Below are 122,306 nucleotides of genomic sequence, written 5' to 3' on the forward strand. Positions count from 1 at the left end.
GCATTTTTTTCTGGGCTTGATCCTACTCTCACTGAAGTCAGGGACAACCCTCCCTCCCCCCCCATGAAATTTGTCAAGGAAGCCTGTTGTCATGAGTTCTCTTACTATATCTTAGAGACTCAAGGGCCAGATTCTAGGCCACCTATTAGCTGTGTAAGTGTGTTTCTATTCCACTCTGCTTCCTGAAAAACTGTTTGTGCAAAAGCTGAGTGAGCTCTTCTCTACTGCTTCTGCACTGCTTTTTTGTTTCAGTCTTAAGGATCAGACAGTCTTCCAAAAGGAAATACAAGATAGATTTTCAGGGACTTGAGATGAATGAAATACATGCCTAAGAGGTGGATCTGGCTGGAAATGTTTAAGTAGGGTTTATGGATCTGATCCAACACCCACTGATTTTAGCTGAATTTAGTGAGCTTTTGATCAGGTCCTAACTCCTCAGTTTTTAGTGAAGTCAACGAAACTTTTGAGTGCCTCATTGGGTTTATCAGATTGGAAATGCCCATACTCTGTGGTATCTATCCGTACCTGGTCTTCTGTGATATGCCCATCACTCATTATGACATCTCCCAGCAGAAGTATTCTTGGAAAACTGAAATAAATATATGTCACCTTAAGACCATTTGCAAATTTTCTGAAGACAAAAATGAGTTTGAGCAGATTACCACCAAGCCAGTTTAATTTATATCCAGTCCTTACCATTTTGTGTGCTTGTGTAGCTCTGGGTTAGTGCATCTCACTGGGTGAAGAATCGGTGTCTCTGTGTTTTGATTAGCTGGGCCCAATCTTTTCACCCTCCAGTGTTTATACTGGGTCTCAATGGTTTTTAATATAGCCCTCAGGCTCTACTGTTATCAGTAGGAGTATAGCAGTACAGTGGGCAGAATTTGATTCTCACTGTTTAAGCCACACATCAATCTCTATATATGCCTCTGCTTAAGAATTTTATTTCTGTCGTGCCTCATTTTAGTGAACCAAATCTGATTGAGTTACATAGTCTTTTCATTACTGCACCATCTTAGTTACTGTGATTAGCATAATGTGAAGAATAAAGACTATGTGTCTGCAATTGCAGGGTATAAATAGATCACATATCCCATGTCTGACCTGAATATTCAACATCTGAGATAGGTATGTTGGCTTGATTCTAGTAAACCAGATTTAACTATTAGCTCTCCAAACTATGTATAGTCCAGCTCCACAGAATAGCTGACCAGTATTTACTGACATATTCTTTAAAGGCAGGGATCCTGGTTTTCTCTGATTAAAATATATCCCCAATTTTTGGTTAAAAAAAAGTAAACCCAACTCCACATTTTTCCATGATTTAAATGAAACACCACTATATATGTGTGTGTGTGTGTGTGTGTGTGTGTGCGCACACACACAGGCACATCTATTTATAGTGGCATTTCATTTAAATCATGAAAAATTGTGGAGTTGGGGCTACTTTTTTTGACCAAAAATTGGAGATTTTTTTTAAATCAGAGAAAACCAGGATCCCTGTTTATAAGCAATTTCCATCCACATAAGTCTTCTGTAATTAATTATCACTATTATGTCACTACTCTTTTATTCAAAATCTGAAATGTTAGCATTCGTACTTTATTCTGAAAACAAGTGTAGCAATGTGACCTTCTGAAACGGACTTAAACTTTTAAGTAAAGTGAAAGCAGCACATCAAGATTATGTTGGTCACAAACAGAAACAGTGAGTGAATTCTGGCCTCATTGTGTCAATAACAAATGTCTACATAGGGACCAGGCTTTCCCCCATTACCTTTCTGTAGCATTCCAATAAATTAATTAGTTTCTCCTTTCCCGTCCTCCAGGGAGTATCATAAATCCTTATGAAAACATGACACCTCCAGATGCCTGATGCAGTATTTGCATCTTTCTCAATTTTGTGAAAGAAGTTTAACCATTAATGTCATGATATATTTCCCTATTGCCTAAAGAAAAAGGGGAAGAGCATATATGATTCCAGCAAAATTTAGTATTAACATACAACTAACAAATAAGTATGGGATCCATGCTTTCCACCCGAGAACAAATGACACATTATGAAAAACAGGTGAACTTTTGTCAACCCATGCAACTTTTAGGGAAAAGTGAAAAAAAAGTGTAGTAATTGTGTACTTCTAGATGTCTCAGGAATCATCTTATTTAGGTATACAAAACCAGTTAAAACATTCTGCCTGATTGACTAACCTTGGTTCAAATCTAATTACTGATTACAGCATGTTAGCCAGGGATCACTCATGACTACAAATACTGCAGACGTAAGACGTAAAATTTTTTTTCCCTATTTAGATACAAGTAGATTTTAAATAATCATTTTTATTAGCATGAATAAAACACCTTCAGTGATGTCTCAGACCATCAACCGAGCCAGCCCAGTATTTTTGCTTTCAGCTTCAGTCCTTAATGCATGCTTTTAATGTATCCAAGCACTAGATTGCAAACTTTTGGGGCAGGGACCCTCTTTTTATTACAGTGACCAGCACTGTGGATTTTTAGGTATTGCGTCAATGCAAATAAATTATTTAAAAATAGTGATACATCCCTGGCTGAAGACTAAATTGTTTTCGGCATCAAAAAGCTACTGTTCTGAAAAATAGTTTTTAAATTTCATTGTGGCTGCCTTTCTGTAGACTGAGAGTCTCTTTTTAAGTCATCCCTTTAAATTATTTACTCATGACCAGCTACAGTGGAAGCAGTGCTAAAGAGAAGTACAAATGACAAGAGCCTGATTTAGCAAAGGACATAGTACACACTGACAAATGTCACAGTTACATAGAAGCTGATATCACAAAACTCTGCTGTGGATGAACATTATGAGGTGGCTAATGGCAATTGGCCTTACCTTTCAGAAGTGACAAAGGGGAGTTTTTTAGCCTCCCATTTTATAAACAACGTCCTTAACCCAAATAGCTATTCCACTCAAATTTCCTTTCCTGATCACTTCCAAATTCACTGAGCACATAATTTAGAGCTGCTTTCAAGAGTTCTCTTCTTTTTAGTTCCAACCAAAATACTCTTCGGTCTGGCCTCCACCAGCTACACACCACCGAAATTGCTCTTGCCAACACTAATAATGCCATCTTCTTGGCCTAGTAATAGCTCCCATATATTATCTTTGTCCCCATCAACCTCCCAGCAGCCTTTCATACCCTCAGCTATGCTCTCACGGAAATCTTGCTTTTCTTTGGTTCTTGTGATCAATCCTTTCAAGGTTCTCTTCTTTCTTCTTTTACCTTCTTTGCTGTGAGCAACACCACCTTTCTGTCACTATATCACTCTGATCTTTATTTTGCTACATTTTTTTAAACAGCCTATTTTGGCAGGCTGAGGGAATAGCAAGGCCTAGTTTAGGGAAATGCATACCTTGTAAATACTTTCAGCATATGGCTAACATGAGTGCAGGTTAACCTACAGGAACATCACAAATCAAAGTCTTGTGTATGTAGGGAAATAAATCTGGAATAAAATAAGGTGTTTGTATGTAAAGCTCAATAGCTAATATAAAACAACCCCTACTGTGGGTGTTTTTATTTCACTCTCTGGCATGGACAGATGAAAAGTTTGCATGGGTTTACACTGGTATAATCAGTGTTCTGCTAGTGTAATACTAGCAGACAAAAAAAGCAAACCCTTAACCAGGATAACTTCATACAGTCTGGTAGAGAAATAGTTCTGAAATAAGCAGGAGTAAATTCCACTAGAGTGTGTTACACCAGTTCAGGTTTCATCTGTTTGTGTCCATCTATGGGGAGCTGTTTGTTAAAGGCAAACAGGCTCTTATCTGCTCTCCTGTGGCCTAGCAGCAAAGCTCTGGAATACTCATTTACTGTGTAAGCTACCTGAGATAGTTACACCTCAGTTCCTGATCCCAGTGTAATTTACATACAAAATTGATCTGAATTTATTCCAGTACCAGGGTATCTGTCCATGCCCAAAGAGTGCAGTTCAGCTTAATCCACTTCCAAGTATAAAAGGAATAAAAGAGTTCACATAGGCACCTTTTCTTGATAGCTATTCTGGGCATTTTCTTTATGGAAAAACCTCTAAGATGCTTCAGTGTATTTCCTGATGTGATGTGAATCTCCTGTGCAAAGACACTCTTTGAGTCAGAATGGAGTGCTCAGTCTCAAAGTGTACAAGCTGCTGCCGCTAAAATAATACCAATAGCTTTGCTTCAGTTATAACAGAGAAGAGCCAATAACATCTTTAAAAAACAGAAGCTTTTTCCCAGTAGTGAGAGATACATGAATATGCGCTAATATCTTTACAATCTAGTGTTAATCATTTCACACCCATACCCAAAGCAAACGGACATCATTCAGTCTGGCAGCCTGCCACCATTTTAAATTGTTAGCACCTTATGCTTCAGCATAAAATCTAAGCACCAAAGAAGAAAGACAATGAGATAGAGAAGGGTATAAGTAAAATATAGCATTACATTGGGATTTTCATTTTGCTTGCTATTCATGACTTACTACAACTTACTCATCGCTTGTTTATTCTGAATGACATCCATTTTGTCACTGCAAAATTTTGATAAATATTGAAAAGAAATCTAGGCAGGGTTACTTACAATATTGGGCACCAACTCTGAGTTTCCCACTCTGTTCCTAGAAGCACACTCCTGCTGAAGTCAAGTATATATATACACTCTACATGCAAACATATTAATTTGTTTCCTCTCATAGATGTCATAGCATGCAGTGTTTTTAGAATTTTGCAGTGGTGTACATCTAAAACAGCATATACATGATATTTTATATTTCTAGTAAGATAGAATACAAAAGGATGTGTATCCTCAAACTCTGCACCACCAAGATTGCTGTGATTTCCTTGTTGTACTTCTTTCTACATTCTGTAATTTTCAACAATAAGAATTCTGCATCTCTTCACATTTTATTTTGAGACCTGTTCATGAATCTACTCATGTTAGTGATGAGAGAGAATCTCCATAGATTCCTTGCAGGCATGATAGCAGAAGGCCAATGATTGCCTTGCAAATGATGTCTGACCAATTCTGGAGACTATTTTGATAATTTTGCTACCTTGATGGCTCCCTCCCTATCTTTCTTTATGTTGTTTCCACTTTTTAACAATTTCCTTTTTCACTTCTATGGGGTTTTCTTAGTTGATTCCCTATACTGTTAAAAACTCTAAACACTGTAAAAGTCAATGCTGATTACAAGCATGTGCTTGTGTCCTGCATCACTCTCCTTAGTGCTGGTATTCTGGGAAAAGCAGGTGTCAGGCAGAGATGAAGAATTACATCCTCAGCTGCTCTAAGGTCAGTTTGGAACCAGGGGAATGGGAAATCAGCCTCAGAGAAGACTAACACAGCACCACCCCACCTGTTCTCAGGCTTACCTGGAACAAGTGTGTTGTGGGGGAGGCACTGGGCCAGGGTGTGATAGAATTACTGATCTCAACTGTTAAAATTGCCACTAAGACTGGCCCAGAGAACTATAGAGTCATGCTGGGAGTACTAATTGATTCAATGCAATACTTTAGCTTCCTATCTGTATTGCTACTAAAACTTGCACTGGAAGAATCTGAATGAGTATTCCCCAGTAAATATTTAGTTGATCTAAGAAAAGATATCACATCTATCCAAAGATGTAGGTGCAACATCTCCAGCAGACTTAGGTGCACATGTGCTTGGGTCTGGGTTGTCAAATTCACACCTTCAATCTTGCAAAGGGTGCCCTAAAAACCAAGCTTCAGATTAAACTAGCAGAGGGTGAGAGGTGCACTCCCTCTCCCCCTTCCATTGAAGCTGTGCCACAGGGCAGAAAGGTATGCAAGATTCATGGGGCCAGGAAGGGCCAGGAAGGGAAAGGGCAAGAGAGGTCATGGTTCAAACCCAGAGATGAAGGCTGTTCCCAGGGGGATGGGAGTCCTGGATTTCAGTCTCTGCTTCCTGTCATCCAGTGATTATCTAGTGCAGTGGTGCTCAATGTTTTTGCCCGGCAGACTGGATGGGCAGTGCCTAATCCCTCTGTGGGTGGGATCCAGCCAGTGGACGTAATCTGGCACCCAGGGTGGGCATGGCAAGAGCTTCATTCCCTGACAAAGGGCTGCGGCAGGGGGTGGGGGGGGGGAAGCAGCCTGCTGGATCCAGCCACGCAGGGGAAGGCCCATATCCATCCAGTTCTGTGAGGGGTATGGGGATGGCCTGACCTTGCAGGAGGAAGGGGACATGGCCCAGCCCCAACCTGGCTGGATGGAGAGAAGGGGTCATGGCTTGGCACCAGTGGCTGGAGGGGAAGGAAGCATGGACTGGCCCCGAACCAGCTACTCAGGGAGAGGGAGCATGGCCAAGCCCCACAGGGAGAAGGGGGTGCTTTCCGGACACAACCCGGCCATGCAGAGGTAATGGGGCATGATCTTGCAAGGTCCCTTCTAGCCCTGATGTCTATGACCTGACCCCTGATGTCTTGACCCCTATCTGGCCATGCAAAGAGATAGTCATGGCTCAGCTCCAGTGCACCCTACCAGGCTTGGGATTTTGGCAGCAGGAAGGGGTGGCAGTACTACCACTGCTCCCCTGCTGCCAAATGTCCTGATATGTGAGGGAGTCCCATAGGTTGGATTCTAAGACTCCATGGGCCATATCTGGCCCACAGGCTGGATGTTGAGCACCCATGATCTAGCCTGACCTTATTACTGGGCTTCAGACCCAGACTCCTTCTTGTACTCTCTCTTCCTTGTCCCACAAATCTTGTATTCATTTCCTCACAGGGCCCATTTTCAGTATGTAGAATCTGGGGGAAAGGGGAAAGAATAGCTCCACCTAGCCTAGCCTATAGCTTGGAGGTTAGGTTGGGGGGGACGTTGGTTTGAACTCTCTCAGGCTGAGGACAGTGCTGAACATGGGTCTTATGCTTTCTGGACAGCGTTTTCAATAATGAGGCAATTATACTAAAAAAGTGGGCAGCCACCGCTTCCACATTTTTGTTTTAATGAAAGTGGTCCTAGCTGCTTTGCCTTGTGCTGAACTCAGTCTAGTTGGTGTGATCAGGCTCCTATGAGATCAGGACCCCTGGTCTTATTTATACCATTACAGCATCAGGTCCTGGGGAAGACAAGGCTAAGCAAGTCCTACCCGCACCCCAGCTACACAAATCTGCAGGCACCAAACTGGAATTTCATCCATGAGGTCACTCAGAGCTTGTCTCTCTATAAGTGATTCTCAACCAGGGTGTTGGGACACTCACACCCTTTTGTGCACAGAGATAAAACTATAGTTTTGGAATTGGATACCATTCAATTCACCAGTTATAGAGGAGTGCCTCAAGTCCAATGAAAGGTGCCTTATGTACAAAAAGGTTGAGAACCATTGGTCTGTTTTCTTTATGTCTGCTCTTAAGCTACTGGTCTCTGGTGGGACTGAGAAGTGCTGAAAACAAGCTCAGAGAAGCTTCACTGGCGAGCTTCCAGATTTGGACTGTTTCAGCAGGCATAGATGAATGGGGCATGCTTGCTAAGATACTGCTATGGCAGCCTAGTCTGTGCATCCCAAATCAACTTTGATGTGAACCAGGTGCTGAGCTGCCTAGCTCTGCCAAGATGGCAGACCTTTTGGGCACATGCATTAACACCCAAGACGCCTGAGGAACTTGAGTAGCACGAACAGCCTTTTCAGTGTCTAAGTGTGTGTTATATGGCATAAAGAAATACCCTCATGCTGACACACTATGTATGCTCTGGAAGCAATAGATGTGTCTACACAAGATACTTTACTGTGCATTAGACTACTCTAATGTGTAGTATAGTGTCACTGTCTACACACGCATGTCAATTACTGTGAATTAAATTAGTCTAGCGCATTGTTTACTAGTACCAAAACATACAGGTACTAAGAAAATGGTGCATTAATTAATGCGCTGAAGCACATATGTAGACCCTGACCAGGAGCAATTTGTCCCCTGTCAACCCAGGCAGCAGGGGCACAACTGGGCTAAACCCCAATCTCTGCAGAACTGGGGAGAGCAGTCCCAGCTCCAGGGCAGCTCCCCACCAGCCCTGAGGAGATCAGAGCTGGCTCCAATTTCTGTGTGGCTGGGAGGGAGGTGCCCTGTAGTCAGTACAGCTCCCTCTGCCCCATAGAGCCCAGGTCTGACACCATGCCAACCTGGGGCTGGCACCTGGAGAAGCCTGGAGCTCCCCAAGGCTGCTGCAGGGCGGGTGGGGGGCAGACCAGGGCAGGAGCAGCCCTAGACTGAATTGCTGTCATTGGGAGCAAATTTGTTCCTGACAGGTACATGTTCAGATGCTTGCCCTGGTGCTTAAATTTTCTGCACAAAAAAAATCAAGTGTATTCTTTGCACATGTAGATGAGCTCAGTAGTTCCCACACTGGAAATAGTGTAGCTATACCAGTGAGATGCTACATGTACACCAAAAAATCCTGCCTCTCAGTGCTGGGATTTGGCTAACAAGCAAGTGCAAGTGGAGCAGACAGTCCCAGCCTGGTACTGCTTTACATGGTTTGGAAGTGTTTTGTGGCTTGGCCAAGGCCTTTGGGGGATTTAGGTTCCTGAATCCCACCTGAGGCTCTCTTCTGCTCTAATACATCTAGCCTTAGGCTCCTGTGAAGCTGAAGTGTTTTTGAAAATGCTACCTTGTTTTTTAACCTATTTTGTATGAGGCATGTTGGGTGTATGTTAAAGAAAAAGGGCCAGTGTGTGAGAAAGAGATAGTTTTACTGAGAGACTTCCACTTCAGCACTGTCATTTGGCATCCAACCCAACACCCACTTGAGTCAATGGAGAGACTCCCTTGACTTAAATGGGACTTGTATCTGGCACTTTCACCTAAGCCAAAAAAGTACTAAATGGGTAGGAATGGCTTTTGTTGACATACGAGTGTTGGGAACAATGACTTGGCAGCATTTATATCTGATTAACTCAGGTGTTGGTTTCTACATAGGGCCAGGCACGAGAGAATCAGACCACTGTTTTTTTCCTGGTGAAAATTTAATGTTGAGAGAACTTTGGTCACCTCTGAGAGCAAAGCTGGGAGAAATGCAGTGGTATGGATTATTTTAGTTTGTCAAATCTGCCAGTTGAAGCAGGAAGTTGGGGTGTTTTGGGGAGACAGTAGCGTTACCTAATAGATAGCTCATTAGCCTCTGTCTCAGGGCACTATTCCTGGCTCTGCCTTCTGCCTGTGGTGACCTTACGCAAATCACCCACCCTCTCTGTGTCTCAGTTTCCCTGTACATGAAACAGGGTCTGTAAAATGACACAGACCTCCTCTGTAAAGCCCTTTGAAACATACTGATGACAAATGCGGTGTAATTTAAAAGGAAGGTATTGCTACTACTCACTATTTATAAAGCGCACAGAGGAATATGACATGATTTTTAATCCTTGTTCTTCTTGCAGCCCAGTCCCAGTACACTGCTTCAGATTCATATTATCTCCTCTAGGCCTGACACCATTTCTGACTCCAGAGTTGTGTGTGAGTCTTTAGTTGAGAATTCAAACAGGCCAGGGAGGAGAATTAAGAGATTATCAGACATCAGTTGATAGACAACTTGGGTTTATGCTTAAACATTACAGTATCTCCATTCTGGAGAAAATATCAAAAGGTACATTTCAATGCCATTTGAAATGTGATTTAAAAAGATGACCCTAATCTTATGAGAGTCTGTCTGGACACATGTGCATTGCACTAGATTGTCCTTTTTTCCCTCTGAGGAATTAAAGTAGATATGCTAAAATGCTGCCTACTGCAGACTCCCCTTACAGAAAGTGTTAAACTGCAGCTGGTGATAGAAAGGGCTGATAAGGCCCCACAGTCTATGCCACCGCCTTCATGTGTGGCTGCTGCTTTGACACATCTGATGCTGGAGCAAGGACTGCCTGTAACCAAACCTTCCAGGGAGAGAGTGGCACGGGGGGAGAGGTTTGCAATGTAATGAAACAGCCTTATCCTCCCTGGTATCTCTATAACTGCTTAGATGACTTTTTAATTGCGGTGTAATGCATTTAATTATGACAACTCTTCCCCAGTTTCAAGTATGCTGTATTAATATTAGAGATCATTAACACTGCTAAATTGCGCTAATGACACAGAGTCCGCAACGTCCCAGTTAAGAGTGAAGGACCGGCTTTCTCGTTTGGCGTTTGTCATTCGCCTGATAGGAAGTCCCCCACCGATGCGCGAGCCTGCGGAGCTTGTCGAGGCTGCCTCCGCCGCAGCCGCGTTATGACCGCCAGAGAAACCCCCGCTGTAAAGCGCACCCCGTTTGGGGCTGCATGGGAGCTAATACTGCCTTTCTAATATCCACTCCATCTCTAGAAAAGTTAGAGCCTCGGCTCTTGAGCAGGGCTTTTTTTAAAAAAAAAAATAATTAGAGGAGACTGTATTTAACATCTGCAAAATACTCATGCTTATAAGGGATGAGAAATGCGCGCTGCTCTATTCTGTTTGCAATGGTTAGACCGTTTTAATCTCTCAACTTCAATACATGTCCTCTAGCAGGCTCTACTTCTTGGATTTCATTTTTAGATCCTTAAGGCTGCATATATCTGTCAAACAGACATAATGAATTTAAAGTGCTAATGCCTAGAAGACCAGAAAAAAACCCCACATTGAAATATATCCTTGCTTGATTAAATTACCACCTCTAGCTACTTTACCTCTTTACGTCCAAGCAGATTTCCTTTTTTACTTACGAAGTACCGGATCTGGAAGATGCGGAAGATGTAATTTCATGGTAAAAACATGCACAAGTCTTTAGACAAGTACATTTGCTTTACTCGTCTTGTCAACTCGGTGCCTCTCTGCTAGAACACGCTACTGACTGGAGGTGCTTTCAATTACACCCAACCTGCAGGGCGACCTGAGGGTGGAGCAGGGGCTTTTGTAAACCATTCTCCAAATATAATTAGTGTTAAAAGCTGTGGCATTAAATTAAGCTACTGCTTCTCCACCCCCCCGCTCAGCGCCGTGGCTGCATGCTCTCCAACAAGAGGGGGCAGGTGGATGGTGGTGGAGCCCCTGCCTGGTGACCAGGGGGACGAGGCAAGGTGCCTGGCCAGTGCTGCGAGCTCCGGTTAGCAGTCTCCTGCTCCGTAAGGACTGGACCTGCCTGGGACTTTTATCTTTCCCAGTTGAAAAGGCACCTTGCCAGGTTAGGGAGCTGGCCGGTGCAGTGATCAGGGTCCCAGAGATGCGGGGCACACAACGTGCTTGGGAGGGTGTCCACCAGTCACCATCATCCCTGGGATGGGGCAGCAGTGGCAGGGCTGGAGAAGGGAGCTGCAAACACTCACACTCACCCAGCCAACCCCTATCAATCAGAGAGGCTAGCAGCAGCCGGGCAGCAGATGTTGCTGTCACACTGAAAGGGTTGTTGTCCCATGTAAAGTGGGGCCTTGGACCTTGGAGATCAAACCCACGTGCCATTAGTCCGGTCCACCAAAGGTCCCCCCAGAGCCGGGGGGCCCGGGGGTGGCTCTCAGCACCAGGCCGCTGGGCTGTTGGGAGCCTAAAACTAAAGGAGGCAATGAATTTGAAATGAAACGACAAGTATCAGAAGAAGCAGGAGCAGGGACCGAATGAAGGAGAGAAGATTTGTAGTGCTTTGAAATGAAACGTTATAATCCCTCCAACAATCCTGTTGACTGTGAGCTATAGCGCTAGGAGTACAACACAGCAAAAAAAGATACATTGTTGGATAAACAGCTTCTTCTAGGTAAAAACTGAATGGCCCAAATAGATGAATAAGTCAACACAATGGAAGGGGGGGAGATGCTGAAAGGAAATGACTCAGTGGCAGTGTAAGGAAAAGGTAAAAGTGAACAGAGGAGAGAAAAGGAGAGAAAAGAAAAAAATGTAAATGAGTGAGACAAAAAAGCAAAGAGAAAAAGAAAAGAGAACAAGAGGGGGAAAGAAGTAATATTTTCCTTGATAAAAATGCACAAAAGGGAAGATGAACTTTGTTCTTTTTCTCTTTCTCCTCTCCTCTCTCTTTCTGCTTTTCGCCTCGCAGCACGCCAGCCTAAGCTGAGAGCTGTAATGTCATTAAATTGCAAATGCTTTTTCATTTCCGACACACACTGTTTACTTATCTGGCAAAAACATATGTTGGAAGGAATCCGTTAAATTCTGCCCATTGCCTTGGGTAAAAGTGCAATGGAAACGGACCCACTGAGCTTCTTCTTTCTTCTTCTTTTAGCACTTCCCTTATCTACAAGACTGCTTCGCAGAAAACTGGCTAGTTCAATGAAAAATGAAGATACAGCAGGAGATTAGAGAAGAACACTGAGCAAAAAATTCCTGGAGAGAGGGTCACTCCATTGCAAATGATTTCACTCCTCTAGATCTGCATAAATTACTATTTTTAAGGCATCTCCAAAGTCTGTATATTTTTCTCACTCTGTCAAACATTTAATTTCACGCCCCGTGTTCTGAATATGCTAAAATGCATATCTCTGATGCACCTTTAAGCCAGAAAAACGAATGCAAAATTGAAGATAAAATGATGTGATTTGCACTACAAGCCTATTACTTGAGGTATTTACATATAGTTTACCTCTGCAGTTCTGAGAATGATTTATTAAAAAAAAAATCGGGATTAAGCTCATATAAATATGTATAAATCTTTGTTTAGAAAATAGATTTTGCAGCTGTTGTGTCAAAAAAAGTTCCTTAAGATTCTGTGAAGAATTTTCCTTTAGCGGGCTTAAAAAAAAAAAAAAGGAGGGGGGGAGGACAGGATTTGACATCCTGTTTGAACAGGGGAGGAAAAAAAAAAAAAGACCCCAGACACGCACATATTCTGATACCCAGGGTTTTTTTTCAAGACTTTTTTAGGTTGCCCTTTTCCTCCCTACAGCTCCCGCGCTGGGACCCGCCCCCCAAGACCCTGGATGTGCCTAAAATCTGCTCGGGTGTGACAACAATCGCGGGGCCCCAAAGAAGGACAACCCCGCATCTGGCCACATCTGTGCCCGGGGTGGGCGGCGAGATCTGGCTGCTGTCGGGGTCCCTTCCCGGGCTCATTGAGATGGCCGAGGAAGGGGGACGCGCAGCCCGTTGTTTGGGGGAAACGAATCACTTCCCATTGCCTCTAACTCTGAATCCCAGCCCTGGCCTCTGCTTGGATCGCCTTTATTCTGTTCTGTTCCAAATGATCCTTGCAAAGAAAGATGCTCCCCGCCACCGCTAATTTCTTCTTGCAGATCTCGGCGTTGCCTCACTAGAGCTGAGCTGAAGTCTGGGCAGAAGCCGGGCCGGGCCGGGAGCAGGTAGAGGCAGCGCTGGTCCTTGACTCCCCTGGCGATGGAGGGAGGGAAGGCGTGTGCACGCCTGGCACCGCTGCCGGGAGAGCGGAGGTGGTTTACAAAGCCCGAATTAGAGCTCCAGCGGGATGCGCTTGCTTCGAGCTGTCTAACGACCAGTTGAAATAATAAAACTTGCAGTCTTTTTCAAGAGTTCATTCCTCCTTCCCTCGCTGTCTCCCCCCACCCCCACCCCGCGCAAAATAGCTTACCGATCCCCCCTAGCGGCGCTGGAGGAGCACGCGCGGCTACAAGTGGGAGCGGGGCCGCGTGTACACACGTGTCTCCGCGCCGGAGCGCGACACGGACAGCGCGCCCATGCGGCAGGCGCCGAGCCCCGCCCGGAGCTGCGCACCTGCCCTCCAACCTCCTCTGCCCGGGGCAGGGCCCCCCACCTGCTTTTCCAACCCAAGACACCAATGCATCCCCTCCTCAAGTCTTCCCACCCCAGACACGGTTCACAACCGAGAACTAGCAAGGTTTAGATCAATCCAAAGTTAAAGCAGCATCAAAATATCTCAGCTGCCTTGAGCCCCCCTTGAGAAGCCCAGTGCCCAGGGACACTGTGGCATTATCAGGCACAAGCAAGGTATCCAAAGCCATGAATGGAGGTGACATAGCCTGTTATGAGTCCTCGGATTCCTGCCCTAACTAAAGCAGCTTGAAAAGGAAGGTAATCGTTTTTTCTAAAAATCTCCCTAAAATTAGCTTTTCTGCACCACTGAAGGTGGATTGGTATGGCAGAAAAGTTTCACTGGGGCTGGGCTGGGGGACCTCACACCTTTGTGGCTTGTGAATAATCTCTCCAGACCAATCATATGCAACTTCTGCCCTGCATGTGCTATCCTGAACTCTAGTTATAACTAGCTACTGCATTAGTCTCCAACTAGAGTCCCTGCCCTACAACCCAATGTCACCTGTGAAGCATATGGCCATAATTTGCCCTGGATGGGTCAACTTAACTTTCAGGGAGGTAGTGGAAAGCTTGCCCATAACAAATGAGAATCCTCTACAGCAAGTCTTAACTGTTGCTTATTTTTGCTTGAGGAATTTTTACTTAAAAAAAATAAGAGGCAGAATTATCCTATTTCTTCATTTTTCAGGGTTTTTTTCCTGAGAATTTGGATCCAATTTTGGAATTTAAATTGCAATTGATTTTTCATGGGAAACAAACAAATGTTTAAGCTTTTTCCAATCCATAGTCAATGGGAAAAACCTACACACTTTTACATACAAAAAACTAGAACTCTTGGTTCCAAAATGAAAGCTTTTATTAGACCAACTGGAAAATGGCAAGAAAATTGTCCTTTTCTGCAAGCTTTCAGGATCAAAGCACCTTCAAGATAAATTTCAGACCCAGAAACAAAATCCAGGATTCAGCAATGGTATGTGGAATTGCATTAATCCTGCGAGGCCTTGGTATTCACAAACAGATGAAGGGGTTTTTCCTGATCCATTAGTCCTATTTTCATCAGCAAAAATACACAAGCTTGATCCTATTATTTCCATGATCTCCTTTCACAAAACATGTCAATTGAAACAACTGATAGTTAATAATACAATAAATATGGTATGGATTAAAATGCACTTTGAATGTGGAATAGAACAATTCTCGGGTATGAGAAACTGAAACGAGTATTCATTGGACAACACAGGTTTAGGGGGAAAAACACTTTATTTTTCAAATAGGGCCATCCTTCTGCAATGTTATTTATATGGAAAATTCATTTCATTAAATAAAACTTCATTATATTATAAATTATAATAAATGATATAATAATTTGGGTGCACTTATTCTGTTAGATGAATGGTGTTACTCGATTTCAGAAACATACACATGGTTCCAATGATTTGATGGCCAGTGACCTAACCTATGAGCTACAGGGAGAATAAGATACCAGGTTTGTTTCGTGGCAGGAGTGGGAGAACAACAAAGCCAGCATATACCATTCCTGTACAAAAGAGCACAGTGTGTCACTGAGGAATGACTTTCTACAAGACACGATGGAAGAGTGGACTCTTGGAGGCTGCAGTTGTCATTTTTATTTTAAAAGAGAAAGGGGTTAAGACAGGAACTCTTTCAGAGTGATATGTATCATACTGGTTTGCAATGTAGCTCCCTCATGTTCTTTCAGAAACATTTGTGTGACTGAGATATGTGATAAAATATTTACCGGGACTAGGGACAACAGGTGAAACTCACCTCCTAAGTCCCACACATTATTTTGAGGGTTTAAGTGGGATTTACATGGTGTCTAAGATGAGTGCCGGACATTTGCAAAGGCAAGAATTTTACTCTAACTGAACAGCATTATCCACAGCTGTCATTATTTGCTGAAACTCCAAAGTCCTACACTTTAATCCTAAAGATTACTCCACAGCAAATCCTGGTCAAGAATTTACATGATATTTCACTACTTCCAAAACCAGACATTTATGCATTCCCAAGAGGTATCCAGAATGCACATTTCTGTAGGTGTTAGGACTCTGGACTTTCAGTAGAAAAAACATGTTTCTTGAGGGCTTAATCCAATCCCCGTTAATGATAATGGAAAAGCTCCAGTTGACCAACTGTGTCTTAAAAAGGGTTATTAAGTAATTCACTGCTTCTGTTTTGATCATTTCTTTTAATATAATGTTTACTATTTGAGGGATAGGTATGCTCAAGCAAAAAAGCATAGGTGAAAGCATTTTTGATGGGCTTGACTCTGGATTAACTATTTTATAAAAGTATTTTGCCTGATCTGACGAACTGAATGCCCACCAAGTGCCACCGCATGGCTATCAAACATCAAGTACCAATATTTGAAGCAAGGTATTGGTACTTAAATGGAAACTGGAAAAAGCAGAACATGGTCACAAGTATGGTGACCTCAAGGGGAAAAGTTAATGGGTTGAGGCTAAATGTTCTTTTCTGCTTCCCTTAACAGAAAGGAAGCAGCAGCAAAACATCCCTGTTCTATGGCACATTCCCAGTATCTCCTAGAAACTACTCTGCAGGTATCTGCCTTCATCGGTGCAAGGAGGCAAGGCATGGCAACCTGCTGTGGTATCATCCTTTTCTTAACACTCCCAAGAAAGTGAATCTTGATCTTGTCACTATTAGGTTGGCTATTCCAGTACCCAGTGGCAGACAAGGTTCTCTGGGTATATCTGAGATCTTTTATTAGGCCAACTAAAACAGCTGGAAAAAATTTTCTTTTCCAACTATTTTAGTTGGTCTAATAAAAGATATCAGATTTACCCAAATAACCTTGTCTGCCTATGTCCTTAGATCAACACAGCAACAATCAACACTCCAGCACCCAGTAAAAGCCATCTTTTCTGAGGGATGAGAAGTAACACCCAATAAAGGCCCTGGAGAAATAATGGCCTGGGAGGCAGAGCTCAGTGTGAATGACCCTGATCTACAGATGAGTACCTCAAGTATTTTTAAGTTTTTTTTTTATCTTGGTACCCTGGGATACATTTTTGGAAGCTTCTTCACCTCACTAATTTCTTGGTGGAACAAATTTGCTCTTCCACAGATATACAAACTTTCCAGAACAGATTGCATTAGTTTAGACTTGTGGAGATCTATCCTCTCTGTGGAAACAACCTGGGGACAACACAGTTAATTCAGAATTACTTCAGGTTTCTTCTGTAGGTTAAAATCTGCACCCCCTGTATTACTCAAATGCAATTTTATCTTAACATATGTATTAAAAGTAGATTTTTGACCTTCGCTGGCTCTTTGGTAGCTACTGTAGTCTATCGCATAAATACACACTAGTTCTTTGAACAAGGCTGGCATATATACTGTACATACTGGAGAGAACTTTCCTGTTTTTAAGTGGTTATATCACATGCATAAACCAGTTCTCAAAGTAAAACATTCATTTTTATTTTCAAAATACCAAAGCATTAAAATCATGTAATTGAGTAATCATTTGCCAAACTTTTTTTCTAATCTCATCTATTTTAAATTACTTCAGAGCCAAAATGCAAATTAAACTGGTATGCTTCCAAGCAGTATCCTCCCCACCCCCTCACCTTCCTTTTTAAGCACAATTTAAAGGTACTCATGGAACTTGGGCAGAGATTTTTAAAATTATTTCCTTTTGTACACTGTAAGCATTTAACAAGTTTCAGTCTGATGAAAAGTGTCATGGAAAATGGAGTAAGTACAGGTTTTATGTAAATATCAATCCTTTCACTCTAATATATATTTTATGTGTTTGGATTGAAATGCATAATTCCATTACCTTAAAGGACATAACATGGTCAATAAACACCCAGAGAAATTATTTACCAATTACCACAATGAACAAAATGAAGTCTGTTCCTGAGACTGCCTGACCTTTGAGGCTCCCTCTGACTTCAGGACTCTTGGATCTAAATTGCAAAATCAGGATAAAGTACAGTTTGACTAAATGGGAGTAGCTTTGAGATTCTGGCTTTAATTTTAATTTTACACTCTTAAAACAATTAAAGGTTCTCTAGTTATCAAGGAAACCCTTGAAGTGGCTGGGAAATTAAGACCAAGATCATTATACATACAACCTGTTTCTGCAATGCCTGGCTCCTTGCATACTTATTTACTATGCTAGATGAACACAAGGACTGTGGCCAAACATGCAGGCTTGTGGTTTATGGGGCCACAAACTGCACGTTAAACTGTGCACAGCACTGCTAATTTGCAGTGCGGGAGGCAAAATTTACTGCTGGGATTTCTGGGTACCAAGCTCTGCCCCCCCTCTCCAAAAAAAACCCACCCAAAATTGGCACAAAGCATGCAAAAATAGTGTGCACCAGGACAAATAGCATCTCCATGTGCTGCAGAGCCCCTGCCCTGAGGTATGCAGAGACTGAGTCCTGACCTGCCTGCTCCCCCATCTTGAGGCATGCTGCACCCTGGCCTGCCTGCTCCCTTATGCCACTCCCTGGCTGGTTGGAATGTAGGGAATCTAAGCATGGGGACTGCCAGCTTGGGCACAATGTGCAGGGTGCCCCAGCCAGCAGTCCCCACCCCCGCAGCCCATGGAGGTGCTTGAGACTGTAGCAGGGCTGTTAGGAAGGCTAAGGCGGAGACAGAACTAGGACTAGCAACCCGGATCAAAGAGAACAAGAAGTCCTTTTTTAAATACATAGCGAGTAAAAAGAAAGCACTGGATAATTTGGGCCCCTGCAGGACATGCTTGGCAATCTGGTGGTTGCACCAGACGATAAAGCTGACCTCTTTAACAAATTCTTTGCTTCCATTGCTCTGAACAGGGACCAGGACATCCTCTCCACCAGGATACCGGATGGACTCAGGAGAGGCACACCCAGGCCTAGGGGCAGAAAGGACCTAGTTAGGGAACTTCTGGTGGGACTGGATGTGCTCAGATCAGCAGGTCCAGATGATCTCCACCCAAGCGCTGAGGGAATTAGCAGAGGTCATTGCAGGCCCCCTGGCATGGTTTGACGAGCACTCATGGTGCTCTGGCCAGGTGCCAGAGAACAGGAAAAGGGCCAATGTGGTCCCCCTTTTCAAAAAAGGGAGGAAGGAGGACCCAGGAAACTATAGGCCAGTTAGTCTTACCTCGATCCTGGAAAAGCTCTTTGAGAAAATTATCCAGGAGCACATCTGCGAGGGACCAGCAGGGAAGATCATGCTTAGGGACAACCAACATGGGTTCATTAGGGGCATGTCCTGTCAGACCAACCTGGTTGCCTTCTATGACCAGGTCACAAAATCCTTAGATGCAGGTGTCGCGGTGGACATAGTTTTTCTGGACTTCAGGAAGGCCTCTGACACTGTCTCTCACCTCATTCTCATTAAAAAATTAGGCAACTGTGGCGTTGATGCCTACAGATGGGTCGCCAACTGGCTAGAGGGCCGCACCCAGAGAGTGGCAGTGGATGGGTCATTTTCGACCTAATGGGATGTGGGCAGTGGGGTTCCCCAGGGCTCGGTCCTCGGGCCCGCACTGTTCAACATCTTTATCAGAGACTTGGACAAGGGGGTGAAATGCACCTTGTTCAAATTTGTGGATGACACTAAGATGTGGGGAAAAGCGGGCATGCTAGAAGGGAGGGACAGGCTGCAATTAGATCTGGACAGGTTACAGGGGTGGGCGGATGAGAATAGGATGGGTTTCAGTGCTGACAAGTGCAAGGTACTGCACCTAGGGAGAAAAAACCAGCAGCATACCTACAGGCTCGGGAACTCCCTTCTCATCAGCACAGAGGCAGAAAAGGAACTTGGAGTCACTATCAATTCCAAGATGAACATGGGCCACCAGTGTAAGGACATGGTCAGAAAGGTTAACCGCACCTAGTCACGCAACCACAGATGCATCACGAGCAGGTCCTCAGAGGTGATCCTCCCCGTCTACGCGACATTGGTCAGGTCACAGTTGGAGTATTGCATCCAGTTCTGGATGCTGCACTTCAGGAAGGATGTGGACAGCATTGAGAGGATCCGAAGGAGAGCCACTCGCATGGTCAGGGAGCAGCAGGGCAAGCCCTACAAGGACAGGCTACAGGACCTGAACCTGTTCAGCCTCCACAAGACAAGGCTGAGAGGGGATCTGGTGGTTGTCTATAAACTTACCAGGGGGGACCATGGGGAACGGGATAGTCCCTGTTCCCCCAAGCACACCAGGAGTAACTAGGAATAATGGTCCTAAGTTGACTGAGAGCAAGTTTAGGCTAGACATCAGGAAACACTACTTCACAGTCAGGGCAGCTAGGATCTGGAACCAACTTCTAAGGGAAGTGGTGCTCACTCCTACCCTGGGGGTCTTCAAAAGGAAGCTAGATAATCACCTAGTCAGAGTCATTTGACCCCATCATCTTCCTGCCCCTGGCAGGGGGTCGGACTTGATGAGCTGCTCAGGTCTCTTCTGACCCTACCAACTATGAAGTCCGGCCAGGAGCTAGGAGCTAAGCATGGATGCCCACGGCAAAACAATTTATGTCCTGCAACAAGGGCACGTGCAGGGGTGCTACTGCTAGTCTGAACGTGGCCAACAGGTCTAAATTGCTAAGCAGTTGGACCACCAAAATTGTTAACACACTTTGTAAAGCTAGACGGGGAACACAGAATAGAATGAGGCCAACAGCTCATACAGAAGGATTTTAAGTGTTAACATATGGACTAAGAGATTATTAGATTATTGTAGTGGAGAACAGAAGCAGACTTCTGCTTCAACATAACCACTGAAGAAAGATGTAGGTCTGAGAAAACTGAAGACAAGTAGGTAAACAAGAAGCAGGGAAAATTAAAAGGAAAAAAACGTACAAACCACAAGAATGCACATGCTAAGTGGATGTTTATAGTGTTCATCAGAATAAGTTCTGGAAGAGGGAAAGAACTGGTCCCCTGTATACTGAAAATATGAACACATGCAAGTGACAGAGTTGGATCCTTGGGAGATTAGGAGGGGGGAAGATTTGGAAAAACAAGAGATCTAGCAAAGAGTTGCAATTTATGAGATTACTTGGCCTGGATTACTTGGGATTGTCTTTTTCCTTATGCCTCACTGTGATCCCCAAGGTCAGCTGAGAGCCAGTATCATCAACATGCCAAGTTTGCTTAATGAAAATGTGTGGGAAGTCTTTTTTAGGAGTCACTCCTCAGCTCCTGAACTTCCCCCCTCTTGAAGCTTGCCAGAGTCCAAGTTTTCTGAATGCTCTGTAAAATCTTCCTGTTTTAGCAGGTGTTTAGCAAACAAAGTGAAGCCTGGATATTATTCAGGGGTGGAGGTGTTGTTTTGTTGTCATTCTAGTTGTTTAAAATTTTTTTTTGTTTGTACTCCTGTTTTATATTGTTTTTTTCTGTTTTCTTACTATAAGCTGCCCTGAGCCTTTGTAGGGAAGGGAGGCATATAACAATCAACTAAATATTTAAAAAAAAATACTTTGCCTGGTTGGTTAGAAAAAAAATAAATCAGCTAATAAATAAATACTAATAAATAAATTATTAGCACAATAAAACCTTTTGTGAATATCAAGGAATGGTAGGCCAGTAAGATTTTTTTCCTTTTAAAGCAAATCAGACTCTCTCAATAGAGCATGGTTTACCTGTCCTTTCTTAGGATAGCTGCACTTACATTCTAAATGAATCAAAGATGCATAAGCTTTCGTAAGTTTTCAGATGTGGCAAAGTGAGCTGTTGCTTACAGAAGTTTATGCATCTTTGATTCAGTTAGACTATAAGGTGCAACTCTACCCTGCCATCTGCCTGATCCTAAATTAACACTGCTAACATTTTTACAATGAACACACACAAAAAGTATTGTGATGTTAGTTTTGGACAAGCTGAATCACCATTTATTGCAATTTCTAAATAATAACAACAAGCTGAATAAGTTGTGGTTAATAAATAAGAGCCAAACCAAATTCTGCCCAACTTCAGTGTAGGATTAAGATACAAACAATAAAAACAAAGTGTTTTGAAACTCCCATTGTCATAGAGGCCAGAAAAAATATTAGATCTTATTCTAAATGTTTGATTTTTATGGGAGTGAGTCAGAATATACTGATGTAATCTTGATATTTTTCCAGTCTCATCTTTTATTTTTATTCACTTGTAAAGTTATGCTTAGTCATATTTATTTGCCTTCCTACCCTGAGGATTTTTTAAAGAATGGCAAAAATACTGGAGGATAATGGGGCCATGAACAGCTATAGGGATTTTTAACAAGAACCTTCCCTTTTTTGTTTGCTGGTTCAATCAGTACAAATTGATAGAAAAGGAAAAGCATCACTTCGAAGACTGTCTGAGGGCCTCTGTGGAATCAGTTGGTGATTTCTGTCTATATTCCTTAAGACCAAGAAGCTAGCTGGCCAGCAGAGAAGACAAGGACTGGGCATGACAGTGAAATATTTTTTCAGTCAGAAAGCTTCCTTCAGAACATGGAGAACTTCAGTTTGCAGTCTTGTCAATATGTGCCACCTTTTATAGGCTTCGAAATAAATTGGTATGTAAAAGCAATCTTTAGATAAGACAGAACATCATCAGTAACAGTCAATGCCTGAAAATTAACAAGCTAGAGGGTGTCTTTCAGCCCCAGCTAAATACTTATGTTCAGCAATTAATTAGCATTGTCATGTGTACATAGACACACAATCTTTTATTTTGGTCCCTCTGCACTGCTAGGGTGACAATACACCTGGAACTGTGGTCAGACTCCTCAAAAGAGAAATCCTTGGATGACTGACAACAGAGCAGACTCCTATTTCAGTCAGAGTGGAGCAAGAGGAGTGTCAGGAGAAGGAATAAGCAATTGATTCCCAGCTGGGTATAAGGTACCTTCATGTTAGATTAGATTAAAACAGCCTCTGTGCACTTCTCTATGACAGAACTAGGGCTGAGGCAGCTTCAGTTTGAGCTTGGGGAAGTGAAATCTGCTCCTGGTCCCTGTCCCTCTCCTTCATAGATCTTAGTGTAGGAGACTGGATATTTTAGGTCATAATACATTACCAAGCAGTTGGAATGGTCATCTCTCTAAACAAATGGCCTCTGTGGTTATAAAATAAATCAAGACAATGGATAGTTTCCATGCCTTAACAATTACATACATAAGGCTAATGCATGCTAGGTATCAGGAAGAGAGCTTTTTGATCTAAGTACCAGTGCTAACTGTTGGCCATCTTACCTACCAAAAGAATGACATTTTACTGCTACAGTTACACTAGTAGAAATATTAAGATGAAGTTTACCAATTACTGGGTGAAGTAGAGGCAAGAAGGATGAGATTATCTATTGACTACTGGATGGTCTGGGAACACCGAATGCCTTTATAGTATATACTTAGTTCATCCGAGTATATGAATAAGGATTCTGGGTATTTCGATATTTATCACGTGAAACTAAGGGATACTTTATACATCAGTCTATGGCACTTGGCTGGCAACATAAGCAGCGAAAAGTACACATGAAAAACACTGGCTGCTCCTTAAAAATAAAGTTTTTCTGTAGAGATTAGAATTACCATCATGGTTACATCATAAAATATAATCGTCCATGTTCAATGTTTATAAACATATAAAATTCTGTGATAGAGTATGAGTGTAATACATGGTCTATCATGAGGATATATAAAAATACTCCTATTCTTTTACTCCAGATTTGCACCATAAAGAATGCTGTCTCCTCAGGAGGTAGAAAGCAGAGATAAACAGGAGCATAAGACTACAGTTTTAACCATATCAGAATGTTATTGGTTAATCAGAAGAATGTAATAATTAATCTTGTAATCCTCCTGCAGATTGTGTGAAATAACAACAGCTCATCTTTTCCAGCCTCAACCTGCTATTCTTGATCTGAATTACAAGGAACTGAAGAGTAGATGAATTAATGAGCGACCTTGCTACATTGCTATTTTGCCTTAGTGAAAGATAAATATCTGGCTTGTTATTTAAACTACAACAGAACACTAACTAGACTTAAGCTAAACTGAACAACCTGTGCAAATGTGAACAAGAAAGCCATGGGTATTTTAAAGCTAAAATACTATCTTCAGATTTTCCATAAAAAACACATTAAAATCAACCCAGTACTATTTGTAAAGGAGTGAAAATTCATTTGCCAGTAAATAAAATCCATGTACTGAAAGAACACAAGATCCAACAATAATGTCTACAAAATCTGACAAATATCAAACTAAATACAAGTAGAAAGATTTCAATCAAGAACTTAAAAGGAATGTTAATATTATAAAGAAAAAAATGTCAGCATGATTTAAATCACACTCAATAAATAGGCACTTCAATAAAGTATATTTACACTAGCTTGCTGAATACTAGGGCATCACAAAGTAGTATGGCTTTATTACAATGGATGGAAGATGGCAACTACTTAGAACCCAGTGCCAACATGGATTATAACAAATCCAGTGAGTATTTTGTTTTTCAATTATTCATAGAAAATTTAATCCTGATTAAGTATCCTTGGGCAGGAATTCATGGGTAGTTGATGACTGAAACCAACATTTATTTGAAATGCTTCTGTTAATTTAATCTGTGTATATGGCTTAATTATGATTGAATCCTCAATGTAAGAGAAATGAATTATATCAGGATTAAAATTCTAGTACCACATCACACATTCCATTTTCTTTCCTATTTTTAAAAGATGCAAGCATGCTGCTTTTATTACATTCATGTTGCCATCACTTTACAGCCTCATATAGTGTTTAGCCTTTTGCTTCTGTATGTTTTAGTAGCATTTATTTTTTTTAAAAAAAGTGTAACATAGGTAGCAACAGATTTTTAAAAATAAAAACTAAACCAACATCAACACCACTAGCAAAAAAGTGCGTCATTTGCACAAATAACAAACAAGAGTTTACTGCATTTACCTGCAAACATTTTACACTGGTTTTCTGGAACAAGTTTGTTTTCATTTAAAAAATGTAAACATAAAGTGTACTGTCTACAAAGTACAGGAAGAAAAAAAAACAACACAACCTTTTTATTCATTACATTACAGAGATTTCAGACTGGTCTATCCCAGGCTTGTTTGATGTCACAGTCATTTGAAGAACTGTTTTTTATAGAACCTTAAAAACTAAAATTGGTGCAAGATGGGGAAGGTCTTAGATTGAAAAACATAGTTATGAATGTGAACGGAGAGACTGGTCTTCCTTTGTTGTCATGTACCTCAGTGCACAGCATGTAACACAGAAATAACCTGCATTTAAACATTAAAAATTTAAATATATATTTAATACCACATTTTGAGTGAACACACCTAACTCGGTGACCTGTTCAAATTCAATATCAGTGAAGAGCCCTACTTTTATGATTTGTGTTTTCCAGTGAAACCAGAGTAGCATGTTTACCTGAAGCAAATATCTGCATACTTGAGTAAATAAATGTATACTTAAGTCATTAAGCACATCTGTTACCTAACTATGTCTTTTCCTCATAATGTCAGAAGTGATGTCGACTTTTATGTCCAGATGGTACTGTTAATGGTAATGTCACTGATGATAGAGAAGACACTTCCCAATATAGGCTATGAGACAGAAAAAGTCTGTAGAGGACAACCATGGAGACAGCCTGGCAGAGGATAACACCTATAGTAATAATCTAAAAACAAAACAAAACAAAAAGATAAAGAGAGAGAGAGAGAGAGAGAGAGAAAAGTGAATGCTTTGAAGCAAGAACAAATCAATATTCTTATAAGCAACTTGTCAACAAAAATTGCTACAAACGTTTTGATATTTTAGTAGTTACAAGAGATTTGAGTATGGTGCTGGGATCCAGAAACTCTTTGACTTGTAATCTTAGATTTACTAGTTCAGTGGATAGTCTTGGGCAAATCACAAACTCTGTGCCTCAAAACTCAGACCTTTAATTCATGTTCACTGGAGCCCCACAGGTGTAGCTGACTTAGTTACCTGTACCACTCAGATGACAAAAATAAATATGCTTGTACCTGCTGTTTCTATGCACGCAGTTCAAATGATGGTGCCTTCTCATTTTCAAAGATATTTTTTCATTTCAACCTGTCCATTTACAAGTGAAGTACTTGAGCAAGCAGCTGAGCCACAAAGTTGCTGTGAAACTTACCATAGTCTCACAAACAACATGGCCGGCTTCCCCAAAATCAGCACATTGTAAGCAGGGAAGCCGTCTTCTACTGGAAAAGAAGCACACCTGGAGACACTGTGTGCAGGGGCAGATCCAGGGCAAGTTCAGTGCTACAGTTCTGTCTCCCTTTGGTTCCTGTCCACTCAAACTTCATAAAAAAGTCCCTGGGAGGGGCAGCAGCATTTTTATTCAGGCAGTGCCAATAGAAGCCACCAACTTTGTATCTCTTTATCTCCCTGATTTCTGCTAATCTCTCTGTATTCCATGGGTGCTAACAACCATCTGTTGTTTTTTATGGTCTTGATGTTCCACTCTTCAAGCTATCCTTTTTTCTGCTACTTTGCTCTGTGTTACTTATTTCTGTTGTTGCTTCTCTTCTATTTTTAGTTCTAGCTAAAAACCTTAACTCGGCTGTGGTAATATTAACTCAGGTGTAGAAATGACCAACGGTGAAGTAGCAGAAGCACCATTAAGATTTTTAAGAAGGCTAGATTTTGTATTATGAATCTGAATAAGATGCATACAATGACTACAGGACTAATCATACAATATCTTTTGACCATTTTTACAATTTTTTGGCTAGTTTATATACAATTCAAAAAACACAAACTAGTAAATTAGTGCACATTCCAATAGTTATATTTGTTTTTGCTTTGCTTTTAAATTGAATAATATAGTGATAACAAATCATTAGGGGTGTACAAATAGAGATTTTTTGGGCCAAGGCTGATGGCCAATTTTTAACAAGCCATATTGGCTGATACAGATTTGACCGCTGATATGCAGGCAGGCAGCATCTGGCTGGTAAGTCTATTGTGGGGGAAGGGGCAAGAGGGGGGCAGTTGAGGCCCCTACAATGAGAGAGGGAATGAGGCTGGGGCTACACAGGTAAGACAGGGTACAGGATGGAGCTGCGTGTGGATCGTTTGGAGGGTGTGTGTGGGGGGGTGGCCCCTGCCGCTACATGCACCCCAGGAGGACATGGGGGTGAATGCCCCCAGATATGTGTGCAGGGTGAGGGTGGGCTGCTGCTGCAGGCTAGCAACAGGGTGGTGCCGAGCTTTTCCCGGTGGGGTGATGGGCCATGCTGCGCTGTGGGAGGAGGGCTATCGGGGAGGGGGGGCTGTAGCCACCACAGAATCTGCCGTAGCCCCCTCCCAGCGCCCTCCCCAAGTGCAGCCCTGGCCCAACTGCCTGCTGGGAAGAGGCCGGTGCCACCCTGGTCCCAGCCTGCAGGGGCACCTTGCCCTTGTTCCGTGTGCACATCTGGGGGCGCACACCCTGCATGCCCTCCTGGGTGTCTGCAGTGGCAGGAGCTGCTGCCCCCCAACCCCCTCCCAGTCAGTGTCCTGATGAGCAGGGATCCTGGTTTTCTCTGATAAAAAATAATCCCCAATTTTTAGATATATATCATTAGTGGTGTTTCATTTTAATGATGGAAACGTGGATTTTGGGGTCCCTTTTTTAATCCAAAAATTGGGAAAATCAGAGAAAACCAGGAAGGATCCTTGCTGATAAGGTCTGCAATGTGGAAATTAACATTTTATTTACAGCAACTTATATGAAGAACTAATTACAGTAAAGAGCCAACAATGTTGCTACTGCCCTTGCAAGTGTCTGGGGCCTAACCTTGTATGATGCTAAGTCCTTGTGGGAACACAGAGTGCCCAGGAAGTGTAGGATCCAGGGAAACAGGCTGGGAGACATAACTGGTACTAGGAACTTCCTGGTGCCACACTTCCTGGACAGTTGGTGTTTCCAGAGGACTTTCGCTATCTCACATAATCAGCCATGACTGGAAGAAATCATTTTTCTACATTCTGCCTTCCCAAAAACAAGGTGCGTATTTTATTGGAGACATATTGTATGGTATGAAAAAAGGAAGTGTTAAATGAGTACAATTTAAGAACTGCACTTACTTAAACACAGTAGTTAACACTTACTCAATACCCCAGAAATCCTGCTACAAAAATCCTCCTACAGTGAATTGCCAGATTTCAACATACAGCAAAGAGTAATGATTTCCTACACCGATTCCCATTTCAAATGAGCTGGGGAGGGGAGGAGCAAGGTTTTAAGTGAGCAAGAAAAAGCAAACCCAGTACTATTGTGATTAATGTAGCTATAGGAATCAATCACTTTTCAGCATGAACTAACATCAAATAAGAACTAATTTTTTTCTTCTATTTACTAACATACCTTTTAACCTACGTATCCTCCACACAATAACAGTTCAGTTTCAGAAGATATTTGCACACTCATGCACAGACCACATTAAGTATAAGCAGCAAGAGCTCTGCTTTTCAATGATGTAGTCACTCACCTGAGAATGATGGTGTACTTTATCTGTGCACGGCAGGCTCCACATACTAGCTCCCAGCATGTTATAGCAACCAGAAGGCCAAATAAATCCATCTTTGTTTTAATCTTAAGAGTTTACAAACTACATTATACATTTTGAAAATAGCATTTAATCCAGTAAGACAGTTCAGCTGTGGCTTCCTTGACTTGCTCTGTCACATAACGCGTTTTAGAAATTTGCCTAAAAATTAACCTAAACAATTTTTTTTGACAGATTTGTGAAAAAAAGCCTGTTTTACTAGAAGCAGATTTTGCTTTGCCTTAAGAATCATACCTCTTTTCCCTACAAACTATTACGTTTACATTTTATGAAGCTTAGATTTCAGCCATGTGACTCAGTAGCTTGTGGCTAGGACTTCCCAAGCTGCTTTAGGGATACGAGGTTAGAGGTTGAAGACCATGAATTTGTTGAAATGACACTAAACCTCTAGACTAGCTGTTGTATATAAACAATTCTGTTAAAATTCGATCCAGTTTATCTTATTCACACATACCTTCTCTCTCTGATAGTCTCTAAATATTAAAGAAATGGTTGCAAGACATGGGTGACACAAAAACCACAGGATGCAGGCCTGAAAAAAATGAATCACATCTTAGAAATGTATTCTAATATACTAAAACAGGGATATGACAGAAGGTTACATTTCCAACTTTCTTTTTACAGATTCACTCTTTCGGAATAAACCAATGTAATTACAGCCACATTATTAAAAGTTTGATTTTTAAGTTAGATTTTGTTTCTAATGACATTTAAAATTACTACTCAGAGTATACTGAAATAATGTCATTTATTTAAACAAATAAAATATTTCAGCAGTAACTTTCCTATGGGCACAGGCTGATTCTCAACAGCATGCCACAGAAAATATTTACACTAAAAAGAATCGTTTCCCCTCCACCCCTCTTCCTTCCCTGCCATGTTACTCTTACTTTGGCAAAGGTGATATAGAACTCCCTTTTGAGTGTACTTCTCTCCACTGTGATGATCTGATAAAGGCTGCAGGCCAATGACAGAGCTAGGCAAACTCTTAGACCGGTGAGAAGTCCACTTGCTAAACTGTAGTGCAAATGGTAGCTGTGATGATTTGTATCTTCAAACTGTTCCCAAATCAGTAAAATACTCTGTAAAATGATAAAGAACAGGTCAAGTAACTACTGTACCTACGTGTCTCATTCCTTCAGAAACCTAACTGTATTTATGATAGAAAAGTAGCAGTACAGCATTGTGGTTCTGCTTGGCTTGCTAGAAACTGCCATTTTACTAAAAGAAACAGCTAAAACTGCTCTCTTGGCACCACAGAAGACAAGTGATGCTTTATAGCCAGGAAAGCAGTTGGATTTCTGCTTATAAAATGAGTTAACTTTCCAGAAATTACAACATTTCCAATCAAGCTTCAACCTAGGACTTGACAACTGTAGCTACATTCCTTTGAGAAACCTGAAGGGAAAACTTCCACTGAATTAACGAGAATTTTGCCAATTGGCTTCAGCAAGAACAGGACAGAGTTGTTAGCAGCAGTCTTCCAAACTACTATCCCCCTTCTTACTTGAACTAGTCTACTTTCTTCAGCACCATAGGTCTAAGTTAAAAAAGAAACTTAGTACTCCAGTACTGAACACTGTAACCAATAATTTTTGGTGACCATCTTCTGTAATGAAATTCAGAATCTTGTCCTTGCAAAGCTAATTGGGGGCTAGACACCTTAGAACAGGAGTAAAAAAATACAGTGAGATCAGTGTGCCACCCAAACTCAAAAAAGCTCGCTGGGAAACCAGTTAACACTAAACAAGAAAAAGTGAAATCGCATCTTGCCCTTCTTGGGACTTAGGCTCCTGAGAATACAGAGAAGTGCCACCTTTTACTTGGGCTGTGGATCCTTACCCCAAATCAGGCAAGTATGTCCTTTTCTACCAAAACCTGAGCAGTAGTCTTTCTTCTTTCAAAATGGGGGAAAGGGCCACTAAGCTTTGTAAAATCACTTTGTAGTTAGAGCACTCACTCAGCATATGGGAGACTTGGATTTAATTTCCCCTTCTGACTAAAGGAATTCAAACCCATGACATCTACCAGACATGGAGAATGTCCTAACCACTTTGGGTGTTCTGGGACTGGGGCACTTCCCACCCCTCCTGCTGACGCTATGCTACAATTCAAAATTAAGTGGGCCAGAAAGAGATCAAAAGTGAGAACAATTATGTAGATTAGAGGTTAGGACACCCAGCAGGAAGGTGGAACTCTGGGTTCAGGCCCCTGCTCTAAGGACTGAAGGAAGTTTTAACACAGTGGAGGGTAATCTTTTTGGCAGATGCAACAAAAATTAATCTTGCACCCTCTCTCAGTGTCACTCTGATCCCCTTCCCTGCCCAATCTGCTAGATGCCACACAGAAGTTGTACATCCCACTTGTGGCACTCATGCCACAGGCTGGCCACCCCTGCTCTATTTAGTGATCATATAAAAAGGGGACACCATCATTACCTCCTACTCTTCTAAGAGACAGCTGTGACTGCCAATTCATTTTGTGCATGGCCCAATTGTGTTAGTATGCTCTGACAACAAATATTCATTCAGTTTCTTGAATAGGATAGGTTGAGGAACACCTGGTTTCTGAATCTCAACCAAGCTTAGGTTTACAGATCCTGAACTTCTCAGAACGTAGGTACTTCTATACATTGTACACATAAAGAACTTTAAAGGTTACAAACTCAGAGGCCAAGGGAGTTTTGGTTCAACCACAATTAAGAGGCATCCGAGTGAAGACTTTTAGATTAATTTTTTTTTTTTACTAGGCACTTACATTCCACTTAAGTCCTTTTTTAAGACACAGACTGCTCTAAAGCAGACTGAAATACACAGGAATAATTATCAGTTCACCGATAAAGATTTTTTTGGCCAATATCAATTGCCGATTATTAACCAGCCATATTGGCTGATACCAATCTGATATGCAGCCAGGTAGCTTAGAGAGCAGCATCTGTTAAGTAAGTCTGTTGGGGGGGGAGGAGTGTGGGGAGGGAAGGGGCTTGTGCGGGCATATGGAGGCCTCCACGGTGAGGGAAGAAGTGGGGTTGGGGCAGGCAATGCCCAGCGGGGCGGGGCATGGGATGGAGTCGCAGGCAGATTGTCTGGTGGGCATGGAGGGGGGAAGGGGACCCAGCTCCCCACTTGCACACACCCCTGGGGAGGAATGGGAGGCACATGTCTCCCTGATTTGTGCGTGGGGTGAGGACAGGCTGCTCAGGCTTGCGGGCTTGAGACCAAGGGCTGTGCCAGCCTCTTCCCAGTGGGGTGGCTGGCCCAGGCCTGCACTTGGGGTGGTCAGGGGAATATGGGGACTTTTGGGGTGGCTGTTGCCCATCCTATAGCCCCCCTCCCAGTGCCACTGCCTGCCCCCTCTGAGCGCAGCCCCACACCAGGAAGAGGCCAGTATAGTCCCTGGCCCTGAGCCTACAGCAGGCAGCTCATACTTGCCCAGTGCAAAAACCCAGGGGGGCACAGGCCTCCCCATGCCCCAGGGGTGAGCATAGTGGCCAGGAACTGCCCCCCTTCCCCATCCTGGGCCCCACACTGGCTGGATAGCACCTGCCCCTGCCCTAGCCCCACTCTCTCCTTCACTGTAGGGGCCTCAATCTGCCCCACCATGCTCCTTCCCTCCCCCGTGCCCCTTTTTCTCCCCAAAGACTTACTGGCCAGATGCTGCTCTCCACACTGCCTGGCTGCATTCCTGGCCACATGCATTCTGAGGCTGGGCACATGTACACAGCACTCACTGGTGACACAATGGGCTACACCAGCCACAAAAAAGCCAACTGCCGATAATGTCAATTTTCCTTTTATCGGTGCCGATCCAATATGGACAGATATATATCGGTGTACCTCTAGGAATAATCTCATTGGCTTTAATGACAGTTAGTTCAACAGGCAGAACAATCAACTCCCAGCTGCTCCTAAGAGCAACTGCTTAAATGCTACTATTATAGTCCATGTACAGCATAACTAAGAAATATAAAATACTAACCTGCATAACAACAACAACTACAGCAATGCCAGTAGAGGTTGGAGTTGAATCCCACTGAAGGGGTCTGCTTTGAGATTTCTTCAGTCTGCCTACTGTCCAACCCATACACAAACTCAACAACAGGTATAACATTTGTATCTGAGAGACTACATCGCACACTATTGGGAATGAAAAAGAGTTAACATAGTCACAACAAGAGAGAAGTAATTTCTGTTTCTAATTAAAAAAGGGAAAATAGACGTTGTGTGGTTAGCCATACATTTAACTACAATTTAGACATTTCTCACTGTAATTTTCTCATTATGTGCCAGATTTTATTCTAATCTATTAGGTGTCTAAAGTGAACTTGAGCAAAGGGCAGTCCTTATTTCATCCTGTTTGAGTCCCTGAATATCCATTAACACATTTACTTTTGTAACATACTAGGATTTTGGTCTTAAGACTAAGTAACAAAAAAAGCAGTGAGGAAAGTTCAACTTTTATATTATCAGTTTTCCATGGACACTGAAAGAGTGGAATAGGGTGCATGCAGGCACCTAATAGATAGCAAAGGATCTGGTTTTATATAAATTTTGAGATTACTTAGTACTGTAATACACATTGTGGATAATTTTTCTATCAGCTTTTATTTAAAAAAATTGTGAACTAACAATTTTCTCATTAAGGTTACAATTCTCCTATGAGCTTCATACACTCAGACTATTGTGTTCATGCAGAATCACTTAACAGTCACTGCATACAGATGGTCTGACCAGGTGGTGAATGGGGTAGGAGGACACTTAACATTTGACTTAGATTTCAGAGCAACCAGTTAAGAGACACACTCTATGGTTTCTTAAGACTAGCTTGAGACTAAACTCTGGCCCACATTTTATTTGGAGCAGGGGTGTCGAGTTCCCTTGATGCCATGGGATAAATCCAAACAACGAGGAGGTGTGCGTTCTGGATCCAAACCCACCTTTGACAGCAGCAAACAGCATCAGCAAACCACAGAATGAAGAAAGCTGTTACTCATTCCACCACCCCCTAAACATCACTTGAACCCCAGATTTTGACAGTGGATCATACTCCTGAAATATGGACCCTTCCAGAAGCCCCAAAGCCCAGGTCTTTGACATCCCTGATTTGGAACAATAATTCTTGCTCAACTGGTTTAATTTTTGAATATTTAAATATATTTTACTGCGAGTCGTATGTCCACTTTTTTGTTCTACTTGGGTCTCAAGCATTGAGAACCAGCATATGCACTTTCTTAATCAACAGCTCTGATTCTCCTGTGCAGATGTGCTTTCCTCTGCAATCTACATTTAATTGCATCACTCTTTCTCTCTCTGTCCCCCTTACCCACAAAAATCTATCCTTTCTAGACTCTTTCGTCTTTGGAAGCTATGCTTTTAAAGCCAAAATATCTTGAATTAAGCTATTACTCTAAAAATAATGGGAACAAAGAATAAAATATCCCTTGAATTAAGAGATTAACATACAATAGTCTTCATTTGAAAGACAATATTCTTCACATAAATATCTGCCAACTTAAAAAAATGCCTAACTCTAGTATTCGAAGGAGTTAAAGATAGGCTCATATCACTCATCTAACTTTACTTCTGTAGGTCAGAGAGAAGGTTTAGTCATGTGGTTGATGGAAATGTTGTGAGGTTTCAGTATTTCAGAAACAAAGAATTAATGCCTTTTACTGCAGTGCCAAGTGCCATCAAGAGGCTGTTAATGCCAACTGCAAGTTTTTTATGGAATTTATGGATACTGTTTGCTGCTGGCATATGAAGTGTTCAGGACTACATGCAAAAATTATATATAATGACTGGGAAGAAAACAACCACCACTTTTACAGGTAAAAATGTCCATATAAATCACACTTAAAAGTAAAATCAAGCAAATGCAAAAAACCCAGAATCAAACATCACTTGTTTTTGTATTGCTGTTCCTACTATTTAATGAGTAAAAATTTATTTGCAGACATCTCCTCAACCTAATAACAAATGTTTATCCAGGCAAAATTTAACAGTACTGATGATAAGATTATGGGAACTACTTTACCTGGTGTCTATATTTAAGTTTTACTACAGCATTTAACCCCAATATTTAAGACCTTTGTTTATCTTACAGTAAACCTACGTTATCAATCAATATGGCATGTATATTTTCCTCCTCCAGGTCCAGAATGCAATCTTTACTACCAGTAGTAAACAGCCACACTAGTAGTCCTAGTCTAAAAATGGCTTCAAGATGTCCAGTGATAGTTAGCCAGAGAATAGTGAGCAACTCCAAAAGATACAGGAACCACAGTTCAGTTTAAATCACCTGGCCTCTTCCAAACTAGACAGGTAGCTGGGGTCACTCAGAGGCTCTTGCCTATATTTCACTGTCTCATCTTCTATATTTGATGATCTTATAGGTCCCTTCTGGTCCTTCTATTCTATGATATTTACCGTATCTAGGTAAGTGTCGAGTAATCTTTTGGCAAGCTCTCCATTTTGACATACAAGTACGCGCAAGTGATTTAACAATTGGGTAAAATATATCAGTGTGGGACAATGAAATAAGAATAGGATAATAGTCTGTGGAGAAATATCAAAAGAGAATTCCAAACAACATCTAGTTTTATTTTTCTTTTTGAAGGGGAGGCCAAAATGGCAAGACTGAATTTGTGGGAGGTACTTTGCTATCTAAGTTACCACATTTAGCTAAATCCAAGACAACCCTAAATTTGTTATAATTAGATTCCACACATGGAAAATTATCAGAAGGTTGTCTTAAATTCATCCCTGCCTCCACTGCTGTAGTGGGAAAAGCAGTGGTGGGGTTGGGGAGGAGGAGGGAAGGCCTGACCCCTGCCCTCCGCACTACTTGCCTCCCTTGTGCCTGTAACCCCACTGCCTCTACCCTCCTCCCCTGCCCTTTCTCCTCTTCCCCAACAACACTGCCCTCCCCTCCACAGCCTCTGCCCCTAAGGATGCTGGGTTGGGTAGACACCAATGGTTGCTCTTCACTTTGGGTTGAGTCAGGGCCAGAGCTGGGACCAGGGGAGCTGCTTGCCTCCCTACTGTCTCAATTACAAAACAAGGGGCTTTCCTCTAGCCCCACATTAAATGGGGAAAAAAACTTCAAACCAGAATTGAGTAAACATGGTATGATACTTAACCTGCTACCTTAGCACTGAAATGCCATTTTCACGGACAATTTCCAAATGGTTGAAAAGGAATCCCTTTGTATTTCTAACCAGAACTTAAAAAAAACAAAAAACAGTGTCAGGTTAGCTTAAAGCAGTGTACCACGGCACAAGATGCTCTGTGGGGTTTAATTCTAGTAAGACATGGAGTAAAGCCCAACACTTTAAGAAAGATGAGGACAGATTGGAAAGAGACCAGAAGAGAGTGATAAAAATTATTAGAAACTGAAAACATAACTTATGCAGAAAGGTTGAAAGGAGCAGGGCTCTTCAGTCTAGGAAAGGGAAAACTGAGGGAAGATTTGAAAATGGTCTTCAAATATGCTATGAAATAAAGAGGATGGAGACAGCTTTTTCTGTGTTGCTGTAGGGAACAGAAATGGGAACAACAGCCTCACATGGCAGCTGAGGAAATTTAGGTTAGAGATTAGGAGGAATTTCTTATGAGGATGGTTAAGCATTGGAACAGGTTACCACCTAAAGAAGTTGTGGAATTTTCATTCCTGGGAACTTTCAAGAGCAGGCTAGAAACACACCTGGCTCGGGATGATCCTGCCACAAGCAGTGGATTGGACTAGATGAGGACATGAGATCCCTTTCAGCCATACTTTCCTACCATCCTATGAAGTCAAGAAGACTGCTTTGTTAATACCAGGTCTTAATACAATAATTCTTGTTATAGCTCTAACTTGAGATATCGTGACTTATATTCCTTCATTTTTTCATTAAATTATATTTAATGAAATTAAATTGTATATCTAGAATTATTTTTAAAATACCTTAGTATTACAGATCCTATTCAGCCTATTAAAGCTTTGATCAAGCAAAAAATACTTCAGCATTTGGAAAAATTTATCCATATTTATCCAAGTGATAGCTCTAGTCTTAAGTGCCAATACCTGAATGTAAATGTATGCATCTATCTGTTTATAGGATTGGGTCTAACAAAATTAAATTGTCTAGAGCTGTAAACCATGTCTTTCTTACTTAACTTTTGAAATAACCAGGAAGAGCCATTTGCTGCAGAGGAGCTTCGTGTAGTGTTTAAAATCTAATGATCTATAGCTGAGATAAGAATCTGACCCTAAACGTTAGCACTATTTAAAAGGCTCCACATCAATCAAAATAAAATGTTGGCAATATTAAGTTGTATTAAGCATACTCACATTCTGCCAAACTTCCCATAAGAGGTGCCCCAATTCCATCTTTAGAGTAACTATAAGGAGAAACAACACCACCACCACACACAGGAGACAATATTTGTTAAAGTTACTCAGTCTTAAATTTGACTTTTTTTGTTAACAGTAAGTGAAAAAACACACAATGTTTTAACTAGCCTTTCCCACAAGTTGTCACAATTCAGAATTGATTTGAATAGTTAACTGATTTTTACAGTTAAATAGATTTTATTCTTCATTTTAAAAGAGAAAAAAAACATAAGTACAGTTACCTTGAGAAATGCAGGTAGTTGGCTAAAGCTGAACCAGCCTGTAACAGTAACGCAGTTGACAGTACCTTTAATGCAGCATGCATAGGTCCACTTTTCTTAACAGTCTGCCATAGTGATTGAGTGTATATGCAAGCAGCTACAAAGTAGACTAGAATAAGTATGGAAAAAAACTCATGTAATCCTGTAAAGAGAAGAAATGAGGTTTACTTAATAATGCAAGTTTGGTGAGTATAGATAATATAATGCAATGCAATGCAAATCAAATCACTAGGACGATCAATGTTAAGCAACATGGTCTTGGTAATTACTGACCAAAAAGCAACTGTAAAGCTGAACTAGTACCCAAAACATGTTCTTTTATCTTCTCCATATACTAAGAACAAAGGAAGAATCTGTGTGCTAGTTTTCCCAGATGGCTGATTATTTGACCTGAAAGCCTAGTTTTAAATCAAAATAATCCTTTTCTGAATGCAAGAGAGATTCTGTGCTCAATTTCTCTAAAAATGTCATGTGCAGCGTTATTGTAATGACTGACATACCTTATACAGACAATTAGGGTACACCAATAAAGAATTTCTTGGCCGATACAAATAGCTGATTATTAACCAGTCATGTCAGCCGATACCAATCGGATATCTGATTTATAGGAATGCAGCCAAGCAGCTTGGAGAGCAGACCTGCCATCTTAAAATTCCCTGTAGCTCTCCTGCAGCCACCCCTCCCAGTGTTGACACCACTGCCCATACCCGCTCAGCTGATCCTGCCCTGTCCCTGCTGGGCCCAGCCCCCCTGCCAGGAAGAGGCTGCGCTGTCCCTGGCCTCGAGCTTGCAGCCCATCCTTGCCCCATGCACAAATCTGGGGCATGGGGTTCTATCCACTGCCCTAGCTGCATTCCTGGCCACATGCATGCTGTGGCTATGTACATGCACGTGGCACTTATCAGTGACATTATCGGCCAAAAAAAGCTGATTGCCAATAATGTTAATTTTCCTGTTATCGGTGCCGACCTGATATGCGACCATATACCGTTGCACCTCTATAGAAAATATTTCCTTGAAAAATCAGGCAACAGTTCCAACTGATATCAGCAATTAGAAACATCTCCAAGAAATGGTTCAGACAAACAATGAGTCTTCAAAGATAGGTTAGGAGATGAGAAGAGAGAAATCCATATCCAATAAATGCAAAAAGGGATCTATGTATCCACTGGGTGTCACTCTCATACCACATAAAATGAAGCATGGTTAGTTTAAATAGCACCTGTACTAAGGAGACAGCTTTTAGGTATGGAAAAGTTAAAGCTGTGCAAAGAAAAGTAATTCCATTTCACGGAAGACTCAAGTGTTCTGAAATCCTGCTTTATTCCAGATTTGGAATGAAAAACAGAACAAAGAATGAAACTTGGTGAAAGACAAAGTCCTGGTTCCTGGCTACAGGACACTACTCTGGATGACTGCCCTAGAGGCCGGGCAGCTCTATCATGAAACTGAGATTGGGAACCAGCAGCTTTAGGACTTCCATATTTTTGGTTCCACATCACCCCACCAGGCAAGATGCAATGGGATAAAGAAGACTGGAAACTGGAGCAGGCAAACTTGCAGGAAACCAGATAGCTTGCTTTCTCCTAGGCCTTCACTGAAAAAAATAAATATTCTTTGGAAATGGTTCAGTTTTGAACAATGTATTCTCCAAGAGAAAACTGTCAGACAAATTCCAACTAGTGCAGAAGAGAGAGCATACACATTAGCAGAGGCTTACATTTTTGGCAGGAGTGCCACAAATTAAGCCTTACGTCTTCCCTGTGTGCCACCCTTATCTCCTTCCTCTGCTATGCCTTCTGTTCCCTGCCCTCCCTAATCTGATGCACTGCTTGCTATCTGCTGCTGTTCTGCCTGCCTCTGCCCCAATCTGCTGTGCACTACACACTGGCTGCCTGTGCCACGGGTTGGCCGCTCCGTCATAATACATTAACTACAGAAAGGTTATCAGTGTTGGATGAAATATGAACGCTCACCACTGCAGCTAGTAACTACAACTCAAAGCATTTAACTTGAACGTGCATGGAATGGAATGGCAGAGGTCTGTAGACTTCGGGTGCACAATGTGTTTATTCCCTAGCAAAAGTGGAGTAGACAAGATGCACTGGTGCAAAAATTCCACTCTGGACATAGACAAACATATACCAGACACAACTTTAAAAAGGGGGGTAGGGTGGGGAAGAGCTGCTGCTGCTGCTGCAACTGTTATACTCTGTGCAGGAGCCTATAGCAATACAAATCATGCAAGTCACCATAACTTTACCCCGGATGGGTTAAAGTTGGATCTGTTTTGCTACACTGGTATTGCTACAGGCTGGTACATAGGTAACTTACAGAACAACAGCTGCTGCTTGGTCCAAAGCAGTGGTTTCCTCTCCCCTTTTGAAACTGTGCCATGGATACATTTTCCTATACCCTCTAGGCCATGACAATGTACTCTTCAAAAAGCAAGGAGTAACTATATATTGATATACCAGTCACCTATTGACTCCCCTTGCCAGTTTAACTTAAGGTAGTCATTTGATCCTTACAAACAGATTCCCTTGCCACCTAGTGACCAGATGTTGTAATACTGCCTACTGCTTGAGTAGCTGGTCATGCATCCACTCCTTACAGGGAAACAAATTTATTGTGCAGTAAAAATCTGGGATCTTGTCATGTGTCTATGCCCTTTATGGTCTTAGAAAAGACCAAAGTTACAAAGCTACTTAGCAGGCCGTCACTTCAATTTTTTTTTAAATTCACCTTTCTGCTTACCCTATTTAGCCCATCCAGCTATTTCCTTTATTTGGACTTTTTTTTTGCCTAGAGAAAATCTGTATTTTGGACAAGATTTGCCACCCTGGCTTGCAGTGAGTATCTACCTGATCTATGGGTAGCCTACCATAAACTGACTTTTCACAAAGTGGGATACTTCTCAACATGAAATAGAAGACTTTGTCCATTTAGTTTTCATCAAAACATTATCATAATCACCCTAAACTATTTAGCATACAATGTCTATATGATGAGAAAAAGTCTGTAAAAGAACCCCTGAAAAACTGATATAATAAATGGGTGGGTTCTCTTCCTTCTCTTCTACCTCACTGCCTTTTTGACTTAGCTTTAAACTAACATGATATCATGTTACAAAAGTATTAATGAAATTTCAGGAACTCAAGAAGAGTGAAAGGGGATCATACCCAAGTGTCTAATATGTAGAGAATGATTCAGCGCCAAATATAATATGCCTTTTGTTCAGATCAGTTTTCAGCCACAAGCCTTCTGCTTGTAAAAGTAATGTAGGGCTAATATGCATAATCAGGACTTTGGCATGTAAGTTCCATCTAAGGCCAAAGTTAGAATCTTGAAAATCCTGTCAAGCTATCACCTAATCCTTGAGGCACTTTAACTCTGCAGGACTTAGTTTTACATGAAACGGATATTGGATGCAATATGTAAACAGCACTAAGAGCAGGGACTGAAATCCAGGACTCCGCTCTCCCAACCACATACCACTAACTTAGTGTCAGGCTCCCTCTCATGCTCTTTTTCTGTATGAATATAGTTACTTTCTTACCATGTGCACCATGTCCCCAAAACCAGCCCTCTAAATTGGGTTGTATGTCTCTAGCGAGGATTTATTTTCCTTTGTTGGAACAGAAACAGAGAGGAATAGAAGGAACAATACACTGGGCCCTGGTAGTTCCTGCCCCAGAAGTACAAGGACTAATGCTGGGCTTAAGACAGTGTACAAAACAAAACATGATTTGGTGGAGTGTAGACTAGCCATGATTTCAATACCTGGGAACTGGAGGAAACTGTTGTTGCTGCAGGTTGCAAAAAAGACCCTATTTGGGAATATTTTAAAGACATTCCTCTATCACCGGGAAGTGCTGGTTTTATGTGTTTAATTAAATTTAAATTGGCAACTTAATGCAGCTTGATACAAATAGGAGCAGAAAGTTAATCATCTAGCAAACAAGAAATATGGATTTCACCATTTTATAGTGTACCAATATACAGGATTTCTAGCTATCTAGGTATGCCAAGCTATATATTTTTAAAATATGTATCTAGGAAACACATGTACCAAATCTATTGGAAAACTGTATTTGGTCATAAATCAATGTTAATTGTTAAATCAACCAATGAAAATGCACCTTTGAGAGAGCGAGAGCACATGTAATAGGGAAGTAGGTAAAAAAACAAACAAACAATAATTTAAATCAGGCTTTTGGCTTGCCAATTTAAATCAAATCAATTTGGTTTAAATCAATCCACCTGTGTTATACAGATCATTTGTTTACTTTCTCTAATAGCTCACACTTGATTAAAATATGATTAATTTGTGTCATAACAACATAAAACTTGAGTCTACTATAGTAGAGGCCAATCTTTTCAAGAAAATAACAGGAGAACTGTTTGATGTTACAATTCATAACTTATTTCTTTGATAAGACCAGATTTATATAACTGCATTACAGAACTGGAAGAGATTGTCATGTTAGGAATATTCACTGGAATTCCTTCCTTTTTGAGAAAAGTATAAATCTAATGTGAATAATTCCATAGGCCACAAACTTCCAATTTCACACTTTTTTCAAGCATAGTAAGTACCAACTCACTTGATGATCAGACCCTTACTTAACTTATAAATCTAGCTTTGAGAAAAAAAAATCTTACCAGATTCCCCTGCGCTAAAGTGATCTAATGGATTCCCTTCTGCATCTGGGTTTAGTAATACCATTTCAAACTGAACATCCTCGGATTCAGAATTTTCATAATTCTCCTCGCAGGTAAACTTGTCTACATAAAACACATACCATGTTTCTGGATATGGAATCTGGGACACTGTCATATTTTGCTCTGTGTGGTTCATAGACACTTTGAAAAGAAAGAAAATGAAATTAGCACTGAATGCATCACAAATAACTTATAGAAATTAAATCTTCTTAGATAATGTACATATTCAACTCTAAGACCACAACTTTTATTTTTATGCTTTCTTAAGTATATAGAAAAATGAATAGTCTGTATCAGGATGCAGTCATAACACTCTACAGAGGACACTGAACTCAGTACTTATCTTTATTTTAAACTTGGTACAATTGTGGGAGAGGATTAGAGAGAACATATGCTCATAACCAGTCTTTCAGTTTCTCTAATCACAGGGTATGAGACAGCTCTTATCACTACACTGTCAACAGACAATGGACTGCAAATGCTAAGAATCCAGTAGACTGCCATTCTATTTGGCACACCCCATACTCCTCCTCCTCAACAGAGGATTTCAGGGCTTCTCAACAGGAATAGCTATTTGGTCTGAACTTCTCATTTGAACATTCTTATTTCACAGTAAGAGCACCTTTGGAAGCGAACCAGGTCAAACCCCACAAAGAAAGTAAAGGGAGGTTAACCAGTAATCTGACAGATTGATGTGTTCAGAGAGGGATGAACTTTCATACACTACAACCTACTTTGTCAGATGCTATGCAAATACTGTATTTATTCTAATCTAAAAACAACCCCCCCAATAATTAGATTTTATACATGGAACATTTACACGTTTATAATTTTCTGTATATAGAATCTAATTATTTTTCATTCAATCCTCCCAGTGGTATGGGAGGCAGGCAGTGGGGAAGCAGGTGGTGGAGAGAGGTCATGCAACTTGCTCCCTACTTGTGCCTGGTCCCTCTATCACTTCTGTCCCCGCAAGCCTTGGGTCCCCTGCTTCTTCCCCAGCCTCTGCTCTATACTGGCAGGCTCTGTACCCATTCTTACCTGTGGCATTGAGCATAGCTCCCACTCAGCACCCTAGGCTGCAAAGTGTATGGAGCCTGCCAGCTCAAGGCAGGGGTCTGGTGGGCGAGAATGGGGAGGGGCAGGTGGAAGGGGGATAGGAAGAAAAGGCAGCGGGTGGCCTGGGTGGGGGCAGGGTAAGCTAGGTAGCAGCTGTGGCTGTCACCCCTACCCTAGGTGGGGAATAGAGCCTGAGCCACAGCAGCTGCTGGCCCCTCAGCACCCTCATACATAGTTCTAAGAGAAGGGGCTTCTTTCCACTGTTACACAAACCCGCCTTGTCTTAGAATCAAGTAAATACAGTACTCAGTATGAAACAAGAATGTTGCCATGGAAGTGAATATAGTATAGATATTATATCTTTAAAATCATACTCTAGCTTGTTTTGTAATATCTTTCCCAGGTAGATAAACCATAAACATCACATGACCTGCAAGTGTAGATCTAGCAATTGAACCCATTCCTAAAAGTGTGGCTTTTCTCAAAAAGTGTGGCTCTTCTCAAATTATACCAAACCAGATGCATTAGAAACTGGAAACTCCATTTGGTCTTGAACAGTTACTTCTGATAAGAGTGGTGGCAGCTGTGTCAGTCATTACAAGAACATTTGGGAGGTGTAATGCAGGTGATTTTTATACCTTTAAAAGAACGCCATATTTTTCTTGTGTATAACCTACTTCTTTCAGCCTCAAAACCAGCTGGGGAAAACTGGGGTATGCATTGTATGTGAGCAAAAGGAAACCCCGTGGGTATGGAAATTTGGTGCATGTGTGTGGGTTGTGGGGGGGAACTGCTGCCAATAACCTCTGCTAATGCTCTCCCCTCCCTCCTACTGTGTGGAACACCCCTCTCTTCCCCCCTGCCCTTCCATCTGCATACTCGGTCAAGCTCATGCACAGAGTTGATTCATAGCCAGACCCAGCACATTGAATATGACCCAACATGCAGACCCAGAGCTAATGTGCACTGGGTCTAGGACCACATGATGGCCCTAGAATTGGAGTTCAGTGCTGAATCCACGGTGCTCTCAAGCTACACAGCCCTGGGACTGTTGTGCTAGATTGGGCCTGACACCTGGTCCCAGACCCAGTATGCTGGATCAGTCTGTGGGCCCCGTCTGCTGCATGGGGCTGGCAGCACACTCAGGAGCAGACTCTATTCGCTAGCTGTTACTATTCAGATCCATACCCAACTTAAGATCCTTTTTCCTTCATGGTACCTTTTAAAAAACAACGAGGAGTAAAAACATGAGAAAAAAATATGGTAATCATGAGAAAAATGAGCATTTAAATGCATAGAGTACTATAATGTAAAACAAGACATTACAAATACACAATACCAGCTCAGTCCTTGAGCCACTAGCTGGGATTTTTAAGCTACTTAAAAAGGTTCACTAATATGCCTCCTCCTAAAACATTATATGAAAGCAACTCTTTTATCTACGGGTTTATTGCCTTTGCAATGTTGATGGAAAAAGATGCGGATGCAATATTAAGAGGGAGCAAAGAAGGTAGAGACAGAAGAAACAAGAGCATTTTATAAATGCTATATAAATATCCGTATAAGTCATAAGAGAAATGTTAGGTAAATAAACTAAATTTGTCTCCTAACAGGGATTTACCTTGCGTAGCTAATACTGAAGTTAACCCGAGCTCCATTTAGAGACAGTATCTTCAGCATTCAGTTGCTTCTAAACAGCCTCCATATTCTGCATGTTTTTTTTTTTTAAAGTTTTGCCTATTATTTTTGCAGTCTGACACTTTTCTAGATCAGTGCTGTTCAAGTTGTGACCAGAGCCACTGCGATTGCACAGCTCAAGAACCATCCACGTGGTGGCTCAAAGGCTCCTAGGCTCCAGAATCCAGGGGTGAACGTCACTGCCATTTGTACCCTACTAAATTTGGAGATTTTGATCACTGCTGGCGATTCAAAGCAGCAGCAAGGGAAGATGGAGAGGAAGTGGGGAGCAGCAACATCCACCCTCTGGTTTCCCTGCTGCCCTGTCACTGGAAGCGAGTTGTTCAGTCTGAGAGCAGCCCCACAGAACTGAGTAAGTTGGACAGCCCTGTTCTAGAGCACTGCTGAAATACAAAGTTCTTGTTTTGCATTTAAGCAATTTGAGAGAAGCTATCTTAAAAAAATCCCTCAGCTGCAACAAGCAACTGTTTTCAGAAGTTTTATGGAGACAAACTAGCAATGAAAAGTTGACAAAATGAGAACAATTCAGGGCAGATTCTGAAACAGGTTATAAAGAGCATGGCTGAATGGGAAGAGAGAAAAGAGCTTATAAAACAATGAATGTAACAAAAAAGGCGAACTGACTAATTTTCATAGAAAGCAAAGAGTAGGCTAAGCAGGAAGATAGCAAACCTGTACATTACAAAAATTCCTAAGTGAGATAAAAAAATCTGTCACTCAGAGCTCAAGAATATTTTGGAGACAAGCAATTTAGAAATGTCTAATTCAGGGGTTTTCAACCTTTTTTTAACAAGTATATCACTTCATATTAAAATTATTTTGAGGGGGGCTGAGCACATGCACACATGTGCATGCATATCCCACCTGCCCCCCCAGCAGGTAAGTCTGTGGGGGAGGGAAAGGGCCGTGGGGGGTGCAGATTGAGGCCCCTACAATGAGGGAAGAAGTGGGGCACAGACAGAGGCAGGGGTGAATGGGGTCCCGGTTGGCCCGGTCATGGGACAATCAGAGCCCAGGCAGGTCATACAGGGGTGCGAGAGGCTCCTGCCACCATGTGCACCCCAGTAGAGGCCCAGGGGCACATGCTCCTCCCCGATCTATCTGCAGGGCAGAGGCAGCTGCCACTGCGAGCTGGGCTTTATGTGCTGCTGTAGTTGTCCTGGGAGCGGTGCGATGCAACGTGTGTCCCGCCACTGGGCAGGCAGGGGGAGTGGCGTAGCTCAGTGGCAGCAGGCATGTGGCATTGCACCACTCCTGGGGCAGCTGCAGCAGCGCACTACGCCCACTGCAGAGCAGCAGCCGCCACTGCCCCATGCACAGATCAGGGAGGCATGCGCCCCCATGGCCTCTGCTGGGGTGCAAGCACCGGCAGGAGCCCCTCTGTGCTCCCTATGACTTTTTTAAGTACCCCTAGGAGTACACGTACCCCTGGTTGACAACAGCTGGTCTAATTCTTCATCTAACATCTAAAATAAAATAAAAATATTAAGTGAGTGTGAATTTAAAAGGACTGTTTCCCTTTTCTTCAAGGCATTAGTTTATCAAGAGCTGGATTCAGACACTTTGCTGTCTTTCAGCTTAGAGTACTCTTTGCATTCAATGAAAATGTGCATCCCTCTGAAATAATTTGCATCAGATACCAGCAGGAGTAGTATACCAAATGAAAACAAACATGGGGGGGCCTCTAACAAAGGTGATTTGTCTTATATTTTAAGCATGAATAATTCTTATGTCACATGCCACAAAACAACCAGAGATAAGAAATAAGGATAATGGGACAACAGTTTTTTTGGCATACAATAGTCTTAGGAGCAACATCAGGACCAGATTGTGTTATAATTCTATTCCAACCGCATGTCAAAAATCTTAGTTACTTCACAGATTGTGGTTTCCTGGTTGCATAGAAGGAACACATGAAAATAAAGAAGCATTATGTAAGTCAGATACTGATGAATAAAGACCCTAATATCTACTTAATTTGATAAAGAATGCTTTATGCTTCTTTTATTTAGGATTTCTAAAGTCACAATCAATAAATGGCACAAAAATATGCTCTTAGTGTCTCTATCTCTCAGTTACATAACTAATCAGAACTATTGAATTCTTTATTGTTTAGCTGTTCTACCATTTGTGTTTGCACTCAGATCAATACACAAATTAAGCATTATCTTGATTAACACATCTTTGAAACTGAATTTTAAGAGAATCTTCAATGTTTTGTACAAAGACTGACAGATTTATGCTTCCATGAAAGTGACTCTGGCCTTTTATTTTTGTTTTCCTGTCATTGAACAATACATTTTCCACAAGGCTGGGAGAAAGAAGCCTCTTGACAAAACTGAGTTATTCTTCTAGAAACAAAAGACAACAACATAGCATGCATATTCTATGCTGGTATAATTATCAGCTCAAATAGTAACAACCCTTGAACTAAAGATTCAGTGATGAATAGCTAATTGCAGACTTAAATAATGAAAGGATATTGAGATCAACAAACACTGTAAAATGAGTATGCACAATTTACTTTTGATTTAAGAGATGAAACTTACAGAAAGAAATGAAAAATGATAACATTCTGGCATGAGGAAGTAAAAAAAAAAAAGGTTTTTTTCCCCCAGCAGCAAAGCTAGCTTATTGTGTTGCAACATATTCTTACCTTACAAAGGAGTATGCATTTTGCTTCAGAGTATGTTTACACAGGACAATGCAGTGGCATGCTCAGTTAAAGCTGAGCTAACTTGAGTACTAGACAGAGTAGTTGGTGCTTCAACGGATTCAGAGGTAGCTTATGTATGCCTGTGTAACATAATGTACGGTCTTTCTTATAAATTTACGTACATTGGAATCCATTATGATTGTTTTTTTAAACCTATTTTCTCCTATTCCAGGGATAACACACATACATACATTAGAGCCATGCTTAACTCAAACTGAGCACATCTACATGATACGCATAATGCACAGACTAATTGTACTGCGCATTAGTATGGTGGGCAAAACCCATGCTAATGTGCAATAGATTTAGTCCAATGCACATTAACATCACTAAAAACATTCATCTACACTAACGCACAGTAGCACCAATAACAGATCATTACCTGTCAATGTACCATAATTATGGTGTATTAAAGAATGTCTAGACACTTCCACACATTCATTTGACTGATCTCATTTTGCATATTTGTTTGAAATGAAGCTTTTCAGGTATAAAGCCTAACTGGGTGCTATTTTGCAAACTCCATAGCTATCTTTTTACATAAATATTTGCAAATAGATTTTTCCTTATATTTGAGGTGGGAACAACATCTGGGTTGAATCCAAGCATGGAAAATTTCACCCAAATATAAGCACTCTCTTCAACCAGAACCAGACTCAATATAAGACAGCCTGTATTAAAACATTTCAGTATTTAGTTTATCAAGGACTGTTTAGTGTCCCAGCAGTCCTTGATAAACTTTTTCAAAACATAATTTGAAAAAAGTACTTCAAAGTGATCATTTGCAGTAAGCACATTTCATCTTGTAATTTCTTGAATATTATTTGAAGTCAAAGTTGTGACATGCTTAACTTTTGTTACAAAAGTCCTACTGACTCCAAAAAAAGACAAAAGCTTAGTGCTAAGTATATATAGTCATAAGCCATAGTTCAGGGGTTAAAAAAGACAAACTCACTTGTCAGCTGAGCTTTAGAGAATTTTTCTGTACAGCTGTGATCCTGGTCCTGTAGGTCCAGCCATTCCTCTGCTCGAAACAGGTGAAGTCTGGCTTCTTTTCCCACAGCTGTGGCGACATTGTTGATTCTGATACACAGAACAGCATGGTCACCTTAATATTTAAAAAACAAAATCAACTATGCTTGGATTATGCAAAGAAGGAAAATTATCTAGGAAGATATTGCAAGTGATAGTATATAGTCATTTAAGTGAGCAGTATATTAAGTCCCTTTTCATCATTTTCTACTGATGTCTTCATCTTTCCCAGGAGCTGCTGTTGTTAGAAAACCACATGAAGTAAGGTGGAGCCTCAATCTTACAGCCTGCAGATTGGATCCAACCCAATTTCTCAACCTGGCCTGTTGGGCCACCAGTTGGGGGCACAAGCTGCCAAAAATGTGGGGACCTTTTGCTTCACTGGGCATGGCTATTTGCACTGAGCCAAACTCACTACCAGTTACCCCCAAAAATCTGTTGGACCCCTGATCCCCATCCCCAGATCTGCTGTTGCACCCAGACTCCCACTGCTACAAAAGCTTCATCCCCTGATCCACTGCTGTCCCTGAACCCCATGCTACCTCCAGCCCACTGCTGCTGCCACAGTGGTTGCCTCAAGGATGGATCCCACCAGTAAGGAGTCCCACTGTGGGGCTGTGGCAGTGTTCTGGTGGTGGTGGTAGACTTCAATAGCATCAGGGAAGCAGCAATGGTGTACAGTACTTTGAGCAGTCAGTTTGAGCCCACCAAAGGGGAAATGTGGGAGGGGAGGCAGAGAAAGCAGTGCCATAAAGTGAGAAAGGAGCGAGCTGGTGGCCGGTTACTATAAAGGCGGGACAATGTTGGGCGCTGCAGTGCTACAGACCAAGGGACGCTCTATTGCTCATCAGTCTGTAAATATAGATACAATTTTTCTTCAGCCATTGTTGACGTGGCAAAGCCTACTTGGCTTGAGTCAAACAGGCACTTTTCACCAAGGTTTTCCAACAGGCACAGCAAGAAATAGGGTCTTGCAGCTGTCTGTGCAATAGGGGTGTGCTTAAAGTGGCTACAGCTGTTAACTATCTGCATGTAAGGCACTCAATCCACTCTTCCAGGCTGTCAGCTGGCATTGCTGCTCTACAACCTCATTTCCTTTTGGTGTCTTAAGGATGTCTGAGGATCCTCCAGGCAGCATTGCCAGGTGTACCATAACTACCGTATCCATACAATTTCAACCCTTGAACAACGTACAATAATACTAAGTGTTCAAAACACATTGTAATTTGAAGCAGTTAATTGACACAGCATGTGCAAAACCGGATCACTAATCACTGTCAGGGAGGCTTAACAGACTTTTGGGTTCAGCTGCCTGTGCTTCCTTATGACCAGGGATCCTGCTCTTCTCTGATAAAAGAAAATCTCCATTTTTTAGATAAAAGAGTAACCCCAAATCCACATTTTCCCATGATTAAAATGAAATATTAGGGGCATTTCATTTCAAATCCTGGAAAGGTGTGAATTTGGGGGGATTTTTTTTAGAAATCAGAAGAAGCAGGATCCTTACTTATGATGACTGCTTGCCATGAAATAAAGAAACACTTCACCTTTGCTGACCCGATCCTCACTCACTGGCGACTTAGTGAGCAATAGAAAGTAAATAAGGAGAAGAACTTATTTGCATGCTTATATTTTTTTTTCGGTGCAAGCCAGGTTTTCAGGAAAAAACGATCCTTTGCGCTTCCAATGCGACAATTTCGTATTTCAGACCTAGTGACGCTGCTGCCTCCAGGGCAGGGCGCCCGCCCGTCCGCCCGCCCGCCGGCCAGGGGGCGGAGCCAGCCCCGCCACGCGTCCGGACGGCCGTAACGGCCCGCGGGCACCTACCGCGGAACTGGAAGCGCGCGGCAGGGCGGCCCGGCTGGGCCCTTGCGGCGGCGCTGGAGAAGCCGCCCCGCAGCGTCTTCCCGCAGGCAGCTACGCACAGTATGAGCCACAAGAACACCCGCCGCCTCATTCCGGCCCCGCGGCCACTTGAAGAATAAGCCCTGTCCCCAGCCCGCGCGGCCTGGAGGTGGGGCGCCAATGGGAGCCGTTCTTAGCGGGGAGGGGCGGGGCTAGCGGCAGCCCCCGCCCCCCACGACCGGGGTCTCCTGGCTCCAAGCTGCTGTGACTTGTGTATTGTTAGGCCGGGCCGTAAAGCGGCGCCGCGTGGGCCCTAGGTGCATCATGGTTGCTGTGGAAAGGGGCAAGGCTTGTTTCCTGAGACAGGCGAAGAGCGGGCGGTGGAGATGGTGAAGGTTGCTCAGGCCGTGGCCTCACGCTACCAAGCATGGGATAGGAAAAGGAACAGACCCCGCCTCGCAAAACAGGAGGTCTGGGGTAGGCTAGCGGAGTGAGCATGTGCCCCGACGAAAGAGCGGTGCCGTAAAGTGTCGTAGGAAGGGGTAGGCTGCCGTAAAGCGATGAGCAAAGGGGCTAGCTGGCGGCGGGCTGCCGTAAAGTGCGGACGATGTCGGGGGCTGTGGGGCCGCGTCCAGCCTTCGAGAAGAGGCTGCTGGTGACAGGCGGCGCCGGCTTCATGTCAGTGGTGTGTGTGTGTGTGTGTGTGTGTGTGTGTGTGTGTGTGTGTGTGTGTGTGTGTGTGTGTGTGTGTGTGTGTGTGTGTGTGTGTGTGTGTGTGCGTGCGTGCGTGCGTGCGTGTCCGGGGATCCCTTGTCCGGCTGGGGCTGAAACGTTTGGAGGGGACGAGCAGCGCGTCGGTTTGTTAATGGGGGGCAACCACGACCGGTCCCGCCCCGCGGGGAGGGGGCGCGGCCTGAGCCCACAGGACGAAGGGGCTGGCCCCAGCCTGTCTGGGTGGAGAGATGGGGGCATAGCCTGGTCGTGGGGCAGGGGGAAGAGAAAGGGGCATGCCCCAAACCAGCTGCTCAGGGAAGGGGACGTGGCCTGACTCTGACCCCAACCCACCCTGCAGATTTTGGGGTTTTGGCAGTGGGGAGGGGTGGCAGTTCTTTTTCTACCTGTGGGGCAGCCCTGGTGGCTCCTTTCCAGGACTCTGACTCCAGGCTCATCCCAGGATTTCCCCCAGTGGCCCCTTTTCCCCCACATTTGGCCCGGGTTGGGGGTTGAGCACCCCTGGTATATTCATATATTCTTAGATATTAGGGGCTAGATATTTCCTAGTGACATGTAAAGCTTGCTGTGGAACTGCAGTGGTAAAACACCAGAATAAGAGTTTTACTTGGGGTTGAGGAGAGACTTTATGAAGACTGTGAACACCCAAAAATGCCTCTACAAAAATTCCCATCTTGTTAGGGAACCATAGTTGCATATCTGTTGTGTGCTTACTTTGAGGCCATGTTGCATTGTTGAAAAATGGCTGTATAGAAGGGACCTCACAAGATTATTGGGTCTAGCCCCCCTGCACTTGGGCAGGAAAGGCTGCTGGGGTCAGACAGAAAAGAACCACTGAAGTAGCAACATTTACAAGCTGGGAGTGAAAGTCAAATATCCATAAGAAAAGCTTCAGGAGGTGCCAGCCTGCTTTCTGCTTAGTATCCCAAGCTATAGGTGTAATTGTAAAATTGTATTCTCTTTTTTTTTTTTTTTAAACTTACAGTGCCTCTCATGTGGTTGTGTCTCTAGTGGAAAAATATCCAAACTACTTGATTATAAATCTAGATAAGGTAAGATTTGTGGAGGTTTTGGGGGCATGCCTTTTCAGCTGTTTGCATGTTTGATCATTTTGTTTTCATTTTGCTAAAGAAAAAAATAAAAGGCAACAAACAAACAAGTGAGCCATGCCATAGCATGATGGCCTTGTTACGTGGAAAAAATTACATTGGTTTGAAATGATTAAAATCTAGATTTGGTGCACGTCTCAAGGTAATTTAATATTTACTTGGTAAATAAGTAGCTTCTGACATGCCATGTTTCAAGAAAACAAGTCATCGTGGTAAGGTTTGCTTTCTTTGTTTTTTTTATGAAGCTGGACTATTGTGCAAGTTTGAAGAATCTTGAAGCTGTTTCCCAGAAACACAACTACAAGTTTATTCAGGTATGGTAGACTTTGGTAGATGTTTAAGTTTTATTTCACATTTTAATTTCTGTACAGCTAAGATTTAATTGGTAAACTACTCCCTCTTTTCTGCGTTTGTAGAATACCTTTTTTAACATGGTTTTTACTCAGGAAGGTGTCACTTGTGTTCATGACTGATTTATTACTAAGCTGTTTGAGAAAATTATGCTGGCACACATCCAGGAGGGGCCAGCAGGGGACTACATGCTTAGGGGCAACCAACACGGGTTCATCAGTGGCAGGTCCTGTCAGACCAACCTAGTGGCCTTTTACGATCAGATCACCAGATCATTAGATGCAGGGGTAGCAGTGGACATAGTCTTCCTGGACTTCTGGAAGGCTTTTGACACTGTCTCTCACCCCGTTCTCATTAAGAAACTGGGGGGCTGTGGTGTAGACACCCACACAGTCAAATGGGTCGCCAACTGGCTGGTGGGCCGCACCCAGAGGGTGGTAGTGGATGGGTCCTTCTCAACCTGGAAGGACGTGGGCAGTGGGGTTCCTCAGGGCTCGGTCCTCAGGCCCGCACTGTTCAACATCTTCATCAGCGATTTGGACGAGGGGGTAAAAAGCACCCTGTTCAAATTTGCTGATGACACTAAGATGTGGGGGGATGTGGGCACACTGGAAGGATGCAACAGGCTACAATCAGACCTAGACAGGTTACAAGGGTGGGCGGACAAGAATAGGATGGGCTTCAACACAGACAAGTGCAAGGTGATGCACCTCGGGAGGAACAACCGGCACCATACCTACAGGTTAGGGAACTCCCCTCTTGTCAGCACGGAGGCGGAAAGGGATCTGGGGGTCATCATTGACTCCAAGATGAACATGGGCCGGCAGTGTGGAGAGGCAGTTAGGAAGGCCAACTGCACCTTGGCATGCATCCACAGATGCATCTCGAGCAGGTCCAAGGAGGTGATCCTCCCCCTCTATGCGGCACTGGTCAGGCCGCAGCTGGAGTATTGCGTCCAGTTCTGGGCGCCACACTTCAAGAGAGATGTCGACAGCGTGGAGTGGGTCCAGAGGAGGGCCACTCGTATGATCAGGGGACAGCAGGGCAGGCCCTATGAGGACAGGCTGCGGGACCAGAACCTGTTCAGCCTCCAAAAGAGAAGGCTGAGGGGGGATCTTGTGGCCTGTTATAAACTAGTCAGGGGGTTGATCAGCAGGCACTGGAGAAGTCACTGTTTCCCCGAGCACCGCCAGGAGTGACTGGGAATAATGGTCACAAGCTGGCAGAGGGTAGGTTTAGGTTGGATATCAGGAGGCACTACTTAATGGTCAGGATGGCTAGGGTCTGGAACCAGCTTCCAAGAGAAGTGGTGCAGGCTTCTACCCTGGGGGTGTTTAAGAGGAGGTTAGATGAACATCTTGCTGGGGTCATTTGACACCAGTATTCTTTCCTGCCATGCCAGGGGGTTGGACTAGGTGATCGGCTCAGGTCCCTTCCGACCCTAGAAACTATGAAACTATAATGGGACCTGCAGAGAGAGCCACTTTCCTAGTGACATGTAAAGCTTGCTGTGGAACTGCAGTGGTAAAACACCAGAATAAGAGTTTTACTTGGAGTTGAGGAGAGACTTTATGAAGACTGTGAACACCCAAAAATGCCTCTACAAAAATTCCCATCTTGTTAGGGAACCATAGTTGCATATCTGTTGTGTGCTTACTTTGAGGCCATGTTGCATTGTTGAAAAATGGCTGTATGGAATGTTTATGCTTTGTGCAGTGGTTTCATTAGGAATGAATATTGGGTGTGGGAGGAAGAGGGAGTTGTAAATACATCTGAAAAATTCTTTTGTGGTACATCTTTTATCAGTGTGAGAGTTATCATAATACAAACTTTGAAGTCACAGAAATGTTTAGGTTGGAATAGCATAGGAGCAGACTGCTTGTGTTAGTTGAAGACTGACATACTGAACATCCATTTATGTCCTCCACAACAGCATTTCTCACCCCATGGGTGTCGAACCAAAAGTGGGTCGCAAGAATATATAAAAGGGGTTGCGAACAAACTTTGAAAATGGATCAACCAACTTAAAAAGATGGATTTTCCTTTTAAAGGAGGAAAACATGGGTAACTGTGGCTTTTCCCCTGTACGGTGGGAGAGCTCCAGCCTGCGAGGGGTGCTTGGTCCCCAGCCATGCCCACCCCCTGCTCTACACACTGGGGGCTGGGGCCTGAGGGCAGCAGGTCATGAGTGAGGGGCACTGGGTTGGGAATGGCCCTTGATGTTTACATCACTGCGCCTTAGTACAAAAAGGTTGAGAACCATTGCTCCACAGGATGCAGTCCATGTCTAGATTTAGGTATTGAATACTCCAGCAGAGTGGCTTGCTTCCCTATTATGTTCATCTTCCTCTTTTTATATCTTTTTACTCTTCTGCTTCTTTTGCAGCCTGTTACAGGAAGCTTTGGCACCACTCTGTTTTCTTGGCTGTTTGCTAAAATGTAGTTCTGAAGTCAGGAGAGTTGATTTGATTTTAAATCAAGTTGATTTAAACTGGCAAACCAAAACCTTGATTAAATCATTGATTTTTTTTTTTTAAATCAACTTTCACATTGTATTTTTTGTTGTTTTTTAAAAAAAATTGTGTTTTTATTGGTTGATACAACAATTAAATGGTGATTTACAATTAATTGATTTACAATTTCTACAGTAGATTTGGTATGTATCTAGTTTGTATGCATAGGAAACGCACATATTTGGGGGGCCCAGCAGGGAAGATCATGCTCAGGGGCAGTCAGCATGGATTCATCAAAGGCAGGTCCTACCTGACCAATCTGATTGCCTTTTATGACCAAGTAACTAAATCCTTGGATAATGGTGTCGCCGTGGACGTACTCTTTCTAGACTTTAAGGCCTTTGACACTGCCTGTCACCCTATCCTCATCAGTAAATTAAGTGAGTGTGGCATTGATGCCTACACAGTTGGATGGGTAAAAAATTGGCTGATGGGGCTCACCCAGAGAGTAGTGGTGGATGGGTTGTACTCAACCTGGCAAGATGTGAGCAGTGGGGTACCCCAGGGCTCGGTCCCTGGGCCCACAGTGTTTAACATCTTCATCAGTGACTTGGCTGACCAAGTTTGCTGATGACACTAAGATGTGGGGCGAGGTAGACACACTTGAAGGGAGAGAGAGGCTGCAAATAAATTTAGACAAACTACAAAAGTGGGCAGGTGAGAATAGGATGGGGCTCAACCTAGATAAATGCAGGATGCTGCACCTTGGGGAAGGAATCCACAGCATACATACAGGCTGGGGAGTTCCCTTCTTGGAAGCACAGAGGCAGAAAGGGAACTTGGAGTCATTATTGACTCCAAGATGAACATGAGCTGCCAATGTCAGACCGCAGCCAGCAAGGCCAGCCTTGTCATGCATCCAAAGATGCATCTCAGGCTGGTCCAGAGAGGTGATATTCCCCCTCTACGTGACATTGGTCAGGCCACAATTGGAGTACTGTGTCCAGTACTGGGTGCCGCACTTCAAAAGGGACGTGGCCAGCCTGGAGAGGGTTTGGAGGAGGGCCACCAGCTTGGTGAGAGGGCAGCAGGACAGGCCCTATGAGGAGAGACTGAGGGACCTGAACCTGTTCAGCCTCAGCAAGAGGAGGCTGAGGGGGGACCTGGTGGCTGCCTACAAACTCATTAGGGGAGATCAACAGCAAATAGGTAGAGCCCTTTTCTCCCCAGCACCACCTGCGGTGACGAGGAACAGTGGTAATAAGCTGATGGAGAATAGGTTTAGGTTAGAGATCAGAAGGCAATATTTTACAGTTAGGTGGCCAAAATCTGGAACCAACTTCCCAGGGAAGTGGTCCTCACCCCTACCATGGGCAAAGTCAAGAGGAGGTTAGATGATCACCTGTCTGGGGTCTTGTGAACCCAGCGTTCATTCCTACCTGTGGCAGGGGGTCAGGCTAGATGATCTGTTCAGGTCCCTCCTGACCCTAACTACTATGAAACTATGAAAAATAAATGGCTTAATATGTTTGGATTGTTAGAAATCCTGCCATTTTAATATGGCATAAAATAATGAAATATCTTTGTTATTCAGTAGCGGATTAACTTTTTGCTCATATGTATATCAAACTGCATTTTAATTACAAGTAGTTAATTAAATATTAGTTTTAACTGTTATAGTGTTAGGAGTATGACCTGTGGTTAGTGAATTAAATGAATGATTTCAGGTCACTTGGGTCGAAATTTTCTAAAATACCATGGTGAAAGTTGCTTGATCTTAAGTTCCTACTTGCCTAATGGTTTTTAAAATGAGTCGTCTTTTTTTTTTATTTGGGTTGTTTTGAAAATTTTTACTCTTTTTAAGTTTTTTAGAATACATAAATATAATAGTCCACTTTTTTTATTAATAGACCGGAAGGAAAAAAACCAACTTTCCTGCTTTTTCAACTCCCAGTTGATTTTTTTTTCTTCTCTTTTTCCTGCTTTGAATGAACCCGTCCAACTGAAGAAAATACTTTTTTCTGCACATACAGAAGAGGCTACTGTTGGTAAAAGTTGGTTTAGCACTTCAGCAAACTCTGGTTCCAGATGCTCTGCTAGTGACTTCTGTCAGTTCACTGGTGCGGGTTTTTTTAAAATATCCTCAGCAAACATGTACTGGTTGAATGGTTTATCTTGAGCCTTGAAGTTTATTATAGTTGGCATGACAGATGGGTGGTTAGGAGGGATTCTGGTTTTCTCTGATTTTTGAAAAAAATCCCAAATTTTTGGATTAAAAAAACACAACAAAATCCACATTGTTCCCTGATTTTAAAATGAAATGCCACATATGTATTATGTGGTGTTTCAATTTAATTGGGAGAAATGTGAATTCTAGGTTTTTTGGTGAGGGGGGCTAATCTCTGAAAATTTGGGATTTTTTTTTTTTTAATCGGAGAAGACCAGGAGCCCTAGTGATTAAGTAGATGCTCATGTCATAGCACTGATTTCCTCTTTGGCAGATGGGCATTTACTCTGGTACTGTGTTAAAAATATAGACAAGAAAGGACAGTAGAGTAAGTGCTTGATCTATCTGCTTATTTACTTCCTTGAATTTAATTTTGCTGTTGCATATTCCTTGTTTTAATGTTTCTTGAAATCTTTCCAAATGTCAAGAGCAGCAGTCTTTCTGCAGTTTGTCCAGGGCTGTGGAAATATTGTATTTACTTGAATACAAGATGACTCTGAATATCAGACAACCCCTCAATAGTTAGATTCTATATATGGAGAAATTATTAATCTGTTACAATTTTCCAGCTATAGAAGCTAATTCGTGAAGGTCTGTGTCAAATTTGTTTCCTTCCTACTGCTACAAAAAGGAAAATAAATCAGTAGGATCAAGTAGCCCACTTGCCCTTTGCCCTACTCCCCAGTGTTTTCCCCCTGCAGTCTCCTCCCCACGCTCTGTACTGTTAAAACCTGTTCTCCCTAATGGTCTGTAAAATGAGAGAGTCATTTTTTTTACCTAGGTTGTTTTGAATTTTTTTCCATTTTCACACGAAAGTGAGTGACAAATTTGAAAATACTGACCTTGAAATAAATATACATGTAGTCATTTGTATATGGACAAATGTTTGGTGATGTTTGCCAGACATTTAAGGCTTGTGAAATAATAGAAATAACTGAAAATGGGAAAGAAAGGTGCAGCTCAGTTGTGGCAGTGAGGAGGAAGTAGAAATGTATTTACTGTAGTGGCTCATTATGATTTGAGAGACTGACCTGCAGAGGGAGACTGTGCTTAATGGGCAAATCTACACTTATTCAGATGTGCTCTACCAACCTATCCTTGTGGTATATTCCCATCCAATTTTCCAGTTTGTTTTTTTTTAAGTATTGCACAGAAGAAATAAAAGGTTCCCATCAGTTTGCCCAGTATTTTATAGTTGTGCTCAGTTTTGGCTGCATAATCAACTTCATAGTTGGTTTTCATGCCTGACCACGTGCTGCTTTTAGCAGCAGTTTTATAATAGACAGTGACTTGAATGAGGTTTTGTTGTATACAAGTATAAACCGAGGGACATTTTTTTCCACTACTGATTGGGGGGTGGGGGTGGAATGGGGAAACCTTGTCTTGTATTTGAGTAAATAAATAAAGTATGTTTTAGTGTATTCAGCATATCTTATACATTTCTTCATAGTCCAGTGTTGACTGGACTGCTCTTCACAGGTGGTCATCAGAATAAGCCAGTTCTTAAGAGCTCAAAGCAGTCAACCACTGAACTCCATTGTACATATTGGGGAAGAATTAGCTTGCATTCCCCACCTTTCTTCAGTGAAGCTGAAGCAAATTTGTTGTTATGGAAAGTATTTTGCAATTTCAATAGCATTCCTTTATTCCTGGAGAACTTAAATCTTGAGCTGAAAGATTTATCTTATGAGCGCTGCATCAATTTTTTAAGTTTCAAGTTTGCTTCATTACCTTTCTTAACTTTGCTACATTTGTAGCATTAGGTTCTAACATCTATAATGATCCTTAGCTTTCAGGGTCAAGCCCCTAATACGTTGTCCCATGTTTTAAAAGCTTGACTTTGAATTATATGTTTCGCCCATTTACTCTTGTATAGAAAAAAAAAACAGCCTGCAACTTCTGAGTTTTTAGAATAGACTTGTTGAATCACTGTATTTTTATTTTAATTATTGTAATAGACGATACTAAATTTATACCTTAGCCTTCACTGTATTAAATTCAGATTTCCTTTTAAGCTGGTTTATTTTTAAAAAGGAAAAATTATATATTAAAATGTATATATTTTTTTTAATCCACTTTGGAAGTCAAGAAATATTTATTCCCAAATGTTAAGAAACTGATAAGGTGATCTTTTGGCTGTGGCTTGACAGGTGCTAACATGGCAGATTCAAGTTACTGCTTCAATTCTGATCAGCTGGGATAGCATGTTGCCTTTGATTTTCAGTTTTAGAATGGGAAGCTGTTTCTACCATGCTTTTTTCTTGCATAGATCCCTGTACCACTTTCATGTGGGGAGCAGGTGGGTGATTTGCATGTGCATTCTGCAAGATGTCTTTATGTTGGAAAATGTTACTTCAAAGCATGTACAAGCAGTCCTCGGATATACAATGCAACTGGTTCCTGAAAACAGCGTCTTAAGTCAAAATGTAAGTTGGAACCAATTTTTCCCATAGGAAACAACATTATAAATGGGGGATTAGTTCCTGAACCAAGGCCCAGTACCCTGTTTTCACCAAAAAACCCCAGAATTTTGTATTCAATCAAGTATAGATGAATAATATAGCTACATTAATATATTTGTATTGTAAATAGCAATCATTGATTTGGAAGGACTTCTCTGAGGTGACTTTGCTAGACTTTTTGAAGGGCTCTTGGTTGGATTCTTCTTAGGAGTCTCGGTTGCACGTTTTTCTGGAGTCTTGTCTGGTTTCTTAAAGAAAGTATCCAAGAAAGTTTGGACAGATGTTCTCTATGAAGATGGGTGACACAGTGGCTTGTTCACTGTCATGGCGTCACATCAGATCAAGCATTGTAAAGTTGAAAGTGATGTCAGAAAGTTGAAATGGGCTGTCAGTTTAGAAACGTAAGTGCGAAATGTTGTAAGTTGAGAACTTCCTGTACTCCAGAGACTGAAAAATATTTTGTTAAATATGCAATAAGCAGACGTGAGAGATGTGTAGAACTGCTATTTACCACAGTGATTTCTCTGATACCTTGTGCAGGAGTAAAGTGGGGAGCTGTGTTACCCATGCAGGTAGCTTTTGGAAAGCTGTCATATTTTGCAGTGTGCATTGCTTCAGATTCTACTAGCAACTGCAGGTTGTGAGAGAGTCAGTGTGAGATTAGATTTTTGCAATACTTGGCTTAAACCCAAAGGTTTAATAGTGTTAGGAATCTGATTTAGAAATAGCTGTGAATATTTTATAGTGTATATATTTTGAAATGTTTCTAGCTTATTTGGACAAATTGTCAGTTGGTATAAGTCTAGTTAAATTCAGGGTACTGATCAAAGTACTCTTCCTATTGCTTTTCTGTTTTGCTTTATGCCAGTATAAATGACATGCCTAAAATACAGCATTTTTGGTTTTTTACCTTTAAAAAACGCTTGTGATGCTGTCCTCTGACTACCTCCCTGTTCAGAAAAGGGGGAGAGACAGAGAATCAAAACAGGGAAGAGAGGGGGAAAGAGAGAGAGAGAGAGAGAATTAGGGGAGAAGCACAAGGTACTTATCCAGAAGCCATAGATATTTGGGGCATCTACATGAGGAATAAGAGTGTGTGTGTTGGACTGTGCTAATCGATGCTTTGCTTTGGCACAGACAAATAGAACAATCACAGTTGTCTGTGTTGAACGTGTTAAGTTTCTTGGTTTTCTTGGTAAAACAAAAACATGAACTTTTTTCATTTTATTTTATTTGACATGAAGCCAAACTTCTCATTTTGCATATTTGTAAGAAAAATAAAGATGATGAAAGGCTAAGCTCTCAAAACAAAGAATAGATGTTAGTGCTCCCTCTTTACACAATACCTCAAAGGTTCGAGTACTTTCAAAAAAAAATTGAGAGACCCAAGTTCATTCTTTGCCTGAGAGGTTTTTATTCCACCACCCTGTCGCATGCAATAACCACCAGCCCTGGACGATGCAATAGAATCCAGGTCCCTGGTATCCATATAGTTTGCAACCCATTTAATTTTCAGTGGGTAGCCAGATTTTCAGTGTGGCTGTTTGCTCTGGGTTTTATTTCAAAGGGTGCAGTTTTTCCACACAGCTTCTTGAAGACAACACAGCTTCTAGAAGCTGTAAATACTGCTGGTTGGTTTGCAAACCCTTACCCTAAATTTACAAAATATCCAGGTTCAGCTGTCACTCATAATGTAGGTAAGAGTACTTAGTTTTTCCTGTTGATGCTGTTCATGTTAATATAGAATCATAGAAAAGTAGGGCTGAAAGGGACCTTTGGAAGTTATCTAGTTCACCCCACTGCCTGAGACAGGATCATCCCTATCCAAACTATCCTATACAAATCCTTGTCTAACATATTACTAATATGTGTGACAGATATAGTCAAATTTGTCACACAGCCTCAAGGCATGGCACCAGAACTTGCCACAGATAAAGCAGGGAGACAACTGCTGTTACAGGAGTGGTTAAAAAACACTTCAGAGATCCAAGGAACAGAGCCATACCCCCTACTATAAAGGAAGGCAACCCCACTCCCTTGCAATCTGTACCAGTCTGACCCTGGGGTAAAATTTCTTCCTGACTGCAAAACTGGTGACCAGCAGGGATCCTTTTCTCTGATTTTTTTAAAAAAAATTCCCAATTTTTAGATCTAAGGAACTGTAACTCCAAATCCACCCTTTTCCACGATCAAAATGAAACATCACTATATATGTGTGTATTATGTGTATATATTGTGGTGGTTCATTTTGATCATGGAGTGGGGGTGGATTTTGGGTTACTTTTTTAGGTCTGAAACCTGGGGATTTTTTTAATCGGGGTGATCAGTGTTGTCTCCAAGCCAAGTGTTTTAACTACAAGGCTTAGAGAACAGAAGAAGGAGTTCTTATCTCAATGCGTGCTTTAAATTTGAGACAAAGATTGTATTTAAACTAATTTCAGGTGGCTGTCTTAACTAAGTGGCTATATTTTAAGATGGGTCTTTTTCAGTCCTGAGGGAGCTGTTCTACTTTTGTATAAAAGATTTAAATAGATTTTTTTTCCGTCCGTTCGTCTGTCCCTGGGCTCTAGTCCCTGCTCCAGTATCCTAAACCAAAATATACCAGGAGCCTACTGCCTAAGGTGCTCTACCAGGAGGTGGAAGATGTACAAGCAAATGTGCCCAGGCAGAGGAGGGAGTTATATTTGGCGCTCGTATCCTGGTTTAGTACTGTTGTCCAGAACTCGAGTAAACTCAGATGTCCCATTTCTCCCCTGCAAAAAAAGCTGAGCACATTCACAAAAGTAGTCTCTGGATCACTGAAACCACATTATTTATTTTCCTAGGTTTATGCCAGCATTTAAACAAAGATGCGAAATCTGATCAAAATAACTTTAATGAGCTAGAGGGCAATTGCATGACTGGGTCTATTTATGAAGTATTGCAGTGTAGGGTAGCAGTGGGAGGACTGCCAGAAACAACATAATTAGTTTAAAATAAGGATATGTCTGTATATATGCCAGTACAGCTTTCCAAATTGACTGTGTTTTTCCAACCTAAAGAAGGTTAATTTAAGCAGCATATGGTACTTATAAACCTGGAAAAAGAAATTCTGTGTGGATGCAAGGCTGTGCCATGGGGGAGGAGTTCTTGTAGATAATGTTAATTAGAAGATTATGCCACACTTAGAAAAATTTTAACAGAAAAAGGGTGGAAATAGTGTATTGAGGAGCTGCTTCCCTTGGTAAATCCTATTATTATGGAGAGCGTAAGAGAAATCAGAAAAGCATAACATTTCTTTATATGTATTTGTAGAGGAAGTACCTGTGAAACTTTTATTGTGTTGTGTTTTTATGAAACCTTCCATTAATTTCTGGTGAAGTTTTTGTTGGCATGTATGTTCAACACACCATGTTATGATTGAAACCAGAGTATGATTTGAATACAGAATTGAGAACCAGATGTTGAATTCTCATGAGCCCTAACTCTTCTTCCTTCTGTGTGGTGAGCATGTTACTTGACACTTATCTCACTTTCAGTATTTGTATAAAAGGGGGAAATATTGCGGTGTGCACTTCACAAGGGTAATGTGATGTTTTAATTTAACTGATGTTTAAAAGTACGTTGAATGAGGAAGGCAAGGTCCTTTGGGAAGAATTGATATCTTGTCTGCCCAGGTCCTTAGAACAACATGGCTATGACCAACAACCCTGCAACATTGAAGGAGGAAAACATTTTATAAATGAAAAAGGTTACTGCAAAAATAATTGAGCTGATGCTGCAACTTAAGGATGTGAAAACAAGAACATGATAAAATAGATATCTACATCAGGTGCTTTGTGCTGTGGGTGTATTGTGAGGTCCAAAGCTGCTGTATTTGGTGATGTTTTGGTATCTAATTTAGCATTTCTCACTGAAGATGACTAGCGTTACCAAATATGTCAAATATGCTCTGCTTTTCTTTTGGACTGGTGGTTTTCAGTCAGGAGCTGAAAACTCTGTAGGGTGCAGCCAGATCCTTTTGAAGGGTTCCTGGAGGTGTGAGGAGATATGCGGATAAACCAGGTTCAGGCTTGTCTTTGCCAATGATCCCCTATCCCTACTGTCCAGCCCTGATTGTAGGAAGTAGGTACTGTAATAAATTAGTTCTAAAAATTGGGTGCTATTCAATTCAAAAAACTTGTGGAGGCATGCCTTGAGTCCAGAAATGTTGAAAACCATTGCTTTAGAAAAACAGTAGTGAGCAGATTGTTTTATACCTGTTCTGCTGTTGTCAGGTAGACACTGAATACTGAAAAAAACGAAAGTGGATAATGATGACTTTCAAAACAATATGGTAACTCTCAGTAATGGAGGCAGAGTAGTAGTAATGCTGTTCAAAAAGCATTTATTAGTTTAAATTCTGAGCACAGTTGAGAATGGGGAGGAGAGAGAGAGAAGTCAACTTAATTTTCTTCTGAGGGATGTTAAGCTAAAACCTCTGGCCATGTAGTTATACAAAATACTGCTGTATCTGTGCTACTTCTTTTGCCCTTATGAGAGCCTAAACTACAGTTCAGAATAAATAATTTCCAATTCATTTTCTGTTTTTAGAGCCACTGGGTGTCACTATTTATGCACATAGTATTCAAAACTTTAGATATTTTATTTGCAGTATAGGCAAAAGCTTATGAGTAGCTTTACTATGAATGTTAGAGATGATGATGACATTTTTTAGTGGTAACTTCAGTTTCATTCTTTAATGAGCAGTATAAATCCTGAAATGCAAGTACATTTTAAATGCATGTAATGGAGACTCTTGCTTTAAAAAGCTAGATTCACTTTTATCCTGTTATTTTAGAGGTCACTTTGGATTATTTAGTTCAAAATTCAGTTAACTCTGACACTTTCCCTCCCCCTTCGTAGTGCACAGACTACAAAGATACACTTCTCAGATCCACTTTATTTAAAATGCAGATATGCATATCCATGATTTTTTTTTTCCTTGGTTTTTGATCATTGTCCATGTCCATACTTCCTTCCCAACCAGAGGCTCACTGCTGAGGAACTAAGGATACTTTTCCACTCACTCCTATTGAGGCCCAGCAGAGATCAGCATTTAGGTCAGTAACTCTCAACTGGGTGATGCAAGACCCTTTCAGGAGCGCTGCAGTGAAGGTATGGCCAGCATGGTGGACAGACAGAATGGCCCCTCATGCCTCAGTCAATAGCCAGATGAGCCTAAAACAGGCACATCCTCTTGCTGCTGCTCTTCCTTGTTTGCCTCACTCCCTTACCTCCCCCTCCCCACCTCCACACTCCTCCTGGAAACAGAGGCACCTCATTGTGGTGGTAGCACTCCAATTTCAGTCAACTGAACTACCATATTCTGTGGTGTACAAATTGTCACTTTGTATAAGTCGTCTCCATAGTTCTTCTCAGAAAAGTTAGGATTTTTGTAGATCCTGTGTTTAAGTCTGTCCTGCCTTGCTGGAGGGGGGTGGGGCAGGTGGTAGGAGGGTGCCTGGGTGAGCCGGCGGTAGGGATGGCATGTGAGGCACTGGAAGTCTGGGTGGGCTTGTCTAAGTGTTGGATTGGGTGCCTCTGAGCTTGGGCAGCACCTGGCCAGGGGGTGCTGTTGCCATACAGGGAAGAACTGGCAGCTCCCTGGCTTGCTGTCAGCTTGTCTCCCAGGCACAGGGGAGGGACGGGAGGATGGGCAGGCTCTGCCAAAAACAGGATTGGGTCTCACTGCTTCTGTCTTCAGCAGGCTCCTGCAGCCCACAGGATGCCTGGTGCTGCCCAGGAAGGGGCTGCCTCATTCCACGGGCAGCATGGGATGTTGGGCAGTGGCTGGGGGGGAGGTTAGGGGTATCGGGTAGGTCTGGGTGCTGCCCAGGCTTCCAGTGCCTCCCATGCCATCTCCACCACATTTTGCCGCTGCCAGCGCACCCTGCCACTTTCCTATGCCACCCTGCCCCGCACACTGCCTGTGGGGCAAGGCAGCCCCTTCCTGTGTGGCACCAGGTATCCTGTGGGCTGCAGCAGCCTGCTGAAGACAGAAGCGGTGAGGGGTCCGATCCTGCTTTTGGTGGAGCCTGCCCATCTATCCTGTTGCTAGGGAGTGAGCTGCCACCTGGCCAGGCAGCCCCTGAGCTGCAAGGGTGGCCTAGTCCTTCCCTCTGTGGCAGTAGTGCCACCCGGGCTGTGTGCTGCCCAATGGCTGAAGTGTTGACATGGTGTATAAGTTGAGGTGGAAATTTAAGGGTAAATTTCTTGAGTTCAAACCTCAACTTTTACACCGTGATATATGGTAAGCAGGGGCACCACAATAGTGGTTCTCCACTGGCATCACAGTAAATAACATTTATGTATGCATGTATTTATTTTTTAATGATGAGGTGCCTTAAATTTAAAAAGATTGAGAGCCTCTGAGTTAGGCAGTGAAGATGGGTTCAGAGCTGCATTGAGGGGCTTAGATAGACTTGAGTATCCCCTTCCCTCTGTGGGATATGCTCAGGTTCTTGAACCTACGTGTGGTCATGCTGTCTCTCCTTTCCTCTTTCTCAATGGTGGGACCTCTGGGGTCAGGAAAGGATCAGCATAGATACTGCCTTAATGTTTTGGTTTGTTTTGGCCACGTTAATTTTTTGTTACCTGCTTTCTTTTCCATTTAAATATTCTTTGATTTTTTTTAATTAGTATTTTTTTAATTATTTTTTATTTTATTTATTTTTTAAGTTAGTACATGCATTCTGGCTTCATGAAGATGGTGTGACAAACCTTTTAAAATGTGTTTTTCTATAATATTTTATATTCTCTTGATACTTCAGCTTACCCTTTTCAGCTGCAAGGTTGTAATTGTTGGTCGTGTCTGTAATTAGCATATGAGGGGTATTGGCAGTTGTCAGTTCATAGTTATTCTTTATGTAACTTAAAAATTAATATTGACAGTTGTTAGATCCATAACTGAAACTCTTCCAGAACGTAGAGCGATCCTTCTGTCATCTGCCAAACATGTTCTCTCTAGAAGGCGGTTGTCGTTAAAACATGGCACTGCTGTGACTTGTTTTAATACTCATGGTACTTGCTTTTAATACCACAGAACAGCATCAACCAGTTTTTTTCTAGAGGGAATAAACAGCATGATACTTGACAGGTCATTAGTTATATCTCTACTCTTTATTTTCTACACAGTCTTAAAAAAAAATATGTATTTGTCTTTTAGAAAAAGGAAGCTTCCAGTTGAAGTTTTACAGCTGTAGCTTAACTTCCTAACAGGGCTATAAATCTGGGGAGGAAAATAATTTTGGTATGATAGATGGAAGTCCCAAATGACGTGTGGGTGGATTTTTGTGAGGGGGGAGGTTGTTTTTGTTTAAAGCTTTGAGTGAGATTGCAAAGCTCTTACTAATATTCCTGGTGATTTTATTAATGAAAATAGCCTCACTTGTGTAAATGAATGCTGTATGCTTTTAAAATGAGAATTTAATTTTTAAAATGGTTTATCTTTTAGTGTATAAACAGTCAAAGTATATAGTTTTGCATGAGGTCACAGTCAAGGCAATATAATAAACAATATCTGCAATAGTAAAATGGCATATAAAACTTGCCATTTTGGCATACTGGAGGGTTGCTGCTCTAGTATTGAAAGCTGACTTCTACTGATAGCTTTGTTTCAGTCTAACTTTTTTCCTCTTTAGGGTGACATCTGTGAACCCCATTTTATAAAACAGCTTTTTGAAAGTGAGAAAATTGATATAGTCCTACATTTTGCAGCACAAACGCATGTAGGTGAGCATTATTGCATGTTGTTACAGTGATAAATGTACTAGATGTGTGTTGCTTGAAATAAGTAACCTATTCATGTTGTCTGTTTTCATTCTTTCCTCCCTTCATATTACGTTAAAGAACCATAGTATTCTGTTTATTATAGCAGTTCAAAGTAGCACTGCTATGATTCAAGGTCTGTTGGTATTTCCATTATACACCTGTTTTTAGGGGTTTACTGTTTGTCATAAAACAATGCCTCAGGGTAAGACTACAGATGTGGGAAGTCTCAACTAGGGAGTATTGCTTAAAACAAATTTGACACCTAAGGATATTGTACCTGGCCATCACCTGTTTTATATCTTTTTGAACTTTATCAAACTGTGTGTTTTAACTACATTTTTGTTTTTAAATTGTTAAAAAATCTGTTCAGGAGCTTATGTGCAATTGCCCTGGAATAGCCATACGTGTATCTAGAAAACAGTTTTAGGAGTTTCGGTCCTGGTTTGTAAAAATGAGCTTCCAGTTTTTAACATACTTTCCTGAAGTTTTTAACAATTATTCTTGCAGTTCATGCTTAGAGACGAGGTAAAAGAGAATAGCATTGAGAGAGAAAATATTTTAAACCAACAAACAAACCCCCGCTCCCCAAATTTGGGCCCTAATGTAATTCTATATTTACTTTATTTAATAGAAATTGTCAACAGAAGTCTATATGAGATACTCCATTACCTTTAGCTTCCTTGATCCTAGCTACTACTAGCGATCTAAACAGAAAAGTTTCAAGCAACTTAAAGGTGTCCGCATAGAGTTAATATAGAATAGCAGTTGTGCTTTAAATTTGCATCCTAGTCTATTTTGTCCCAACTTCCCCTTTAAAAATAAGACTTTAATTTTTCTATATTAATGTAGTTTTGCTTTTTGGGGTGTACTTACACTTTGTTCCAGTAAAGATTTTTCTGAATATATCGCCTATAAATGGTTTGAAACTAGAAATTTGCATGCATGAGGACCTTAATGTAACCTTTTTCATCTGATTGCATAGTATCTTATCTAATAATAGACTAATGTTTTGATACTGTACCGCAGGTGACTGCTGTGTATGTGTATAACAATTCAAGTGCCATTTTTAACTTGTAGTAATGTAAATGCAAGTATAGATACTCTACTTTATCTTGGCTTTGGTTCTTCTTACTGTTTAATTATCAACAGGGATCCTGGTTTACTCTGATTTAAAAAAAAAAATCCCTGATTTTTTTTTTTTCAGTTTAAAAAAAAAAAAAAAAGAGTAACCTGAAATCTCCTCCTTTTTTTTTTTTTTTCTGTGATCAAACTGACACACCACATATATATTTTAGTAGTGTTTCATTTTAATCATGGAAAAATATAGATTTTGGGTTTTGTTTGTTTTTACTTGTGGGGGTTTGTTTTTTTGTTTTTGTTTTAACCGAAAATTGGGGATTTTTTTAAATTGAAGAAAACCGGGATCCCTGATTATCAAGGAAAACTGTTTATTATCAAGAAAAAACACTTTGTCTTATGGAACAAATGTATGATATATTGTACTTGCATTGAGACATTTGTTTAATTAAACATATCAAATAAGTTGAAAGAACATCAAAAGCTCTAATCCTGGCTGTGTCATAAAGTGGTTTGCTATTAATATCTTCTTGTGTTATTTCTCCCATTTTCTTCCCTATTAAGATTATAACAGAATGAGTGTTCTTTCATTTCTTAAAATTTAGATCTCTCATTTTGGCACGCTCTGGAATTCAGATATGTGAATGTTTATGGTACTCATGTTCTGGTCACTGCTGCATATGAAGCCAGTGTGGAGAAGTTTGTTTATGTCAGTACAGATGAAGTGTATGGAGGTAGCAATGATGAGGTAAGCAGGGAAATGCTACAACATTTTTGGGGGGGGGGTTTAGCTCTGCTTTTATAAAAATAATTTTTAAAAAAGTTTAAACAAAACAGTTTTTTAAGATTAATTTACCCCAGCTTTTTAAAAATAATACAGGCCTGATTTCTGAAGGTGCCTTGGCTTGTAAACAGGCACTGATTTTTGTTACTAATACTTAATTTAGTATTAAGCCTCTTATTGACTGCTTGTGATTGGTATAGTGAATCATACATGAAGTGTGTGAAGCAATTGATGTTTTTTAAAAAAAATTGTTTGCCTAATCTTACAAGCAATATGGAATGAATGTACTGCTATAAATTCTGTTCCAGGAGATGTCTGAGTTTGTCCTTATTAAAAGAAAACAAAAAAATTGTGTTCACTTTTTCTTGTCTATCTGTGAACTTGGATTGTAAGCTCTTCGTAGCAGGGAATTGGTTTATCATATACTTAAAATATCTGGCACACTTCAGGCATGATTTGAAATGGTTAGTTCATCAGTACAAAAAGTAACTATTTAGGGAAAATATTACGGCTTCCCACCTGTGAACAACTACTGCTAACCACCAGGGAATATTGTACAATTTCAACTGTAGCCATTTTAGTGCAGAAAGAGTGAAGAAATTCTGTTCCTTACAGGAATGGATACTGTAAGCTCCGGTATTAACTTTTATATAGTCAACTTTTGTATCTATAAGAGCATAGTTAGAGGATTGTCATTTTGGATTAGCACTTTGTTAGGATACGTATCACAGCCATCCAGGAATGAGAACAGGAGTAGTTTGCTCTTTTTGAAAGATCATGCAGTTCAACGTATGGTTAGGCATGGTTCTGGTGACCATGCAAGACTATTAAGATGAAAAGATTTGGCAGAATGATTTGTGTTTTTTGCCTGAGAAGGTTGATGTTTTCTCAAGATAAGTTGCATGAATGCCATTGCTGTAGCAGATAGTATCAGAACACCTCCACTACCAAGAGTTGGACTATGTCTGTAGATTATCAAGATAAGAATTAGTTGCATCTCTGCATTCTAAGACTAAGTAGACACACTCAGATGATTTTATTTTGGGTGCACTTTCTCTGCCCTTGAGCCTTTGCCTTCCTGTGGATTTGTTCTCTTGAGGTCTGCTGTGTATAGCAGCTTGGGAAATGAAATGAGCCAGGACTGGTTCTGCAGTGTCAGTCATCTATTATGTGAAGTATAAAGAACAGAGTGCTGTTTCAGTAAAAAATCATAGAGTAAGAGATTAGCTGACTGCTTGTATCTTGCTGATCACCATGAGGCAGAGTTTCCAGTACCTATCTTGGCTGTGTGAGAAGTAGCTAACTGATGACTGAACCAGATTAGATAAAGCTCTCATCCCTTTTCTGCATTTCCTAGTATCTGTCTGTTTTGGGTGGTGGGGAGAAGAATTGGCTGTGGCTTGTTAATTTGTAGCAGGTGCCCAAAAAACAGTAAGCCAATTCATCTTTTGATCCTTTTGGAACCAGGCCAGAATTGATGAAGCCTTGCTTTGGAAAGCTACCAACTACAATTTTGTGGGTTTTGTAGCCTGATCTTTCTCCTACTCCCTCTTTCCCCCCCAACCCACACACACTTCATCAAGAGTGGAGGGTGTGGTAGAGGGTAATCAGTATGCAGATCGGATCCTGAACTTGGATTTGGCAGTAGCGTTGCACTTTTGGTCAAGGGGAATGTGAGGGAAATGGAGCTCCAGGCCAAGTAACTTAATAAAAACGTGTGAGAGAATTATTAGCAGTGGTAAAATTGTTCTTGGTTTGTTTTACATTATGTAATTTAATTATTACCGTTTTATTCTGTGGTTACAAAGCCTAAAGAAAAAACTTCATAGGGTAACATATTATTTAAAAGCAAGTTTCTGTAGAATGTATTCTTACCAGAGTTGGTTTTATAATCTGAGCAACCCACTTGAGGTATTAAATTTACAATCAGGCGTGTTAGTGTGCCAGTTATGAGACATAGGTACTAGCTGCAAAATGCAATTAAGTGTCTGAACTGTTTTTAAACAATTAATTTAAACTTTGTCATCAAATGAAGTCCTCTCATGAAGTCCAAATAGCAAAAGGATTCAGAAGCTTTCACCAGCCAAAACTGAATGATGGTGAATTGGACCAGTAAGACACAGTTGTGCAACAATAACAGATAGTGCTTTGTAATTATTGCTTCATGAAATATCAGGAAACAGTTTTCATAATTAATTTATGAATATTTAAGGTACTCTGTATTTATAAGAAAAAGAGGTATTGGTTTTGAGATGAATATCATTGATAGCCAATATTTTATTATTTTAATGGTCTAATTTATAAGATTTACAGCCAGAACATGTCAGATTATATGATTTTGTTCGATACTTTATTCAGAAGTTTTGATGCAATCGTTCTTGGAATTTTTCAAAGGTTTTTCATCCTGGGAGTCACATAATGTTGATTCTCTAGGCAGTATTCTTTCCTCAAAGGTACCCATCCTTCATAGTGCACTGTGTGAACAGGCCTCACTATTCATGCAGCGAAGGTCTGAAGGACTGGGACTTAAGGATTTTGTCTAACATTCAAGTAGTGTTAAGAGGTGCATGCAGTTAATGTCTGTGTGTTGCTAATGCACTTCCTATGGAGATGGTGGTTTGCACAAAGTGGAAATAGGCTGTGATCTGTGAAGGACCTTTAATGGATGTAAGGAGGTTAGTTTAGCCATGGTGTTGTTTCCTATTTCTCCTGTTGGTAGTCATGAAGCCTGTTTCTCTTTTTTTTTCTCTTGCTTTTATGATGCTATCTTCACCTCCAGTACTGTTGAACATCTAATGTGTTCTATTCCCTGTGCTTGAAAGAAAACATTCAGACTATGACATCTTTTTGAAGCCTGTCTAGCATTCTGGGATTTTTTTGGATAAAAGGTATTGCCTAAAGCACGTTATCATTCATATTGATTTATTTTAGGAGTTTGATGAATCCTCACCCAAACGACCAACAAATCCTTATGCCTCGTCCAAAGCAGCTGCAGAATGCTTTGTTCAGTCTTACTGGGAAAGATACCAGGTAAGCTTATGCATGCTTCAGGATCTATAAAGTTTTTTTTGTACTAGCCTATTTGTCTTAAGAGTATCAAAAGAAAATGTATTAACTACAGTGTAGACACAGTGCCACCTATTCCTGGATTTGCAACTTTGTGTATGCACTGTATGCCTATCTTATTACAAGGGATCATGGCTTTCTCTGATTTAAAAAAAAAACAAAAAACTTCCCAATTTTCAGATTAATGAGGAACCCCAAATCCACATTTTTCCATGATTTAAAATGAAACGCCACTATATACAGGGTGTTTATAAAGTCCTTGTACAACTTTAAACTTTAATAACTTTGGATGTACACATGATAGAAGTAAACTGTAAACTGTGCTTGAAAGCTAATTCATTACATTTTAACGCAATACAGCTCAAATTTCTAAACTTCAGCATAACTGCCATCTTTTGTGATAAGTCGTTCAATCCAATTTTCCAACTCATAGAAAACATTTTCCAGTTGCTGCTGAGTGATTTCATGAATTGCAATTGTGATACTTACCCTATGCATAGTTTGTACTATACTAAAAAACTTAATGAATTATGCTTTCAATAGCCATTTACAGTTTGCTTCTATCATGTGTATATCCAAAGTTATTAAAGTTTAAAGTTGCACAAGTACTTTATAAACACCTTCTATATATTAGTGGTATTTCATTTTAATCAAGGAAAAATGTGGATTTTTGGTTATTTTTTTAAATCCAAAAATTGGCCTTTTTTTTTTTTTTTTTTTAATCGGAGAAAACCAGGTCTCTATTTATTACTAAAAGTGTTACCTGTCTTATTACTAAAAGTGCACCCCTTGCCCCCCGCCCCCCCTGGTATTTATACAGTTCTCTCAATCTCTCACTCAGCTATGGATTTCAATACTGTTATAATTTTCTTTTCTTGTCAGTTCAGTCAAAAAGAACTACTGTATTTACCTGACTTCTAGGTGACTGAATTTTTAAGATGATCCCCCCCCCCAATAATTAAATTCCATACATGGGGAAATGTATAAATTTCTTAGAATTTTCCACCTATAGAATTTAATTATTGGAAGATCGTCTTAAATATGTATCCCATCCCATTTTCCACTCTACTGGGGAAAGCAGTGGTGGTGCTCCCAGCCAGCAGTGAGGGTCAAGGAGTTGGGGAGGGAGTGGGGGGAGCAGTGGGGGACAGGCAGTGTGGAGGTGATGTGGAGGGGCAGACAGGCTACTTAACCTGGAGCGTGTTTGCCCCAGCCCCCCCCACCTACTCGTAGCTGCCTTGGGGGCCCTGATTTCTTTCCCCCCTCACTTCCCCCAGTGCTTTCTGCCCCCCCCCCATGAGTGCCCCACCTCCCTTTACTCCATACTGGCAAGTTTTCTCTGTGCTGTGGCCTGGGGCCTGTATCATTGGTGTGGTCCTAAGGTTGTGGGGAGGGAGAGCAGGGGGCAGCGGCCAAAGGCTGCTGGGGGGGCAAGGGGGCATGGGTAGGGAAGGCTGAGGAGAGGCAGGGGCCTGAGGCTGACAAGGGGAGAGGCAGAGATTGTGGAGGCAATGAGAGGGCAGGCAGCAGCTGTGGCTCCAGCCCTGGCGGTTTGGGCTAGAGCTGCAGCAGTGGCATTGCTACCTTGCATTTGAAGCTAAGATAAGGGGCCTTTCTTCCTGATGTTAAATTGGGCCAAAATGTCATTTTGGGATTGAGTTAATAATGGTATTTAAACTAGGAAACTAATTGATGCTAAATGTAAAAAAACAAATGAACCTAATACATTAAAAAAAAAATGAAGGTATGAAAATTTTAAGGTACCCTAGGTATAAACAGACAATTTTGGGGTGGGAGAGTTGAGGGGGTGAAGTCTTTTTTCCAGGATCCTACAGACATACCACTGCTTTAAGTACCTGTTAAGTATGCATGATTAAAATATGCTAATACCTTTTTCTCAGGAGAATGTGTTGTACCTTTGTAAGTTAATAGCTCCTCGTTCAAGTTAATTGCCAATCATTCCAAGAACAAGCCTGCTAGGCTGTGCCAGTCACATCCCAGCTTAATCAACACGTTAAACCAGTTGTCTGTTTTTAGTTTGGGCATCACTGAAGCTTGGATGCTGTGTGTGTGTAAATGGTTGTGTTGCTCCTTTCTTGTCCCAGGTTTTTCCTGAGATAAGCTGGGACTTCCTCAAATAGCATTAAGTCTGTTTCCAGCTGCCTAGTATTCCCTTATTTTCTTTTAGTTGCTAGTCAGATGATTGTCATAGCAGTTTAATTTTTAAAGAGCATTTTGTTTCTACCGTAGCATTTGTAGGCCATGACTTGGTTTTGCAGTGGCTCCTTTGGCATAAGGAGGAATAGGAGAATAGACTTTTCTTAAAAAAAAACAAAAAAACCCACAAAACTAGAAATAAAGTATTGATATACCTTTTAGCTGTTTAGGTGTACATGGTTATAATGTACTTTAGAAACTAATATAAATGAAATTTGGGAATAGGAAACTTTACTGTTTTTTTACGGATAGAACTCAAACAGTAAAGTAGTAGGTACTTGCCTATATGGTGGCTGTGCCTTTAAGCTTTCATTTAATGTTCATGAAATATTTGCAGACTTCTGAATGGGCATTATCCATGTGTAAATCACTGAAGTTTGACTACTAAAGAAGCTAGGGCAATTTGGGTCCAACAACCTTGTTAGTTACAACTGTCCTAATGAGGCTTGTTTAATTATCCTTAATTTTTTTTAAGTTTCCAGTTGTTATTACACGAAGCAGCAATGTTTATGGACCTCATCAGTATCCAGAAAAAGTAAGTTACATATGTGCTTTATTCTGAGTGCTAACTCATTATACAAATGAATTTTCAATGAATATTATACCATGCTATTTCTTCACAATCAGAATATACTGTATTCCAAAGAAAAATAATTTGTGGTCACCCTGAGATAGCAGAGTCTGTTTTGGGTGGATGACTTGCATAGGTGATGCAGAAAAATGAGATTTATGAACTCCAACAACATATTTGGTAGTACTTTTCAAATTTCTATGGGGATATTGTTACAATTGTTATTTTTTAACAATGTTACTAGTTTTCAAAGGTAATAAACTTGTACCTACTAGAATGCTACAAAGATTGTTGTTAATAACTATTTTAATTTCTTTGTTCTTTGATATGGCAGCATGATTAATGTTTTTTGTTTATTTGCTTGCTTTAAAGCAGTATGAGCTTCCTTAATTTGCAGGAGGCAGGACAGGGTGATACCTTTACAGATTAACTCATTCAGAGAGGCATGAGCCCAGAAAAGCTCAGGGTTCTCTGAATGAGTTAGTTTATAAACTGCCAACCTGCCTTCTGCCTAAATTCAGCGTAACATGGCTAATTACCTCTCTAGCAATTTACTGAGGTAACTTAAGGCATGATTGACAAAGCATCTGTCATCATGACCAGGGATGCTGGTTTTCTCTGCTAAAAAAAAAAATCCCGAATTTTCAAATTGCACATTTTTTTTCATGATTAAAATCAAACACTACTAAAATCTCTCTCTGAGAGATTGTGATGTTTTCATTTAAACCGCAGAAAAATTTGGATTTTGGGTTACTTTTGTTTAACTGGAAATTGGGGATTTTTAAAAAAAATCAGGATCCCTGGTCCTGACTGCCCATATACATGCTCTTATCCCTTGCTAAATGAAAAGTTACTTATTTTTCTATCTCACCTTTAGTATGTAGTAAGAGTTTGCATGTTGGTAGTTATAGCATGTTAGCTATTCTGTGATAAATTCACATCCTTGCTTACCTTGTTAGTTAAGGGGCCCATACTCTTGCATGTAAAAGGACTAAGGCATCATCAATGAAAACAAAAATAAATGGATGGGACCTGAGGCAGTTGGTATTTGTGTTGAGAAAATATAAATATACTCTTGCTTGCATTTGCCCAGGAAAGTAATTTCCTCCTGACCACAGTGATACTAGAGGAAGGGATTTCCTTTCATAGTAATTATGCCCAGCACCCTGGTGTAATTGGGAATTGAAATAAAACAGAACAAAAGCAGTGAAACATAATAAATTTTTGGTGAAACTAGCAGCATTCTGGTGAGATTTTGCCTTTCTCACTGTTTCTAATTTTTGGCATCTAGGAAAGCATTGGAGGAATCATTGGTAACTCAGATAAAAACAGTAAAGAAAACTAAGGTCAAAATTCATTGACTTATTGAGTTAGAATTGGTTTAAGTGTATAGTTTTATTGCCTCAACATACTGCCAGGTGGGGTGGGGAGGGAAGGAACAACAAATTTAATACCTCACCAAGCATTTTCAAGTTCTCTGGAATATTCTTAGTGAATCTTTGTAGTTGGATTAACTTATAAATTTAACACACACACAGCATGGAAATCTTTAACATACAACTTAATACCCTCAGAGTTTTTCACTCCTGTTTCTTTGACATGTGTTTCATTTAAATGGCAAAACCTGTAATGACTATTTATGGCTTTATGATTTAACTTTGTTACAGGTTGCTGGGCTTTATCCTGCTCAGAAACATCTGATTCAGGGGTGTTAAGAATATGGCCTGTGGGCTGGATTCAGCCCATGAAGCTGGGTCATCTGTCCCTTAGAGTTTTTTTTTACCACAGTTACCAGCAGCCAGGGAGTTAATGCTGCTGCTGTCTAGCCCTGTTAGCATCAGCATGGCAAGTGTGCAGGAATGAACACTGCTAGAGAATGTAGTTTTCAGTCACTGATGGCAGCTGGTTGAGTGATGGCAGCATTAACTCCTTGGCTGCTAGCATCAAGACAGCAGTGCCAGCCATCACAGCCAGAAATAGTGGTCTGGGTCTGGCCTGTGAGGAGCCCTATGCTCCCTATCTGGCATATGAGGCCAAATGAATTGGGCATCCCTGATTTAAGTGATATTGTCTAACCATGCTTGCTTGCATATGTTTATCCTTTGTGGAATTACTTGAGTGTTTGGCCCCCTTTTAATCTTGTCTAGGTTTGTTTGTTTGGGTTTTTTGTTTCAATTACCTGGAGTAAACTCCTTTTTTATTTATTTTATTTTTTTTTACTGTTTCAGGTTATTCCAAAGTTTATATCGTTGTTGCAACAGAACAGGAAGTGGTATGTAACTTAATTTTTGAAATTTTTTTTTCTGTTTTTTTTTTTGCAGTGTGTGTGTGATGGACAAGTTTTTAATTAAAATTGTAGTCCATTCAGTATACTTTATAAATGATCATTTGAAAAAAAAATGAATCTAAGTGTTTAGCTGAATAAGGCTAACTTTGGATTTTTAGTTAAATTTTTAATGTGGAACTTTTCAACATTTTTAAAAATTAAACAATTTTCTTTCAAGAAAAAAACATCTTGTGTATGGAGTGTCTACTTAACACATTGAACTCCGTGTTGATAGAATTATCACATACTTTTGTGTTAAAGCTCTGACAGAACATCTTTTTTTTCCTGTTTAGCTGCATTCACGGTTCCGGGCTTCAAAAAAGAAATTTCCTTTATGCCACTGATGTAGTAGAAGCATTCCTTACTGTTCTAAAGGAGGGGAAACCAGGCGAAATTTATAACATTGGAACCAATTTTGAGATGTCCATTACACAACTTGCTAAAGAATTAATACAGTTAGTAAGTAAACCATGTAAATGGGGCTTGGGGGTTGTCATTAATTAACGATCATATATATCTGTAAAATCCCTTTTATAGTAAAAGGGATTTTAATTACTGTATTTTCCTACATACCATGTGTACCTTGTTTTGGGAAGGTTGAATTAGGTCATAGCTGAATCCCAACTGTTGCTGCTCAGTCAAACTACAGTTTAACTGTCTTGCAGTCACTGTTGTGTTGGCAGTAACTTTCTTGGCATCTGTGAAAAGGTTAAAACTGATCCTTGATTTGGAAAGGATGACAGCTCCAAGAACCATTGCAGTGTCCCTGTGATTCAGTTTTGGTGGAGAAATTGGCTTTCTCACTTAAATCATGCATCACACTTTTGGAGGGCTGATTTTTGGAGACTGGGCATATGGTGTGCAAGTAAATATGGTACATTTAACTTAGGGCTTGGGGTGGGAAAAATCATGATTTTGGCAGCCTCAAAGTAGCATGCTGATCTACAGAACAGGTAGTATGCAAGATACCACTCTAAGCTATTCTATACAGTAACCCTGACATAGAAGAAATGACCTGTAAGTCTGAAGGAATTCAGTCTCTGCATTATTGCATGCTAACATAGTCCTCCTGACCACAGCACACTGATGTCCCCATCAAAAAAAATACTGGCACCAGGCACTGAAAAAAATTTATATTTCGACATGCTCTTCAGATAGGCTAATGCCATCAAGTGACTAATACTTTTGATGTTAGGTGTTTTGCTCATGGACGTGGAGTTACCAAAAAAATTAATAAAGCTCACTGTAACTGACCAATTATACAGAATTCAAGTACAGTATAACCTTATAAATCTGGCATGCTTGGGATCAAGCACATGCTGGAAACTTGAAAAATTCTAGATTTCTGAAAGCAGAGCAGTAGTCAGTCATGGACGGAGAAGGAGGGATAATGGTGTCTGGTCCTGGAGCAGTGTCTGCACATGAAGTGGCGGCGCAGAGTGGTGGATAGTGGCAGCAACCACCGGGTGCAGGCTCCCCCTTGCGCTGCTCCGGAACCGGCCTCTGCTACTCCCCAAAATAGCATATTTTTTAAAAGTGCCAGATTTTTTTATATCTGGATTTATGAGGTTATACTGTATTAAGTAGTTGAGGTGCCAGGGAAAGCATGGTCATTGGAATTGTAATAATTCTGACTGTTTAGAATTTTCAACCTTTTTTTAACAAGTGTACCCTTTTTGTCTTAAAGCTTCAGCTTTAACTTAAAAATATTTGTGGGGTTTGAGTGTATGTGTACACCCTCCCATCCCTGCCCCCCAGCAGGTAAGTCTAAGGGAGGGGGAAGTGAGGCCTCTGCCATGAGAGAGGAAGTGGGGCAGGGGCTGTGGCAAATGGGGCCCTGGCCGGGCCGGGTCATGGGGTGATCGGAGCCTGGGAGGCTCATCCAGGGGCACGGGGCGGGGTGGCTCTCACCACTGCACACGCCATGGTAGAAGCCCGAGGGGCCCATGCCTCCCCTCAATCCGTGTGCAGGGTGAGGTTGCTGTCACTGCACACTGGGCTTTGTGAACTGCTGCGGCTGCTCTAGGACCAGTGCAACGCCACATGTGTCCGACTACTGGCTGGCGGGGGTGCAATGCAGCCCAGCAGTGGCAGGCACATGGCGTTGTGCACCGCTGCCCTAAGAGTGGTGCAAAGTCCAGCATGAAGTGGCAGCTGCCTTCACTCTTTGCACAGATTGGGAGGGTGGGAGCGGTGGGATACGTGTCTCCCGGGCCTCTGCCAGGGTATGCACAGTGGGGGGAGCCCTCCTGTATCCCCTATGAGCTTTTTAAGTACCCCTAGGGTATCCCTGGTTGACAACCACTGGTTTAGAACAATGACTTGATCAACCTTGCCTAATATAATTTTACTGAAATTTAGATGAAATAATACCTGGTAATAGGTTTCATTGTCTGGTGTTAAATTTATATCTTTAGTATTTTAAGTGCACACTGATTCTTATGCATAACAATTGGAACTAATTGTGTATCGTAGCCAAGTTTTTAATATGGGAAATGATCTGTTCTTTTCTGCCTTCCAGATAAAGAAGACCAATACAGAATCTGAAGTGGAACACTGGGTGGATTATGTCAAAGACAGGTGAGGTACTGATTAGTCCATTCACCCCGACTGTTAATTACAAGTAAGGGGATGTTATCCTAAAGTTTTGTGGTGTTTTTGTTTTGTCTGTAAAACACACGACCTCTTGTAACATTGCAAAGACTTGGTTTTGGGTTCTTTCGATGGCCTTTTGTATAATTTCATGGTATTTAAATTTAATCTATACAAGAATGAGCATGAATATCAGGATGTTCAGATAACAATATAGATTAGACTATGACATTTATGATGGATCTTAACTCTAAATTGTAACTTGCTTAATAACTTATTACCAGGGATCCTGGTTTTCCCTGATAAAAAATTGCAAATTCCATGATTAAAAACCTGAAAATCTGTGAGTAAAATTAAAGGCCCTCCCACAGCCCTCTCCAGGCCTGCTGGTGCCCCTCACTCCCCCCAACAGTAACCCCCCACCCCAACACATGCAGGCATGCAGGTGCTGTCACAGAAGCGCAGACAGACACAGAGGCGCAGGTACAATCCAGCAGGTGTGGGGAGAAGGGATGGGGTGGGGGCAATGGCAGGGGCTGGGGGAGCCAGATCTAGAATGGAGGAGGGAGGGTGTGTCTCTGTGCCCGCTCCCAGGAGCAGGGCTGGGGGGGAAGGGGCAAGGGCAGTGGTGCCCCTCTGTGGGCCACACACACGCTGCCCTGCCAGTCAGGAGTGGGGGGTTTGCACACAGTAGCTGCTGCACCCTGCGCTGCTTTGCCATGGCTGGTGACGCATGTGGCACTGTGGGCAAATGGCATGGGGCAGTTGTGGTGGCAGATAAAAACGGGAAATCTGTGGTTTTCTCTTGGTTTTTTTTTTGGTGGGGGAGGGGGGTATGTTTTGTTTTTTGTGGGAAACGGAAAACCCGGATCCCTGCTTATCATATTCAGTATTACTTAGGATGGAAAATACTCTTTTAAACCACTGCTTCTTTATACATTTTTTTTCTTCCTTTCCTTTCTATCCCCTTCCCCCCCGCCACAATGACTGCTGCCTTCCTTTAAGCTCTAGTCCCAACCTGCTCCATCTTAAACCTGTCAACAACGGAATAGTTAATGTTGACAATGGCTTCAGAGTTCTTAACTCAGTGAGAGTAACAGAACCCATACATTTTGCATCTCTGAGATCACTGGTTCAGTCTTTCCACAGATCTAAGAAGGCTGTGGTTTTATTAGTTAACGCTGTTCAAATTTGGAAGGTCATTCTAGCAACCATGTGAGCTTGTAATTTATTAGAAAGAATATAACTACAATCTGAATACATTGTGGCAGCTACATAAGCACAAGAATTTGGCCCATGTAGCCTCTTAGTTCTGCATTTGACACTTTTGTTATAGATAAAGCACAATAAATCCTGGCATAATTTTGCCTGGGATTTTTTTTACAGAATTTGGGACCAGACAACCCCCCCAGAAAGTTGGTAAAAATAGTATTGTCTTACAAAAACTAGATCTTCTGTAAAATGTACAATAAACAAATATGATGGAAGAGTGAAAAAACTAGCCCTGCAGTTTAGATTTCAGTAAAGAATTTTGGTGGCAAAAATAACAATTTATACTGTTTGATTTAAATATTCAACATCTTTACTGTGTCTGGAAGTAATTTGCCTAAGAAAAAACTTTGTCTATCTCTTTAATATGATGTTTTGAAGTTGCTATAGACCAAAATCTGTACAGACTATTTATCAAAATTGTTATGCTTTTAACTGAACTGGTTTTTTTTCTGTTGTATTTTTTTTTTTTTTAAGACCTACCAATGACATAAGATATCCAATGAAGTCAGAAAAAATGCACAGTTTAGGATGGAGACCTAAAGTGCCTTGGAAAGAAGGAATAAAGAAGACAAGTATATACCACCTTTTAATACCATTGATTAATTGGAGGGTAACGGGGGGGCGGGAAGCTTTTCTCCTTTTTAAAATCTGAAAATAGTGGCATAATCTTATGAGTAGCTAAAAAATTAACTTGACACTTCTAATAAGGGAGAATAATGTTTTGCATAAGGATTTTTACAAAGATTCCAAATATTATCTGACTACGCTTACCACAGAAAACAAATTCTAAATAATTAGTTCCTAAACTGTTAGTGGTGTTGTACCTGAGGAAAAAAATAGTGTATGTGAAAACTTGTATATTTGTTTTATTCTAAACTATGTCTTTATTTTTCCTTTACATTAGTTGAATGGTACAGAGAGAACTTTTACAACTGGAAAAATGTAGAGAAGGCTTTGGAGCCCTTCCCTGTGACACAACCTTTTATGCGTATTGATACTTCATAGAGTAGAAGGAAGAACATAAAGAAAATTCTACCTCGGGACCATTTTGTCAACTTAAACCTGCAATCAAGTGACCAACCTGCAGTAGTTTCATCTATGCAGAGAACTGTGCTTAATTTAACTAAAAATCAGAAGGATTTTAAGAACTTTTTCACACTTGATTCTTTATTATAATTTTAATATATTTAAACTTCAGCTTTCAGTGCAATATTAAATCTTTTTATAGGAATTTTAAAATAAGGAATTCATCTGGATGAAGATTTTTATAACACTAAATGGATACAGTTGTTACACTGTTTTGTTCACTTTCAATGAAAATGACTCTTTAGTTCAGAAATTTTATATGACCAGTAGATCATTTTTATAATGTATAATAAACTTTTTCCATCACATGATGGCTGAAATTTCTAGTCAAGTATTCAATGACTGGGTAAAGAAAGTGTTTAATCTACAAAGAGATGTTGAATCATAACAGTTAGAGAAGGGGTCCTGCATGGTCAAAGTTCCATTTCCCTGCCAGTGCAGTATTTGTCTTTTGTTGATGCTAGTTCTTAGTCTATGCTAAAAGTTGTAAATTAAAGTGTTTTTCATTTCTCTTGGGGGAGTACTGTTATCCAAAAATATTGGGAGAATATTGTTATCCTATCTTTCAGAAAAAGTTTTTTATTTTTCACTGATTTTTACTGTCTTAAGATCTCTCAAATTATCTTGCCACAGCCATATCTTGCTCTGTTACTACTTACCACTCTGAATTCTTTTCCCCTTGATGTTTACAGTTGTAACATTTAGAGGGAATGAAATGTTGTTTGATACAATACTTCATTTGTTACAGTATTTCAAATGCTCTTAACTGCCTGTAAGTGAAGAATATTCTTGCTTTTAGCCATAGGGATAAAAGCTAAATAAACTTGTTTCATGAATAGATCATTATCTTATCACTGTTAGTAACATTTTCCTGTAAGGCTCACTGTGTTTACAATTAAAGAAAAATATGTGCACTATTCATGTACAATTCAATGTCAACTCAAACTCTATGAAAAGGGCTAATACATTTTTCAGAGTTGACTATGAACTTAATATTTTTGTGGAACTTGTCTGTCTCTGTTTTAAAGTGAAATCACTTACACCAGCTGGTGGTCTGTGAGCTGTATGCAGCTGGTGAGGGGAGAATTTGCAGCTTCTGGGCTCCCACTGTACTGTTGCTCAACCCCATTGTTCCTGCAACAACAACTTGGGCCTCTGGGCTCCACCTCTGCCCTCCAGTTTCCATTCCCTGCCACAGGGGGCAGGGCAGGGCAGGGCAGGGCGGTGGAGCTTGCCCTGCCAGGGAAGCCTGCAGCGCTATCGTGGTGTGGTGGGAGAACTCCATCTGGAGACCTGAGGCCAGAACATGGTGTGGGTGAAAGGGGGGGGGGGTCTGGCATATGATGTGGGGGGGGAATGGTGCTGATACATGGGTGAGATACAGCAATTGCTTAGAAGTTGGACAACCTGATCTAGACAGGCTTATGTGCCTATCCTTGCATAGTTAATGTAAAAAAACATTTTTAAGAGTTGTCATGAAGCTACACTTGAAAACACTAAGTACAGGATATTATTTCTGGAAGTAACTAAAAGTGTGACTAAATAGAGATATCACTTGTTAATAACTGAAAATGTGGTTTATAAGCAACTTTTTATGGCTTTGGTATAACAGTGTATGAAATAAGCCAGAGTTCTCATAGTAATGGTACATTCATTTTGCATGTTGACTGCAGAGTACAGAGCTGCAGTAGCCTTTACAATGCAATCCCAGATCCTTTGGCTCTGTAATCACCACTACTCTGAGAATCTTAAATATAAGGCTGGAAAGTACCAGAGAGGTCATCAAGTCAGTGTCCTGCTGAGGTATGTTCAAGAATTTCTGCACATTCCCATTTCTCTAAGTTGTTCATGACCTCTGAACTGAATATACTAAGAGGAAATATTGCATCAACAATCTGCTTATTTTAAGATGTATTTAAAACCTATCTAACTTGACATGTATTTCTTCCAGTTTGTGCTGTATTTCTGATTGAAACGTCTGGACTAGTTCAATATTAGGGCTTTACCAATGCTTTTGTAGGTTGCATTTTACTTTTGGTGTTTGAGGTATTTCAGTATTGACCTACTTAGTGATGCAAGTGCTGTGATTTAGAGCCCATTGTAACTGAAGATGTGATCACTTATTTCTTGAAGATCTGTGATGCTTATACACTTTTGTCTTTGAGTTTGTCAGGCTGTCTAGTACCAGTTAGAGGTTGATCCATGTTGAGGGCTATAAAAAACAGTGCAAGGTGGCCACCCGTGACCTGCTCTGCCTTGAGTTCATGAGACCCTTTTGACTGATCTAACGCTGCAGAGTTTTCTAAGGAGTTAGGAGTATTTTCTTAATTGCAACTATCTCCAGGATCAGTAGGAGCACCTCCAAAGGAGACATGGGGGAGGAGAGATGTGTAGTTGGGGAGCTGCTGATACGGGGGAAAGTTGCACTAGGTCTACTTTTGGCTCTCAGAAGGAGCTAATATTGCCTCAAGGCTTGAAAATCTGAGAGTTCTGCATGGCATGAAGCTAAGGAGCTGTTTAAAATTAAAAGTACCTCAAGGAGTGGGGGTTTAAGAGGATCCTTGTGGAGATATTTCAAGAGGCTGCAGGCTTGCTACCCAGTGTGTTTGATGCAAATATTGTAAACCCCAGTGGAGGAAAAAAGGAGCCCCACCTTCCTATCTCTATTTGGACTTCCTACCTTCCCCCCCTTCCAAGGCATGCACAGACTTTTCTGATAGATGATGGGAGCCAGGAGCTACCTGACTAGGTAGATGGTGAGGATGGCAAAACTTCAAAATGCAATGCTGAGCTGTAGATGGTGGTAAAAAATCCTATGCATGCTACAGATACTCAGCAATGAGGAAAAGAAGGCATTAAAGACCAGCTTGGTCCATGGTACAGACAGTACAGAGCTGAGAAGAATTAGTTGATGCTCCTTTAATTTGCAATGTGGAGGAAGGATTTGAGGACTGGCTATACAGAGCTCCAATGCTGAAGAATGTAATCCATGCCTTTTAGCACCCTATTCCCAGTATCTAGTAGCTGAAGAGCACAGGAAACTTTCTTACAGCTACCTTCTCTCCACATTTTTTTTTTTTTTTTAAAGCATGCTTCTGTTTCTATATCCACTCCAAAAAAAATGACATTCAAAGTTTTCATTAATGAAATTTCATAAATGAAAATGTTGAGTGTGACTTCAGTAGATTTCCATACCCTTGCAAATGTGATTTGGGTATGATGATAATTCTTACCACATCAGGCAGTGTCCTGCTGAAACACGCAATGAGAATCGGTACCTACCATGTCCTGAACCAGAAACAGTGTAACGCTGTTTTTGTGTTGCTGTGGCCAGGCTAATTTGACACTCCTGCTGATTTACACTGTTGGAAAAACCATGATGTAATTCTAGATCCCTAACTCTTCCCTTCAAAGGCTGCCAGTAGAAAGCACTGTGAACTACTTTAATCATCTTTCTTATTAAACCAGCTGTTTTCTTTGTGGCCATCAGGCCCTAAGTTCAGCACTTCTTTTCACGCACTGACAATTTTCTATGTGGTAGCATCGATAAAATTTGGAAGTAACTGTGCCCTTTAATGCTTATGTTACACAAAAAGGCTGAGGGGAAGAGGCAAGTTTCCATGGCCACCTCTTTGCTACAAAAAAGTGGTTTTTTTTAACTTGAGAAACTGTCTCATCTTGCCTAGAATTTTAATTTTTTTCATGAGGATTTCAATTAGCAATTACTCGTCTTCAGGCTTTTACTTTGATTTTTAAGAACATGCCTCTTTCATAGTAAAGACAAAGTGCCATAAAATGTGTCTATGCTTGATTTTTTGTTTGTTTTTTGTTCAAATTGAGTTCATTTGCAGTTTAATACTAGTCTAGACATTTCACAAACATTTAGCACAGGAGAAATATTTAGCCTCAGGCTAAAATAAACCTGTTTATTTCCTGGGGGGAAAAAAGTTTGTGGGGCATCCAGAATAGCATGTCAGATGATTGAGTTAACTGGAAATCAAGTATAAACAGACCTAGGGAGACTTCTCTTAGATTAGGAATCAAGAGAGGCAGAGTTCAGGTTGTGTTGGGGAATCACCTTGTAACTATTTTTCCAATATTCATGTTTTGGGAAGAGCATAGGATGTAAAGGACTCTGGGTACCAGCAGCTCATCACCTTTTTGCATGTGTATTACTAAATAGATGACATTTTAAAATAATCTATTAATACAATTTTATAATCCAGCACTTTAAAGACTAGATTTTATTTTTGGTCCTATTAAATGGCTTTATTTAACACACAGTTTACTAGTATTATTCCAGCTTCCAACTGTCCCTAGATACTATATTTCAAAAATGGAAATAGTTCATCCTTTTCTTTAGCAGCCAACAGTTTTAGAGGGTTAGGATACTTTAAGATGCTTTGTCAAGTAGTATAAAATGTTATTTGTTCTCACTGTAGCTACTCCTGAAAGTGAGATTTTTAGGTGTTCAAAATTTAATGCATTTCTGTTAAACAGAAGTATCAGGTCAGGTTGGGGAGATGGGAACATTCCTAATGTAAAATGTTTAATAACTTACTTTGGAAGGTAAAATAGGCTATCATAATAGCAGACTATTAGATGACTGTCTTCAAATAAGGACAGGAAGTAAGGATGATTTGATGTGTTGTATAAATTGTGCTCTTCTCATTACCACATTTTACAGGTGCCCTAAACATAGGGGCTTGTTACTGACTATGGCAACATATCAGTTATGCTAGTAATGTTACTGAAACTAAAAGGACTTTCAGGGGTGCTTGAGTGACTTGCAATGTAGCTTACACTTCTAAGTCTCACAACTTGTCAAAAAACAATCCTTAAAACTGGTTCCTGCCCTCACTGACATGCTGTTCCCACTCAGTTTTCATATTTCTCTTTCACCCTTAGCTACTTGGATGCACCAGGTCAGGTTGCCCATACAAGCTAATGTCCTGGGAGGAATTGTCCTTTAAAGGAAAAAGTCCTTGGAGGAATATTTTATTTTACCACCAGCACAGCTGTTTCTACTGTGGAAGGATTAGGATAAATGGTTCCCCAGTGAACTGCTGGTATAAAGAGATGCAACAGTATCTGTTGTAATTCACCAAATATTGCTACAAAAAGTTACAAAATAGCATTTCAGCAGAGAATCGAAATGTCCTGACATAAAGCAAAGTGGAGCAAGGCAACCTTTCAATCCATTTTTCAAAGTTCTTGCTATTTCTGTTGCAAGACAAGTTGAAATTGCTACAATAAATATTGCACAAAAAGTTAATATGCACAGCTTTTCAATCATTGAGGGCTCCTTTGAGAGAGTTGATGATCTTGTTAGTAAAGAAATGCAGTGAGATTTGGGTTCTGTTCCAAACTCTGCCACAGACTTCCAGTGTGACCTTGGATAAGGTCTCTATCTATGCTCAGTTTATCTGTTATGTTGTTTTTCCTCCATATTTTGTCTGTCCTATTTTGATTACAAGTTCTTTGTTGTAGGATCTGTCCCTAAGTATAACTGTCCAGTACACAGCACTATAGAGCCCTAGGCTTGGCTGTGATTCCTTTGCAGTATTGCAATACACAAAAGACAGCCAGCCAGTGCTGGCTTTGCATATCCTAAGTGAATACAGTACATTCTTTACTAGTTCTGGATTTCAAGTTCATTTCCATTCTGATAAGGAATGAAAACCAAACAGACTTAACATTACCAGTTATTTCAGTTTTATCTAAAGTTAAAAAAATTATTTCATGGTGATTTAAATAATTTTATTTCATTTTCAATCTAAAAAATTGAAATAAAAGTTGTTTTGAAAACTTTCTAGTTAACTTTCTCAATGCTTGGTTCTTTTTTTAGCTTTTGATGAGCTGGCACTTTCTGCCAGAAAATATTTCTGATGAAAATATTCCAGTTATTTATCCTGTGCTAGAAACTCTGAAACTCTACTGTGCCTAATGAATTTACTTTGTCAGTTCTGTATATCCACTCTCCAAAGTTACCAGGAGCCACTGCTTGTAGCAAAACCAAGGTTAGCTGTTGGCCTTCGGCAGCATGGGTTCTCTCAGTGATTAGATGAGAAAGTTAACGCAAATACTTCTTAAATTTTATGGAAGTGGTCATATGTTTTAGAGTTTAACTGCTACAAATAATATGCCTACATCAGCTGGATCAGAAGAAATTCCCTGGCTGAATATGTACCACCTATGAACAAGCCAGTCATTATCAGGTGCAATAAAATTATAAGATGAAGGTGATTTTTCTTAGGAAGAATCATAAAAGGAATGTGACACTTTAGCCTTTGGGCTGTGCCATAAATTATTGCTATACCTTTCCACTACATAAAATTATAGAGTTTTAATTTTTGCCTCTTTCCAAATGAAATCTTTTACCTATGTTTTTTTGTTCTGAAAATGTCATCAACATTTCCCCTTCGGAGAGTATTTCATACCTAAAGCTGCTATCTGCAGCATGTCAAGGAAAGCAGTGGACAGCTGCAGAACTCCCAGAGGTGGCAGAACTTGAGAAAGCTGATGCTTGGTTTAGTGCTAGAAAAGCTTTGCATTTAGTTAAAAAGTCACCAAATATTCCTCTTCTGAGCTGTTTGGGGAATGGTTGCAGATGGATTGCTTTCTTTAGCCTGCTGTAGAAATAGAATCATGATAGTGAGGCCTTTGGTGGCCAGTAGCCATAGAAAGACCTTTCTATCTCTGCCGACTCTCACCTCAGTAAAAGTCTACTGTCCCAAAAAATGCATGTCTGTCAGCACAATTTATGCCTGTGGGACCACCATTCCTGGACGCATACTCTTTCTCTTGTCCCTCATTTTTAGTAAGGCAAATACTATTAAATCTTATAAATGATGTTCCAAAATCTACTTTGCATTTTCCAGTACAACTCTTAGCCAGGATCCTTCCCTTTGGGATGTACAGACTAATTGGAAGTGGAACAAAGGGAGTAAGAGGGCAAAAACAAAGGAGTATGTATGGCCATAGGAAGGATAGCACAACTTGCTTGCAGGTTTAGTGCTTAGCCTGGTGAAAGAAAGTTAATCTTATATTTAAATATTCAGTGTAATGTCCCATCTGTAAAATGCCATGTAATACGCAGTCATCAATGCACAAGGTTCCTTCTTGGGATCTTCCTTCCTCTCTTATGTGCAGCTCTAGCAAAGGCATTTATCTCTAGGCATCTTGCTTGCTGTTAAAAAGAATGTGGTTTCTGACAGCTGAATCAGCCAAACAAGTGGGTAGTAGATGATCCCTTACAAGCTGGTCTTTCTCCCTCCCTAAACATGAAGAAAAATACAAATAGGGGAGTCTCTGCCAAGTAATTCCCTCTGGAATTCTATGAGATACATGGGGATGTAGGATTCTGAAAAGGGGAGTGCAGCTAGTGTGGTGCATCATTGTATACAACACAATACATATTTTTCTCCAGGTGAAAAGAAACTGAAAGCGCTTCTAATGTGATGGGAGCCTACAGCTATATATTATTCAGTTTCCGATCAAAGCAAAAACACACATAACTTTACTAAAATGTGCATTAATTTGCTATATTATACATTTTTGTCTTAAAAAAGAACAAAATAGGCATCTATAATCACACTTCATGGACCAGCTAGCCATCTTCTAGTTCTCCCCCACCTTGCTGGCCCAGACTGATATTCCTCAATGGAAATAGCTGACACTAGGCTTGGAAGTCTCAGATGGATGGAAGCCTGGGCCAGGTGCCCAGAAGAAGTGCATTGCTTTTGGTCCACCTGAAACAGGCCAAGGATGTGAGCCTGTAGCTGCACTGATTGCATGTCACTGTATCAGGGACTGCATATCATCACTGGCAGGGATCCTGGTTTTCTCTGATTAACACCCCCTCTCCCAATTTTTGGATTAAAGTAGTAACCCAAACCCCACATTTTTCTGTGACCAAAATGAAACACCACTAATACATAGATTATATAGATATAGCTATAATGTATGTATTAGTGGTGTTTCATGTTGATGTGAATTAATGTGGACATTGGGTTACTTTTTTAAATCTGAAAATTGGGGATTTTTTAAATCAGGGAAAAAACCACCAGTGCTCAAAAACCCAGCTGTGTTGTTAGCATACACTGTCACTGACTGAGCAGGGACAATGGCTGTGGCTGAGGCCAATGGAAGAGGAAGGCCTGTTAGGCATCACCACAGCGCACAGAGCCATGGCCCAATGGCTGGAGCATGCAACATTTCAGAGAGGGCAGCTCATAGTGGGCATGCAGGCAGCCCTGATTCATCTTCAGGATGTCCCAGTACAGGAGCTGAATGATGGAGGTGAAGAAGGGCCCAGCCAAAAACTACTGCAGTCTGAAGTAAGAGGTCATGGTTGGCTCAATCAAAGGCTTTCTCTTGATTCAGAGAGAAGAGATTGATGTTCAAGCCAAAGAGCTGCATGGCTGTTCACAAAGTGCGACTATGCAAAAGATGATGGGAGTGAGGGATTTCAATCTTCTAGTTATTATATAAGATCAAGTGATGAATGCAAATCTGTCTAACTATTTGTTCACCAGAGCCATAGTGTGGCAGGTCTGTGCCCTGGGTAGCACCAGCTCTTGCACTAATTGTGGCAGCACAGTCAGCTGCCACTAAAGTAGTAGCTACTTTTGTGACCCCCTACAAAGGCTGTACCTTGGGATGCTGCCCCTGTCACCCCCCCCACCCCAGTTACAATACTCAATCATCCATCAATCCATCTAGCTATGTATCTAGCTATCTAAAGTGTTGGAGTAAAAAATAATCTATTAGTATGATTTTTATCTCATCTATTTAGCAAAACACATGCAAAAGAGGTGGTAAGCTGCTAGAGTCCTTTATTTCCTATGTTCTTCCCAAATCTCAAATGTTGGAAAAACAGTTACAAGGCCCCAACATAACCTAAATGAACTCGCCTCACTTGATTCCTAATTAAAGAAAAGTTTCCCTAGGTCTGTCTATACTCCATTTCCAATGAACTCAATCAGCTCATCCTAGCCTGCACACCCCCACAAACATTTTTTTTCAGGAAATAAACTTTTTTTTTTCGGAAGTCTGTCTGCCCAAATAAACTTGCTGGGAATTTCTGTATTTTTTTTTAACTCTTTGCAGTAAACAAGCCAGTTTCTATTAAACAATGTTATAAAATCTACCCCTTCATTTTATTTATACATTCTGCATCCATCTCAAAATAATGCGGACGGGCCAGTAACTTGCTTTATATACCCCCCCCCTTTTTTTTTTACTCAAGGTCTTTTAGGTGGTTTTATTTCAAATTATCCCATCACAAGAAAGTGGAGATGATTATGCTTTTATTATATATCATTTATATTTAATATTCTCCCCTATAAAATCTCTGCGTAGCAACAGGTACCTAACAGATGCTGTGCTCATCATGGAGAAGCAGTGAATCTCTCCTGAGTTAACACATTGTGTTAATACCATGCGGTCGCAGAGCTGCACGTGGGCCGGGGGGTGTCCCAACACAGGCGAGGGCGATCGGGGACCGAGTTAAGTCGCTGCACAGAAGTCAGTGACTCGACGACTTTCTAGACCTCAGGGAGGAGTTTTTCACCACAGCCGAAATAGCTCAGTTGGGAGAGCGTTAGACTGAAGATCTAAAGGTCCCTGGTTCGATCCCGGGTTTCGGCAGAATCTTTTTCTCCCCTTTTCCTCCGATTTCTAAGGGAACTGTTGCCTTAGCACCGGGCAGCCGGCGGAGCAGCCGGGCCGCCGCCGCCGCTGGGGCCCGGGGAGGGGCTGCCGCTTGCCCCCACCGGCGCGCGCTGCCCCTGCTCACGCCCCGGCTTCCCAGGTCCCCCCGCGCGGCGCCCGGCTCCTGAGCACCCCGGGGCGAGACTGGATACATACATGTGTGTATATGTATCTACGTACCTATGTATGTATGTATAGTCTTGCCCTCCGTGTCTGCGTGTGTGTGTGTGTGTGTGTGTATGAACACATGTGGTATGTATGTATGTTGTATGTGTATAAACGTGTATATTTAATGGTGTGTGTGTGCACGCATGTATACATACATACACATATACATACCCACATACATACCCACACACATATATATACACACACACACATAAACACATGCATGTGTGTGTGTATGTATAGGAACTTATACATTTAATGGGGGGCGTGTATATATATATATACGTACACACACATCATTAAATATATGTTCCTATACACCCCCCCATTAAATGTATAAGTTCCTATACACACATGCGCGCGCACGCGCATACACATAAAAATACACACTATCAAATGTATAAATTCCTATACACCTGCACACACACACACACACACACATATACACCATTAAATGTATAAGTTCCTATAAGCACGCGTGCAAGCGCATGCGCGCGCGCAAAACACCCCCCCCCCAGTATGGGAACCATATATATATGGGAACTTACATATTTTCTGCCTGGAAACTGTTCCCTTCGCCCCAGTGCTGCTGGTGGAGCAGCCAAGCCAGTGCTCACCCTTTCACAGCTGGCGTAGGAAGGGGCACTGAAGGCCTGCCCTCACCATCTGCGAGGGCTGAGCGCTGCCTGGGTGAAGATGGTCAGGCCGTGCATGTTCGTATTTGCGGGGGGTGCCTACACCCCAGAAAGGGACATGCACAGGACTGCACCCCAGAGGGACCATTGAAGAGGTGACTGTTTATCTATATCTATAGCTATATCTATATCTATATTTAATGGCCACCTCTTCATCCTGGTGTCCTGCCACCTCGCCTTGCTGGCTGTTTCCTGGCCTTCTGCAGTGACCAAAGATCCTGGTTTTCTCGGATTTAAAATAAAGCCCCAATTTTTTGATTAGAAAAAGTAACCCCAAATCCCCTTATTTTTTTATTAAAATGAAACACCACTAATCATTTCATTTTAATCATGGAAAAGTGGGGATTTGGGGTTACTTTTTTAAATTCAAAAATTGGGGATTTTTTTAATCAGAGAAAACCAGGATCCCTGCTTATTACATGGACTCAGGCTAAAAACAGAGGACAGATTTTTTCACAACCTGGAGGGATGAAAGGGAGGGGAGGAGGCATGCCTCTGAGCATGGAGGGGAAGCGGGGGTTGCTTACCTACCTTGGGAAGTTTAAAAAGTCCCCAAAGGCTCCTGAAGCATGGGTTTCCCACACAGGTGGGTTGTCGGGAGGGGGGAAGGAAAACGAGGCTGAGAGCTGGGGTACAGCCAGCCCTGCAGTGTAGGTGGCTGCTCCCCCACCCTCTTTGCCAAATCTTGGATTGGCCTCTGCTGCATAGTATTCAAATTAATACTTTGCTCCCAGGGACACTCAAGGTTAATTTGAGGTAGCTGCTATTCCATCTGATGTGTGAATAATTGTTCCTGGCATGTTTTAATGCAAGTCAAAATTTAGGAAAATTATCCCCAGGTTAAACCTTGAAATGCATCCTCTGTTTTTAGCCTCAACCTCCCCTGATCTCTCAAGTGGATCCAGGGGTCTGGAAATCTCAGCTTGACATAGGGCCCTTAGTTCTTCTGAGCTCAGAGCTTTTCGAGGGAGAATTTAGGGTAAGATTCTGTCACACCACACTCCACCCATGAAAATGACTGTGGGACCCACATTCTTCAGTGTTGGATGACTATGCGTCTAGCAGGGTTTCCAGCCCAAGACAGCGCTATATATTGACAACCAAAGTTGTTGACTGACATATGTTTTACACAATGTAAATATAACCATCTGATCAGCCCTTCTCCCCCATGTCCCAGCATGGATGCGTGAAAAAGGACCACTGTCTGCCTACCTGTGAGTTGAGCAATGTTACAGGCAGGTAACTGGAAGTAGCAGCAGCAGCATGTGGCTGAGGGTGGAGGCAGATGAAGCTACAGAGGCTCCCATTGGCTATAAAGCCCTGAGAGAATGCTCCCTGCATGGTGCTGAGCTCCTGCTCGGGCACCAACTGGTGATGCTCAGCTCTCTCTGTCCATCAGTGTTTGCCTCCAGACTCTTTCTGACAATAACAAATTCAGTAAAGCTCACAGTTGCTTAGTTTTCTCATTTTTATGGACTTCATGGATAGACATATTTAGCCTGTTTTTATCTTTACAGCTAAAAGTTACTGACAGTAAATTTCATGACAGGTATTGAAGACCCTTCAGGTATTTGAAGACTGCTCTGAAATCCCTCTTCTCCAAATTTAATAACCCCAGTTTTTTCAGCCAGTCCTCTTAAGTCATGGTGTCAAGGCTTCTAATCATTTTTGTTGCTGTCTGCTGTTTATGGACGGTTGGCAACCTTGTTATAAAGGTAGGTCCAATATACATTTTCAGGGACTAAAGCAGGGAGGAATAGAATTACACTGAGACACTTAAATCCACTTAGATGTCTAACAGATTAAATAGAATCTGGACTTTAATGTCTGCCTTCCACAACAGTGGAACAGATGAGCACTTCCTGGGATCTTTATGGGGTAGTGGCAATTCTGGGTTATCCAGCCACTGAGGCACTTCGCTGTGCAGCCAAATTTGCCATTCCGCTACCAGCATCATACAACATCCTTAAGGTTGGCAGAACAGGTGACCGACCCCGTGTGGTAGTTTTAAGGCCAGCTAATGTGAAAGCATGAATGAATACCTCCACTGATAAGCAACAAAAACAGATTAACATACCACCAACAGCAAGAACATTTAATCCAAGTATCCACCATTCAGGTCCTGCCATCATGTGGTTGGTCGGTGGAAACACATCTGAAAAAGAAAGACGTTAAAAATTACTGATTAAGAAAACAGCTTTAATTGTGAGACATGAACCCACTTGAATTGCCCATCTTTCTTGATGCGATAGGCCAAAGGACTAAGACACTTCACTATGGAATAAGGACCAGTCCATTTAGGCTCCAAAGCATGTGTCTTTTTACCTAATTTTAGGTACATAATTTGGTCTTCTGCCTCCCATAATGGGAGCTGTGATACATCCTTTAACTGGGTCCTCGAGCTCATCTTTTCTATGGCTTGATTTATTCTATATTGCAGGGTACTTTTGTCTTCCTGTAGTTGCTTTAACCACTGAAAATAATCATATTGTGTGATTTTGGGGGTTTTGGTGAGTTGTCCAATGCATTCAGGATCTATTATTAACGTCACTGAATGTCCAAATAATACCTGATATGGTTGAATCCCCATCTGTAATCTGTCATTACTGTGAATTGCTGCTAGAACTAGTGGCAGTCTGTCAAGCCAATTTTTACTAGCCTGGTTAAATACCTTTCTCAAAGCTGCTTGGTAGTCTGATCCACTCGTTCCACTTGTCCTGAAGATTGTGGGTGATATGGAATATGAAATTTTGGGGGGATTCCTAAAGCTTGCAGCATTATTGTGAAAGTCTGTCCCACGAAGGCTCCCCCGTTATCACAGCTGATGATCTCCAGGGTGCCAAATCTACGTACCACTTCATTAAAAAGTTTCTTGGCCGCTGTGTGTGCACTATTGTTTTTAGTCAGAAAAGCTTTTACCCATCCTGAAAAGGAATCAGTGATTACTAAGAGATCCCACCTTACTTCTTGGGAGTTTGTCAATGAAATCTATTTGCAACCCATGCCAGGGTCCAACTCTCCTTTGATGCATTAGGATGCTTGGTTTGGTGGTGGAGCCTTATTCACAGCACACTGAATGCAGTTAGAAACCCAAGTTCTCACATCATCTTTTATCCCTTCCCCACTCAGTCCTTGTTTCAGTCTTTTTAGGGTCCCTTCCACCCTTTCGTGTATGAATCAATGTGCTACATTAATTAACTATTGTTTCTTTATTTTTCCAGGGACCTATGTGTGAAACGAGTTGGTGTTTGCTGGTAGGCTGGTGGCATCAGGTTGGATTTTATGTTTTCCCTGACTTCTAGTGAGAACTGATATTTCCGTCTTCTCATATTGTTGGGCTATTCCATCTGCCCACCAATTCCATGTTGCTTCAAGATCCATACCTTTTGTTTGGGCCTTTACATGTTGGATTTTCAATTGGGTAGGATTTTTGAGAACCTAATCATAGATGCATTTCCATTCTCCCAGGTATGCTATCTCTTTTCCATCTGCCCCCTGCCCTTCATTCCTGTTCTAGTCATGCATCCAATACTGTATCCCTTTTACAGAGAAATCATTGTCTGCATAGATGTAAATATTCTGGGATGTTTCTCTATATTGCTTTAGGACTTGATAGATAGCTTGTAGCTCCGCATGCTGAGCGGAGCCCTGTTTAAGATATCCTTGGATTATTTCTTCCCCCAAACTAATTGCTGCATACTTAGTGTATCGCTTGCCTTTAATCATCATAGAAATTCCATCCGTAAACCAGATGTGATTCTCTCACCCTTGAGTGTCCAATTCTGTGAGAGGAGGAGCTTCCATCAGGGCTATTCTTTGTTTCAGAGTAACCTCAAGGCATCACGTTTGGCCCCTTTTTCAATTAAAGCATGGGTTAACATGTCAGGTTTTGAAATGGTTTCAGCAGTGACTCCTCTGTTAACTAGAATGAGGGTCTTTTGTGCCATACGGGTGCTTGAAACCTTCCCCCCCTACAAGTTTGCCAGATAACACATATTTGAGGAGTGTGTGTGTGCTTTGAATGGTTATAGGATCAATCTCAGTGAATGGTTTAAAGGATTGAATTGCCTACACAGCATCTAAGCACTGTCTTTCACAGGGGTCAAAATTTAATTCAGCCCCCTGTAGTTTTCATGACTCATATGCTACTGGCACTAGTTTCTTTTACTTGTTGTTCTGCAGCAGAGGAGCTGCTAATGCCACATTGTTGGCTGCCAAGCATATGGTGAATGGTTTAGTTTCATCAGGGAAGCAGAGGGCTGGGACCATTAATGCTTTCTGCTTTAAGAGTGTTAAAGCATCTTCCTGCTCTGGGCCCCATTCCCACTGATTCTTTTTCTTTAGCAATTTCCATAAGGGAAGTGTGATTTCTGCATATTTATATATGTGCAGTCTCAAAAAATTAAATCCATCTAATAAGACCCTGAAGGCATGAGTGTCCATTGGGGCTGGCATATCTATGAGTGCCCTGACCCTTCTCTGATCTATTTGTCTTCCAGCATTTCCAATTACCATTCCCAAGTAATTTACAGATGTTTGGACCAGCTGAGCTTTCTCCAGGTTTCCTTTAAATCCTGTCTCTTGAATAAGAGCTAGCACCCTTTCGGTTACTTGTTTAACTTGTTGCTCAGTTAGTCCAAAGATCAGAATGTCATCAACATATGAAAACGCTTGAGATTTATCTTGCAGATCCAGCTGATCCAGCATGCTTGCTACATGATGGTGACAGATGGCAGGAGCATTGTGAAATCCCTGGGGCATCCGACAGAAGGTAAACTGCTGATCTTTCAATGTGAATGCAAATCTATCTTGGGAATCTGGATAGAGAGGTATTGCAAAGAAACAGTTAGCCAAATGTATTACAGAGATATACTTAGAGGTGGCTTGCACCATTTGTATTACCTCTGTCATATTAGCTACAATTGAGCGTCATAGGTACGGTGCCCTTGTTATTCCTCCTATAGTGAACAGTTAATCTCCAAGTGTGTCCATCTGCCTTCAATACTGGCCATACAGGAGAATTAAATGGGGAGTTAGTCTTTTTAACAACCCCTTGTGTCTCTAAATCAGGGGTGGGCAGTTATTTTGGGTTGAGGGCCACTTACTGAGTTTTGGCAAACCATGGAGGGCTGCATGATAGGCAGCCAGGGGCAGATAACTATTATTTTTCTAAATTTTTTAGGGGCCCCTCAGGCCAGATAGAATGGCCTGGCGGGCCGCATCTGGTCCCTGGGCTGCATTTTGCCCACCCTTGCTCTAAATCATGGATTATTTCCTTTTATTGTGCTTCTGCTCTTTTGAACGATATTGTTTCAGGGGTGGGACACACTTTCCCTCAATTTTCACACAGGCTTTAATTTTACTACAATCAGTCTTTTTCTTTGTCCACACTGCAGGAAATTTATTTTTCCACTCATTTGCTTGTTCAGCAGGGAGGGCTATCACATGGGCTTTTCTGGTTATGATCGTGCTTGTGTCTGTCTGCCGAGATTGGAGGGGAAGTGATTCCACAGTTCACAATATGCTTCTTGGAAAATTGATTATTATTTGATTTTCAAATAGCCAATCAGACCTGAGAATCATTGTTTCTAACACCTTGGTGGTGTGAATTAAATTTCCCATGGTTTTAAATTCCCTTGGTTTTAATTTCCCATGGTTTTAAAACCCTCCACAGTCCCTGCTGGACATAAATGTATGGTCTCCCCCACAGATCCCATTTAATTTTGCCAATGAACTGCCACAAGTGGGCTCCTACATCATTGGGCGGTCCTTTGTCCAGCAGACCTCCCTATTATGCACTAGGAGGAGGTGGAGGAAAAGGTGGTGCTGTTGGGTTTAGTTGCACACTCATGACACTATGTCCCTTTGGCTGTTTAGAATTAGACTGCAACAACTCAAATGCCTTTAAAACCAGATCAGAGGTGGGTGCTCCATCCCACTTCTCTCTATCTGCGCCATGTTCCATTAGGATACGCCAGGCAGTGCAGTGGCTCTTGGTTGAAGGTTTTACCTTTAGTTTACCTCTCCCTTTTCCTCTACCCCCGTTACCTTGTCCTGAGACCCAGCCTTCCTTTCCACCACTCTCATTAGAATAGGTGACCTGGTCTATTGCTGTCACTACCAGAGCCCTTTCCTTCTTGATGGTTACATTTAAAGGAACTGCATGCAGTGTTATTTGCTGGATTTTGTGTCTCAGTTTTGCTAGCATGGTTGGATGTCCATCATCCCAGATACCTAATTTATTTGCATACAATGGCTGCATTGCTGCTGCACAATCTTGTAGGTTCTCTGCTGGAAAAATCATGTCATCTAGGACTCCATCCCCTGCAGCACGAGTGACAATTCCTGCCTTTATCTGCATGAGTCCCCAATGGGTTAAAAATATTTTGGGGTCCTCATCTGGTTCTTGTGTTAGGGTAGTTGCTTGAGCTAATAAATGCAGTGCTCCATAGCATTGCCCAGGTATCTGAACAATCCAAGCATACTGGGGACCTGGGTCAACATGCTAAGTCTCCACACAATACCCTGGAGTTCTGGGCTTGTGCAGGCTGACATTATGTGTTGCATTTCTTCTGCCAGCGGTTCTCTTTAAGGGCCATCTGGCATGCTTGCACTATCCACTTATTGAAGGTTGCTCTGGATAGGGGCCCTAAAAATGTTGCTAATGCCTTAAAATCTGTAGCTGTCAAAGGAATAATACTGGTGGTAGTTTGGAAACCAGTAATCAGTCCTTCTGCCTGTCCATCGGGCACAAGTCCTCTAGTTTCAGTGGTTGATCGCTTCTGTATGGCAGCCACTGTGGGCGGGTAATTATCCCACACATCTGTGTCCTAATTTTCATTCAATAATTCTGGTTCCAAATCTGGGGTATCCTTTGGGACCTCCCCAGTGGTGACAGCAGTGACTTGTCTGTTTGCAAATCCCAATTTGTACCTCAGATGCTTGATTGTGGACTCACACTGAGTGTGATTTGTTGGTGTCTGTCTGCTCTAGTGTTAGTTTCTTAACCATTCCTTGTAGGAATTGGACCTCTTGTTCTAGTTTTGCCTTTTCTTCAGGTACTGTCTCAAGATTTTTATTGTCCAATGTGGTCTTAAAACATCACAAAAGGTTTGTAGCTGTGAGTGTGTTCCCCCTGCTGCTATTTTTAGGGTGTCCAATTCATGTGTAGTCTGTGTGAGCTGTGTCTCTCAGTGCAAGTGCCTCCTGACAGTTAGTCAGATGGAGGAAAAGATTTTTTAGTAGCTTCCCATGAAAGCCACATAGAGGCAGCTTTCATCTTTGTGGAGTGTGGTGGTATATCATATACCTGCATATAGTTTTAAAATTTATCTTCTAAATCTGCCGTGGTGCAGGCATCTGCTACTGCCTGCTCAGTCCACGGGCTATGACCAAACTGCTGCAGCACTTGCTTTAAAAGGCTCACATCCTGTATATATGGCAGGGGATCTTTTACATCTGCCTCACTCTTAACTGATTTCCTCTTACACATCTTAGCTCTTAGCTTAAGTTCCTAGGACAGTACCTGCCTATTGTACTGAATTACCGCTTATTATTTCTCAAAGCCAATATACTAGTTAGTACAACACGCCAAAGTTTTTAGTTTTCAAATATAATCAAACCCCGAGACAAAATCCAAGCCAAAACAATGGACCCTTCTACAGGCAGTCCATAACCCACAAAATAGGCTCCAGACCAAACACATTGCCTATCTACAGGCAATCCTCTATTTCTCTGTTGTGGTTGGTCTAACCCGAGAACACTATACCTGGCACATCTGCCACTGGGTGGTGTCACACCTTTAGCCAGACAACCAAAAGTCATTAAACAATTAACACAGAATCAACCAATAACTGCAGCATATGTTCTTATTTACACCCACATGCATTCTCCACCAAAATGTTACTTTAAATTCAATATATTGAATCAAAAGCAAGACCTTATAAAGGGGGATAAGGCAAAATCACGTTTATTGATTACATGAATCGGACTGTCACAGGGAGAAACAGGGGGGAAGACCCCAAAGAGCCAAGGGGGAAGCCCGGGGTCAGGAACCCTCAGAAGAAAACAAAAGTAAAAGGAAAGAAACCAAAAACTTCTTATCTGCAGCAGGATCCATGGAGAAGCCAGAAATGGAGGCAGGACCTGAGCAGCTCATCAGCCGTGTTTTTATACAGTTGCGGCCGGCTGATAATGTCAGCTGCAGAAGCAGGTCGGCAGAGATAAAAGGAACCGCCGGCAAGGAAGAGGGGGAGAGACTCGCAGGGACACCAGCAGGGAAGTTTCTCCCAGAACCCCTACGGGGGGGAAAAGGGTGGGAAGCTGCCTCTCCCAGCATGGGAGGATGCAGCAAAGCCCACCATGGGAATGACGCTGCCGGCGGCAGAACAGGGAGTGAGGGATCTGAAGCACCTTGCTCAGACTGGGGACCCAGCTTTGAAGACCAGGAAGAGCAGAAGAAGCTTGACGCCAGGGGTTACTGCCGAGGAGCTGGAGGGGCTGGAGACGCCAGACCAGGTGGGATGGTTGTGGGCTCCAGAGGGCTTGAGGAGGTTCCCCAGGTGGGGGACGAAGGGCATAAGCAGCGCAAGGGGCTGCAGAAGACGGGCCCCAGGGGCATAGAGCCACCCCGACAGAGGATGTGGGGGAGATGTACGGAGAAGGACCACCGCGGGTCCAGCGAATCCACAGGCTGGGCGAAGAGTGAAGAGGAGGACGCAATAGCCTGCAGACTAGCCCAGAGACAGTTTACGGCCAACTAGGGGACTTGGGTACCTGGGGCCTGGCATTGGTGGGTAGGCCAAGGGGGCCAGGTGTCAAGGGGGAAGAGGGTTTCTCTTAATATCTTTATATTTCTTTGTTGTTTGTATTTTACATTTCCCACTATTGGAGGGGTTGCGGTGCAAGGTGTTTGGAACCCAAGTGTTGTTTAAACCTGAAGGGAGTTTACTGTCTCCGGGGAGGCAAGGCAGTGGTTAGGTGCTGTGGGTAGATGTAGGATTAGGCCTGGCAGGCTGATGAGACCATCTCTGCAAGCGTACGCAGAGCTTCAACTGTTGGGGGAATGGCTGAAGGACATCTGGAGCCTGTCAAGGCAAGGTGTAAGGGCGAGGTAGAGGGGAGGTGGAGCCTCGCAGAAGATCGCCAGACAGACGTCCCATAGTCAAGAGACACCCAGTAGTTGGACACCCACCACTGGAACAAGATCCAAAGTTGTGGCAGACAAGATTGGGGAAAGACTGCACTGGAGAGTGACATCCACTTGGAGGAACATAGGGGACAGACAGACAAACACCACTGAACATCCGGGCCTGAGCAGCACGTGACCGGATGTTCGAGGCCAGACAGGCACACAGACATAGAGGTTCGGACACACCACTCATACAGACACACACAAATCATCTTACACATCATTACACACAGGCATACACAAAACAACCATTCCATTCAGCTATTATAGTTAACAGCAGTTGCTCAATAGAAGCACTGGGTGGCCAGCCCAGGCCTACTGAGAGAAGATGAAGATAGCAGCTGGAGCAAGGTGAACAGACGCATTTGTGCTCCAAAGAAAGCAGCAGTCGAGATAGAGGCTCACCTGTCCTGGCATTTTCAGAGTCTTTCTTTTATAGGAATTAGGATCGTTTGTTCAGCACTTTGGGATTTTCCATGCCCAATTTCTGTTGTTACAGTTTTTTCTCCTCTGTCATCTTCTTATCTCAGCTCGAGGTCAGTTTGTTTGTAAAAGTTGGTATCTCAGCCTTGAAGTGTCCTTATTGCCCATCTGGCAGGATGTGCTGCATTCCTTCTCCTGGTTATCTCCTTTGTGCCCTAGGCCTCAAAGGGATTCTTCAGCTATCCATTAATTAGTTTACTGACTGGGAACTTACACATTCAGTGCCTTGTTGCCTACATAAACAGTTAAAATCTTCCTTTTCCTGTCTCTAGACCATTCTCCCACCATTCACCCTTTCACATACACTCACACATAAAAAGGTTATACAAGGCTCATTCACTTACGTCAAGCAAGCAACTCATGTCAAGCAAAAATACACAAAATGGAGTTTTCAGTAAACTTATAGGATACAATAATGAGGATAACATGGTTACAAATCTACTACTTTACTACTATCACAATCTCTGTTAAAATCATTCATGATTCCCATAGGGTGTCTATTTCATTATCCTCTGGCAAATAATGACTCTTCCTAATGGAGCTTTTCCTCACTGCAGCAATTACTGTATGGTACTGCAGATGTTATCATAGTTACCACATTAACTTTTAGTACTCTTTACTTAGTTATCAGAGGCCAAATTCACACAAAGATAGCTATTATTTATTCTGCAGTGCCAGAAGGCCCTGGATAGGTTTGGAGTCCATTGTGCAAACACATGCACTGTTCAGAGCAAACACCATGCCAAGTAATACTTCAGACATCAATCTGTAAGCTCCACCAGTATGTATTACCAAATTGACACACCACTCACAGCAGATTGTGCAGGCGATTCAAGTGATACATGCTCTCTTGGATCCATTGTTTTCTCTGGCCTTGGTTTCTCTTCCTTGGAGTTTGAATGCACCCATAAACTATACTGAACTTTTTAGTTTGGCTTTCTCTAGATGGGGATAGGGTGCCCTTGTTAATCCTTCTGTGTCAAATTCTCTGGATGTTCATCTCCTTAATTACAGGAAAATAAAGCAATGTTTTCTCCTCCTTGTAGTGTCAAAAGGGGATAGTCACAGCATACTATGCAGATCTCTTTTCCCCTGACTACTTGTTTATATCGTTTAACAAACAATTAAATGATTAATGCTGATGTTGAAACTATCCTTAGGCATCTATATTATTAGATCCATGAGGAAGTTGACAGTTCAGAGTTTTTGTCCAGTTTGAGTTAAAAATCTCTGCTGTGATATTTGGTTCCCCTTTTTGAAAGTTTTCTTTTCTACTATAGCAGCTGAGGATTCATGATTTTAAAACAATGTAAATTGAGATTCTGGAGGATAATTTAGGAAAGGTGTTGGTATGCTGGTGCTGGTATCGTTACCAATTAGTGCAATTCTTGCAGTTTTATACACCTTAAAAAGTGCAACAGGTCACAACAAATAAATGGTGAAGGAGAAATCCTGCTTAGCTTTATTCGGAAATAACTTTTGACTAGGATTTCTGACTGGCTAAACTAGCTGTCATGATTGACTGATTCCTCAGGCATGTTCAAACTGTTTAACAAGTGTAGTCATTTTTGGCACAGATCTTTTTCTTCTTGTGCTTCAGGCTTTCATGACCATCCTATACTTTCCCTCCTCCACTTATTGCTTCATGTGCTTTTATTTACTGCTATGCTTGTTTTTCAGATGCACTTTATTTTTGCCCTCAGGAGTATTTCTCCTTTTCATTGGATCAGATGCAGTATTTGGGCCTGAGAATTGGGTTAACTTTTTAGAAAGATATTTTCTTTTAATCTATTGATACATTTTCTGACTGTCTCTTGCATGCATAAGTTATATCTCAGTAAGACAGGCAATATTGCCAATGCAACTCATTAAAAAATAAGAAGTTATGTTGCAAAAATTTTAAGGTTTTTTAAATCTAATGTTTATTAGCCTTCTGATTTCTGAACCCGCATAGTGACTGTGGTTATATTTTCAAGCTTGCAACTCTGATGTTAATATATCCTTTTCCCAGTGAAAACCAAGATTCTCAGCTTATCATATGCTTTCAGGAGCTGGGACTTTAAGGTATATGGTACATCAAATATCATGGGACTTCATATATTATGAGAGTCAGCAACACAGGACAATGTCATGATCACTGCAGACAGTTTATTCACCAATAGATGGCCTTGCATTTTTATCTCAGGTCCTTGGCAGATGTTAATTTGATTGTACAATTGGGATACAAGAAATTTTAACTTGGATCCCAAAAAATCTTATAATCCTGTCTTGCCACATAAATATGGCATGATGTACAGTTTTGGGGATCTGAGTAAAAATCGTTAGATCCCAATCTTGTGACATGTGGGTGGGGAATCCAGCATTGGGAACTTGGTCCATGATGCCAGGATTCAAGCCCACCAGATGTTCAAAGGGTGCCATGTGAAGTGCAGTCTTGGGGACCAGTCCTGGAAGCCATGCTTCCCATGGCACCCTTTCAACTTGCTGGCAGCTCATGATGGGATGGTGTTAAGAAATTTTAAATGGGTTGGGTGGGTGAAATATGGAATTGGACTCTTGGGTCTGTTACCAGGTTAGTCCGTCACTTTGGGGCATACTCATTTATTAGGTGTATGTTCCTGGGGTCTCTGTAATTCTGTCAAAGTGCTGCTTGTGCTACTTGTGTTTCTATATAGAGCTGTAGCTTCCCTTCTGCAAGTCCTCATCCACAATGGAGCTATCTTGTAGGACTCAGTTTCAATGGCACTGGGTTCCTCCAACCACCAAATCAATCAAATACATACAAACACATACATATTAATGTGACATGCCTGACCCAGCCAAGTTGATCAGCATGTACAGGCTGATACCCCCATATGCCAGGAATCAGTTCATCAGGGCAACAATAAAACCCAGTCAGACACAAGCACACAGGTGAATCAGGCTGGGTATCCAGCTGACATCCTCATGGATGACATCCAGCTGACATCCTCATCAGTTCATTAGGGCATGTCTGAGCCAAACTGGGTCAATCAGGCTATACAAGCTGATTCCTTTATGTGCCTCAAACTCAGCACATCCCAATCTTTTGCCCTAACTGTCCTAGTAGTGGCAGCCTCTTGATGAGCAGACCCCACAGTATTTTGGGGCTTTACCGGGATCTTTGGCTTAGGTAAAAGAAGCGTTGCTGCAGAGCAAGTGGGGAAAGGGAAGTAGAAAAGGACAAATTCACCCGGTTACCACCAGTTTAACTATAAAAGTTTTTTATTGCTAAGTATATGAAATTTATGATGGTACTAGTAATAATAGCCATGGAAGGAAAAACAAACAAAAACAATTATAATATTACCCTGGTTCAGTTGAGTATTTGGGGAAACTTAGCTCAGGCTTAACTAATAAAATTCAGGTTCAGAAAGCTATGCCTGGAGATAAAAAGAGAAAGAGAGAGAGAGAGAGAGAGAGAGAGAAAAAGCAAGAGCTGGGTTCTCACCGTTCCAAGGCACTTGAGTGGTTTGTCGACAGGCAAAGTCCCTAGCACGATCGTTGAAGGTTAAACAGGAGACAAAAAGAGAAGATCTGTTTATCTCAGCTTCTTAAGAACAACAGCGGATGGTGTCAGAGAGATTTCTCCCTCTTGAAGCACACTGTTCGCGGCTTTACAGCTTTTTTATGATCTTAGTCTAGCTTCTTCAAAGCATTCTTTTAATCGTGTAAATCACGAAGGTCCCAAGCTGAATTGACAGGGAAATTCCTGTTATATAAATAGTTTCAAGTTAAATGAATTACCCTTTTCAGTGAAAAGGGGTTATCTGGTTTGGAACATCTCAAGAAACTGATTAACACCCAGGAAAAGCATAAAGTTTTAAGGCGTAACCAGACACCTAGGAACTGACTTGAAATTATTATGAATATAGAAGATATACTGGAAGGGATACCACATTATTTCTTCTCAGATGGCCTAGCTATGCTTGCACTGTGAAGTCAGTATCAGTGTTTTGTATATTACCTGTTGTGACTTAAGGGGATTACTTGGGGTGTTCATAAACTTTGTGGGGAGGACTTCTACCAGTCATCCCAGGAAAAGTATGACAGCATTTGTGGTCAGGGCTCCAATGGGGGCTCCAATGGGCTGGACGTTGTGACGAACCCTTAACCATTCTTCAAATGTTGACCATACCCCCGCTGACTCAGTCTCTTGCTTCAGCATTCCCTAACCTGCCAACTGAGTTTTAGTGCAACAATCAAGTTTAAATAGGCCTCCCATACTGGGACGTATGGCCTGAGATGCCTATTAAAACTTTTCTTCTGCTTAGTTCTGGTTAGGTAAGGTGTGAGGGGAAGAGGGAAAGAAAAAGTCCTTTGTAAGTCCAGCAAGCTGGTTGCCAGGGTTCCTTCAGGGACACAGAGCTGATAGGTAACAGGTCATTCCAATTCATGTGTAAAGTTTCTTGAACCATTGACACAGCAATATTAATAACTGAGGGTAAGCATAATCTTACAGGATGAATCTTGGCTGCCATGATGAGAAGCTGGCCAGGGTCTTGATCTCCAGCAACAGGGGGTCCTCCAGATAGTCTGGCAGGTGTGATGTAGAAGTTCCCAACCCCCTTTAGTCTGTGCCTGCTTTTTATAGATAACTGCTTCTGATGTTCTAATGAGTGGTCTCTGATTGATTTTATTTAAATGTCTTTGTTGGACTGAAACTTCCAGAACTGAATTAAATTACATTTCTTATGGGCCAAGAAAGTTTCAATTATTTAGGATCTATATCCTTGAGAAAGTAGCAGGAAAAATAGGGAGGACCTCTTATCTCTTTCCTTCCCATGATATAATACCATCCTAACCCTGGCTTAAAAGTCTGGCTTGTGCCTTACTGAGGCCTTGTGCTCTGATTGTGTCTAGTGAGATGGAGGGTTTTCTCTGTTCTGCTGACAAAAAACAGCTATGGCACCTGCAAGGACTTATGCTATGGTTACTCAGGCAAAGCCTTTTGGGGCCTTTTCTGCTTAGCCACATTTTGCAGTTAGTAACTCAGGGACAAGCTTTGATGCCTTTTTCTTCTTGGCCATGTTTTGCAGCTTGGCACTGCTACATAGACCAAGCATAGGCTCAGACATAATCAGCTGAAAACTGCATTGTGTAGCCTCATTTAGTTCTATGCAATGCTGCTATCAGCCTGCTGATACACAGGGAGACCATAAGCTGATATGCTCCCTACACTTGGACACCTAAAGCTCCCTGGCACCTAAATCTCCTCCATCCGCAGCTGCCAGTGATGCACACCCATGTCATGGATGAGTGGGGATTGGGGATGTCCCCACTCCACATCAGCTAGTAAGCTTAAAGCCCAGCCATGTAGCTGGCATTAGGGTGCATTGTGGGGCTTTACCCACAAGTTCAATTTAAGGCATGATAGAAAACAGCCACAAAAAGGTTCCACATATAATGTGTAATATTATCTTGCTGGGATCCTGTGACCCCAGCTGACTTCCTGCCCTTTGGGCAGGGGGTTGGACTCGATGATCTTCTGAGGTCCCTTCCAGCCCTAATGTCTTTGAAATTTTTGTGGCTTGTTTCCCAGTTTGTTATGCCATTAATTGCCTGAACATGTGGCAACATTACTATTTATTGCACAACTAATATGTTAATCACATCATAAATATACCATCTGCTAGGGACCTCAGAGTATAGGCACACAAGATATTTATACCAGCATAATCTATCTTTACACTGATGGGAGATACAGTCCTAAACTGGTATATGGCAGTGGAAAGTCAATTCTTGAAGAAGTTACACACTAGTTTAAGTTACAGCAGTGTCAGTGTAGCTCTCTAGCTCTAGTCAACTGCAGTTGACTATCCTAGAATAGTCCTCTGCTCAGGCTTCGGGCCATTTCCCCACCAACTAGTAGTGCTGTAATAATAGCCTGCATTGGCTATTCTGGGATAAAATGGTCATTTCTCTGTTCCAGATCCCAGTACAATTTACACCGATATAAAAAAATTAGGCAAATACACAAGTGTATATCTGCACCTTAGTGTAGTCATCTTGTGTTATAGTACATTGCTATCTGTGAACGGGTGGCTGGAATAAAGCTAAATTCTGTCTGTGTGTACAGGATTTTACTTGCAGTATTCCACTGATTTCTGTAAGTGAGTTGTACAACTATTGCAGTGCCTTCAAGGTGTCAAATGTACATTTGCTGGAGAAGTTTGCTGGTGATCCATGTGAGACTGGAACTGATGAACACTTGGCAGACTTTGAGCAACAGATCTCACTGAATAAGTGGAATGCTAATAAAGCAGCACAAGCAATTTTTTCAGGCCACAGGCTGAAACAATGTAGCTCTAGTCTAGCAGATGTTGGGTGGATCAGCAGCAAAATGGGGTTTGCCTGTACCTGTGCTGGGGCCTGTGCCAGTGCCAGTGTCATTTTTCCCATCTCCCCACTCCCTGACTGGGACATGAGCACAGATTAAAGCTGAAGGGGCTGGGAAGTTAGAAACTATGCCCATGCTGCTGCTGCCACTTCTCTCTATCCTCTGCTCCATGGCTGCAGCATGGGCACAGCTCCCTGATACAACACAGTGGGAAGCTGTGCCAGGGCTGGGCAGCTTCCAGCTGTATCTGCACTGCTGCTACTTTTCCTTGCCCCTTCCCCCTCAACCCTCCCCACCACACCAAACTGCACCCAGGTGCACCTGGAAGCTGCCCAGCTCAAGTTCAGGTCCCCACTTGCTGGAGCCAGGGAGTAGGGGATGGGAAGAAGCAACAAAAAAATGAGTGCAACTTCCAGCTGCCCAACCCCAGTATAGCTTCTCACTATCCATCTCTAGCATGGCCATGGGTAGAGGCAAAGACTCTTAGGTCTGTGGTCCACATCCAGTGGCTCTGCAGGCCACATCCGGCCCACAGGCCATATGTTTCTGAGCCCTGTTTTAAAAAACCAAAGGTTGTTTTTTTTTACCAGGAACTTCCCAGTGCTGATCATGGACCACAAAATAGTCTTCAAGGACTTATGGCTACTATGAGGGCAGATTTTCCTTTTGAAGTACCAGAAGGAATGGCAAGCCAGCAGGAAGCAGGGAGGGGAATGCCTGAAGAATGACTGGTACGCACTGAATGGGCTGTTTGAAAAGACTTTTTCTGTACATTTTGGTCAGGAGGTTTGTCAAATGAAACACAAGCCCATGCAGTGGGAATCCATAAGAAAATCCCATGTAAAAGGTCAGTGTATAGGCTAACACAGGAAGGAACTTCCTAATTTGCATATGCAAGAAGATAACAAATTGGTCAAACCCATGGACCAGAATAGATCATATAACCATAGAATCCTAGAAAATGAAGGTTGGAAGGGACATCAGGTGGTCCTCTAGTCCAACCCCCTGCTCAGAGCAGGACCATTCCCCACTAGAATATATATATTATATTAGTGGTGTTTCATTTTAATCACGGAAAAATGTGGATGTTGGGTTACTTTTTTAAATCTGAAAATTAGGGATTTTTTTGTCAGAGAAAACCAGGATCCCTGGTGATAACTATTTTTTTGTACCATGCTGGGAGATGGTTTCATCCAGTAGAATCACAAGCCATTGAAGTGTTAACAGAACAAACTTACACTTGGATAGTATGCAGATACTTATGCTGGATGTGAGTCAGAGGAAGTGTGGACCCTTTCTGGGCAATTCTTGTGGCCCTGGGCAGGGTTCCTGGAAAGACATCAGGGGAGTCTCAGAACTTGAGTGATTTACTGGGGTGATTAGTTGGAGGTAAAAGCAGAACCCAGACTCTAACCCACAGCCCTGGTTGTGCCTGAGTTGAAAGACTCAGTTAATTCAGCTGAGAGGTTTGGATTGCAAAGGGGTTTACAGCTTAGTAGCTGGAAAAGGGTACAGGTTAACTGTGCAGTGAAAAAAAATCCCCTAACTCTTAAGTGCTTCTCCTCTGTCAGATTGCCAGTAGAATAGTTAATTGCCTTTTCTCTATTTTCTTTTTTTAGGATTAGCGGCAGATAAGAACAGATTCACCCAGAAGTTAATGGTCAATATTTCCTCAAAGAGAAGAGATTCATTCAGGCCAGATCTGCTAAGACACAAAATGTATTTATTTTAAGAAACAATATAGAAAACATGTGGAAAGGCTTTAAGACATTAAGCACATTTGTATATGTGCCCACTGTGTCATATATCCATAGGCAAGATACCTAAATAAGATACCTTGGTATGATATAAGATGTCTAAGATAATTATCAAGATATCTAAATAAGAGTCTCTCTACCTCAATTAAATGGTATTAACCCCCCCAGAAGACTATCATAATGAGGTGTTTACTTGTTTTCTTTCAAATGACCATATGGAAGGCAACACCTCCAAAAGCATTTGAGTGACTTAGAAATCTCATTTTAACAGTTACTTTGGCACTGAGAAGCTAGTCTCATTAAAACGATTTACAAAAATAAGCAAAAGAAAAAGAAACATTTGTAAAGTGGCTATTCTGGTTATTTTTCTTCAAGAGAAAAATAGAGGACAAAAAGGCATCGGGTTTCATATCAATAGAGGACTGAGGACAACTGGACTGTCCTCTATGATGGCCACTCTGTTCCCAAGATGTGGGCTGCAGGGCTCACAGTAACACACAACAGGAGTTCAGTACACGTAAACTGCTTTCAAAATGGCCAAAACTTATTTAAAATAAACCTGGATGGATGTAGTTAGTATCAGACTTAGCTGATTTAGGTTAAATTGTTTTATTGAACTTCTGTTGCAGATTCCCTCCAGATTCAAGTTAACTCACAGTCCCCCGGCATCCCTGGATGCTTTTTTACCTCACTCACAGGCTGGGCAGACAAATCTTGGCCCAAGCAGTCTGCTCCAGACCAGTAGAGAAGCACACACTAGCATTTCTGGAATCAAAAGTAAATGTCAGTTCACCTGCTTATAAATCCAATCTACTCAGCTTCGTTTAACCTGCAAAGCTTGAACTGATTTAGCCTCAGACATTTTGTCTGTCTGTACTGTTAAGACCCAGAGGGCTTCAGACCTGGGTTTTGACCTTTGCATATAGCTTAAGCTGCATGCTTAGCTTGAATTGTGGTCAAGACATGCATCTGGTGAAATGGAGCAGATGGAAAAACACTGTCCTTGACTTAAAACAAATCAGGAAGTCGGCTAACTAAATTGGATAAATATAGCCTGGGCAAAAGAGGAACAGTAAAAGGAAAACTTAACCTACCCAAGAATGAAAAGATTTCCTCCAACTAGAAAATTCCAGTTAAAAATAACCATATTTAGCAAACAGAAGCAAGATTATTAATATGCATTAGGAGGAAGGCTTTAGCTAATTTGATGTATTAAGAAATGTAAGCTATATGGCATATATAGAGAGGTGAGAGAGCATACTCTTCAGAACCTACTCCTGAAAGATCCAGTCACCAATCCAAAGTTCAGAACTCAGATGAAGGAGTCAGGAACCCCAGACAAGACCTCACAGACTGGCCATCCAGTGACACAGTGTTTGTTAAATCTTGGAGTAGTGAGCATGTTGTATTGCTTTTGACAAACTACAGTAATAGAATTGTAACTGCTAAGGTTATTTTTGGATTTTTGATTTAGAATTGTAACTGTTAGGGTTTAATAAATTTGCTTATAGTTATGAACAACCATATCTTAATCTCCATACCTGGTAATAAGACCTATAATAGCGTCAGAGATGTAACAAATTGGCGGAGAATGCGGGTAACCAGGTAATGGGTGTTTGGACTGTTGATGTAGGTCCCTATCATACTGTTTGGATGTATGTCCTGCAACTTGGCATGGTCATTTGGACTGTGGATGCAGGTCTGACCATGGCAATTGAGGAGATATAGCACACAAGTTTTTCAGTAAGGCACAGCTGTGGATGTAGGTCATCAGATGACTGTGGATGTAGGTCCTCTGTTAATCTTTTAGACACAAGGTTTTTTACTAAAGCATGCCTGTGGTTGTAGGTCATCAGATGACTGTGGATGTAGGTCATCTGTATGCCTTTTAGATATGACTGTAGATATAGGTTGTTTATTAGTTCCCGAGGTCTGACTGTGGATGTAAGTGATTTTGGACCTTGAGAAAGGGAAACCCAAGACATTTGTTGATAATAGTAGCTAGTCCTTTTTGTTAACAGGGGTCACAACCTGTTGCCAAAAATGACCTCCCCAGGCTAGAATCTTTCCAGTAGTGTAGAGTGAAAAATGGTAAAGAATGGACCCTGTTAGAACGATGCATCTAAAAAAAAGGTACCTGTCCCTGGAGTCTGAATGTCTTTCAGGGACATGGTGCCTTACAGCAGACTTGCCTAGCATTCAGTGGTTTGGTTAATGCCACTAAACCAAAGGTAACTAAGAAAAAAGAACAAAGTAGAAATGGTGTGGGATCTCTGGAAGGTTGCAAAGTATTATGAAAGTTTAGTTCAGAATCAGAAGCAAGACCTATAGGATTTGTTGTGGGAGAAGGAGCAGTGTAAGAAAAAGGATGATAAATAAAGAGCTCGGTTCTGTGGTGTAACTGTAAGAGCACAGGCTGCTACAGCCTTAAGAGGCACAGCAGCATATTTACTGCACAGTACGTGCATGCATGTGTAGACATGCCCGTACTGCGCAGTAATTTCAGTTACTGCTCAGTAAATACTGGTAGTAAACTAACTGTGCAATAGATACTGTGCAGTAATGCATGTGTAGATGCTGACTGGGAGCAAATTTGTTCCCCGTCAGCCCAACACAAGGGGGCACAGGGGATGGGGAACTCACCTGGTTCTGGCTGGTTGGGGATTTTCCTGAGCAGCTTGGGGCTGTTTGGAAGCTGTCCTGCCCCTGGGGAAGCTCCTGGACAGGGTGCAGGATCAAATCCTGTTTTATTGTACAGTAAGCCTCTATAGCATTACTAGCATGGTTAGATGCTCTCTTTCACTACTATTTCACATGTTGGGGATATCAAAAGCATACTTCCCACTTTAAAAACAACCCGGGTTGCACCTCATCATATCTCTCTCTTCATTATTCTTGGAGAACATAATTTAATCTCCATAGATTCTTTTTGTTGCTTTTTGTAAATGCTACTGTCAAGTCTACTCTTAGCTCTTCTATGGAATAAACTCCATCACCGCTCTTGACCTCTACCCCCATGAAAGGCTTTGAAGCTCAATTATTTTGGACACTGTTCCTATGTTTTAATTTTTCATTAGCTGCCTCTCTTTGTTGGTCACATTAATTGCTTTTACTCAGATCTCACCCTTTTGTTCATCTTGAAACAGAGTTCTGCTCAGCAGGTAGTCTGACTATTCTGACTAGCTATATGTAGCTTCATACTGTGGTCTAGATTCATTTAAATAGTTCTTCATTTTTGGAGATACTATCACATGTTAACTGGTTTTATCACTTCATTTTGAGACACCACTGGGAACAATTTATCTATTACCCTGTAGGGCATATGTTTCTCTTCACCAAAAAGCCTCTCCAAAGTAGCAAATATTGAAATACTTCTTTCATAAACTACTGTGCTAGTTCAATATTAATCTGTCATTGAATATGGTGGAAGAAGTATGTAAAACAATGCTGTCTTTGAGAAACAACTCGTGATCCTGCTGCCTACTTGCTTCTTAAGGGAAGGATTTCTGCTTCAAGAATTCTGTGGCATTAATTATGATCAGTGATGTTTTGCCTTCCCTTTCCCACATGCTGTATCCTCCTCCCTGACCTTCCAGAAATGTTATGAGTATTTAAAATACCCTTATAAAAATAATGTAAATTAACTCTAAAGAGAAAACTCTCCTGTGCTCCCCCCAGCAAAATACAATTTTTCTCCTTTTCCTCTAAAAACTGTATCACAAATATGCTTTATGTTCAAGGTTCTTTGAGTGACTGTGTGTACATACGACACATTGTGATTTGAAACAGATGTGGTTCTGGGACAGAAAGCTGATTGGTAGGGAACCTAGTTTTCCGCTTGCTATGGAAAATTATAGAATCCACACTTTTTGTGACCTACTGAAAGTGCAGTGGCATTTTGTGGTGAGTGGTGCCATTTCTGCTCTCTTATTTTTGCTGTGGTTTTTGCCTCTCAGCCAGTCAGTGTTTGTGGGGTGGTGAGGGCAGGGGCAAAAACTGCTGCAAAAAGAAAAGAGATCAGAAATTGTGCTGCTCACTGTGGGACATCACTGTTTTTTCAGTAGGTTATGGAAAAACATGGATTTTTGTTTTTAAATGGAAAATTTTGCTTTTTTCCCCCCTCAGAAAACTAGGATCTCTGATCAGTAAGAGCTTCTTCAGGTTTCATTTATGGTAAATCTTACTCACAATTACAGATCTCATGTTAGTATGGGCTCTGTGTTATGTGTCAGTCAGCATAAAACAAAGCAACAGGGAACAGTAGTTAAAAATGATCTTTCATATGTGTGACCTGGACTTGGTGTTTATCATGCATGCCATAAAATGAGCTGATCTCACTTTAGCCTTTGGCAGATTGTTTTCATCCCTGTGAATGAATCTACTCCAAAATCTTGATTGCCACTATCCAGCTGGCTTGCAAAATTGAATGTGTACCATAAATGCATAGGAGTTAAGTGCCCCTACAGAAGAACATGATCCGTGACAGTGATTTTCCATACATGAGCAGGCCTCAACATTTACTCATGTATTTATTTGCTGACATTTGGAGCATGGACAAGTTTATGTGCTTGAAACACTAGGTTGATTTAGGGTGTAGATAGAATCTATTCAGCAATTGGATTTCTGTATTAATGTTAGAGCATTTGTATTGAATGTTGTTTTAAAATTTGCAATGCATCATGCATATGAGATGAGCAATATGAAGTCAAAATAAATGAATCTGTTAATTAACATTCCAGATAGAATCATCTGCTCCCAGTAATTATGAACTCTTGACCTTGATGCTGGGTTAAAATGATTTGTTCCAGTCCTGGGGTGGTAGGTCCTCAAGTTAATCATATGCTCAAATCTGTTACTTGAAAAGTGCTTTGAAGACCCATGATGAACAGCACTTAGCTGTAAGGAAGACACAACACTATACTGAAAAGGTTTGAGATGGAGAGTCAGGATAAATTCCCCTACATTTAAAAAAAAATCATTGCTTTACTACAGACCTCCCACTCAAAGTCCCGAGCTTGACCAGGAGTTCGCCCGGGAACTGACTGAGACTGCTTGCTCCAGGACCTTGGTTGTCATGGGTGACTTCAATTACCCAGACATCTCGTGGGAAGATCACTCAGCTAAATCTGAGCGGGCACAAAGCTTTCTCTCATGCGTGGATGACCTCTACCTGACTCAAGAAGTCTATGGGCCAACGAGAGGCAAAGCGCTGCTTGACCTGGTACTGGCTACGGGGGACGACCTAATCGGCGACCTAGTGATTGATGGGAAGTTGGGTGACAGCGACCACGAGCTGATCACCTTCACCATCCGCCGTAAAGCTGGCAAGTCAGTCAGCATCACAGAAGTCCTTGACTTCAGAAAAGCCGACTTTGACAAGCTCAAGAGGCTAGTCAGTCAGGCCCTCAGGGACCATGACCCCAGGGAGATGGGAGTTCAAGAAGAGTGATTGCTTCTCAAGGAAGCAATCCTCAGTGCACAAGCTAAATCTATTCCAACACGGAGGAAAGGCAGCAAGAAGGCACAGCAGCCCCCCTGGCTCTCCAGAGACCTAGCGGACCTACTGTGGCTAAAAAGGAAAGCCTACAAAGGATGGAGGACGGGATTCACCTCCAAGGAGGATTACTCCGTGCTGGTCCGGTCCTGCAGGGACCAAACCAGGAAAGCCAAGGCTGCAGCTGAACTCCAACTAGCTTCAGGCATCAAGGACAACAAAAAGTCCTTTTTCAGATATGTGGGGAGCCGGAGGAAAAGCAAGGGCAATGTTGGACCCCTGCTAAACCAGATGGGGCAACTGACAACTGACGCCCAGGAAAAAGCCAACCTATTAAATAGGTACTTTGCGTCAGTCTTTCATCAGTCACACGGGATGCCCATGCCTGCTATGGGACAGGGAAATCTGGGTGAGGGGGATCCCCTACCCTCCATCAATGCTGACCTCGTGAAGGAACACCTTGAGAAGCTGGATACCTTCAAGTCAGCCGGCCCTGATAATCTGCACCCCAGGGTACTCAAGGAGCTGGCGAGCGTCATAGCCCAGCCCCTGGCACGGATCTTTGAAAACTCCTGGCGCTCTGGTGAAGTGCCCGAAGACTGGAAGAAGGCCAATGTGGTGCCGATCTTCAAGAAAGGGAGGAGAGTGGATCTGGCTAACTACAGGCCCATTAGCCTGACTTCTATCCTGGGGAAGATCTTAGAAAAGTTTATTAAGGAGGCCATCCTTGAGGGACTGGCCCAGGCTAACATTCTAAGGGATAGCCAGCACGGGTTTGTTGCGGGTAGGTTTTGTTTGACCAATCTCATTTCCTTCTATGACCAGGTGACCTATCACCTGGACAAGGGAGAAGAGATTGATGTCATATATCTTGACTTCAGAAAAGCTTTTGATCTGGTATCCCATGATCACCTCTTGGCCAAACTGGCCAGTTGTGGCCTTGGCTCCACCACGATCTGCTGGCTGGGAAATTGGCTTTGTGGTCGGACCCAGAGGGTTGTGATTGATGGCAGTCACTCATCATGGTGCCCTGTAACCAGTGGGGTCCCTCAAGGCTCTGTCCTGGGACCCATACTGTTCAACATCTTCATTAACGATGTGGACATTGGAGTCAGGAGTGGACTGGCCAAGTTCACCGATGACACCAAACTTTGGGGCAAAGCATCCACGCCAGAAGATAGGCGGGTGATCCAGGCTGACCTGGACAAGCTCAGCAAATGGGCAGACGAGAACCTCATGGTGTTTAACACCGATAAATGCAAGGTTCTCCACCTTGGGAGGAAAAACCTGCAGCACCCTTATAGGCTCAGCAGTGCTACGTTGGTTAACACTACAGAAGAAAAAGACTTGGGGGTCATCATTGACCACAAGATGAACATGAGCCTGCAATGCGATGCTGCGGCTAGTAAAGCGACCAAAATGCTGGCGTGCATCCATTGATGCTTCTCGAGCAAATCCCGGGACGTCATTCTCCCCTTGTACTCAGCCTTGGTGAGGCCGCAGCTGGAGTACTGCGTCCAGTTTTGGGCTCCACAATTCAAAAAGGATGTGAAGAAGCTTGAGAGAGTCCAGAGGAGAGCCACATGCATGATCAGAGGTCAGGAAAACAGATCTTACGATGACAGGCTGAGAGCCATGGGACTCTTTAGCCTGGAAAAACGCAGGCTCAGGGGTGATCTGATGGCCACCTATAAGTTTATCAGGGGTGACCACCAGGATCTGGGGGAACGTCTGTTCACCAGAGCGCCCCAAGGGATGATGAGGTCGAACGGTCACAAACTCCTGCAAGACCGTTTCAGGCTGGACATAAAGAAGAATTTCTTTACTGTCCGAGCCCCCAAGGTCTGGAACAGTCTGCCAGCGGAGGTGGTTCAAGCACCTACATTGAACACCTTCAAGAGCAAATTGGATGCTTATCTTGCTGGGATCCTATGACCTCAGCTGATTTCCTGCCCTTTGGGCAGGGGGCTGGACTCGACGATCTCCCGAGGTCCCTTCCAGCCCTAATGTCTATGAAATCTATGAAAATCTATGAAATTATTTTCAATGCAGTACTGTGAGGGAGAATTTCCTACAAGTTTCAAAACTATCTAATCAACATTAAGAGGATATGATTTGATGGAAGTAAGAAGGAGAGAGAAAGAGGAGTAGAGAATCAGCACTTTTTCTTTGTACTTCTACTTGTGTTATAAAGTTGCTTCAGATCCTTTTACAGCTTATTTCTATTTTGTTATGATTTATAATTTGTATTACCATGGGTCCTAGGAACCCCAGTCAGGGTTGTGGTCATATGACATGATTGTTATAGGGTAATTTATCTCAGATTTTATTCCACAGTAAATTTATTCTAGAGTAATGAGTGAAAACAAGGCCAGGTCTACAGCATTAGTGGACTGCAGTATGTGCTATTAAGGCTCCTGCCAGAGATGCAGGTAAAGGCATGATGGGATCTAATGAATGATTCACACAATCACACTTCCTGGCATGCTACATTGCATAGCAGGAAGGACAATTTTGGGATCGATCATCAGATCCCATCACGCCTTATTGTCAGTGTAGGGGGAGCCTGGGATCATGATTCTGAGCTCTCCTGTACCAGTGAGTAGCAAGGTCCCATGCCTGGGAGCCCCGTAACTGATAGTATGCTAGGAACCAGCCACAAAGTTATTCCACAAGAAATTTCTCGTGGAATAACTTTGTGGCTTATTCCTTGTTTTATAATGTCACTACTTGCTTTAATGTGTGGCCAGGTTAAAGCTTAAGACATGATTAACTGGTTAAGCACATCTTCAGTGTAATGTGTGGCAGGGGCCTAAGACACTTGGGGCACTTGTAACATGATGAAAAATGGCCATTTTTGCGGTTTAATTGCATCAGTCTGTACATGTCCAGAGTTTTTAAAGATTTAAATGAGTTTACTACACTGCAAACCAAACCACATCTACAAGTAGTTTGGTTTGCAATGTAGCTATTTGTGAGTTGCAGCCTTTGACAGTTTGCCCCCCTGCTGTGGGAGAGCCTTCTGCTAAAGGCAGAAGCAGTGAGGGGCCTGATCCTTTTTTTCCCCCGTGGAGACTACCCACATCTCCTGTGGCTGGGGGGTGAGCTGCTGGTGGGCTGAGCATCCCCTGAACTATGGAGGGCCCCAGAGCTTCCTTGAACAGCAGCGGTGTCCCCTGGGCCCACCTGGCTGGGCTGCAAGAGGGTGGGAACTGCCCCAGCTCAGGCTCAGGGAACAGTTGGATTAGGTTGGGTCCTGCCTGCAAGCTAAGGCAGCACCTGCCTGTTGGCTGCCTGCCTGGGTGGCTTTGGGGAGTGCTGCCACTGTGGAGGGAAGGCCCAGAGCCCCCTAAAGCCCAGGAACTGCTGGCAGCTCACCTCCTAGCCATGGGAGAGGCAGGCAGGCTCCATGGAAAAAAAAAGGATTAGGCCCCTCACTGCTTTTTTTTTTCTTTCAGTGGAGCCTACCCATGCGAGCTGCCACCGTGACCATTTCGCCCCTGAGCTGTCCTTTCTTTCACAGTGGTGGTGTCCACTGGGGCCACCCAGGCAGGGTGCTCACTGTGCAGGTGCTGCCCTAGCTTGCAGGCAGCACGTGCCAGAGCCCACTTTTCCTAGAGCCCATGTGGGAAGCAGTACCCAACAGGCTTCTAGAGTGTGGGCTCAGGGAAGGGTTGGCTTCGGTGGGTGCTGCCTGTGAGCTGGGGCAGCACCTGTGCAGCTAATGCCCCACCTGGGCAGGCTCTGCTAAGGAGAAAAAAAAATGTGGTAAGGGGACCAATCCTTTTTTTTTTTTTGTGTAGCCTGCCTGCCTCTCCCACAGCCAACATGCAAGCTGCTGGTGGCTTCTGAGCTGTGTGGGGCCTGGGCCTTCCCTCCATGGCAGCAGCACCACCTGGGTGGTACCCGCCTGCTGTCAGCCTACCCAGGTGGCACTGCCACAGAGGGAAGGACCAGGGCTTCTGGCAGCTCATAGACTGCCAGCAGCTCACCCTCCAGCCATGGGAGATGTGGGCTAGCTCTGTGAAAAAAAAAGGATTGGGCCCCTCACCATAACAGTGCCAAAAGTTACTAAATTGAAACGGTGGGTTTTTAATCATCACAGTTAAAAAACCACCATTTCAGTTTAGGGTACTAAAACCCTGCCATGAGTACAAGTGGCCTGAGCCTCTACATGTTGTGGAAACCTATTTGCATCTAGGAAAAGGGTACTCCAGCATGAAGCTGGGCATGGACGTGGACACACTACCGGCACACTTTTTGAGGGGTAAATTTGCCATAGACTAGACTGACTAATACTGGTATAAGAATGATGACTACTTTATCCTTACTATGGGGTGTCTGACTAGGATCCCATTGTACTAGAATTTCTGAGGTAATTGCTTGTCATCTTTGAAAAAACAGGTGGAGCCTTTGGATATTGGTAATAGGTAATGAAAAGGAAGAAACTATAGCAAGTGTGTAGCTGCTTAATTATCTATACATACCATTTGGGGAAATGAGACAAATCCTTGACTTTTATGAACTAACCAATTCCAGGAGTTCTGATGCAGAGTGTTTGTACCTGAAAGCTTGGAAAGAAGCATTTTTCCTGCTATTTTAGTTGGTCTAATAGAAGATGTTGGATTTACCCAAAGAACCTTGTCTGCCAGTTTCAGGAGGGCATTCTTAGTAACTACCCTTTTCCTTTTTTTCATGTTGTTTAGTCCTTTAATGCTGGCTAAACCCTGCCCCTCCCCGGTATTAAAGTTGAACTTTGATGAATTTCAGATCATCCGAGTATTGATATGTTGATCTCTGCCAGGAAAGGTGTAAGAGAGAAATGTGAAAAGGAGGACCTATACAGACAGTGCAGAATACATATTGAGGAACATATTCCCCATTGTTCCATGTGGGTATAGGGAAGAAAAGGCCCCTAGAGAGTTTTATGGAATGAAACAATGGAGAGCTTCTCCACAGTAGGTAATATTGAAAATTTACCTAAATATTTCAAATGACTGCTGATTTGTATTAAACTTTGCTAAATTATCACAGGAGATGTATAGAAATAATATGGAAATAGGTAGGTAATAAGTAATATGGAAATGCATTCTTTTTATACATCTCCTGTGATAATTTAGCAAAGTTAAATATAAAAAATGGAATGGAATAGGAAGGAGCTCATCTTCTTAAAATTAAATATAGTTTAGCACAGGGGTATCCAATCTTTTTGAATGTGGGGCTGGATCATGAAGTTTTTATCACCCAGTGGGCCAGCGAGCCATATTCAAAGACCTGACAGGAAGTGGTATCACATCAGGAAGTGATGTCACGTGACCTTTGACACCAATGAAGTTGCAGGAAGTGACAATGAAATGGGTCTGGAAATGTGGTTTAAAATCCAAAATAAAAATAAGATAAAAGCAACAATGAAATAACACCAAACACTTGACTAAAATAAACACTTTTGCATAATGCATAATGAAAGAAGCATAATTCAAGTCGACAGATCAAATGTGGAAAAGATATCAGCCAGAATGGAAACTAATCAAAGGTGGAGGGATGTGTCGGGAGATACCTGCATGGTGCTTGGCAGTCTCTGCCTCTTGTTGCCTTGCAGGGGGCGGCCACGCGGGGAGGGAGGAGGGAGTGGGAGTTCCTCAGTGCATCTGAGAGGCTGTGAGAGAGACTCGTGGCTCAGCTGGGCACAGAGTGGAGTGGGGCAGGGACAGAGTGGAGCTGGGCACAGAGTGGAGCGGGGTCCAGGCTCCTCCTCATCCTCCCAGCCGCAGCCTCCCCAGGATGTATGGGAAAGTCACCCTCCACTCTGCTGCTGACCGCCTCACTGCCCCGGTGGCTGTGTGTGCCCGCACCGCCCCCCACTCCTGCCTTGGCCCTGCGTGGCTCCACCACTGAGCCCCAGCCCTAGCACTGCGCTGCCACCTCCACCTGCTTTCAAGGATGCCCGGTAAGTTGTTTGGGCACCAGGGAGCATGTGTGTGCCCAGGCCCTGCTGTGGGGCACTGTTCGCTGTAGGCTGTGTCTGGGAACCTTGTCCCTTCCTGCATGGAGGCCCATGGGCTGTATGTTGGACAAGCCAGGTTTAGCATGCCTGTGAAGAGAATAGAAGAATTGAGCTGTTCTCCACACCTCACCTTAAAGAATCACAGTGCAAGCCTTGGCTATTCTTCAGTCATTATATCAACAGGCGTAACTCTTGATGTGAATGTCATTAGTGGCTTTGTTATGTTTGTTAAAGGCATGAGTATAGTAAGCCTTTGTTTTTTACCTTTCCCTGATTTTTCAAACTGATGCCTCAGTGACAGTGTCACCCTTCAGTGAAT

The 122,306-nt window shown here is 41.9% G+C and overlaps 2 protein-coding genes and 1 non-coding gene across 6 annotated transcripts; 2 read left to right on the forward strand and 1 right to left on the reverse strand.

Moving 5' to 3' along the window:
* Positions 1–14,638: 14,638 nt before the first annotated feature.
* On the reverse strand, positions 14,639–50,176 carry GPR180 (G protein-coupled receptor 180). Its single transcript, XM_090023552.1, has 9 exons — positions 49,991–50,176; positions 48,087–48,239; positions 41,599–41,799; positions 36,895–37,075; positions 36,611–36,660; positions 32,258–32,415; positions 29,170–29,361; positions 28,734–28,811; positions 14,639–25,374 (listed from the first exon to the last, which is right to left on the reverse strand). Exons 1-9 carry the CDS (start codon positions 50,118–50,120, stop codon positions 25,216–25,218), a joined length of 1,302 nt encoding a protein of 433 aa, XP_089879678.1. The 5' UTR covers positions 50,121–50,176; the 3' UTR covers positions 14,639–25,215.
* Positions 50,177–50,224: 48 nt separating this feature from the next.
* Positions 50,225–83,102, forward strand: TGDS (TDP-glucose 4,6-dehydratase). 4 transcript variants are annotated; one of them, XM_090023586.1, is made up of 13 exons: positions 50,225–50,485; positions 51,726–51,792; positions 52,095–52,163; positions 64,351–64,478; positions 67,004–67,094; positions 68,816–68,958; positions 71,926–72,024; positions 74,753–74,812; positions 77,077–77,120; positions 77,468–77,633; positions 79,696–79,754; positions 81,513–81,610; positions 81,943–83,102. In XM_090023586.1, the coding sequence occupies exons 4-13, from the start codon at positions 64,446–64,448 to the stop codon at positions 82,041–82,043; spliced, it is 894 nt and encodes a 297-aa protein (XP_089879712.1). In that variant the 5' UTR covers positions 50,225–50,485; positions 51,726–51,792; positions 52,095–52,163; positions 64,351–64,445; the 3' UTR covers positions 82,044–83,102. The 4 variants fall into 4 exon arrangements, with proteins under 4 accessions (XP_089879712.1, XP_089879693.1, XP_089879703.1 ...); XM_090023577.1 differs by lacking the exon at positions 50,225–50,485 and adding an exon at positions 50,598–50,693; XM_090023593.1 differs by lacking the exon at positions 50,225–50,485 and adding an exon at positions 50,804–50,865.
* Positions 83,103–91,702: 8,600 nt separating this feature from the next.
* TRNAF-GAA (transfer RNA phenylalanine (anticodon GAA)) lies at positions 91,703–91,775 on the forward strand. Its single transcript has one exon. It is a non-coding gene; the product is annotated as a tRNA-Phe (tRNA).
* Positions 91,776–122,306: the final 30,531 nt, after the last annotated feature.

Source organism: Crocodylus siamensis, chromosome 1 (assembly GCF_052110815.1).
Source record: "Crocodylus siamensis isolate JL-2025a chromosome 1, ASM5211081v1, whole genome shotgun sequence".
In the NCBI taxonomy this organism is placed as follows: Eukaryota; Metazoa; Chordata; order Crocodylia; family Crocodylidae; genus Crocodylus; species Crocodylus siamensis.

Bases quoted from the DNA above. Each gene is read 5' to 3' on its own strand.
- GPR180 (XM_090023552.1), bottom strand. From the start codon at position 50,120: ATGAGGCGGCGGGTGTTCTTGTGGCTCATACTGTGCGTAGCTGCCTGC. The intron at 37,076-41,598 runs GTAAGATTTTTT...TTCTCTTTACAG, and splicing joins CTTTAGCGCAGGGGAATCTG to GATTACATGAGTTTTTTTCC. The intron at 25,375-28,733 runs GTATGTGTGAAT...TTTTGTTTTTAG, and splicing joins GAGACTATCAGAGAGAGAAG to ATTATTACTATAGGTGTTAT.
- TGDS (XM_090023567.1), top strand. From the start codon at position 50,616: ATGTCGGGGGCTGTGGGGCCGCGTCCAGCCTTCGAGAAGAGGCTGCTG. The intron at 68,959-71,925 runs GTAAGCAGGGAA...GATTTATTTTAG, and splicing joins ATGGAGGTAGCAATGATGAG to GAGTTTGATGAATCCTCACC. The intron at 72,025-74,752 runs GTAAGCTTATGC...ATTTTTTTTAAG, and splicing joins CTTACTGGGAAAGATACCAG to TTTCCAGTTGTTATTACACG.